This window comes from Sander vitreus, chromosome 18 (genome assembly GCF_031162955.1).
Source record: "Sander vitreus isolate 19-12246 chromosome 18, sanVit1, whole genome shotgun sequence".
Lineage (NCBI taxonomy): Eukaryota > Metazoa > Chordata > Actinopteri > Perciformes > Percidae > Sander > Sander vitreus.
The window spans coordinates 19,971,918-20,116,096 of NC_135872.1; the positions used below are offsets into that span (position 1 = coordinate 19,971,918).

At 41.5% G+C, this 144,179-nt stretch overlaps 6 protein-coding genes across 9 annotated transcripts; 3 read left to right on the top strand and 3 right to left on the bottom strand.

The window, feature by feature from the left end:
- Positions 1 to 3,288: 3,288 nt before the first annotated feature.
- Positions 3,289 to 19,652, bottom strand: clic5b (chloride intracellular channel 5b). The gene is made up of 6 exons (XM_078274589.1): positions 18,846 to 19,652; positions 8,106 to 8,215; positions 7,893 to 8,018; positions 7,177 to 7,283; positions 6,760 to 6,941; positions 3,289 to 4,815 (listed from the first exon to the last, which is right to left on the bottom strand). Exons 1-6 carry the CDS (start codon positions 19,422 to 19,424, stop codon positions 4,651 to 4,653), a joined length of 1,269 nt encoding a protein of 422 aa, XP_078130715.1. The 5' UTR covers positions 19,425 to 19,652; the 3' UTR covers positions 3,289 to 4,650.
- A 1,041-nt stretch (positions 19,653 to 20,693) lies between these two features.
- Positions 20,694 to 28,756, bottom strand: enpp5 (ectonucleotide pyrophosphatase/phosphodiesterase 5). Its single transcript, XM_078275302.1, has 4 exons — positions 28,523 to 28,756; positions 25,621 to 26,523; positions 25,350 to 25,526; positions 20,694 to 23,164 (listed from the first exon to the last, which is right to left on the bottom strand). The coding sequence occupies exons 2-4, from the start codon at positions 26,498 to 26,500 to the stop codon at positions 22,758 to 22,760; spliced, it is 1,464 nt and encodes a 487-aa protein (XP_078131428.1). The 5' UTR covers positions 26,501 to 26,523; positions 28,523 to 28,756; the 3' UTR covers positions 20,694 to 22,757.
- Positions 28,757 to 34,038: 5,282 nt separating this feature from the next.
- hmgn3 (high mobility group nucleosomal binding domain 3) lies at positions 34,039 to 43,285 on the top strand. 2 transcript variants are annotated; one of them, XM_078275304.1, is made up of 6 exons: positions 34,039 to 34,182; positions 36,541 to 36,591; positions 36,885 to 36,914; positions 38,945 to 38,995; positions 39,461 to 39,556; positions 41,889 to 43,285. In XM_078275304.1, exons 1-6 carry the CDS (start codon positions 34,168 to 34,170, stop codon positions 41,928 to 41,930), a joined length of 285 nt encoding a protein of 94 aa, XP_078131430.1. In that variant the 5' UTR covers positions 34,039 to 34,167; the 3' UTR covers positions 41,931 to 43,285. The 2 variants fall into 2 exon arrangements, with proteins under 2 accessions (XP_078131430.1, XP_078131429.1); XM_078275303.1 differs by having other exon boundaries at positions 34,041 to 34,182; positions 39,458 to 39,556.
- A 3,863-nt stretch (positions 43,286 to 47,148) lies between these two features.
- On the top strand, positions 47,149 to 94,344 carry phip (PHIP subunit of CUL4-Ring ligase complex). Of its 3 annotated transcripts, none has more exons than XM_078274553.1 (40): positions 47,149 to 47,609; positions 47,723 to 47,781; positions 47,867 to 47,896; positions 48,047 to 48,106; positions 52,013 to 52,163; positions 52,413 to 52,511; positions 52,817 to 52,977; positions 57,167 to 57,388; positions 58,362 to 58,462; positions 58,936 to 59,006; positions 59,412 to 59,512; positions 60,231 to 60,271; positions 60,857 to 60,955; positions 62,721 to 62,877; positions 64,007 to 64,141; positions 66,917 to 67,045; positions 67,218 to 67,443; positions 68,192 to 68,314; positions 71,863 to 72,046; positions 72,319 to 72,421; positions 72,624 to 72,767; positions 73,846 to 73,943; positions 74,047 to 74,254; positions 74,525 to 74,635; positions 74,890 to 74,997; positions 75,835 to 75,959; positions 77,720 to 77,802; positions 77,916 to 78,027; positions 80,854 to 80,915; positions 81,104 to 81,259; positions 82,492 to 82,612; positions 82,750 to 82,875; positions 83,685 to 83,760; positions 84,218 to 84,277; positions 84,859 to 85,011; positions 85,696 to 85,848; positions 86,542 to 86,750; positions 86,846 to 87,087; positions 88,952 to 89,098; positions 89,651 to 94,344. In XM_078274553.1, exons 1-40 carry the CDS (start codon positions 47,570 to 47,572, stop codon positions 90,391 to 90,393), a joined length of 5,529 nt encoding a protein of 1,842 aa, XP_078130679.1. In that variant the 5' UTR covers positions 47,149 to 47,569; the 3' UTR covers positions 90,394 to 94,344. The 3 variants fall into 3 exon arrangements, with proteins under 3 accessions (XP_078130679.1, XP_078130681.1, XP_078130680.1); XM_078274555.1 differs by having other exon boundaries at positions 81,125 to 81,259; XM_078274554.1 differs by having other exon boundaries at positions 72,624 to 72,758.
- Positions 94,345 to 94,498: 154 nt separating this feature from the next.
- LOC144533289 (uncharacterized) lies at positions 94,499 to 97,523 on the top strand. The gene is made up of 7 exons (XM_078274557.1): positions 94,499 to 94,742; positions 95,074 to 95,215; positions 95,801 to 95,890; positions 96,030 to 96,118; positions 96,342 to 96,502; positions 96,627 to 96,743; positions 96,829 to 97,523. Exons 2-7 carry the CDS (start codon positions 95,091 to 95,093, stop codon positions 96,937 to 96,939), a joined length of 693 nt encoding a protein of 230 aa, XP_078130683.1. The 5' UTR covers positions 94,499 to 94,742; positions 95,074 to 95,090; the 3' UTR covers positions 96,940 to 97,523.
- Positions 97,524 to 97,548: 25 nt separating this feature from the next.
- On the bottom strand, positions 97,549 to 98,907 carry irak1bp1 (interleukin-1 receptor-associated kinase 1 binding protein 1). Its single transcript, XM_078274556.1, has 4 exons — positions 98,603 to 98,907; positions 98,209 to 98,290; positions 97,981 to 98,111; positions 97,549 to 97,858 (listed from the first exon to the last, which is right to left on the bottom strand). The coding sequence occupies exons 1-4, from the start codon at positions 98,881 to 98,883 to the stop codon at positions 97,597 to 97,599; spliced, it is 756 nt and encodes a 251-aa protein (XP_078130682.1). The 5' UTR covers positions 98,884 to 98,907; the 3' UTR covers positions 97,549 to 97,596.
- Between the last annotated feature and the right edge of the window lie 45,272 nt (positions 98,908 to 144,179).

Sequence of the window (144,179 nt, forward strand, 5' to 3'; positions counted from 1 at the left end):
CAGGCATGCAGGACCTCAGCTGTCACCTTCTCAATAGGTTGATGTTGGTGATGTCACATGTCAGTCATTACCCAACACCAGGAATCAGTGATTGGTGTATTCCAGTGGCAAAAGAGAGTTTAATCCCTGCTCAGACTATTTGTGCCATGCATACATTCAGGCAGACGGAAAACTCCTTTCTCGTTGTGTACGACATATTACAAAAAATATAAAAGCATAATTTTTTTATGAAAATAATAGAATATAAACTAACATCAAAAGAGAAAATTATAGCTGATGAAAAGTTACTTTCATTTTAGTTTTTTATCGTACAAATTAGAGTGTCAATACGTCTGGATAAAATATTTTCGGGTTCGGGTTCGGCCTACTTGACATGGTGCTTCAAGTTCTTTTTTGTGAAAATATTGTGTAAAAATAAACAAAAAATGATGGACCTACTGTCATGCGTTGGGCTACTTCTGTTATGATCCTGGGTTTTATTTAGTTTCTGTTGTATTTTGTAGAGTCACTTCCCATGTGTCATGTCTTGTTTGACTTCCTGCCTCGTGTTTTCCCGCCTTTCTGATTGTCTGCCCTGCCCTGCCCTGATGTGTTTCACCTGTTCATCAGCCCTCATGTCACCTGTTTGTCGTTACTACCCTCGTTGCCTTATTTAGTCTGCGTGCTCTCTTGGTCTGGTGTCAGTTCGTCGTCGTACTTTGTGTCAGGAAGTCTTCCTGTGTCTGGTGCTCTGTTTCCTGTTTTGTTGATTACTGCCTGATTACTTGGACGGTAAGTTTATTTTTAATCATGAAATCATTGAAACTCTCCCTGCTACATCCTTGTCTCTTCTACTGCGTTTGGGTCCTCACCTGTTACTCCTGAAAACATGACAACTTCTTGTTCAGTGCTGGGGTTTGTTATTTAGCCTACCAACCCGGTCTCACGCCAGTTCGTGAAATGGTCACGTTATTTAGATTTATTGATTCGTGTACAGGTCACGATTTTCGAACGTGACCATTTCACGAACTGCGATGACACTGGGCTGCCCTGAGGGATGCAACAACGGGGAAATGAAATGCCACAACGGGGAAATGAAATGCCACACGCCGGCGACAACGGGACGGACCGCCACACGATCCGCGGTCTCTGTGGCACGCAACAACGGGGACATGAAACGCCACACGCCGGCCACAACAACGGGACGGTTGTGGTTAGGAAAAGAAGAACGGGGAAAAGTTGTGGTTAGGAAAAGAAGAACGGGGAAAGGAATCGTCACACGCAGGAGACGTCGACAACAACGGGACGGTTGTGGTTAGGAAGAGAATAATGCGGAAAGGAACTGCAACACGCGGGACGCGATTCCCGGTCTCCTGGGGGAAAGTCCTGTGTTGTTTGACCAATCCACCACCCTGCCCAACCTCCCTGTGCAGATTTTGGCCTTATCAATACTACTCGCTACCGTAATCGTTCTGTGATCATGAAATATGCTTCCCATTGAAATACATTACTTTAAAATTCGTGCTCACCACACGAAAATAACGACATCAACGTGTTCAGTACACGAATCAATAGATTCAATAACGTGACCATTTCACGAACTGCCATGAGACTGGGCTGAGCCTACACAACAACGTATGAACGCAACACAGTCTATTTCAAGTGGTAAATATTCATGTAACACGAACTCAATGCTTTGGCTCGAGTCGATTCTTATATAAAAAACAGAATATCTGTCGGGTTCGGGTCAGGCTGGGTTACTCCTGGGGTCGGGTTTGGACAGAAATATGCGGCCTGAGCCACACTCTAGTACAAATTGCAGCCACCATCTTTCTTTGGATTACGAAAAAGGGGCTTAATTTGGTAAACTTAAGTTTTTTTTCGTGCAATACGCAGGACAGTTTTTCATCCAGCTGATTAGAGGAGTCTTTGAGGATTCTGGAAATACCTTCAATACAGCAGTTAAGTGTTAAACAACCTTCAGAATTATTTATTCAGAAAAACAGATTTATTATGATTACATTCCGTCACTGTCAAACCAGGGGTTATGTCTGGTCTATGTGTAATCATACAGAAAAATCTGAAGTGCAGAACCAGATATTGTATGAGATCACACAACAAATGAAGCCCTTTCTGCTGCTCTTGCACTTAAAGGACATGGATCATACAGGGTTTTGACTAAAATAGCGAGACAGTATGAGGTAAACCCAAACTTCAGCTCAGGCTGAAACATATGTGTCTGTCTCCTGGGTACAATATCTATGGAAAGCAGCCGCTAAAGGAGCACTGAGGTCTATGTATGCAGTATTTCTTAAACTATGGGTCTGGCCCTTAATTGGATCACAGGTCTGTTTCTGGTGGGTCCTCGCACGTCAAACGCACCAGTTTGTTTTAATCAGCTCAGGTCTCAAAGCAGGGCTCAATTTAGACAATTTATGCCTGAGCTGAAAAGGTTTACTAAACCTGGCTATAAAAGCGCGCTGTGTGTGAGTCCCTGTCAGCCCATGTGGACTCCCTGTGCTATGATGGCCTAGCCAAGGCCAGCGACTGGTAGATCCACTGGGAGTGTAATAACAGATTAATGTGGCGTGCCAGGCCCCATGACCAGACGTGTTTGACGTTAATGCTCCACTGTATATTATCCAGCTTGCAGAAATGTTGGATGTGAGCGATGGGATCCAAGGACAGGGATGTTTAGGTACTAATTACCAAACAGCAAGGCACAAGTTTCGCTCCATATTTCCTTACTCCTGTGGAAACACTAGGCAGGCTCCATTTATTTTCTTTGACTGTTGTTTCTGGCAAGGCCGCGTCTCAGTAAACACCACTCGCCCACCATTGTAAATCCGACAGGCGCAGATCTTTCAAGTTAGACTCCTTTGAGGAAAAATGGAGACAGATCGGATGGCGGCGCTCGGGTTTTCCGTCTTAATGAGAGAGTGGAGAAGAGGGATGGCGTTTGATCCCTGGCATGGAAGCCTCTATTTAAGCCTGTCAACGGTCATCACTCTCTCTCTCTCTCTCTCTCTCTCTCTCTCTCTCTCTCTCTCTCTCTCTGTGTTATGGATGGAGAAACCTGCACCACTGAATTTGATCAACTCAGTCAGGCACACTTAACCCTTTTCAGGACGGCGATCCAGGCTCCAGCACCTTTTGCTATCATTGAGACAGACCGCTCACCCCTCCCTTCATGACAACCTCCAAAGTATCAGTGTTGATTGATCACCTAGCTGGTAAAGAAAAGAAAAGGCAGAAGCAGATCTGTGAAAATATTATTTTATTTGTGGAGCTTTGCAATGAGCAAGGCTCTCAGTCATCATGCTCCAATTTCATATCACATGTTTGTCCAAACCACACAAGAGCCTTATGGTTCTTCAAGGAAGTCTCGCTATAGTTGCAGCCTGACACCAAGCCAAAGACGATAAGCCCCAAGACAAATTTCCATCCCTCCTCTGCGTGGACAATGAAACTTTTGAACTTGAACTTTAGCCCGTGGATGTTGATAGGCTCCTCAGAGTGGAGGAAATGTCTCTCTGATGAAGGGCTGGAGGGCGGGGCTCCTGACCATCGTGGACCTGGCCTGGAAGACGCTTTTCATCGCAGGCACTAATGGCTCTACCTAATCAGGCCTGATTGGGGCTGCTAAATAAATACTCTCTCCATTCATAATATCATGTGTAACTTAAGACAAAATCAATACCTAGACTGAACACTAATAGCTAGAGGCAGAACAAATGTCTCCGCTCTGGCTGCTTTACATTTTTTTTCAGAATGTGACATTGGCATGGATTTTTCATACTTCCAAAATAAAGGCACATAGTTGAGGATTTTTCATATCTTTAAAAAGAAGCTCTTAAATATTACCATTTCAAACAGATTCATGCATGCAAACAAATCAGAAACGTTGTTCTAAGCTATCAATGCCATCGTCAGCTAAATCTTGTTCTTTACAAACATTATCGAGCTTATAAACTTGTTATTAAAAGCAGTCTTTCTTCAAATCAATCTTTCAGAAGCAGGAGTGAATTTCAAGATGTGTGTAAGCTCAAGGAAACAAAAGGACTACAGCAACAGCGACAGTAATGACAATCAAAATTGGATCGGCAAATCGCAGAACAGTCATATTCAGCAAAACAAATAGCGCCAATTTATCAATCATAAATTAATCAAGGTGTGTCCCCAGGAGCCAAAGCTTGATAATAAACACTGGAGTCAGACTAGACTTCTGTGGGTTTAGGAATAAATAAAGTGAACGACCCTGACATCAGCAGCTAGTAAAATGTTTGGCCATGCGGACCGGTGGAGTATGCATGAAAGAGAGCTTTGTGTTATGAGAAATAAATACAGACGGGACACAATCATGTTTGAGTGTGAGTGTTATGTCAGAAGTTTCACAGCAGCAACATTTGAATGCGGTTTGAAGCCCTGTAAATTAAGTTAAATGTGCTTGATTTATCCTCTGCTCCCCGTTTCTGTAATTGCAAAACCATATAAAGCTGTAAAGCAGTAGCCTATAAGCCACCCTATAACACAGACTTCTGCAACATCTGACCTGTTTACTGTGACAGACAGAAATTATTTCTGGTTCTTGAAAATGTCACTGAAGGCGACTAGAAAAGGACAGTCACATGTATGTTGAAAAGAGATGTGGGTCTGGGGTCGGTTGGCGAGTTACTTGGCCAGTCTCCTCGCCACGTCTTTGTAGGCAGTCTCGATCTCAGAGTCAGCAGCGCAGGTGTTGGTGAATTCATCACGTGTGTAGGCGCTCTTCAGATAGCGCCACACCCCCGACATGTCTGAGGGGATGTCGTAGTTGCGGTACTTCTTAGCAACAACCTGATAGAGAAGGCAAAGATGTAACTTCAATGGGAAATGAAGACAAACTGGGTTTATTTTGTAAGACATTTGAAATCCACCCTTTGGCAGTCTTATAACTGTACCATCAGTTTATGTGCAGTGCATTCCAGAAGGTAATTTTTTAGGTGAGTTGTTGAAACTTGCTATTTTGCACCCTACTTTTACTGTTTTCAGTTAATACATGTGGAGTAAATGACTTTCAATTGGGGCTTTGTTTTGTCATGTAAGTGAGCACTTGCAATTTAGTGGAAAAAAAGAAGGAGGAAAGAGAAAGCTGCTATGCTTTATTCAAATATAAACTTAAAGGGATAGTTCAGATTTTTTGAAGTGGGGTTATAAGGTGCAGTACTTATCTATAGTTAGTGAATTACCTACAGTAGATGGTGGTCAGCACGCTCCCAGTTTGGAGAGGCAGGCAGGAGTACCGACACGGAAGCTAAGCAATGGACTGCTGTAGACGGGACAGCAGCTAAAGGCACTTAGCCACCTAAAAAAAAAAAGGCCCACCTAAAAGAAATCTTACCTTGATTTTGGTGTTTTAAAGGGTTAGTTTGGATTCACCAAAGTAAATCAGGGCCGCGGTATACCAGCATCTCCTGTGTTGTGCAAGGTAAAAGTACTGTTTTTGAAAGTAATTTGGTGGCTTTGAAGAGTGCATAGGTGGATATAACGGCTCCCCTTCCGTCGGAAAGGGCTGTCTGGCAGCAACGTAAATCGGTGAAAATATTCTAAGCATACACTTACCCTGATATTGAATTTTTTCTTCTTTTCTAACAGTGTTAGTTTATATCAACAACATAAGGCCCTGAAAGGTTTGGAGGGATGACCCCCTCCAAACTGGGGGCATCCCAACCACCATCTACTGTAGGTACTACACTGACTATGGATAAGAAGCCTACTTCATTCAACCCCACTTCAAAAAATCTAAACTGGGGCGCTTGGATAGCTCACCTGGTAGAGCGTGCGGCCCATTTACAGAGGCTCAGTCCTCCCTGCAGCGGCTGCAGGAAGAATTCTGACCTGTGGCCCTATGCTGCATGTCATTCACCCTCTCTCCCCCTTCATGTCTAAGCTCTCCTATCAAATAAAGGCCTAAAATGCCACAAAAATAATCTTTAAAAATATATATATCTATATAAAGTATTCCTTTAAATTATCTAAAACAACAACTAAGTCCACTAGCCGCTCAGTGATGTTGCTAATGCTAACATCAGCATGCTAACATGCTCACAGTGACAACGCTAACATGCTGATGTTTAGATGGTATAATGTTTACCATGTTCACCATCTTATTTTAGTGTATTAGCATGGTAAAATATGCTAATTAGCACTGAATACATATCATAGTGGGGGGTCTGGGTGTCCTCCCCCAGGGAAATTTTGAGCGTCAATGACTTCATTTCTTGCATTCGGATACATTTTTATGCACCAATTTACAGTGGAAATATCTTTATTTAGCCTATGCGAATTAGAAAAACACAGATGACAATTCAAAATATATCAAAAATATAATGGAAGGTTTGTTGTTGTTTTTAAGTGGGTATACGGAAATCCTGGAGCTTTCTTAGTGGGTATACTGCGTATGCCTGCATATCAAGTAGACTACACCACTGGGCTGAAAGAAACAATATCTCTAAAAATCCAGAGGGACTGACCCACAGCTTGTTTTTCACTGATTATATTCATACTGGACATATCGTAAAGTGCTACCATGTCATTTTTTTATATTATGTTTTATAGTTTAATGACTATTAGGTGCAGGAATGCCAGTTTTTAAACAATGGGATTTACCTTAAAATAGCCTCAAACATTAGTACTTGACATTCAAGATAATACAAACCAAATACTCTTCTTTGTCTCAGTGATTTTAAATGAACTAATTAACATTAATGAATATTTCCCCCGGGTACACTCCCTCTTTACCTTGACTATGTGCAGTTTGGGCAGCAGGTTGCAGTCTGCAAGAGTAAGCTCGTTTCCATCGAGGAAGCACCGGTTGGAGCCCTTCTCCTCCTCCATGCTGTCTGCATCGATCTCATCTGGCAAGGCGCTGTTCAGGTAGTCATCCAGCTTCTTCAGGGCCTTGGTCAAACTATTCTCTAGAACTGAACACACAGAAACACACAGAAGCGTGGGTACAATACTGTTACAGGGTAAAAGTGTGTGGTGATCACCTCACTAGGTGGCAGCACAGCAAAATATATGAGTCAAAGCAGGCCTAAAATGCTGGACTCTGCTACTACCTAGTGGAGGAATATAAGAATGGCTGTGATATATTGTGTTGTGTGTGTGAGTATGTGTGGGTCTGTGAGTGTAAATGGCATAAAATGAGCAGCCCACCGGCGTTGGCCTCTGGTTTGGTGTTCTTGATGTAGGCTGAGAACTTGGCGAAGATGTCATTTCCAGCTGTATTCGACTCTCTCTGCATGGCGGCCAGTTTGGGATACCTGAGCAGATGGGGGGTGCAGACGCAGGAGACACAGTCAGAGACCCAGGCAGACCAAACCATCTGGATAGCATTAACACCTGGACTGGAGCTCAGCTCAGACTTGAAGCATGTTACACACTCGCACCGAGTTGGCCACATATCCCCTAAGCTCTCTCACACTAAGGTCCATTTATAATGCAAAAAACTTTACAGGCAATAAAAGAGAGATTTAGTTGATCTGACGTTTTTCTCTGCAACTGCTCACACACTGGCTCTGATTTTCTTTTCTTCTTGGTGGGAATGACAATAACAAAAAACAATAAACCTGTCTTATTTTTTCTAAGATTACACCTAATACTGTGGCTCAATATAGCACATATAGTGTTTGTGTGCCTGGGATGCATATATACTCATTCACAAAAGTTTTACAACAGCCATAAACAACAAACCGTTATATCAGTTCACATCAGTCTTCATTAAATGCAGCACATATTCGCTTTTATTGGACTGAAATGTTTCCTGCCCTTTCAACAGTGTCGCTGCAGTGAAATAAATCAAGCCAAAAGCAGCACGAGTGTAGTCAGCGATACTGTAAACTACGTGTTGTTAAACCTTCCAGTTGAATTACTTTGGAGGACAGAGCGTTTCCTCCAGGAACTCCTCGATCTTGTTGATATCGGTCTTGACTTCTCCGTTGAAGGTCAGGAAAGGAGGGTGTGTCCCTGGAGCCAGGTTGTGCAGATCTGCTGGCTTTCTGCACAGGACAAAGAGAAAGCAGTATGTCATAAGGGAGTGCATACGCTTTTGTGAGCTGGAAGCTTGCATTCTATGTATTCCTAACCTTTTGAGGTCGACGGTAGTGACGTTGAACACGACTCCTTTGAGCCAGAGGACCATAAAGAGGCGCTGAGAGAAGGGACAGTTGCCGATGCTTTCTCCATCGTTGCCTGCCTGCACACAAACAACATGACAGAACAACAAGTCAGGGAAATGAAATATGACACAGTGCAAATATAGCCATAGACGTAAAGTTACAATCGCCAAGAGCTCCATTTCATTCTCTTTGGCAGCACCTATGGCAATAAGCGATAGGCAATAGATAGGGACTTTACAAACATTTATTTAAATGAAAATCTTCAAGATTGTTATGTTACGTCATAATCCGATCCTGTTAGCTCATTGGCACAGGGCCCAAAGCGGAAGTGAGATAGTGGGACTGGGGTTCAGTCTGATGACGTGATGGCAGAAACAGGCTGGATAAGAGGATCAGAGTTCATGTTATGTTATGTCCGCGCCTTTAATGTATAACAAATTAACTGCCAAGCAAGTGGCAACGCCAGGGTACGCTGACGAAGGAAGAGGAGCGCGCTGGCCAGCGCCGGAGCTCAGACTGCCGGGCCGAGGACAGGCTGGGCTGGAGGACAGGCTGCTGAGGAAGGAAACGCTGGGCTGGAGGACAGGCTGCCGAGGACAGGCTACTGAGGACAGGCTGGGCTGGAGGACAGGCTGCCGGGGACACGCTGCCGAGGAAGTTCAGGCTGCTGAGGAAGAACAGGCTGGGCTGGAGGACAGGCTGCAGAGGACAGGCTACTTAGGACAGGCTGGGCTCGAGGACAGGCTACTGAGGACAGGCTGGGCTGGAGGACAGGCTGCTGAGGAAGGACAGGCTACTGCCGAGGCCAGGCTGGGCTGGAGGACAGGCCATGGAGCAGCTGAGGACGGGGCCGGATTCAAAACGCAAGGTAGGCCGCAAACCCTTTACCTTTCAGTCTGGGCGGTTTAGCATTAAGCTTCTGTAGTTTTCAAACGTGCGAGCACAATCAAGCTCTGTTGTAAAAACCTAGACAAAATGAGAGTGAGCTTTCCCAGGGTTGGTTATGCCGTGACACTTACTTTAAGTCAACACATGTTTGACATTATGGCTGCAATGATTTGGTGAATAATCGATTAGTCGATCAACAGAAAAATGATTTCAGGCTCTTAAATGTGAGGATTTGCTGCTCTTCTTTGTCCTCTTTCATTCTAGCAAATGCAAAACAAGACATTTGATGACATCAGCCTGGGCTCATGGAAATTGTGATGTATTTTTTGTTTTACTTTTTCTCTGATGGTTTTGACCAAACAATAATATTAGAAAATAATTGTCAAAATAATCAATAATGAAAATAATAATTGTTGCAGCCTAGACATCATAAAAAAAACAACCTGAGGATTAGAAACACACACATGGGGCAAACTCTAGCTCACCCAGTAGAGTGTGCGCCCCATGTAGGCTGAGTCAGCGGCAGCGGCCCGGGTTCGAATCCTACCCGTGGCCCTTTGCTGCATGTTGTCCCTCCTCTCACTCCCCTTTCCTGTCTTCAAGCTGTCTTGTCAATTAAAGGCCAAAAAAAGCCCAAAAATATTATCTTAAAAGAAAGGAACACACATGAATAAGCTGGCTGTCAGATGTGGCTTTTGTTTAACAAGCTATTTCTTTTTGTGTTCTGATCTTTGTCAGACCACAGTTCTGTGCCCCAGATCTGCACCCCAGAAGCTAAAAGGGATAAAATGTCTTGCTCCAGCTCACAAGGAGCTTAAACTCAAACCTTCATGAGGAGGAACATCCCCCTACAAGCTACACCAGCTTTGAGCTGTTGGGGAAAATCTTTAATGGCGAGGTCATCTCTCTGAGAACAGACTTGCTACTAACAATGAAATACATGTTGGATTTAGTTGACTGTTATCTTTGACTTTGATTTGACCTGTAAGGTTGTTCAGAGAAGCGTCATGAGTTGTATAAATGTAAACACTACGCAAACACACATAAATACATCACCCTTAAATCCCTGATTCAAATTTATGATAAGGAGAGAGTCAAACCAAAAGTACACTCTGGACATCAGTATTTATTCTATTTGTACTAAATGGTGTACATTTGGGCATATAACAAAAGCAGTCTACTCTCGTTGTCAGATACCAAAAAGAAAAACAAAATTGTGGCATGACTCCAAATGGTTTTAAAATAAGTTCATCAATGGCTCCAGAGGTTTTATTCCTATAAATAACCACATAGTTTGCAGGTTTTTCTCTCTACAGCAACACTACTGATATAATCACTTTGTGACTTTGCGCGGTGATATCATGTGTCGGCATGTATGGATACACAGAAGAGCATCAGCAGTGACACCTGACCCACTGGCTCGTCTGAATTATACATAGTGATTCCATCAGCTGGTTCACTGGCCGACGGGGCACAGGGTGCAGGGTCAGACCTGCAGGCCTGCAGTCCCAGAGAGGTTCACAACACACGGCATAATAAGTGCAATAACCTCACGGGTCAACAGAGAGCAGCGGAGATAGTTTCCTTTATTTATTATATTAAGGATTTGGAAATTAAACTATTTAAGAAACCAGTAGATGCATTTAATAATGTGCAATTCCGTTATTACTATCCTTGAGATGGCAAATATCACAAATAAATGATTCACTTAGATGCAGTCACTTCACAAATAAAAAGATACTACAGCAAAGTGGAAAATATTTTTGCCATTCAGTTCATGGCCCGACAGTACACCGCTCATAGCAAACGCCAGAAAACAGAGCTGTCGCTCTAAAAGTAGCTGAGCCGACTGTATGTACGCCAGCCATTGATGCTCAGTGCTGTCATGCAGCCTGAGTGCATGTGATGCTTCTGTCCGTGCATTGTTATGGCTAGGCTCAGCGGCACGGCGGTAACACAATACACAACCGCTGATAATAGCCAATCAGGATCTAGAACATGGAGGACAAAAGCTGTCACACACACACACACACAACTGGGCCTGGGCACAAGGAGAGAGATCTGATGATGAGTGGGCTCCACTGGAGGCAATGTGACTTCATATGATCCTGCACATACATATGCATTTATACTTTACTATAACTGGGTTTTGGTGTTCTTGGTTTGTCTTCCACATGTTAAATGAGAATGACTATGACAATGTAGCATTACCAGGGCAGTTAAAACAAAACAATTGCTCATGTTTTTTATGTTTTTAAGTTTGTCAATAATTCATTAACTTTGAACTTTCAAACTTGAATGCACTTTTTTCCCAGTAGAACGATCCGATGCCCAGGCTTATATGTTGCCATTTAATTTCCAGTATGCCGTTTTCTTTTCTAAAGCACTTTATGAAAGCTATTAAAATGCTTTTCTCATTAAATTGAACATAATGGTACAATTTTCCCAATAAGTACCATGCTTTAAAAATATTTAAAGCATGCCACTACAGTAAGAAAAAAAAATATTTTAATCTTATCACAAATAACTGACACAATGAGTGTTTCAGCTATTTTAAAGAATAATGTAGGCAAAATGTGCCAGTGTTTTACATGACAAACTTTGTATAGATAAGCACTGGTAAGTAACAAAGTAATATATATTTCATAAGGTTGGAGGACTTAAAACAGAGAGAGAGAGAGAGAGAGAGAGACACTTTTAACTATCAAGCACCCAAAAATGCTGCATCCCACAATGCAACCAATTACAATGTCTTTCATTGGATAACCACATATATATTGAATAGATGGAACAGTGAAAATCTAAATTGTGTGCAGGGCTGAGGTCATTAAAGGAGGCGCAGCCCTGTAGGATAGCTCTCTGTCCATCTAGGTCATATCTCAGATGGCAGCATGAGGAAAAAACTCATATCTGGGCTGCAGCTGCTATGGAAACCACTCCATATACAAGGTTTGTGCATCAGACTGGCTCTGCACTTACCACACCGCACACAGAGCCAAAGGTGAGTTTGGTTTCATTTGGGAATAACAATCTGCCAGTGATATTGAAAGAGTGACAGCTTAGAACAACGTTTCAAACTCAAGGTCCGCGGGTCGAACCCGGCCCCTCGCAAGTTTTGATTTGGCCCACATATCAATATAAATTAGGTTCACAATAAATTTTGCCGAGCCTAGTTGTTCACCAAACCAAAAAGACAGGAAACTGTTTTTCAAACTGCAATTACACAACACAAAAGCAGAATTTGGCAGATTTGCTGACTTTTAACCTCAGAAATTCCCACAGAACCAAAGAGTTTTCATGTGTGGTAACCTGCTTTTAAAAATGTAATTATTGTTTTGCTTGATGAACTTTTTAGGGCTTTATGTGGACCAAACTGTAAGTAAGAAGGCTATATGAGACATGCAATAATGGTCAAAAACTTTCACTTTTTCGCTTAAATAAAAGCATGTCAAACTATGACTTAGAATCACTAACTAAATGTAAGACAAAACACAAATAATCTAGCTACAGCATTTTGCTTTCTAGAAATAAGAGTTTCATGCACTGGAACAACAGAGGAACATTGTGAATGGCTTAGAAGGGCGATACAAGCCGAGTGTCAATGAACTTTCAGTTACCTAGCTGAGCGGTTTCCTAGGAGGTGGGTTGGCTGAAAGCCACCTCCACACCAGCTAATTGGGTCAGTGCATCCAGGCAGCACATCAGCGATGAGCCTTTCCACCTGCCTTCACCTCACCTGCCTCAGGTATATTCATCTGCCTAACCCTAACCCATTTCCCACAGGGCCTCAAGTGCATCTAACTGTGGAGAACAAAACACCACAGCTGTTTCTACTGATGCTGGCACTTCCAAAATGGCACTTTTGTTCATGTTTGCTCTATTTCAGGTGATAATCTGGAACATATATTGATCAGTGATTACCTACACAAACATATTAACAGGAACACTTGAATATAACAGAGCAGAGTGTCTGAATTGAGTAATATGGAGTAAAGGTACTGTACCACAGCAAGCAGCAACAAGCAGCTTCAGTATCACTGTCATAACAATCCTGGGTCAACATAGAGAACGGTGTGCCAGTGCCACGGTAACTCTACCTCTACTATTGAGTTACACAAGCTTTCCCCAACACATTGGTGCAACACTGAAAATCCTGCTCATATACTCTCTCCATCTTCCATCAAAACATAACTTTAGAATATTCTGTAACCATAGTTCTGTCTCTGCCTTACCTTGACAAAAAGCTCGATATCAGGGTCTCTGTCTTGACTGTTAGTGGACATGATTCCTGGTTCTGGCTGTCACTTTGATTCTTTTCTCTTTTTTAACTGCAGTCCTTATCCTTGGAGGTCTACATCCTCCAGAAAAAGATCCTCTCTCTCGGCTGACAGTGATCACTCACACCTTAAGTTTTTGGTTTTGGTTTCCCTGATTCAAGATCTCCACCACCTTTTTGGTGTCTTCTCCCTTGTTTGTGTCCTGTCCAGGTGGCAGGTAGAGCCTTGCGCTCTGATTTAGACACAGATGGAGAGCAGAGCTAGCTCTCACTGACTGACACAAAGTGGAAAACAGGTGTCAGTCTATAACCAGGGGGGTGGAGTCCCATCCCTCTCTTCCTACCACTGCAACCAAACTCCCTCTCTAACACACACCACTACCATCACCTCCTCTCTTATCTGTCTCGTCTCTCCTAAACTGGTCACCTTACTCTGTTCTTTTTCTCTTGGCTTCTTGGGGTCAGATCAGATTGTCTTTTCCAGGCACTTCACATCAAAAATATAATCGCTCTTGAGTTAACCTAAATGTCAAAATAATATGCTAAAAAAAGGCATAATATTTGTGTCACTTTCTGTCAGTTTTTGAGTAAGCGAGCAGCCGCATTTATTTTTAATGCGTGTTCACATGTCTGACTCTGGCAGAATGAGGCAGGTTATATTTGATCACCAGCAGGGGAGAGGATTCTTCTGTGAATTATTGATGCTTGGCTTTGGTTTTGAGGCAGGAACTGGCGTTCATTTACGGAAAAGGGCCTATGTAGGGGAACAGAAATATAAGCAGGTCTGTCTGACTCCAACAATCTTCATCAGTACACACTGAAGAAATTGAGTGGTGCTCACTATTAGCTTCATTTGCACTGGCACAGAGTTCTGAGAGACCTCTCTCATCTCTCATCATCTGTGATCAGATGAAAGCACTAAAAGGAGAGAAGCTAGAGCTAATTTTTAAAACCGTTTCTATTTATAGGGCAGCCCCCTCTCCTGGCTGACATACCAACATGCAGCTCAAACCAATTACTGGGCCACAGTGTTCATTATCAGTGTTTACGAGGGGAAAATGTACTTTCTAAATGTGTTATTTTAGGTTTCATTTGTATAGGCCTTAATCACAGCACCCACATGAGGAAAACAATTCATGATAATGAGCTGAGCCAAAAGTATTTTCAGATTTAGATCTTATTCAAAACTGCCAGATTTAGCATCAATAAATGGAGAAAAAAAACTCATTCCAAATGGGCGCAACTCCATGTCTTTGCACTATTAATGTTTGCAAATGTATTGAAAAGAAAAAAAACTGAAATATCACATTGACAAAAGTATTCAGACCCAGGTTCAGATAACTTTATTTATACTTGTAGGTAAATGTGTTGCACAGTTAAAAAGTGCAGGGCATCCATGACCCTTCGCTATGACACTTGTAACTCGGCTCTGGTGCCTCGCATTTCTCTTGAGTATCTTTGAGATGTTTCTACACCTTGATTGGAGTCCACCTGTGGTACATGCATTTGATCGGACATGATTTGGAAAGGCAGACACCTGTCCATGTAAGGTCTCAGCTGACAATGCATATCAGAGCAAAAAACCAAGCCATGAGGTCATGGCTTTGACTACAAGGAACTACCTTCAGAGCTCAGAGATAGGATTGTGTCAAGGCACAGATCCAGGAAAGGCTACACAACAGGACCAGGACTCTTCCTACAGCCGGCCACCTGGCCAAACTGAGAGGTGACCAAGAACCTGATGGCCACTCTGGCTGAGCTCCAGAAATCATGTGTGGTGATGGAAGAAAACTTCCAGAAAGACAACCATCACTGCAACACTCCACTTATCTGGGCTGTATGGCAGAGTGGCCAAGACGGAAGCTCCTCCTCTCCTCAGTGAAAGACACATGAAAGCCTGCTTGGAGTTTGCATAAAAGCACCTGAAGGACTCTTAGAATGTGAGAAACAAGATGCTCTGGTCTGATGAAACCAAGATTGAACTGTGTCATGTTTGGAGGAAACCAGGCACTGCTCATCACCTGTGCAAAGCCAACCCAACGGTGAAGCATGGTGGTGGCAGCATCTTGCTGTGGGGGGTGTTTTTCAGCAGCAGGGACTGACTGGTCAGGGTTGAGGGAATGCAAAGTACAAAGTACACAGATATCACTAATGAAAACCTGGTCCAAAGCAATCAGGACCTCAAACTGGACTCAATTGTCCACCTTCCAACAGGATAATGACCCTAAGTGCACAGCCAAGACAATGCAGGAGTGGCTTTCATTGAATGTCCTTGAGTGGCCCAGCCAGAGCCAGGACTTGAACCAAATCAAACATCTCTGGAGAGACCTGAAAATGGAGGTCCACCGACTGTCCCAATCCAACCTTACAGAGCTTGAGAAGATCTACAGAGAAAACTGGCAGAAAATCAACCAATCCAGGTATGCAACTAAAGCTTGTCATACCCAAGAAGTACGGAGTTAAGGGTAATCAGATTGACATTAATACTCATGTCAATCTTAAGTGGTATATCAACTGTTGTTTTTTTTTAATAATTTGCTAAAAATTATAAAATCCTGCTTTGCTTTGTCTTAATGGTGTATTGAGTATAGATTGACGAGAGAAAATAAATAATGTAAATGATTTTAGCATAAGGCTACATGGCCCCAAGCTTGACAATTGAGTTCACAAAGTACTTTGAAAAGAAAGCTGCAGAAGCGGCTAGGGATTAAGCTAAAATTAATTTACAACACAGCTTTTTCTTTTTTTCAATAGTGAGCGAGCGGCTTTGAGCAGGGGAGCAGAGGAAACAAACAGCTCTGTGAGAGAGGAGCGTACATTCTTACAATTCACATGCTGAACGTTGCATATATAAATGGCTGCCGCTCTAACCATCCTGCTATGTTGATTTGAGTGGGAATCTTCGTTCTACTCTCTATTTCTATGGGTTTAACATTGTTGGTTTCACAGGACAGCGGTATCAATCTTCTCATCTAACTCTCTGCAAAACAGCTAATACACACATTCCCCAAAATGTCTAATTATCCCTTTTTCAAGGACGTCTAAATCCTTTAATATCATAAATAGAAGAGTTCAGAAGAAATAGTCTTGTTTGTGTGTGTCCCCCTTGAGACAAAAGGAAGCTCAAATCACTGACTTGTTGGGTTAATAATTCAACCACACATCAAATAGTAACAGACATTTTGTATCTTTCCGGAGCCAAGGTGGAGAGGAGTGTTTGAACTCTCCCCTTGTGTTGACACACTTGCAAAATGTGACAACCCAACATTTCATCTTGTCAATATAAGCATCGTCCTAATGAACCATCAGTGACAACAAACCCTATTAATATGATTTTATATGGCCTGTCAGGCTGTGCCAGTGATCTTGCACAGTTAGTGCATAAACATATCTCATTGTCCACGTTTATAACAGTTGTGTTCTGCCCAATGTTGTTTCTCATCAAGACAATGGGTACAAATCAGCTGCAATGACAGATATAGATGTATAGTAGAATAAGGTTTTTTTATGACTTGATAAAAGACAAATCTTCATTTTTTTATGAGAATGTTCCCTTGGTAAAAGTCAGAACAATGGACATTCAATATGTTGTTCATATTCATAAAATGAAATGTTGGATTTGGCAAAGCTAAAGGTGAATGCTCTTTCTGGAGTTAGCCCCAGTCCCTGTCACAACTACAGGAGGATGTTTGGATCACATCAACAAATCATCATCCAGGTCAGATTGTAGCAATTACTTTGTTTGTTTGCAACTCATCAGTCTTGATTGCACATCCCCATTCTCATGACCATGGCCTCTGCTGATACAATACAAAGACAATTTTAAGATTTAGCACAACCTACTACTGTCGTTCCCTATTACAAGGCCCAGGGTGAGCTCAGACAGAGCTCCTTAAACCCAGCCCACTGACTCTCAATTTCTGTTGCCCAATCAGCAAAGTGACCCCTGCATGTGCTGATAGAGCAGTCTGTGAGGTGTACTATCAGAAAAGCAGCAAAACACACACAGCGGGATTTGCTCAAGCGTGAGTTCATAACCAGTTTCTATGGCCGTACAGTAAACGAGTTAATTATTACATCTGATACAAAGATCACTGCTTCTATGGGATTTCTTATTGAAATCAATACCTTGTCATATATATTTCTGATAATACTATGTTTAGTACATTTGCATTTAATAACTGACTTCAAAAAGTTTAATTTATTGAACTTAAATAACCTCTACAGCAAGTTAGGCTTCAGCAGTAAACGATGATGAAATGTGTATACTCTCTGGCTATAAATAAGTTGATAATATTTCTATTGTTAGTTTTCCACATAGTAGTTAGACACCCTAGTTTATAGTGCTTGAGTATTATCTCTTCTTACAACATCATTATTATAGCTGTTTTTTCTTTACATTTTTATTTTGTATGTTTCTTGCACTTACTACAACCTGCAAATGGAATCCACAAAGTCAAATTTCTTGACAGTGTAAATTTACGTAGCAAATTAAATGTATGATAGTGAAAATGCCTTAACATATTGGTCACCGCTTCAGATCATTTTCTATGATTATTAACATATGACCTCAGAGGCTAACTTACTATGACTAGTCACATTCATGGCTCAGACTCATGCAACAGATGGTTGATGTTCCACTTCTTTGGAATGGCACTGGTCTTTGATATATGGCAGATATTGCAGAACAATAATCAATGTTATGTTCTCTAAATGCAGAGCATGCCAGTTTGTTGATACTTGTATTTAAGGGGAATTAAAGTCCATAACTTAATTGTGTTGGTTTTCCGTTATGAGTAACCAGTGGTGGAAAGTAACAAAGTACATTTACTCAAGTGCTGTACAATTTTGAGATGCCTGTAGGCCTACTTGAGCGTTTCCATTTTCTTCTACTTTATACTTCTACTCAATTCAGTGGAATATATTGTACATTTTACTCCTATATGTATCTGAAAACAATAATGCCAAATGTAATCAACACATAAATCATGATGTATTATTAAAGGTTAAGATAAGAGTTTATTGACCCTCCAGGTGTAAATTCACAAGCTACCCAGCAACATATACAGATATTAAAATGAGACCCAGCTTCACCTTTACTAGCTGCAACATCAAAGTGATGTAGCCTACACATTAATGCATCAATAATTCTATTACAATAATATATATCCTAAAAGGGGTCATTCAGCATATTGATTGACTACTTTTGGTACTTTATAGCCTAGCTATATTGTGATACTAATTTTGAAAAATCTGAACCCTAACACCAAAGAAACAGGAGTTGTGCTAGAGGATCAAAAAAAAAAAAAAGTTCCCAGCACAGGGAGGTTTAGGACAAGATGGCTTCAAGGAGCCTTTTGGCAAATCGGATATTGCTGCTGAGTTAATCACTAATCAAAGTGAAACCCAACTTGAATCCAGCTGCTTTCATAGTGTGATGCCTCATGCTGAACAGTGAGACTGAAGCAAACTGAAGCCTGACCTGGCCAGGTTAAACTCTGCGGAGACTGCTTGGTCCTCTGTAGCCTAAGTGTACTTCTTACCTTGACGAACAGAGAGATGTCAGGCTGGCTGGGGTCAGCGGGCGCTGCGCTGCTCTCATCCACAGTAACATTCTCCAGAGTTTTCAGGCTGTAGTCGACAGACTCCTCCGGCGTGCTGTCATTGTTGGGGTGTATGTACGCCATCAGTATCCCATTCTGCGCGTCCTCCTCTTCCTGGATCCTCGGCTGGATCGGCGGGTCGTCGCACGGGTCTCCGGGGGAAGCGGAGGATGCTGAGGAGGCCGATGAGCGCCTGGATCCTTCGTGCGCCTCGCCGTTCATTTCCTCCACCTGCACCACCGGCTCCACACTCACCTCTGCCACTCCCTCTGCTTTAGCCTCTTCGTCGTCGCTGGATGAAGAGGACGAGCTGCTCTGTTTGTCCCCGTCTCTGATGTCCATGTATACCGGCGAGCTGCGCTCTTCCTCGGCACAGACTTGGACCTGCACTTCGCTGTACAGCTGTTCCTTCGTCCCGCCGGAGTTCTCGTATTTGGGCTCTGGGTCGGGGCTGTCGGCTCCATCACTGCGCTTTTCATGCACACTTCTCTCGTTTATTGTCTCATATATGTTCTCCATGTTTGCTGGGTTGGTTTTGTTTTTAGAGGAGTGCTGAAGTTATCTAAAGTGTTGGCACACAGTCTGCCTGCCTCTGCCTGACTGAGCGCCTGCACGGCAAAGTCCAGCGATAACTCATAGGAGACCTTTGATCCTGCGAGTTAACAAGTGATTTATGCAAAAGCTGAGGCCTGTGCCTTCAAGGACATATTGACAGTGAGAAAACATTACACCTCGTGAGTGCAGGGAGCACTTAGAACTGGAACTTTTTGGCTCGAGTTTATGTTTTCACTCATGTTAACCTACTCCAATTTGGAGTCATTAATAATCCAAATTTTACAAAGTTACAATTTAGAATTTTCAACTCAATTCAACTTCATTTACCAAGCTAACCGAAGTTTCTTACTTTGAACGAAAAATTTCATATTTTTCAGGACTATACTCTCGTTGAAGCAAGACATGAGCTTGGTTCGTTGCTTCAACTTTACTGTTCATGTTAATATTTTAAGGACTGTACACAAATGACTAGGGGGGGGAAGGAGGGGTCAGAATGGGGGGGAAGGTTGCTGAAGGGAGGAGTCTGACATTTATAGGGCATTATTTATATATATATATATATATATATATATATATATATATATATATATATATATATAACATTTATTGTTTACTATGTGCTCCGTTTTTATTAATTCCGTGACAGTAATAACTGTTTAATTGGAAGGTCTTTATTTATTAATCAACTGCCAGTTATGTTCAGCATTATGTTTGTCAAGAATTTGGCAAATGTATAATTCCAGTTCTAATGTGATGTGTGACATTATTCTATTTTCATTTCAAGATTCAAATTAGGTTATGCAATATTTATTTTATAGTGAAATGATTTGCACCAATTCAGTAATATCTTTTCAAGATATTGGTAGTGTATTTTCTTTCTCAATGGGAGAGTCCAAAGAAATGATCTACTGTATAATGTCGAGGGGGGCCTTACTATTTAAAAGCAAAAGGTTTAGCCTCGCTCTCCACCCAAATAATTTTCGTACAGTCCCAAAGTGCTAACAACTTGTAATCATTATGTATGCCAAATAATTAGTTGCTATTTCTACACAGATTTTGTCAGCCTTCAGAATCAGATCTCTTGAACTGTTTGGCCTCTTTTTTGTCGGTATACGCTTGAGTAAAGTGGAGATATAAATGGTCTGGACTAAGAAAGGCCTGGCATCATACACAAACGCTTACACGTACTCACACACATACACACACACAGAAAATAAAATACAAACTGCTCAGTTTCACGTAAGTCCCTTTTTAATTTCAGAAGACTCTTTAATTGCATCAACATGGCAAAGATAGTTAATTAGTAAATCATATTAAATATCCATAGTTCAAATCCAAGTTAATTATCAACAGAAATAAACTTGATAATATTTATTCTTTTCTAACAATTTTGAATGAATTATTTAAACATCCTGGATGTATTTCATTTCTCCGTCAACAAGTTGGGGGGAAAATTATCAGACAACACTTGTCTTTCATAGAACAAGACTATCAGAAAATTAACTATTTCCATACAAATGCTTTCAATTTATGAATTTAAATTTTGTAAAAAGTATATATCACAGTGATGTCTGTCTTTTTTTTTGGGCACACGTAATAGTAAAGCATCTAACAGCATGAGGAGAAAATGTAACCAATTGTTTGTTAAAAGATGCTGAGAAAAATATTATATAATTTATTTGCTGATTTGGATTCTACTTGACTTTCTATGATTATGCCATTTAAAAAGCTTTTTGGCAAGAGGCACCTAACTTTTATATATATATATATATATATATATATATATATATATATATATATATATATATATATATATATATATATATATATATATATAATTTCAAATAGCAACTACGAACAAGAAGTGCAAATTATACATGACCAAAAAAGCATCCAAATACGTTCCGTTTCATTTCTATCCTGTAGTGCAAATCAGGGGAACTGTTCTTGCAAGTCATGCTGAAATAGTCTTCTCAACCAAGCAACAGCCAAACCCTTAAAATCCCTACGACAAAATACTGACCAATAACAATTGCTCTTCACATTTCACCAACAAATGGCCATGGTTATTATGACTTATGAAGGGTAGTACACGGTCATCTATACAAAAAAATGCCCTCCAAACACAAACTCTACAAAAATAAACCTGACACACAAATGATTGCACACCTTAGAGAGATGTTCTCCGTTAAGTTAAAAGGCAAATGGTAACTGCCTACTAAAGAGCAAGGTTGTGATGTGAACGGCTCAGGGGATGACCTACACCTATGAGCAGAAGCCTGGTACAATGAGTGAGTTTTTAGTGGAACATCTGCTTCCAAGTAACATTCAAAAAAAAATAACACTAACTCCAGCCCATCTCCTGAAACTTTCACTTGAACTTGAAAACTTTAGTAATCACAGCTTTTTGTATTTCGAGTAACTTCTAATTCAGTGCTTAGACCACAAGTAGAACAATTGGTGGCAAGAAACCCTGACGTGACCTAGTCTCTTCTTTACCGCATGACATACAAATCTGTATTGCATAGATTTGAAAGTGCAGAACAAACGACATCTACTGCCGTCCATACCACTGTTACTGTCAGGGAGTAAAGGTGTCAGTATGGTTCTTGGTGCTTTTTGGATCGGTGACATCTGAAACCCCTTCCCTCCAAACCTTACTGCCGTTCACACTTCCTTACTTCGGTTTTCTTACGTGCAAATGAGTGCAACACTAAGAATACCATCGAGTAAATATTGTCTGAAGGTGTAGTTATGCTTCTTGCCCCTCACTATGATGGCTTGCTTTTCATCCCACCTTCGACTGTGGCTGTTAAGCTTATAACACTTACTTTCAGAAAAACAAGTTTGTTTCGAGCATACTGACACCTTTATGTTACCCAAGTCAGTTGTTTTGGCCAACAAAAAGTTCATACTTGCTAGAATCACAGGTTATAATTTCACTCTTAGCTTTGACTTTTTACTTATAAGTAACAATGAAAATGACGAGATGATATTAGGTAAAGTTCACAATCAAAGCAAAGCCACTATAAAGCCCATGTAAAGGTTTATTATTTTGATTAAATCTGCGCCAGAAGCAAACCCCAGACATTTCCCTTACACGCAAGCAAGCAAGCGAGATGTACCTCTATACACGATGAGGTTAGATTCCCTTGATCTCCGACTAATAAAAAGAGCAGCACGATGGCATTCAGTCGTACGAGGGAGGCGTTAGGGGATGCTTCTGGACAGAGCGGACTACCTTGGGGAGCAATACCTCCTCTTCTTTTACGTCTGCCATCCCTTCTGTTTCTTCAGTTACAGGTGCAAGTCCTCTTGCAGTAAGGGCTGCGACATCTCCCTGCTTCTGTGTTTTAGTGAGGGCAGCTGTTTGAGCGTCACTTGTCTGATGTAGACCATCAGAAAGCCCAGCACCATCACCACACCGATGAAAGAACCCACGACGGGGGCGTAGGAATACCCGTTGGCCCTGGGAGGGATGCTGGGTGCCGTGGATGGAGTTGGCTCTAGGGACAGCAGGTCCTGAACGTTTGAGAGGGAGCCGTTGTTTGGTAGAGGGGGGATGGCCAGGATGTGGCACATGAGAGGGTAAAGGTCAACGGAGCGCATGGAAGTCTTGACGTAATTCTGCCGAAAGGCCGGCCCACGGGCCACAAACACAGGCTGCATGCTACGCAAGGTGTTGTCATAGCCATGGTTTCCAACTGGAGAGAAAAGACAAGACATATATTTATATTTGCATAAACAGGTACAATGCTTTGATGTTAATTATTCTTCCATTGTTAATCTGTAGATCTTCAATTTCCACATCCCATGAATTACAGGCAGAGAGAGATTTATGGAACCTGCACTGTTGCTCTGTCAGATGATTTACTACCATCACTGCTTACCCCAGCTGACTGGTTACTGCTAAAGCAATCACAGCAAAGCACAAGCAACAGTAACAATTTAATCAAAATACAGAAGCACATAGCCCTTTTGATGAAAGCTTAGAATGGCAAACTACTGCTCCTAAAATACATCAGTGCAATTACATTCCTAAAGAATTGACTGGATTCACTAAGTGCGCTGTGTGTGAAATCAATACAGTTCATCAATGCTGGCTGTGATGGCAGCATCAGTCGGTTCAACTACTATCCAATCAGGTTTCAGTATCTCAGACTTATCAAATTTAAGACTTATTAAAAGGTACCCTGAGAAGTTATTTTTTTTTATTTTTTTTACAAACAGTAACATTATGGAGGAAGTTTTTTTTGCAATTTTCTACCTTAGTTTTAATTATACACATGCATGACTCGGACGCACGTGCAAGTGTGCGGGCGACGCGTTACGCAATCTAACCAAAGGCAGGCAAGAAGAAGACTGCTAGCTAGTAAACAATGCAGGATTCGAAATATTTAAAAAAATAAATTGCTCTTTAAATGTTTCATGATCAAGGAAATGCATTTAACATGTTTGTTAAACCTAAAAGACACACATAACGCAACGCCTAAAGAAGAATATAAATACGGATGTGAGATCGCAACACAAAAAAGAAATGCATGCTTGAATTCATCTGTTAGCCTAGAAATCTAGACGCACCCTAGTATGTAATTTGCAGCCAGGGTCGTCTAGCAACTCTCCGTTGGCTTGCGAGCTGGAAAAACCAAACTCTAGTCAGGCCAATCACATCGTGTATAGAGTCGGTGGGCGGGCTTAACATAATGACGGCAGAGTTGCGACGGTTCCGCGTGAATTCCCTGCTACTTGAAAACAAAGAAGATGGCTGCTGCTGCTGGCGAACAGCGGCCTTTCGAATCGGCTTTGGCCGCGACTCTGGAAGACTTGGAGTTCAGCTTTTCTTTGAGAAAAGAACAAAGAACGGCACTGAAGTCATTCTTAAAAAAGAAAGATGTGTTCGGAGTTTTGCCGACCGGATACGGCAAAAATTGAATCTATCAACTAGCGTTGCTCTGGTTGGTTGTAGCGCTATCCTATTGCGTGCAGAGGTAATTTGAAAGACAACCGTTAATCCCGCCCCTCTGATTGAGCCCTGGCAATGGTGAGTTCCAATGGCTTGTCAGGCTAATCTGTTATTCCATCTTCAATTGAAGTGGACAGGGGAGAAGGTGTATATTCATAAGGCTGAACTGTCATCTGACTGTACCTTTAATCTTCAACCACCAGGAAGTGCAGGTCCAGTCCACATACACCGATCTCATCAAATATGTGAGCATTGCTGCAATTCATTCACACTGAGTCTACACTAATATATCTTAAGTGCCTTCCCTGTAATGCACTGAGAAGCAGAAGTTGCCAATGCTCGACAGTAACAGCTATGGTTTTATCATCCAGGGCCTACTGATCTCTCATAAATCAAACAGCTACACGGTAGAAACAACTTTTGATATCCAGCATAGTAGCATACTACACATATCTAGCTCAGCAGTCTAACACCACATTGTCACTGAGGACAGAGTCAGCAGGTTTTTCTTCCAGCCACACTTGACCAGGCCATTTCACTGATCAACAAGCCTTCAACAGGAGAGGAGAAAAGCTGCGGCTCCAATGGAACAACTCTGCCTGGTACTCCGTTTTGATATCTCTAATCTGAAGAGAGGACATTTGAAAACCAACCTGCTTAATTTAAAATGAAGACTGCGCAGGACAAACTTTCAAACCCACACACTCCTGCTGTTTCTAAGTGAAAATCTGTCTATTTCTGTTAATTACAGCTGGTATAACATGCGCTAGCTTTGGTTCAATGATTTAAAAAAAATCTCCTGTGAAGCTATTATTAAAGCAGACTGATCCTGCCGTTTGAAACAACTGCCAGAACCCTTGTTTAATGTATAGAGCCACAAACCAGAATATAATCCCAACACAGCTTTATGGCGTTTGAATACGTACGCATGAAAGGCGCAGTCCTGTTCTGCACGACGGTCCAGCCCTCCTTGGACTCTATGAGGATGGGCATGATCCTGATGTTGTGTTGATAGTGGAAGTGCTCGGGAATGTCTTCCTTCTTGTACACCATCATGTTCGGGTTTGCATCCGCCAGCTTACTGTACACCTCGTCAAACTTCCCTGCAAGAAAGATGACAATACATGAGAATACATTTCCACCTTTTAATCAAGTTTCTTGACAGCATTGAATGTGACAGATGTTTTAAAGTGATACCTTCTTTGGGCAGTATTCCCACCACTGGACTCTTATCCACCCAGGTGTACAGGTCTCTGCTCACATACTCATCCAGTTCTATGATTTTATCAGGGGAAAGCTGCGCCATCCCGTGGTCACTGGTCACTATCAGGTTCACTTTCTCATACAGCCCCGCCTTCTTCAGCTCGTTCATGAGGAAGCCGAGCTTCTCGTCAATTCCGGTGATGACTACGTCCATGAGGGAATTCTGAGGTCCCAGGTTGTGTCCACTCTCGTCCGGCTCCTCCCAGTACAGAACTCCAAAATCCACCGCTGCATCTTTGGGTGCAGAGAACCACTCAATGATCCGCTTCACTCTGGCTTCAAAGGACACTGAGGCATTGTACGGGAGGTACTTATTGGGGAACATGCCGTGGATTTTCACATCAGACCCTGGCCACATTGCCGCCCCGCTCCGCCCTCCAGCTTTCTGGATGGTTACCCAGAGAGGCACCGCATCCTCCCACCACCGTGACTCATAAATACTGTCCGTCTCCATGGAGAAGGACCGGTTCAGAGCGGGGTCGTACATCTCGTTGGCCACGATGCCATGCGTCTCAGCATACAGCCCCGTCACCAAGCTGTAGTGGTTGGGGAAGGTTTTCGTGATGTAAGCACTCTCCACGCGCTCCACCGTCACGCCCTCATCAATGATGCGGTGGAAGTTAGGCGTCGGGACCCGGTCGATGTAATCCCAGCGGAAGCCGTCGAAGGACACGAGCAGCAGCTTGGGCCGGTCCCTCACACCGTCGCTCCTGGGCCCATGTTGGTTCAAGTGACTGAGGGAGACCAAAGGCAGCAGCAGGGCCAACAGGCAGACCAGAGGACAGCAGCCTCCTCCCAGGAAGCAGCCAAGCATAGTGTGGTGTGTGATGAGAAAACCTACAAACACACACAAAAAAGGAAAACTCAGTGAGGCTGAGCAGTTAACTCCTCCTATCTGGGGGGAAAAAAAAGTATATGCACACACCTGCTCACATACTACTTATTTTTGGGCTGTTTTGGTGGTTTGGCCACACCCCTTAGTTCCAGTTCAGTGAAATCATAAATCATACAGCATACAATGATACTTACCTAAACAATAGGGTGCCTCCAACTAACTTTTTTTCATTATCAATTCATCTACTAAATCTTTTATTGATAAATCTTTTGTCTATCAAATGTGATAGTCTATCAGATGTCTTGTTTAATCTGACCAACAGTCCAAAACCTCAAGATATTGACTATCATGTATGACAAATACATCTTATCATCTTCTTCTTCTGTTGACCGACTATTGATTCATTCACTGTTCACTCAGCCTTCCTTCCAACTTTGTGGTGACAGTTTGGGGAAGCCTCTGTCCTGCGTGCCAGGCCTCCAAACATCAGTGGCCGACCTCACCTCCATAGTAATGCCAATTAGTTTAGAAATTAGATGTTCAACAATCACAAATGGGTGGAACATTAAGAGGGCAACCTGCTGTGTTCAGTTGTCTACATACTTTTGTCAGAAAGTACGTGAACAAATGAAGCAGGTTGACCTCTGAATGTTAGCATACTTGCTTGTCAACAACATACAATAGCTCTAGCAAAACAGAGAGATCTTGGCAATACTGATAAAAAACCAACAATATGACATTTGCAACCAAATGCATCTGAATCGATAATGTGATCATTATTGTTGATTAAGGCTAAGGCAAATAATCAATATAGCTGCACACTAGAAAATTCTTCAACGGCTAATTAATAATCAACTACTCATGTCAGCCATTTATTTATGCAATTTTGCATAAATAAATGGCTGATTTAATTTTTTTAATTTGAAAAAAAGGACAGAACATGGCTGGTTCGAGCTATATTTTTTTATTACATTGTACATTGACTACCTTTTGGGTTTGGACGTCACCTTAGGCACTGGAATCATGTAATGGATGCATTTTATCGGTTAAATTAAACTTAAAAATAGATTAATGAATAACGAAAATAATCAGTTTCAGGCCTAGCGTAAGAAGTTTAAAAAAAAAAGTCAGAGTAATATCAGTGTAATACAGATATAAAGCTCTATCATGATACGGGATAGCCTACCCTTATTCCAAGCAATAACAAGTCGTATCACTATTATGTTGATTAGAGGTGTGAATCTTCACTGATCTCCCAATTCGATTACAATTATCATGTCAGCGATTAGATTTGATATCTCGATGCGTCAAATACATTTTTCTATTAAAGCCATGTAGGATATTTAATTCATTGCTTTTCAAGCTTCAAAAACAAAACATTCTGCAGTGCTCTAATACTAAATAACTTGGATACATAAAACTACAGCAGTGAGCACATGGCACTTCCTGAATGTGCAAAACATAACAGAATATGTAAACAGAAAGGTTGTTAGGCCTACATTAAATTCTAAACAGAAATAATCGATTATGGACCGGCTGATTATCGATGCAGCATCGTCCATGTCCACGATTCGATGCATCGATTATTTGATTAATTTCAACGCCTCTAATGTTGATATGGCTCTATCAAACATGGACATCTGCTAGGCTTCACTAAACATAAAGGCATTGGCCCTGAAGACATTAAAGGTCAGGAGAGCAACGATGTAATTGGCAGACTCAGGATATAAAGACTGCAATGCCTCTATAAGGGCGACTTACATTAACTACAATACATGGCAGTAGCTTTCCTGCTGACAGCCAGCCACATTAAAGAGGAAATCATCAGCCTCCGTATTTTAGCATTGTACTGCAGAGCTAACCGCTACAATACGCAGCTCTGCCTGCAACAATAAGACAGCCACATACAGCGGCAACACTTCACATGAGCGGATAAAGGAAAAGAAATGCACACACCAAAAACGCTAGATATTATTGTGCTGTCAACAAGCTTAACGTTACCTTGTTATCTGATCCTGCACTGGCTCGCCTTGAGCTGCACACACCGAGATAAACAGCCGGAAGGAAGTGCCGCCTACTAACCTGCTGTGTCACTTTTATTGACAGAAATGAAAACAAACCAGAAAAATGAAAGACAAAAGGCTGTCCGGAGTTTGCTTCATGTGCATGCTTCTCTTCACGGAGAGCTGCATCCCCCAAATTCACTGCGAATGCACCGGGTCCCAGTGACGTAATGTAGGAGGAGGTGGGAGGAGGGGTGGGTCCGTTATAGAGCTAGGTGTCAGTCATCTTACAAACATTTTGCTTTAAGATGAAAAATGAAATACATGTTGTTGTCAAATGTGTCAACGTGAATGTCGTTACATTTAAAGATGTGAAGACAAAAGACGTGTGAAATAATGCTCCCTACTACAAAAAATGGTCATCATCAAAGACATTGTAGCTCTAATTCTGTTAGATAATGATAATTTCTAAAAAGTGCAACGCAATAGCCGCCCTGCAAAAATAATGACAAACACTGTCCACAAGGTGTCAGTCAAGTCCTGTCTTACAATAGTCAGGTCTGGCTTTCTTCACAGTCTGTTAAAAGAAAGATGGCATCTCAATCATGACGCTGCGTCGTCACAGTGAGACTATTTCTGACCTACTGAGAGAAAGATCTGAGGCTCGCCACTCTAATGCACCGTTTTAATTCTCTCTTCAATTGCTATGAATGGGATTTAATGCAATGTCCAATTTTTATGAGTGTATGATTATGATGGAAAGCTAATAAATGGACCTTGAGAGTAGATAATTTGAGAGTTTGCCAATTGCTGTTTACAAGATCAAGAATTAGCTTTTAAACTCAAAATATATATAAGTGTGAAATAGACTTAAACAGGAGCAATGGTCTATCATGATAACATTATAGAACATGTATATTATACCGACAGACATGTAAATAAATAAGGAAAACATCTGACTAAATCAGTGAGGAAACATAAATGCAGACGCAAGGGGTCACTAGCTCGATGAGCATCACAATGATGTAAATCATATTCTGTGGGCCTTCCCAGTAAACCACAGCTCAGCCCATATCTGACACTGTAGAGCAAGGCGATGAGCCTTAAACACAATGATGACAATCTTAAAATCCATTCTTCTAACCCTCACATACGGCCTCTGGAGACATTTTCAGACTAGATGATTGGGATCATATTCTCTTGTTTGAGTTACAACACTGCTTTGGCAAAATCTGTAGTAGGCACATTTTAGTCTCTTAGCACATTTCAGTTGGCCGAACAAAAGGACAGTGCAGTAGTTTAATTTACTAGTAATACAGGCATTTAAACAAGTGATTATTTCAAAAGAAACCTGACACCTGACACAGGCCCCAGAGCGAAGTAATGTTCAGCCAACAATTTAATGTTTTTCAGGCAAATTAAAGTGAAATGTGTCATTATATTAACAACTGTATGATAGTAAACATGTTTTTTGCTTATTACCAAGAATCATTTGGGACACTACATAAACTATTATTATTTTGTATCGTTTTTATTTATTTATTTTTATAGAAATGTTTACTGGTCCCCAGTAGATGAATCCTACTGACTTTGGTGATCCCCTGACTTTTCTTCCAGCACTGCCAGCAGGTTAACATTTGTACTTTTATGTGAAACAAGAAAAACGAACACTGAACGGATTGTCTCAAAATGTAGACCATCAGGTTTCGCTCAGTGTGAATTGAAATGACTTTGTTGATCCCTGCTCTTTTCCTCCAGCGCCATCATCAGGTCAACACTTTGAATGTGTCTGCAAAACTAATGGCATTCCCATCAGTCTTAAGCTGCACTTTGGGTTTCGTGCTAATTAGTAAATGTTAGCATGCTATCATGCTAAACTAAGATGGTAAACATTGTAAACATTATACATGCTAAATAGCAGCATGTAGCATTGTCATGTTTCCGTCTCAGCATGCTGATGGTGGCATTGAACTCAAAGCCTTGCGGTGCCTAAGTACAGCCTCACAGAGCTGCTGGCATGGCTGTAGACTCGTTTGAGTACATTCACAGAATGTTCATTTTTATAAGCCTATCAGTGGCTACACATGATTTGGTGCACATGTTTTCAAAAGTGTTTACATTCAATAATTTAATTGTTTTATTTTAAATAGTAAAACGCTTATGTATTGTGTGTAGGCAATCAAACCAGGCATCACAATTTCCAACTTTTGTTGATCCTTTGTGCACGTTTCTGTGTATCTGTTGGGTGTCTACAGATGTCTGAGCACACTCTGTCAAGGCCAGAAATGTCTTGGGTGCACACAGCAGGCTCTAAGACTCTAAATTGAAAAATCTGAATGATGGTAGGCCTACAATACAAAAGGAAAGCATCCAGGGAAAAACGCAACTGATGCCCATAATAAGTCACACAAAAGGGTACAATCAAGAGAAAAGAAAAAAAAAAGTACAAACAGAAAAGTAGTGGTCAGCTGTGCCAAATAAGTTCTCAATGTGAATAAAACATTTCACACATAACATTTTTGGGGATTATTCCTTTCCAGCGTAGATTATTTTTTTGTTTCTTTTATGTATGTATGTGTTGAACATGTTCCTCATTGTGTTTTTTCCCTTGCATTTAGCTGACGGTGTGAATCTATCTGGAAACAGTGGAGCGGCCATCAAGCTACCTGCTCCTGTGTGTTCTGGGTTGACTTCTAACATGAAGGGTTTTGTTTGTTTGGGCAGGAAAGCTCTGTCTATTGTGAGATTTGTAGCTCTCTCTCTCTCTCTGTGTGTGTGTGTGTGTGTGTGTGTGTGTGTGTGTGTGTGTGTGTGTGTGTCTGTCTATTGTGATGCTACACAAGAATGTCGAGGTTGCTTTTGATGACTTCTCTGTAGAATGTTTTTTGGCCTTCCATGTTTAAAATGGTGTGCTTAAGGTTCGCTATGTAGAATATGGCGAAGGGCATTGTTTTATACAATATACTGTTGCAAAGTTGGTAGAATTTCCATACAGAGAATATTATCATAAATTGAGTAAATATCAAAGCACAGATCTCCTCTAGTTATCAACAGAGTTTGAGCATATGTTTACTTTTAAATAAAAATGAATTTGTTGAAGAGTCTAGAAAATGTGATTTTAGTTAACCCCAAAATGCCTTTCACAGATAGAAAACAATGGCCTGTTAGACATTCAAGTAGAGCTGAAACAATAAGTTTATTAATTGATTAGTCAATTGACAGAAAATGAAATCGGCAACTGTTTAGATAATGGTTGAGTAATAATCGTTAAAGCGAGAAATGCTGAACCTTCTCTGGTTTCAGATCTTTCTTTGTTATTTGTGAGAGGAAATTAAATATTGTTGGGTTTTGGACTATTATTTGGACAAGCAATTCAAAGACATCAACTTCATTCTGAGAAATTGTGAATGCTTTATGTACAAATTGGAGCTGTTGCACAAATTGATGCATGAACAATATAAAAAATAACTCTATGGCCTTCATGAGGACCATTCATTCTGATTTTAAACTACAGCAAAAGCGATTCTGAGAATATAATTGCACTCTTCAGTTAAATCTACTTAGTAGCCAGTGGTTCCATTGAGCGATTTAGTATCCTGTGAAAGAAGTTATGTGAGGCAACTGAGGCAATACATCTGAACAGTGATGTGCACAAACTTGATAAGGCACAGGAGCAAGATAGAAAACAAGGTTTTACTTAAAACGCATCGCCCTGGATGGTTGCTATGAGGGGCACAGGCACAAGGGGGACCATAGGTGTTGTAAAACACTTAAAAAACCTGGGTCGGTTATTAGAATTACTTCAGATTATGTTTAGGATTTTGCCCAAGTCCCAACAATGTAACAGTAGTGCTGAAAGAGTCACTTGGGCTGCTCAGAGAGGTAGTCATGGGACTCTGGGGCCAATCTAAACTGACCTTTGGCCAACCAGAGGGTACCAGATCAGAACTTGCTGCCCCTTAGGCTGAGGGGCACTTGGGTTGACTGCATGGGTGCAAGGGTTTGTGAAATTTCATTTCATTATCTGCCCATGTCAATGAGGGTCCATGTGGACTGACTGACTGACTGTACGACTACATAGACTGTACACGCAGACATGCATAGTGTGAACATGTTCGTGTATGCAGACACTTAATGTAGTATAAACAGAACCGCCTGTGCATCCAGGTCTGTTTTGGACTATTATCTGGCCCTTATACGAGCGCTAGGGTCGTAACCTTAAGCTTGGAAGTGTCCTATTAGGACAGAGACACATCCCAATCAACTGGGTTACCTGTTGAACCTTGGCTTTTATATACCGTATCAGGGTTGTCCATTGAGTTTTCACTTTTGCCCAGAAGTGGGTGGTTTAACAGTATTTGCTAGCGTACATGGATCCGATGCACCGGATAAGTATCAGTGCCAATACTGACCTTTTTTGGTGGATGGAGCATCAGCCATGATGGACCGATCCACATTTTTGTCTTTGTCTTTGTCACTCTGTATCAGCAGATGCCCAGAGATGAGGTGTCTGAATAGGTATCAACAGAGAAAACTTTAAATCAGTATCCTAGTGTTAACACATTACAGTTCAGTTTCAAAGACACAACTTATTCCTCTCTTCGTCTTCTTCTTTCTTTTTTTTTTTTTTTTTAAATATACATGTTATAATAAACAATTTCAGAAGTGTTAATTATGTGAGAGACAATTCAAACAAATAATATATAGCCTCCCAAAACACATTACAGGCTACATATTAATACACTATGGCATATATCCTGGTCTAAGGGCTTAGGCTCTTTTATAGTGTTCTTTCTAGTTATTAGGTGAATTTTATTCTGACTTTGCTGGATAATTCTGGTCTTAATAGAGAAAAAACTCAAATGAAGCAGTGCATATTAAATGTACTTGGGCACAATTTAGCCTTCAACCTAGTACATGTACACCTGTCTGATGCTTTACACTCCCATGAAAAAAAGTCTGTATCATGTAATTATTCACTCAGTGGTCTAATTTGTCTGAATTTATAGTGACCTTATTCACTGTATTGTTTGACTAGTATCGTGTTCCTACAGGGTCTGGTGCCTCTGCAGTGATGGGCTATTGGTTGTGCAAAATGTTGTGTGTGATTACTCCAGTTCTTTACAGCAGTGGAAACCCTACAAGACACAATGCTCGCCAGATTTTCTGGAGCTCTTCTATGGCCGACATTGTGCCATTGTGCCCATTTTTCTGGTCCTTTGTGTTTTATTTACAACGTCTCTCTCATCCTACATTTCCCAGATCCACCGAGAGTCGGCCCTGCTTTCATTGGCCTGTCTCCACTTTTCTCTCTCAGCCATCGCCGTCTGGTGGGATCTGCGCACAAAGAGCGCGTAGCCAATCACAGACGCCCTCTGATAAATCTCGGCCAATGTCCGCTGGCCTCTTATTTACATAGTGACGGGACGAGCCAATCAGGAGTCAGCACAGGAGACGATTTGGACTCCTCTAGCCAATGGCTGCGGGAGGTATAGAGTTTTGGGGAGTGCATATAATCAACATATTATCGAAGGTGCTTAGATATTGATCCTGTATTTCGAGGTAGTTCAAATTCGCCTCTACTAGACCTTCGAGTTTGACCTTAATCTTTCCGTGCTTGGTGGAGAATAATTGACGGGTAAAATGCCGAAGAGAAAGGTGAGTGCCGTCTGTGCCATCCAGCTCACTTTACTGTAGTTTTTTTCTGTTCTTGCATTTGAGGAAAATAGCAGTGCGCGATTTCTGTGGCGCCGTCGAGGCAGGTGAGGTGATGCCAAAGTTTCAGGAAGCGTCTTTTCGTCCGCAACCTTTCAGGTGTATTTAACACGTCTTTTGAGTGTATACGTGAGATTTTATTATAATCATTTTTCTCTTTACATTATAAATGTCCCTGTGTTCATTTCAATGGCCGTTCCTGTGGTCGTTTTATTTGCCACTGCTTGTCCACTGTGCGCACTGGTGAATGTCAGACGGACCCACCGGATGGATGGATGCGTAATTCCCGTAGGAGACGTGCGTGATGATAATTCTTCGAGGCGCGTTTCACGCATATATGAGATTTATTGATATTGAATAATGTGTACTCTTAACCGTAAAAAGATGCCCACTTCCCTGTCTCATTTTGGTTCTCCTGTGAGGATGAATGGTAGGCGCCAAGCCGATTGAACAAACCCAAATCCAGACGGAGAGAGAGGAATAAAGAAAGAGGGGATCAGGGACAATTGCCGCTGTGTTAAAAGAGACCGTGGCACTATCTAAAAAGCATTGCACGACGAGCTCCAGTGCATTGTATCAGTGCATACATGGAAATTGGCTTTTCTGCCATCTATAAACTGCCATTGTCTGCGCAGATTCGCCTTTGAGGACAGAGAATGGGGGGCCTCTAGGGGCGGAGGTCGCCCACATGCAAATGATGCGATTGCCAACCTGCAGGCTTAACCAACCTTTTTTTTTTTTCCATGGTGGGGGTGGGCTCTCCTGTACACTGTCCTTACCTGGCTGCAGTCTGAGCAGCAGCCTATATACCATATTGATGATATGATGATCTGAATGGAGGCTGACAGCCCTCACGGTGTGTTGTTTATACTCCATCATTCTTTAGGGAGCTCAGTTCTTGGCATGTAAGCAAGGTGCCTCCATTAAAATGGTAATCGCCACATGTCAACATTAGATAATATGAAATTGCATTTGGTACAAAACGCCTACATCAGTGGTTCTCAAAGTGGGGTCCGGGGACCCCCAGGGGTCCTTGATGGGGTTCTATAGGGGGTCCTCAACAAAAAGGTAGGGGACCCTGGGTCAAAGTCTTATCAGATGGGGGTCCGTGGTGGCGTGTCACTTTAGGGATTCTTTAAGCTTAAAACTAGGGGTTCGTTAAGTGAAACATAGGTTAACAGTTTGTTTCTATTATTTTAAGAAAAATACAAAATCATGAATAAATTCAGAAAATACAAAAGTAATTTTAAATTATAAAAAAAGACATCTCATAACTCTTTTGTTAAAATCCTCAATATATGAATAAAATATTTGAATAGGCTACCTGACCATGTATTAGTAAATCAGTGGGGAAAGAATGTGTTATGTTGTGTGCTCTATTATGCTGTTTTTGTTCATTTGTATGTTTTTATTATATGCACTGGACTTTAAAACTAAGTTTTGTATTATAAGAAAAACTAGTGTTACACACAGGGCTGTAGGGTTATTTTCATTATCAATTCATCTGCTGATTATTTTCTCGATTAATCACTTGGTCCATAAAATATATCTAAAATAGTGAAACATTTCCCAAAACCCCAGCTGATGTCTTCAAATTGCTTTTTTTTGTTTCGACCAGTATAGTCCCAAACCCACATATTCAATTTAATATCATAAAAGACTAATCAGTCTCGCAAATGATAACAAAAGAGAAAGTGGAACTAGTAATTTAGTTTGTGGCATTTTTGCTAATACAATAAAACAAAAACGCTTTATGGATTATCAAAAATAGTAAAATAATAAAAGACAATTAACATTTGATCACAAAACAAAATTGTTGCAGATAATTTTTCTGTTGTTGATTAACAACTAATTGTTTCAGCACACAAGTACACATTTATACACATTTACTATATTATTATTATTATTATTAGTAAGTGTGATATCTGTCCATGAAGTTAGGAGTTTCTCTATAATAAAAAAGGAGCCTCCAGCATTTTTCATGTCAGTTTGTATCCTTCTGACCTTTTCTGAAAGCTGCTTAATGATTAGCATTATTTGTCTTTACAACTCATCCTGGCTACCTTTATTACTGCACAGAGAGCATGAACTATATATACACATCTAAACAGAGAAACCCCCCTTGTGAACCACATCTCATATTTAAGAACTAAAATGTATTGATGATGCTAGATAAAAACAACCAGGAAAAAAAAAAAATTGGAATCACAAAATTGTTAACTGTAGAGGGCTCATACGATGTGTGAGCACACACACTTACCCTGGTAACGGTCTCTCCATTCCTCGTTGCATTTCCTACAGTCTCCAGAGGGACCTGAGGGCAAGGAGGCCTCCAAAGTCACAAAGCAAGAGGTAAGAGGTATTCCGTGTGTGTTTGTGTGCTGTGTGTGGGCGTGCAGGCGTGTGTTTGTGTGCTGTGTTTTTATTGTACTAAGTGATAGAGTGTGTGTGTGTGTGTGTGTGTGTGTGTGTGTGTGTGTGTGTGTGTGAGAGAGAATAGACACATGACAGGTTAATGATTAGGACACTTGTAGCAGTCACCGAGCACTCACGATCAGCCCGCAAAGGTACAACTGATATCTGTCTCTCTCTGTCACTGTCTCTCTCTCTCTCTCTCTCTCATTGATCATCCCTTGCTCCGGTAGCCCCCCAGAAGGTCACAGAGATTGTCAGCGGTAAGTTCCGTTCTCCCCTCCCTGTCTTCACCTCTCTCACTGTCCTCATCCCGCCTCAGTTTTGTGGGTTAGTACAGTAAGTGTCATATTACCAAGGCTCAGAGTAAAGTCCTCTCCCAGTTTATGGATTTGATCATGGCAATTTACAAATTCCATAAACATGTTCCCTGAGGATTTTGTCTGGCTTGGTACATTTGTCTTTTCTCTGTTGTCTTTGTCCATCTCAGTCTGGTCTGTTGCAACACCTTGTTCAAGTGTAGGGCTGCATGATTAAAGGGAAGGCTCAAGCCGATACACGTTGGTGTATTTTTAATGTCTTGCCCTGTTAATTGAAGGCCTTTTATCACTTTTTGTTACCAACCTTTAGCCTGGCCAGTCATAATTATTCCTCCTTTCCGTAGCAGTGATTGAGTTTAGAAAATTATAACAAAAAAGCATTTTCTTCCTAATTAGATCCCTAACTAAAGTTGACTCGACAGTAACCAAAACTATTCATAGAAAATGTTCAATTTGCATTAAAAATGCTCAAATTGTTCCCCCAAATCCTGGTAAAGCTAATGATTATGGTTATTTACAATAATAATATTATCTAGCAAATGAATCATTTGGTTATAATTTTGATGTGATCATGCAGCTCTGCCATACAGGCCATATGTTTTTATCTGTGTTGTACTTTGCATGTTGAACCCATCAGTATTGAGTCTTTGCATGTGTTTGTACATTTGCATGTGCACTTTTAAAGGAAAAGTTTAGAATTTTGGGAAATATGCTTATTATGCAGCTAGCAGCCAATTAGCTTAGCTTAGCTTAGCAAGACTGGAAACAAGAGGGTGACAGCTAGTTTGGCTCCGTCCAAAGGTAAAAACTACCAGCACCTCTAAAGCTCACAAATTAACACAGCAAATCTTGTTTGTTTAATCTGTGAAATAAACAAACTGTAAAAAAGACAAATCGCCATTTTACGGGAGACTATTTCTTGGCCAGGTGACCTGTGGAGACCAGGAAGTCACTGTGCTAGCTGTTTCCAGTTTTAATGCTAACCCTCTCTTGGCTGTAGCTTCATGTTTTAACGGACAGACATGAGAATGGTGAGAAGAAGAAAGAGAATAAGTGTCGGCTATTTCCCAAAATGCCAAACTACTCCTTTAAGCTTTTAATGTGACTGTACTGATGTAAACATGCTAGCTGTAAATGTTGTGCATGTTTCCTGATCTGATCTAATTTCCTGGTTCTTTGAATGCCTTCAGCGGTCATCTTATAAACATGTGACTTTTTTGGCAGCAAATCAGCACTGCTATGTTGGTTATCGGCTACTATTTGGACTACGTGTCAAAAGTATACTCTTCCTTGTGTTTCTAAATTCTAATATGGTCGGCAATTTCCTGCACCTAATTATAAATGTCAAGCCCCCCCATCCCCCAGCGTAAGAAGAATTTATGTCTTTCATTTATCGTCTCATGTGTGTCCGTGAAGAAAAACAGAGATATTTTGAGAAAGAATCACATGATTTAATTTTGTCACAGCAGTGTTACTGTAGCTCGTGGCTTCAGGCTAACAAGGTCCACACTCAGCGGCCTGGAAAAGCTCTGCAGCAAACTTTCTCACACCGAGTGGCCAGAATTTGAACTCCCATCTGATATAGTCATTGTTCAGTGGTCTGAGGTCCGTTCATTTTGAAAAAAGGCAGGTATTTAAAACTACTTTGCACAGGAATATTATCAGATCCCATTGCTTTATAGGAAATATGGTACAAGTACTTGATTATTATTAATATCTACAGTGGGAGCCAGTACAGCCTCCATGTGTTCTGTGTCAGTCCCAATGAATGCTCTAAGCAGCTCTTGTGGCTAAGGTAACAGGACTTTAAACAGTACAGAAATGTCTCTGTAAGTGTAAAACAGTGAAGTGAGAGGAAGGGGAACTAAATACAAATTAAAAATAATAATAATATAGATAACATGGATAATATTTATCCAAAACTGTGCACTGCTCAGTTGGTCAATCCTAAATAACTTCTGCTTAATTTACAGAAACCTGCTCCACCCAAGTCTGAGGCCAAGCCCAAGAAGGCCATCGTCAAGGTAAAGTACACACACACACACACACACACACACACACACCCTACAATGATTTATTTATATCCCCATGAATTTGCAACAGTCCGAGGCACTCGGTTGCCCCTCACTACTCGTTCATGTGCGTGACCAAGGCCGCTGGATGTGGAAAACACAGAAACGCATACAGCTCCTCACATGCAATCAGACTTTGCAGTTACACATACAGTATCCAGGGCTCATTCTTTCACCCTTTTAAAAACAATACAGGAATGTATTAGTATTTACTTTGAGTATTGGTTAAATATTATAATAATTATATATTTATTTTTTTAGTTATTTTTGGTCAAAATGAGCAAAAGACAATGAGCCTCACATGTAGATAGATCACTTTGAGGTTACAGTGGAAATATTTTCCAAGCATGATGATATGTACCATCATGTCATTTTTATGCAGTTTAATGCAGTTTTCTCCTTTCTTGCATGCAGAAGGTGGCAGACGATAAGGGGGCGAAGGCAAAGAAAGGCGGCGCTAAGGGTAAGAAGGATGACGGCCCCGCCCAGAACGGAGAGACCAAGACCAATGAGGTATGAGGAGGGAAAATTAGAAAGAAAAAAAACATGTTGATGAAAGAAGAAAACATTCAGTCAGACAGACAAGAAAATAATGATCTTTATTCCCTTATTTTGTCAATTTGTGTATACCATGAACACACATACACTATATTTCTCCACTGCATTGCCACACTTTTTCTTACCACTACACATCTCTTTCGACTCACACGATGCATGCTGACACACACACACACACACACACACACACACACAGATCTACGTGTCTCGTCCGTCTGTCAGAGTGTCTTCCAACAGAAGCATGGCTCCCTCCCTGATGTCAGTGAGAGGGCAGAGTGAGACAGTCAGAGTTAAGGGTATGGTCGAGTGTTTCTAATCCATCTCGAGTGTGTGTTTGGACACTAACTTATTCAGAAAAATTGTATGTTATTGTGCAAACATTTACCCAGTGTGCTTTGGAGTGCTGTGGCGTGTCCGAGAGAGAGAATGAAGGAGACCGTAGTGAGTGAGAGAGTGAAGAAGAGAAGAAGGGAGGATGTCTGGCATTTTTTTCGCTGTGTGGAGTGAAGTAGGCCAAGGACAACTTTTAACCCATGAGCAGCAAGGTTTTCTGTTCGTCACAGCTGTGAGGTGAAATGTGATTGGCTCACTGTGTTTCCACTGTATGGTACGGCTCTGCTCCACTCGACTCACTTTTCTCTTTTCGTTTTCCACTGCGGATAGTACCTCCTCGGTGTAGGCGGGATTCTCAGCTGAAAGCCATGAAACGGCCATTACATCATCTTCCACCCAAGTCTCTGAATCCTTTCATTGGCCACCAAACAGAGGAACGTCTGCACTTCTCAATTGTACGGCGTAGTTTTGCATGGTGCCTGAGTGAATACAATTTTTTTGGGGACGCGCTATTGACGGTAACTTAACTATTTAAAAATGGCAGGTTTGTGGAGGACGTCCCGTGTTGCGCTAGTAACGATTCTCTCTGACCAATCAATGGTCTGCATTGTTTTAACTCCACCTTCTTAAATTGTCTCAGCTCACTTAGAACCTTGGCTGAATTTATCATTTGTGAAATTGTAAAAAGGTTACACTAATTTGCAAAAAAAGGTTGTGATAAAAACAGTACCAGGTGCTATCCCAAACTTTGCTAATGGAAAACCAAACAACAGTGAATCGAGTAGAGTCAAGTTGTACCATGCTGTGGAAAAGCAGCAATAGACTGCTGGCTTCACCAGTGGTCAGGCAGAGGAAATAAAGAGATGATTTCTGCAGATACTAGAGGAGTTACGGGTTTCAGAGCAATTTAGTGAAAATCTTAGCTATGGAGGTTTAATAATATCACATAAGCCAATCATGTGAACACTACAAGATTTTAAGTAGAGAAACATTCACTGATAATCATTGATAATCATTTGAGCTAGCAGCTTGAAGCCGGACCAATCATCAAATTAGGTGAGTGGTTACATTTTGTACTGTTGATAGTTTTGGTTAATTTGCTGAGGTTTGAAATGTCCATTCCTGAAACCCCAATACAATGGAATTGGAACTACCTTCTAGTCCAGAACTACCTTCTACCAGAGATATTGTCCCAATGATTGTTGACACATTTAATTTCCAGAGTTGGAAATCTTAAAAACTCAGTACATAAAACCGGAACTATCTGTCACAACAATCAGTAAGTGGACTACAGTCCATGCTCCAGATTTGAAGGTGTTAATAAAAAAAGACTCCATAAACCTGCTTCTTGGAACAAGGCCCAGGTTTTCAAAGTAAAAAAAACAACATTGCAGCTGTTCTGTACATATTACATTTTAAAGTAAACTCTTCTCTGAGTAGCTACATTTAAGAAAATAAATAGGCCAATGCAATTCCTGTATCATACGTAAAGGAATAAATCAACATTGAAGAGTAAGATGAGAAGATCGATAACATTCTCCTGGCTGTATGCTACATATGAAGCTAGCGCCAGGAGATGGTTAGCTTAGCAGGGAGACTGGAATCCGGGGAAACAGCTAGCCTCAAACATAGCTCTGTCATCAGTTTTTGTACATATTACACAAACCAGTTATAACTTTTTTATTAATGAGCTTTAGAGGTGCTGGTATGTGTTTGTTTTTTTAACTTTTGAAACAGAGCCAGGCTAGCTGTTTCAACCTGTTACCAATCTTTCCAGTTCCAAGCTATGCTAATCGCCTCCTGGCTCTAGCTTCCCATGTAGCTTACAGACATGAGAGAGGTGTCAAGCCAAGCAAAAGTTGTTGGTTTCCTTTTGAGGCTAGTAAATTCCAATCCGCATTGGAACCTACCTTTGGCATCGTTGTGTAACTCTTTCCCCTCTTCTTCCCTCCAGGTAACTGAAGCAGCGGAGGAGGCGACTGAGGAGAAGGCGTAAAGACACGGGCGCGTCCATGACTCGTCCCCTCTGACTCCATGGCAGCAAAGCATCTTTTTTTACTGACGATTTTTGTACCATGCTGAATTTTTTTTAGACTTGTGATAGTAGAGACGGACAACCAGCAGCCCCTTTTCCATATATTCACACTACTTTTATCTCCCTTACCTACAGTATGTTTTGCCCGGAATTGTCCTTCCTCCTCCATTCTGTATTGCCACATGCCTCTCAGAAACAGAAAGACAGAATGAAGTGTTTGGTTTTGGTCGAATAAGTCTTTTTTGCTTAGGAAGTTTCCTAACTGAGTGAAATGACCCGGAAGTATCTAAGTGGCAGCCACGATAAGAGCTGGTCGAATTCTCTAAATGCTAAGGAAAGTTGCTTCAATGCTTCCTTTCTTATCTCCTTGAGGATAGGGAACACTGGACCATCCTTTACGAAAGGAAAGGAGTTAATGCCGTCCCACAATTCCTTGCGGCAGCAACATTTAAGTGACGCACCATTCAGCCGTTCACGAAAACAAACACACAACATGGCCGACAAGGTACGCAAATTATCATGTAAGTTACTGTATATAGCCTGCTTGAAACAGTAAGAACTCACAGGGCGAAGTATCTAAGATGCACTTTTAATAGTCTATCTTCGGTACCGTTGTAGTTTCACCACGGCAGATCCACGTCAATAACATTCGCCGTTGCACTAATTACGTAGCCTAAGTGCAGTCGGATTCTCTTAGCACCGCGGTTGAGATTTCCCAACGATTCTCCTTCACATCTTTCTTTGACCTCATGACGTTTTCCATCTAGTTTTTGACTATTCGACCGCAGCCTTTTTATCAGGCGGCTGCAGATGTTCTTTTACTTGCCTAAAGGGGGCCGTAAACACGACTGTTATGATCTCTAAACCAGCATAGTCTCTATGAAAGATCATTATTGTATTTGGCACTCTGACTATTTCCCCCCTGATGGTTAAGGTGAGGACTTGTGGATGTATATCAGCAGTTCAGATGCAGAGCTACAAGAAACCAAGTTCATAGTCGCCATGGAGAACATCTGCAGCTTTTTAAAAAGATCTTAGTTTTTTAGAATCACCACCAGTGTTTCACTTAGCTCCTTTTTGTATGTGTGTGCCGGAGTGAATGTGTTTGTGGGTTTGACTTTGTGTTTGACTTTATTTCCCCCTTTATTTTTATTTTTACCCCCCTCCTGAGCGCCTTGTCCTGCAGCAGAGTGACATAGCAATAATGAGTGGTGCTTCTGTTCTAGACGGCTCTATTGGCTTTGGACCCTCTGGGCTTCTCTGAGTTTCATCCTGTTGGGAGAATATTTTGAAATAAAAGGAAAAAGTTGATGTCACGTGGCAGTTTTTGTGTGTCTCTTCTCTTATTGATGTATGAAACTTCTATATATATATATATATATATATATATATATATATATATATATATATATATATATATATATATATAATTATATTTGGACAGCTGTGTCATATGTTGTAATAGTCACTTGTATACTTTAATTGTATGCATTCACCTATGCTGGGTTTTGTAGTTTGGAAAACTCTGAGACAATGTGTATGCATGTAGTATGTGTTCTGCTTGTGTTTGAGAGCTCCTTTTCACTGTTTAGAATTACTTTTTAAACCAACACAAAGCCAGTTGTGTGTGTGTGTGTGTGTGTGTGTGTGTGTGTGTGTGAGGTCGACAGGGGCACGTGGCTGTGTTAAATACAACTGCTGTGTCAGGAAGTGAATGGTCAGCATTTGCCAGAGTGGTGGGACCGACAAAACCATACAGTCTCTTCATTTAGGGACAAACTAAGTCACTCACACTTGTGGACTAATAATGTGGAGCTGTTTCCTTTTTTTATTTCTGTGGAGTTGTTTAGGGGGATGATGTCTGAATACCACCAACACTGGAGAGGACAATTTAAAAATGTATTATCAGGAGCCGAATCCAACAATATGCTGCCTCTTTTAATATAACATACCAGCAGTCGAAATGTGTGCAACAGTGCTGAATACATAAAAAAAAATCCTTCACTGGGATGATCTGGCCTTTGAACCAAAACCACTGAATTCAGGGTGATGCTGCACAGGTATACAGAATTGATTATTGAAATCTTTGGGCAACCATGTAGACCTCAGTAGCTACAAGAACACCGTGACAGTGAAATATGATCAATGTTTACACCACGGAAAGATCCATCAAAGCTCTTGGAAAAGCTACAACGGCAGCAACGACAAGCATGGTTCATAGAAGCTATAACTTACAATGCAAAAGGCACATTAAGACATCAGCTTCCTGGATTAATGTGTGTGTGGCAGTTCTGAGTCATTTACACAGGAAAGGACTGCTCTAATCAAATAAATTGAAGGAGCTGATGGGATAACATTTCAATGGAGTTGTGTATGATTTCATGTGACAAATAAAAATGGATTCATTGATTGATTGATTGACTTATCCAATTCTTGTGTATTACTGTATAGCGAGACATTGCAAAAAACGTTTGATAAAAATTGACAATTTGATAAATATTATTGAAGCTCACATGGTTTCAAAATAATAGAAAATGCAATAGAAGTTGATGTCCAAGGTGGTTATTTGCTCATTTCAGGCAAGCTCATTATTTGCTCATTTCAGGCAAGCTCAACACACTGTTACAGAAAATGAAATGTGTAACTGATCACATTACCTTTTTGTTCGTAACCTTTGACTCCTCTGTGGCCCTGTGCACAAATACGAGCTGCAGAGTGAGGTTGCCTCCTTGTGGCCGTGTCAGCCAGCACAACAACAACAACAACAACACTTAAAGTGGACATATTATGCTTTTCCGTATTTTCTGTCATATATACAATGTTATAATGTTGGATTTTCATGTTAAACGTGGCCAAAACTTCAAATAATGAGGTCAACGTATTTTAGACAAATCTCTGTGAGCTAAAACGCTCAGATTTCCAACTGTTCTGAGCGCTCCAGTTTTCAACAGTTTTTTTCTATTCTCGGCTAAGTGTTAGGATGACAAGGTGATATGGAAGGGACTGACAATGGCCTAAAGATTCAAACCTGGCCTTACTCCTTGCCACAATGTCTTTCCAAGTCCTAAAGCCTGTGAAGTACAGATTTCAGGATGGTCTAGTCTAGTGGTTGAAGAGACCATTCTTAAGACGGTTGACACATCTGAGGTGGCACTAAATCCCTGACGGCTGCAGGGTTGCTGTACAGCAGTTGAACTTTGAACTCTGAATTCCTTGCAGCAATTGAGGCGAGTATAGGCAAAAACAATAGTAATTAATCAAGCATTCCTTTATCAATAGGCCTGCATTTCATTACATTTCTGTAAAAGTGCTTGTCAGTCAACTGTACTTGTGATTACACCCTATCCAAATCCATGGGAGTATTATGTGACAAATTTAGCCTGACGTGACATTAACAAATTTGACACAGCTGACCTAGCTGTATTAGTGGAGGTCAACATACACATGTGGGTGCAGAAAGGGCAGAATAGGTCTACTGCTTCCTCACGGAGTAGAGAATAAGCTTACCTATCTGCCAGAACACTTTTGACACCAAAATAAAAGTAGTTACTGGATGCTCACATTCTCTGTGTAACTCCTGCCTATCTGGTACAGTGTAAGTATTATTTGTGGTTGACACTGCCAAAATGAATCCATCAAGGGCTAAGCAAAGCATACTACAACAAAAATGACGTTCACAGCACGGAACGGGATTTGGGGAAAATGTGTGGACTCCAAACTGTCAACAAACACACTGTTACAAAACAAATACCAGTTCAGACGTGAAATGGCTATGCATATAAGATGTATATGTTGACATATTCATTTGATTATTCACACCTTCGCTATTACAAAGAGACTGAATGAAATGATTCCAATTAAATGGGCAGAACAGTAAGCTTCTGTTAATTGATGTCTTACATGTCTGCGTTTGAAAATTACATAAAAAGAGAACTACGTCACAGCCAACTATTTTTTTTTTTTAATTTTCATCCAAAAAATAAAACACATTTTCAGTAAATAACAGAGGCCAATAATAAGTCAGTCATCTGTTCAAGTTTTTATATCATCAGCTACATCCCAGCCACAAACTCATCTGTTACCTGATGTCTCTGCCAGGGAGTTAAGTGAGACAATTGCTATATAAATAGGAGAATGCTTTTTATACCTGTCAACCCGTAGCCTATATGTCTATATTAAATAATGCTATTGGGTCAAACAATCTACATTAGATATGCTACAATGATAAAGTGCTAGGAATAATCAATTATTAGTATATACACCATATAAGCACCTGCACACAAGCACAGTGTTAATACTGAGGTGAAAAGAAAATAATAGGGTTGAAAATGTGTGAACAAACAATTCAAGGCATACCTTGTCAGTGTTTTCTGCAATTAGGCAACTTATACTTTTATTGATTATCTTTCTTCAAATAAAGGAAAGAGTAAACGGTTTAAAAGGTCTGTATGAGACTGGGAGCTTATGTTTTGTTGGTCACCTCCTGAAAAACACATGTAGGCCTATTTAATAGATAAAAAAAAAAAAGTACATTATTTGTGTACAAATGTACACAAATAATATCACCACATTATTTAAATGTAGTAAATAACACCTTCCTTTTTCACAACTTTTTAGTGAACCGTAGAGGAAGTGTGCTGTGTGATGTTGATATGATGTTATTTCCTTGATAATATTCCTTGATTATCTATCTTGGATAAATGTCTCATTGCCATTAAATTCCTGTAACTCACGAGGTTTCATTCATTTAGCTGCATTCCCCTTCTTCTCCAACCCTTCCCCCATTTTACTGCCTGGCAGTATTTGGAAGAGAAATGGACGACTTCCCCACCAAACGGCTCCCAGAGAGAGTGGGTGTGTTAGCTAGACACCTTGTTACACAATAACGACAGAGTAACAACAAGCGAGGCCAATGAGAATACACAAAATGAACACATCTAGCTGTATTATTTAATCAAACCTAGCTGAATCGGTTAGCTAGTTCGGCTGTAAATCCCCCTCAAACACGGTAGCCATGTTCTACATCCGCAGCTACAAATGAAGAAAAATAGAACAGGAATTGCGTTGTATTAATCCGCAAAAAAAACAACTTTAAACTTTTGATATAAAGGTCTGTTATTATTTAAACGTGATACATGTCATTTAGCTACGAAGCAACAGCCATTCTGCAGCAATGTGTCCTCTCCTACAGCAGGCTGCCATTTCTACCTCCCCCTCTACGGTGAAACAAACACACCACTTGTATTCTTCCGCAGAGGGCTTGCGCTTTTTCTTTTGAGGGACTGGGGGAGGGGGTTTAAAACAAACATTTCTCCACGACTGACCAACCGCCACTAAAATTTACTCCAAACAGATAGTTAGCCCAAGAATAACTTGGCGGTTGTTTATTTGCTCGTGGAGGACGGTGTTTTGCGGGGTAATCCGTACATCGCGCACTAATTGTCGCTTCGCGGAGAAATACTCGACGCAGCCGGGACTTTATGTTAGCGGAGCTGAATGGAGGCAGCCTCTCTTCCTGGTGGATAAACAGTGACAGCTACAGGGCAGCCACCTAGACCCACCACACAGGCTGTGGCGCTGCCCTGGCAAACAACACCAAAATGGCTTCAGACAGTACACACATCGCGCAGTTGACTTCTGGTGAGTAAAGGAGATCGGAAAATATGTCATGGTTGTTTTAATTTCCCCACAATTTCCTCGGTGCCCTCTTCTAACGCAGCTCCCGTCCTCTTCTCCCCCTCCAACCATACCAGAACTGTACTTCCTAATAGCCCGATTTCTAGAAGCTGGACCGTGTCAAAAAGCAGCCGAGGTTGGTGTTTTTGCATTTTAGGACAATTTATAGTATGTCCGGAAATGTCATGGGGTGTAATTTTGTATTTTTATCCGATTTTCAGACCCTGATAAGGGAGGTGGAGGAGAAGGAGGTAAGCAGTCAGCAATACGAGAGATGCTTCTCTCTGCACTGTACTTAGTGATGTTGCCTTTTCTCTGATTTATCATTTTACTGTTTTAAAACATGACTTGATACATTTATAACCTGGGTGATCACAGTCCACACTATTTTTCCATCTCAGCTGCTACCCATAAGGCTGGACTGGACAGGGCAGGAACACCCCGGGACGTACGAAAATTTGGTAAGGGAGCTCTATAACTGAGGAAAAAGTTTTTAGAGAGCAAAATAAAAATTGAATTTCCCGCAATTTTTAAATCAGGTGGTAAAGAAAAAACTGTAAAGGACTTTGCAGGGCGAGCTGGCTGCAAGTTGGGGCCGTTCAGGGGCACCAAAGGGTCGGGTCCCAGCCTCCTGTGCACCGTGGTGTGCGAGTTTGGTGCCATGCATGTCCAAAAGGTTGTGATAGTTGTTGTAAAATGTGTGTGAAATGTTGATACGTCATGAGTGTTGTGGTGTAGGAGCGCCAGGATCCGGAGGAGGGACTCCCTGCGCCACAAGCCAGAGAGAGATGGAGGCGCTCTTGTCCTGCAAGAACCATCATTTGCGTGCATGGGTTGAAAACACACAGGGGGCAAGAGTTAGAAAACAAGAGTTGTTTAAAGAGAATATAAACAGTATATTCAGTAAAGCCGGAGTTCCAGCGCTCGTTTGAGTGGAGGCTGCTGTCCGGTTGTTGTGGAGTCATTTTGGAGAGCAGTTTTTTTTCGGGGACTGTGGTGCAAGCTCGGATGGAAGAGAAAGAGATCAGTTTATGTGAAGATGCGAGGTAACGTTGAGCTGGTATCTTATAATCGCTCTATTAATTGACATGCTAATTGTCATGTAAACAAACAGGGCTCGCCTGAAAGCGCCGTTACGCATGGGGGCGTGGAGAGAATTAATCATCGCTTACACGTTTATTTCTTTGCCAGTCTGCCGAAAGTGTAAGCCCCACTTTTGTTTTTGCTATTTTATTTAATTAAAGTTTTATTTTAACATGAATACAAAAATAATGACCCATGGCCTATTTAATCTGCCAATACCTACATTTTGTAGATTTGTCCTCTCTCTCTCACACACATACACATTCAGACAGATGAGCATCCGAGACGAGATCGCTTGAAGTGTAGATTCACCGGGATGTACATTTATAAGTATAAGAAATTATTGACAGTGTCTTTCCGCCTGCCTGGCTTTTTTTTCTCTCTTCCTGCTTGGCTCGTTCGGCTCTCCGTCCCTCCTCCTCCTCCCATTCCCTGCCGTTCAGCCTGCCTCCTGTCTATTGTGCATAATTTCCTCTATTTCAAAAAAAAAAAAAATAATAATAATACTGCCGACGGTTTTTAATTATTAGACCAAATAGAAAGAAGGATGTGTAGAGGCAGGGGCGCTGGATGACGGTTGGATATGTGTTTGTCGGGCGGTTGTAGGTTGATGTCTGGGCTGGTACAGAAGGGGGTTGGGCAACAATGAGGAATCAACGCTGCCTTCAGTGATATTGTAATCATTAACGGTATTAATTGTGGCTAATTAATTAAGGCGAATTCATTATATGCATCATTATTTAAATATCGCGTATGAAACCGATCAGAAACACAATATACACATATTGGACCCGAATGAAAAGAGCAGCCTGTCAGATTATAACCGTTTTCACAATTCATTCATTTTCATTTTGACCTAATATGATGAGTGGATTTCAACAATGGGTGTGTTTTTCAGTTGCTAGAGCTATAGCCTACGTTAAAGATAATATTGTCTTGAATCAGTGCTATTTATTGATTTTAGAGCAGTGTATTAACATGGGAGGATGTGATGATTGTACAGAAGGTAACTTGCAGTCCTTGTGTACAGGGCCATGTGCTTTCAGGCGGTGCTGTTGTGGCTGGGGAAGTGTTATCCATTACCCTTAAAGAGCAAGTAAAATGGAGCAAATTGTTATTACACATCACTCCGTTGTCTGGTGTGTGTGTGTGTGTGTGTGTGTGTGTGTGTGTGTGTGTGTGTGTTCGTCTTGGCTCTGCGTGTACCTGAGAGGGGCTTGTGCGCTGATATGTGCTTAGAAACACTGATCACGTCTCTGAACTAGCAATGATGTTGAAAGCAATTAGGGGGTCATTAATTGTGTGTGTGTGTGTGTGTGTGTGTGTGTGTCACAGAGAATAAGTGTTACTGTCAGTGCTCAGATAAAGGAATGGACTAAATGTGTGTGTGTGAGTGTAGTCATTTTTTAATTTCAGGCTTATTTGACCTCGTTCTGACATTTTAATGAGATGTGTCTGAAACAAAGCTGATTACAGCATTTGTGATTTAGAATGAATACATTTAAAATAACCCCGCATCCTGAAATAGACACGTTTATCTCGCTCATCCTGCGGTGTATATCGCTGCTATTCCAGTCACCCAGTCACTCAGGCGTGTGTGTGTGTGTGTGTGTGTGTGTGTGTGTGTGTGTGTGTGTTATTTCTTCAGACATAGGGCCATGCCGGCGTGTGTGTCCCCATGTGTCAGTGGAATTAGAGAGATACACTGTGTTTATAATAGTGTGGCTTTCATCCAGCTTCATGCCTGTGTTGCATGCCCCCCCCCCATTCTCTGCTGTTTTACTATACTGGATGTGAACTGTATCCATATCCATTTAAAAGACAAACATTTTAGCTGAATTACAGTAATGTTCATTTTGTTGCAGATGCCATTTTTTATTTAATTTTTTTTATCTTTCTTCATTTTGTGATATAGATATTTCATAATAATCATTTTGTCAGAGTGCTTTTGTCATGTGTTTGAAATTATGATAGTTTCAGAGTTTGGGAGCAAATGTCATTGAATAAATCATTTGATTTATTTTGTCCTTATTAGCCGTACTCGGTTTATTTCCTTGGAAAGCATATTAGTTGGAACCCTCAGAGAATAGTAATTGAATGATTTTCTAAAAGGGCACCTTTACTTCAGACAGTTCAGCAAACCAGCAGGCATTTAGGGCAGTGACCTTGTTTTTCGCTTCTCCTTATTATGCTGAAAATACATTTTTGTGTGTGTGCTTATGAGTTTGTAACTAAATAGACTCAAGCCACAGAACAAACCTTTTTGTCTAGAGGCCACAGTTGCTTGTAAATACTTATTTATTCCCTTTTATATTTTCCAGCCAGTGTTTTTTTTTTATAGGGAAGGCAAGGCAGCTTTATTTGTATAGCGCATTTCAGCAACAGAACAATTAAAAATAATTCCATTTTTTAAAAAGGATAAAAAATGAGAATAAAAGTGAGTATAAGAAATTAAAAAAAATGATTTAAAGAAAGGCAGCATCAAAAAGAAAGGTCTTCAGGCGTGATTTAAAAGAACTGAGAGTTCAGTTGCAGCAGACCTGCAGCTTTCTGGGAGTTTGTTCCAGATATGTGGAGCATAAAAACTGAACGCTGTTTAGTTCTGACTCTGGGGACAGAAAGCAGACCTGTCCCAGACGACCTGAGAGGTCTGGGTGGTTCATAGTGTAGCAGCAGATCAGAAATGTATTTTGGCCCTAAACCGTCAAATAATAAACCAGCAAAAGTATTTTGAAATCAATTCTTTGAGGGACAGGAAGCCAGTGCAAAGGCTTCAGAACTGGAGTGATGTGATGAAGTGATATAATTCATATTGGAGGGAATAATCATTTTTGTATCGTTATTCTTATTTTCATTGAAAAATATGAAAATAATAATAAAAAAAAATTAAAGTGATTTGCCAGGATCTGTACAAAACAAAGATTGATTCTTTAGTCTGTAGGATACGGTTTGAAGGCTGGGACGTCTCTGCAGCACCACAATACTTAGAATACTAGAATTTTAACACATATTTTGCCTGTAACTAATATTGCACCCCTCTTGCGATTTGGATATTTCACCAGTCCATATAGCGATTTCGATAAAATGAAATAGATAAATTGTGCAGCCCTAGTTTGATGTCCTGACACATCAGCATTTGGCAACAAATGAGCACGTGTCTTTCAGTTTCCCTTTTTACTATACCACCCTGCTCCCTTCTGACTGGTGTTTTGTCATTTACCACTCTGAATACAAACTGAGCTTTGTGTGCGTGTGTGTGTGCGTGTGCGTGTGCGTGTGTTCAGGTGAAGCTATACCGGCACATCAGTCCAGACCACCTGCTGCAGGTCTGCTCCAGAGTTTGTCCGCTGCTGGAGAGTGAGCTGCCTGCCAGTGTGCCTGGACTCAGCAGCCTGCTGGGGGCCGGCAGGCAGAATCTTCTCCGCTCCAGCAAGAGTGAGTGGATACATAGTACATGTGCACATGAGCTACTTTAAAGTACACACATGCAAACACACCCACTCAGGCTACTACATTTCTCTGTCCGTGCACAGTGACAGACCTCATGTACGTACATTATTTCTTGTGCTTATGCAAATGTAAGTGCATGCATATACAGAACAAGCTCACATAGACAAGTCATAATACAAACCGTATAATGTAGTGTGTGATTGTGTGTCTTTATGCATCTTTTCTTTTCTCCAGGCTGCAAGAATGTTGTGTGGAAGGGCTCAGCGCTGGCCGCGCTGCACTGTGGACGACCACCGGAGCCGCCTATTATCTATGGGAGCCCGCCTAATATTGGTAAAGAAAACACTTACATTTTTGCAAAACAAAAGATTACATTCAACTATTTTTTACCCTTTGGTGTCTTTGATATTCAGGTTATGAGTATACTGTATCATTGCTTGCCAAGGTGTTTACTGCCTGTAGCATTTGACAGTGATTTTGTTATTGATTTGCTTCGGAATCACAGTTATTCACCGTCGTGCCCATATCTTTGAATTTTTTTATTTTTTATTTTTTATTAAATGAGTGGGTTTTCATAGATTGGATTTCTTTACGTATTACGATGTCTTCACCTGCGTCTATCTTTTCTCGCCATCCAGTCGAGACGAGCTTCGGCCGTCGACTGAACGGCTCCTACCGTCTCCGGCAGCTGCTGCCCACGGCTGTGTACCTGCACATGAAGATGCACAAGAGGATCCTGGGACACCTGTCATCTGTGTACTGCGTCACCTTTGACAGGACGGGACGACGCATCTTCACGGTAACACCACAGTCTTTGCGTGCGTGTGGTGTCATGGTGTGTGTTGTTTTGCAGCTTGCGATGCCTCTTTGTGTGTGTGTGTGTGTGTGTGTGTGTGTGTGTGTGTGTGTGTACTGGTGTCTAAGGAGCCCATTCAGAGTGATTTCAGTCACATTGTTGTGCTCTAGTGTTTGTTTAGAGTCACCACTTGTATGTTGTGTATGTATTTGATTTAGGGCTGTCAAAATAACGCGTTAATTTCGATTAATTAATCTGAGAAAAAATAACGCGTTAAAAAAAATAACGCAGATTAATCCATTCCATATTGGAGTTTGTCCCAGAGCCGTTCTAGCCACCATTCGACTGTAAAATGAAGGAGGGAGACGAGAATGTTCTGCCTGGATTAATTGGAACATTTACTTGTAAAAATCTTCTTCCTGCCAACCCTGGCTACCGAAATCTGGTGCCACTGATATGTCTGCACTTCTCTCTGCTGCTCTGAAACAGACGATACAGGCAACACAAACACCGCTGCACGTGACGCTAGTTAACACTATACTCAACAGCAGCTAACGTTAGCCTACCGTTAGCTAGTAGCTGGATTAAACACGGTTAAAATGCTGACAGCTAACGCTAAACGGTGTAAAGTTTGACTGTGTTTTACTGTAGAGGATTCAACACCGGTATGTAACAATCTGCAGCTGCCGTCGGAGAAACAACACAGACGGTGCGTTCAATGAAACTGGTAAACTACAGCCTCGTGGTGCATTTGAAGTTATTGTAAATGTCCTTTTCCCATCTGATGGTTGTTTTTGTCGTTCAACAGCAATTTACTAGTGAAATAAGTTATTGTTATACATTATTATTAAATCATTTAATTTTGACCATATGGCCTTAGCAATAAACAAGCCGTTCTTTAATGTCACCAACTGTTGTTTAGTACCCTTTTTCTTTTCGTTTCAGGCACCGTTAATTATGTATGCGATTAATTTCGATTAATTAATCACAGAGTATGTAATTAATTAGATTACATTTTTTTATCGATTGACAGCCCTAGTTTGATTCTTACAAGCTGTCTTTTGCTCACAAAGGGTCCGTATTCCCTGTTGTACCAGTTCTGGTAGGAGGTCATTATTGTTAACTTACTGTGGTGGGATGCTTTTACTGAATGACTCACAGCTTTAGACAAATTCAGCCTGCAAGGGAGTTTGTTTTAAAGATGGTGAAACAAGGAATTCCCCTGGCCTCTTTAAAAGGAGGGAGTTGACCTTTGCTCTCTGGATGCCCCTTGCATACCCTTGTATGTGCTGTCTTAGCTTCCTTTTCCATGTGGATGGGTTGGAGATACAGCACGGGTAAATGACATAATGTTGGTTTAATGTTTCCGTCTTTCTGTTTGGATCCTTGAGTCAAACACTGCCTGCTGCTAAACACCATTTTCAGCTTTCACTTAAATCTCTAAAAATGGCTGGCTGCTGAGTGGGAGGGGGGGTGTAGATTGACTCCCTCTGTCTCTCTTTTGCTGTTATCTCTCTTTCTACCGTTTTTGCACTTGCTTGCTGTCTCTCTCTCTCTCTCTCTCTCTCTCTCTCTCTCTCTCTCTCTTTTCTCTCCCCGTCCCTCATTCTGCGCTGCCCCTCCTTTGTTCCTTTCTCTCCCTCCCTCTCTCCTCTCTCCTCCCCCCTCTTCTTGCCATGTCTCATCATAACTGGAGAAAATGTTTCCTCTGAGGCGCTGGCTAAGTGCCAGAATTAAAATTCGTTCTTGGTCTCCCTCACTTTCTCCTTCTCCCTTTTTTCCTCTCCACTCATTTTTCTCTCTCTCTCTCTCTCTCTCTCTCTCTCTTGCTGTGCTTTCATCACAAGATCATTTTTATTTATATATTTTCTTGTTTTTGGATGTCTTCAGTCTTTTTACTCCGACTTTGCTGCAGTGGAAGACAGATTGATTGATTATTTTATTTAGCCTAAACATTCACTGTGATCATTTGTGATCAACGAGCAATTGCATGTAGGTTTAGTTAAACAGACACATTGATTTGTGTAATATATAGCTTTAGAAATGGCTGCAAGCTCATTATCACGGCTGTTGGAAAGGACAAATTAGACTAGCTAGGTTTGCATTGTTTGTCCCTGTGACGATCGCTAACATAAATTACATCTATAGCGACGAGGTAAGTTTGTTAGTCAAGTCTATGGCTTTTTCAAACACTGCACCGTTCAGGCCTGACTGTCATATTGGCAGTTGTTCGCCCATTTTGCCACACCTGTAATTTGTCCTTGAGCTTTTTGTTTTTCGGCATGCTCTGTTACTAACTACATGGAATCACATCAGGCTGTCTGACATGCACACTTGATAATTAGGTTAGGAAAATTGTACGACCACGTTTATTTCTAACGTGACATTTTTTTACCCTCAACCCTCCTCATTAGCTGACGTGGCTCTGTGTATTTCTGTCTTTTTCACAAGTCACATTTCCAGCTTGTACAAATCACACAGACTATTTATTTATATATATATATAGATAGATAGATAGATAGATAGATAGATAGATCACGTCACACTGGGTTTCTACATCTTGACACTGGTTACCTGTTGGTTTTAAACATTACGAAGATCGTAATCAAAGCACAGATGTGCCTGGCACTACGTTGAGTCACAAACTCTTTAACCCCTTACAAGACGGATCACAGCCAGAAATTTCCATGTCTTGATTAAGGGTCTTGATCCAGACTAAAGGAGTGTGAGAAGCTGCCTCTAGGCTACCAAATGTCTTATAGGCTTGGCTTTATGGATGATGGATTATTTATTATTATAGCCTTTTTGAAGCATTGTTGTTCCTTAGCTTGCAATACTTTGACTTAATTTAATAAATATTCTACTCAGAGGGCCTTCTTCTTAGTAGCTTACTCCATCTTCTTTGGTTCCATTCTACTCACCGCTAGTACTCACAGAGCAGCCCCGTCTAGCTCACACATCTCACGGTGCTTGTGTTCAAAGGCACGTCGAATGACATTCAGTACGCTTACCTGCTCACTGTTAACCCATCATTATGAATACCCAGATGCAGGGTAGAGTTTGAGGAACCTGATTTCCTCAATAACCCACATATCAGTCAGGAGAGTCTTCATTTAGAGTGAACAATCGAATGTATTCAAGTGTATGATGAAACGAAATTTTAAAAGAGTCTTTGGCAATTAGACCCCATCATGACGTGGTATATGTGGGGGGGGGGGGGTGGGGGGGGATGCCGGGATTAGTTTGGGATATTTCCCCCCTGGGGTCTATACACTGGTGGTGGTAGTGAAGAGAGTTGCTGAAGACTATGGCTAAGATAAGATAAGATAGACTTTATTAATCTCACACTGGGTGAAATTCCTGTGCTACAGCAGCTCAAAAGAAAACAAAAAAATGACACACATTTCAGAATAACACAAACACACATTAAATAGACGTAGGAGAAAAAAATATACAGAAAATATTATAAGAAATAGAAAAAATAGAATTAGTTATAATAATAATAGCATTTATACAAACATATTTACACTATAAACACCCTTATATAAACAGTATATATACACAGATGTACAGATGAGTAAGGTGCGGATGAATAGAAATGATATATTGCACAGTTTTAGGTGACACAGAGTAATAAATAAATAAATATGCATAGTGCAGAATATTGTCCAGTGATGGCTCATATTGCAGGAACAGCTAGCAGTGCTACATTATAATGTTGCATTAAAGAGTGTGACTGCTGCTGGGTATCACCTGTTGAATTGGCAATGCTTACTCTTACTTACTTACTCTAGATACTTTAAACTTCAGATATCCAGATAGCCAGATATCTTGTAAAGGTGTTGTTAGCTGCAGTGTTTACATAGTGTCCTTGCTGGTAATAAAAATTAGACAGTTTGTGCAGATGACGAACAAGTGCCTTGAAATGTTCGTTGTCACTGCAGACTAATCTATTTTCTGCATCTCAAGAAGCTCATTCCTTCCTCATTTTGTGTTCCAAGTCTGTCAGTGTGCTGAAAGTTGAAGGGCGCAGTGTGCCCAGATATATTTGAAAAGTCTTTTTGAACTTGACATGTTGAATTTGTCTTACTAGAAGTGATGCAGAGGCAGACAGGCCACTTCTCAAACTGTATAAAATACAAGTCTTCACTCACGTCTGATATATATTAGCGGCGTCTTCTTTCTTTTCCAGGGCTCAGACGACTGCCTTGTGAAGATCTGGGGAACAGATGACGGCCGTCTGCTGGCGACGCTGCGCGGCCACGCCGCTGAGATTTCCGACATGGCCGTCAGCTACGAAAACACCATGATCGCTGCTGGGTCCTGTGACAAAACTATCAGGGTGTGGTGCTTACAGACCTGCGCCCCTCTGGCCGTCCTGGAGGGACACGCTGCCTCTATCACCTCACTGCAGGTACCTGGACGCTCAGGCTGCGTGCTTTTGTGTGTATGTTTTTCTGTGTTTGGTTTGCCCAAAAGGAGGATTTGAAAGCCACTAATAATATTTAAAATTCTTGCCACCATGCTGTCTGTCTGTCAGTCTGTAACAGTACATTGTAGAAACTTCCTCCAAACTGGGCAGTTAAAGCAACTCTAAAGTTGCAGCCTAGCTGATGTTTTTATTGGAATTCTGCAATAGGTTTCACATGTTAAGTAGATGAGGTCAAGAAGAAACCTCTATCATATGGGCAAAAGATGGCATGACTGGCTCATATCCAATATGTAATAAAAGCCAGTATTGGAAATTTGCACAATGTTGCCAGTCGTTAAAGGATAGAGCAGACGTTATTCTGTTTTTCTTATTGTGTTGGTTTCCACCCTCTCTACACTTGCTGTGGTATTCAGCTTCAAGCTATTTCCTAAATTTTCAGCTGGGCATTGCAGTTTTTAGCAAACATTACTCAAACAAGAGTAAATAGTGCATTTGTTGGGGCTGATTTCAGCCATAAATTAATACATACTAGTAAATATTTATAGCAGTAGATAGGGGTGAAGTGGGATTTACTCAAAATAAACTAATAAAAAGGAACTTGAGGAATACGCTAAATTAGGTTTTGGCCACACAGGCAATACTTCTTGGTAGGATCAGTTCCTTATGTTTTTGGTCTTTTCATGGGATTTGTCGACAGTAAGAAGAATACAGAACATTGCCGGCATTTTCCTGTAAAGGTTCATGATTTATGTTATCTGTTAAATCTTTGATCCTACACAGTTGGTTTTAGGCTGGTATGCTAATCTCTCACATCTCCCTACACTGTTGCTGGATGCTTTTTTAGCTTATGTGGGTTAATTGTCCTTTCTTTTTTGCTGTAGTGTTAGCAACAGCTTTTGATTGCCCATTATACTCAGCCGTAAGCTCTAATTGTTTTTTTTGTTTTTTTTTGCAGTTTTCTCCTTTCTGTTGCGGCTCAAAGCGCTACCTGTCGTCCACCGGAGCTGATGGCACCATCTGCTTTTGGCAGTGGGATGCACGCACGCTCAAGTTTGGGTGAGAAACACAAACGCAGCACACACAGTACGCACAATCTCATCTGCAAAAGTGCCGTTCACACCTTCTGCCTCCAACATTTTTGAGCATTTTGCTAAAAGGCCATTATTTCTGTCGTATTTGTGTTTGTTTGTCACATTGTGAAAACATATAGTTTACTGTGTTTTTATTGTGCAGTGTGTGTTATCTTGATGTTCTTGAATGGTCTTGCCTTATGCAGAACATTCTTTAAGACTGTATGGATCCAAACTACACAAGGATTTAGGATGATTTGTCACATTTTTATTGTTACTATTTTCTTCAGTGCTTCATCAATTTAATTTAACTGTACTGAATATGCATTTAAAAAATAGTTATGTACAAGTAATACAATGCACAAAGGAAGCCAACATCAAAAAATATACACACAATGTAAATGTAAATAAATGTGTGTGTGTCTGTGTTTGTGTGTGTGTGTGTGTGTGTGTGTCCAGTCAAAGGCCCAGTAAATTCACGGAGCGTTCCAGACCTGGCGTCCAGATGATCTGCTCCTCCTTCAGCGCAGGTGAGCACCGCTTGCTTTTGATTTTCACGCATGCTTCAAGACCACCGGAGGGGAAACGGCAGCAGAGTTTAAAAAAAAAAAAAAAAGGAAAAAAAGTGCATAATTAGCCCAGATGAACTGAAGAGCTAGCACAGCAGACAGCCACCCTTTAAGTGTGCCTGCTGGTATTTACTTAATGTGGGATAAGTGTGCTTCACACTTGTTGAGAGCATGTTTCTGTTTTTAGAATAAATTCACCTTGAATATTTTACAAACGACTTTAAAGTTTCTTTTGCACAAAGTTTGCAGTCACAAATACAAGACACATCTTTTTGTTTTACCACAGGTTGATTCTTGAAGTGTATATTAAGTTGAATTATTTATGTTAATAAAGTATTGGTGTGTGTGTGTGTTTGTGTGTGTCAGGTGGTATGTTCCTGGCCACAGGAAGCACGGATCACATCATCAGGGTGTACTACTTTGGGTCAGGCCAACCTGAGAAGATCTCGGAACTTGAGTCCCATACAGTGAGTCATCAACATAGTCCTTTTTTAAAAAGAACTCACTGTATGTCACAGTAAGATGCTAAACATTGTGTATTGTTTAAGTGGAAACTCAGTTTCAACTCAAGGTCCACTTACTTGATTTCCTCCCCAAAAGCTTTCAACTGTATATCATGGACTTCTTCAGCAGAGTTTGCTCAGTTGTCTTGGAGATTGTTGGTGTTGTCATGAAGAGATTGGTCATTATTCTTCATGACAACTGAGCAAACTCCCATCAACTGAGTTAAGATTTATTTGGTCAAAAACATGATTCATTGGTACTACTAGAGTTGGGTATCGTTTGGGTTTTTTCCAATACCTGTGCGAAAACGATACTTTTAAAGCGGTGCCGGTGCCTAAACGGTGCCTGGACCGATACTTTAAAAAAAAAACAGGGTAATAGGGAATAGGGTATTTTACAATAACTTTGAATGCACCACAAGGCTTACTAGTTTCAAGTGAACGCACCACGTCTGTGTTGTTTTTCTGACAACGGCAGCTGCACACTGCTCAACGTCTCGCTGTTGGAATTCAGTCCGGTAGATACCGGTTGTTTAGGCACCTGTGTCGTATTAGCACCGGGTTTCGGTACCCAACCCTAGGCACTACACAATAAAATTGCCATTATTAGAAAGTCTAGTAGAGGGAATGCTTGTTACACATTGCGTTGTTTTGATTTTACTCCTGTATTTTTCTCACCTAGGACAAAGTCGACAGCATCCAGTTCTCACATTGCAGTGACAGGTAGGTAGGCACAGTTGGTGTGTGTGTGTGTGTGTGTGTGTGTGTGTGTGTGTGTGTGTGTGTGTGTAAGAGTGTATGAGCTACATAATATGTGTAGTTAATATTTGTGTGTGCACTGCTGTTTGTTTGTATGGGACCTCCGGGGGTTGTCTTGTGACTTGATGGTGTCAGCAGAAACACCACCTTTACTTCCTATCTGATATGCTCTAATACATGTACACACACACACACACACACACACACACACAGACACACACGCACATATCATGCACTCTGAGTGTTAAATTGCATGTGTCTATGTGGAGTTAGCAGAAAAACAAGCTCAGCTGTAATTCCCCTGGGTTGCTATAATCTCTGCAGTGAAGGAGGTAGACTGTCTATGCAAAAAAAAAAGAGGGGTGATGGAGATGGAGAAGGAGGGGGGGGGGGGTGTGCATACAATTAGTGTATCCTGATGTGCAAAGATGAAAGTGTTCATTGTATTGCAGAAAGCTGAATTAGAAGCAAGTGTTATGTATATTTAGCTGCTGCATGAATCCATGTTCACAAATCTGTGTGTGTGTGTGTGTGCGTGTGCGTGTGTAGGTTTGTAAGCGGCAGCAGGGATGGTACAGCCCGAATCTGGCAGCTGCAGCCTCAGGGCTGGAGGAGCATTCTGCTGGACATGCAGACCAAATTACCCGGGTATGTGTGTGTATAGCTGTCAAAGTCTGGCTTTTCCACCAGCGCTGCTGTGCTCAGAGCTCAGAGCTGTGAATTGGGATGCTCTTGGGGTTATGATGTCAGTCTAAATTTCACAAAAAAATCAATCAATGTTGTATATTAAAGTCACAGAAGACCTATTGTGAGTGAATAACCCCAGTGGAAGCTTGGCACAGTTTCGAAGTACAAACATTTAATTCAGGAATAGTTAATATGACTCATTGTCCTTTGTACCAGCAGCAAAATACTGCAATCATTTGCATTCATTTCTTTAGAGTCCATAATCTACAGCACAGAAATAATCACGTTAAAGAAATGAAACAACACCTGTGGCATAAAGTGTGACACAGTGATTGATTACCCGACTGCTCCAAGACAGAATATAGATTTACAGCAGGCAACAGTGAATACATAGAGATGACACTGGCTATTTAAGTCGTTATTGCCTGAATGAACACAGCAAAACCGCAATAAGAATAAATACAGATTTTAAGATAACCTGGTTATTTAAATAAATATTTAATTGTTTGTAATAATGGCACTGAGGCTTACCTATTATAATAAAAAGTGATAACACAGAGAAAGAATCCAGGGTTCCCACGGATCCTTAAAAAGTCTTGAATTAGATTATGAGAATTTAAGGTCATAAAATATCTTTAAATCTTACTTTTAATGATGGTTGGTCTGAGAAATAGCTCCCTACAGGATTTACTTATTTTTTTAGTGTATTCAGGGGACAGGCAGCTCGCGGATAGTGAGGAGATGTTTGCCGTATGTGACATAAAATGTTGTAGCCTAAAAAATGCGTGACGCGATCGCTTAGAGCACCTTTAACTATAGCCTATTCTGTGAGTGCGAGAATGACCAGAACAAACTTATTGTTTTACAAAATGTTATAATTAACAATTCCAAGCAAATTGTAGTTAAAATGGTAACTTAAAATGTTTTTCTTTAAAGGTTTATCTTCTGTAAAATGTAACAGTGGGACACAGTTCATTTCATTTGCCATTTATTTGACTATTTGATACACACTAGATTTGACATATGATTGTTATATGGAGATACAAAAAATATCCCTGTGGAATATTGTCAAGTTGATTTCAAACATTTCAAGGCTGAGATTTCAAGCTCCGGGTTATTGTGCATTTTGTTTTTGCTCGATGGTGTTTTAAGCCCCCACCGTCGACTTCAAGGCAGCGCTGCGACCGACGACTTGCCTAACCCTAGTGCCTTCCATGCAGCGCTGCCTGGAAGACGACATTAGGGGCTTAAAACACCAAACACCGACTTTTAAATGTCAAGCATTGAATTTGATTTCAAAATGTGCGCAGCAACCCTGGAATGGACTGTTATCTTTACAGTACAACAAGACTGATCCATATAACTGTCTTTGGTAAGGCCTGTGTTCCTACACTAAATAAATGGACATGAAGTCTGAGCAGGGAATTTCACAAGAAAGTGTTGAAATGTTTTGGATGTTTTTCACAGTTTACATATGTAAACACAGTAACAGCAGATGTGAATAATTCTCTCACACAGTAAAGAGATAAGGTCTAGCTATCAGAGTGGCAAGCTTCTCATTAATGGTGTATGAATAGGATGAATTGTTCACTGTTTTTATGACATTTTAACCATTTTACAATATGTGTTTTATTTGCTCTTTTATGTAGTTTCTGTTTATAACGTAAACCACACTGAACTTTATTGGCCCAAACGTGACATCAGTGTACCAACATCTTCCCTTCAGGAAGTACAACCCTCCTCCGCTGGAAGACAAGGTGACCAAACTGAAGGTTACCATGGTAGCATGGGATCGCCATGACAGCACAGTGATCACAGCAGCCAACAATCTGACGCTGAAGGTGTGGAACTCCACCACCGGCAACCTCGTCCATGTCCTGATGGTATGTAGTGATGAAACACATTCACATGCAAACACAGTGCTCACAAACACAGACGCACACGTACAGTAAACGCTTCACTTTTTCTTACTTTGTGACACATAATCTGATCTCATCCTGGACATTTCACAACTGCATTTTTGAAGCAATATTACCTAATTGTTGCATGGTAATGCTATTGTTATTTGATATTTGCCTTAAAAGCAATGCGTTCAAACTAAGATGAAAAACAAAAAGTAAATGTCAAAAAAGATCGTATGTATTTGATTGTGTCCTGCATGTGAGTTTCTTTTTGGTAGCTGATATACCCTCAAACACACTCACAGAAAGAGTAACGCACACTAAGAAACACAAAAGCCGTGATCTCATATGAACTCTAGACAATGTCAAGCGAATCAGGTGTAGACATTGTCCAAAGTTGCCCTTTCACTAAACAGGAGGTTGCCCGTGTCAAACGCATTCTCATCTTCTGGAAATACTCTTGGTTTAGGCAAGGGGGGGGGGGGTGCCTGGGTAGAGCGTGCAGGAGGCAGGACATGACATGAATTACACTGTGGTCATGTAGTCGGTTCATAATTTGCTTATAAACAGCCGAGTTCCTTGCTATTACTTGAATTTTGTCTGACGATTTTGGCGTCATCTTTTATCGACAGAAGTTCCTGAATCTGGTTGCCTGTCCATTTAGACATTTTTCGTTGCCGTCTTTGTGTTAATGACACTACTTCTTCACCCTCAAGTTTGTTTTCGTCCGGTTTCGCGCGAGCCTGATTGAAACGTCATCAACACGCCCACTCGCTCGCTGTGAATTCTCCAGACAATGACCTGCTCTGTTTACACATGAGCTTAGTCAGAAGTGACACGGTCTTTGTACTGGAGAGCTGGCAAGGTAAAGTCCGTTTCTAAGTCCGGTCCAACTGATTGGGACAATTGAGTTCTCACATACTGCTCTACTACCGGGTAATGTCTAGATATATTCAGGGTTGCAATGCATGTGTGAAAGGGCCTAAAATGTTAAGAGACTAAAACATGCAAAACCACAAGGTTAGACCTTTTGAGAAACAAACACTGGTGGCTTTTTTTTCTTCATTTCTTGGAGTGTCTAATCTAGATGATGATGTTGTTTTAATGACAGGGTCATGAGGATGAGGTGTTTGTCCTGGAGCCACATCCCTTTGATCCGAGAATCCTTTTCTCAGCGGGGCATGATGGGAATTGCATCGTGTGGGACCTGGCCAGAGGAGTCAAGATCCGCTCCTATTTCAACATGGTGAGACTCATCCTGTGCCTCTCTGTCTCTTTGTCTCATTGTCCTCTCACTCGATGTCCTCTCTTTGGCTGTATTCACACCGATGCTGAAAGTCACCAGACCCTTACACGTGGCACAGATGTAATGTGCATTTAACATTTTTTTTCCTTTTTTTTTTCCTTTGCTACTTTCCTACGACACATTCTTTCCCTTTCCTTTCTCAAATGGCGCTTACCATTTAGTAGTACCACTAGTAGCAGCTCGGCTCGGCTCGACTCGGCCGCGGCGCCCCGTCCTCCTTTTTCCATTACAGATTTAGTACCGCCTCATGCGTGAGGCGAGCGTGGCTGGTCGTCATAGCGCCGCCGCAGGAAACTGCCGTGACCTCATGCGACACACACACAGAACGTCGAAGGTGTGTGGCTGTTGCCACGGCCAGAAGCCACATTTTGTTTCAAAAGAAGCTGGAGGCAGCAAAAAAAAACACCGCTGGCTAAACTATTTAAATATGGCGGGTGTGTTCAGGACACCCCCGTCTGTCGCTAGCAATGATGACGCAGTGATTAGTGACGATTCTCTCCGACCAATCAGTAGTCTGCAGGTTGTCACGTTTTCAAAAAAGTACCTGTTGGCAGGTACCAGGGACTTTTTTTCATTATGGAAAACCAAAGAAGCAGGCACCATGTAGTGGAAAAACACCATTTGTCTCACATTCTTTCCCTCTCACCCGCCACTGTTCTCCCCCTCACGTATGGTTTCACTTTCTCTTCTCTTTGCTTCTCTCACCTCCATGCTGGCATTTTCTCTCTCATTTAATGCACGGTGTGTGGCATGAGTCGAGGGTAGAGTAAAATCATGACTCCACACTGATACACATATGCCAGTGTATTATTATTATTATTATTATTATTATTGTGTAAATCATTGTAGCCAACCACTGTTGTGTATTTCCTGGTTGGGTCTCAATGGTTACCCAGGAAAGCATTAATCACAGTCTCAGAACAAGTGAGTCACCCAGTGTGCTGGTCAGTCGGCCAAATCTTGGTGTTGATCAAGGACAGTGAATAGTGTTGTTTGGTGACAAGCGTGTGAAATTTAAAGCGAAACTATGGCACTTTTGCTAAAGAGCGGCCCCTGTTGACACAATGACACAAGGGACTATTACAGGATCATGGTAAATGTCGTGAAAGAAGAAAGGAAGCACAAAGTCAGAGAACTGACTCAGTAATGTCAATTTACACAGCAGTATCGATGTAAAGGTTGCTAATGTTAGTACACCATGCCCTGCAGAGGAATTGAACTCATGGGACATAATCTACTTAGTGCGTCATGTAACCCGCACACCCAGTGCAACACAACAGTCTGTTGAAAGTGATATGCACTGCTTCTAACTTTTCATCCGCTGCAAACACTGTTTGGTCAGTGCTGCTCCTACTGCAGCCCTTCTTTAACTTCACTGCAGGAACTCTTGACCCCACTATTCAACAGCTTCTACAGTTGCCTGTCCTCCAGCTGGCTAAAAGCACATGCACCTTTCCTCAATATACCAAAGTAGAAGATGAAAGTTTAGTGCTTCAGGTTCATCTTTTTTTACTGATATAAGGGGCATGAGGTAAAAAAAAACTCTTAAAAAATGTTTTCATTGTTGGTACATATGTTTTGGACTTGCCCTTAATTTGTATTGGGTGTCTATACTCAAAGCGCTTAATGATATTACAGGACTAACCATCCCCGCAGAACCAAGAGTAATTCTCCTGGGTGACACATCTATGATGACAGTCAATAAAAAGCAACTCAAATGTATTAGGATTGCCCTTATTACAGCCAACAAATGTGTAGCTATGCATTGGAAAGCTGTATCACCACCTACATTTGCTAGATGGACGAATGAACTGGCATCATGCATACCAAGTGAAAAGATTATGTATAATTTGAAGGGTAAACCTGGAGAGTTTCAAAAGATCCGGGGTGGTTTTCTAGCATATGTAGACATGGAGTCCACAATACAGTAATTCTTTTATATTTACACAATGTCAGTTGATGGTTAAACATGCTTATACAACATTTGGTGCGGTTTCTAGCTTTATTTTTTATTTGTTTTACATTTCTTTTCTACCTCTCCCTGCTAGGTACTTCCTCTCTGCAACAGTTTTGTTTTAGGCTAATTTTGTTTTTGCTTGTTTGTTTTATGTTATACTGAAGGCTAGTATTCACTCTTACTTTTTTGACTTGGTACACACTCTGTAGGAATGTACGGTCAGACCTGTAGGGGTGGCGTGAGTGGGAGGGAGGGAGGGTGGGATGGGCTGATCTGGTACCTACTTGATATATTGTTGTACAATATCCCTTCACACAGCTCTAGGGTTGTTATGTAAACAATCCAATAAAGATATTGTTGAAAGAAATGTTTTCATCTTGTGATTGAGTGGAGCGAACTAAAGGCAACAGGTGGCTGACCGTCAGAGCAGTTAGGGGTTTGTCTCTTTGATTTTCTGTTGGGGAGGTTTCTGCAGGTGGTGCTCTGTTTTTGTAATAGTCGACATCACTGCGCTCTTGCTGTCTATCAAACTCTACTTATGTCACTGTTGCTATTTTCATTTATTATTTAGGTAATATCCTGTAGTTTAATACTTGTAAGAACCATACATGTAGCATATGGAATGGTGCATTTGATCTTGTGTACTAGACATTTTGAGTTGACTGTGTCTATGCCAATTGCCTGGTAGTGTAGTACTATGATTTACATTGTGCAACCCCCCCTTCTTGCTCTCTCTCTCTCTCTCTCTCTGTGGCTAGATCGAGGGCCAAGGCCACGGAGCGTTGTTTGACTGCAAATGTAGTCCAGATGGGCAACATTTTGCAGCCACCGACTCCCACGGACACCTGCTCATCTTTGGCTTTGGCTCCAGCAGCAAGTATGACAAGGTAATGCGACAAGCTCACCTTTAATATTTATACACATATCTGAAGCACCTGATATGTAACAACAACTCACTTAATTGATGTTATCGGTAATAAAAATATGTCACTTTTCCCAGAACAGTGGTGGGAAACACAAATCTAAAATCTACCTTGTTACTTTCCTCCTGTGCTTCAGATAGCGGACCAGATGTTCTTCCACACCGACTACCGCCCACTGATCCGAGATGCCAACAACTACGTGCTGGACGAGCAGACGCAGCAGGCGCCACACCTGATGCCCCCTCCCTTCCTGGTTGATGTGGACGGGAACCCCCACCCACCCAGATACCAGCGGCTGGTGCCTGGCAGGGAGGGCTGCAGGGACGAGCAGCTCATCCCGCAGATGGGGGTCACTTCCTCAGGTACAGAGGCTGAAGTCAGACCTCTCGGGAGCATGTCCTCTCTGTGTGGTCTGGGGGCATGAGCTCAGTCGTAGTTCTACTACTCCTCCCTTGTGCGCTTCAGATCAGATCTTAACCTGGAGGTGACGACGTCTTCTTCTGTCTAATCGTAACCCCTTCTGTCAGCTGATCAAAGACACTTTTGTCAAGCTGGTCATGTTGCTGACAAGAATGTCATGTTGAGCTATTCTCAAATGTGTTTAATTAGATGGCTTTTACTGAAACTACACCAGCATTCGCAATTTAAAGCAGAATTAATAAGGCAATTAATAATCTTGGCAGGGATGCAAACAGAAACAGTAGTTTATGAAATGCATTAGTAGTGCACAGTGGAGGCAGGTGAAGGAAGCGGGGGGGGGGAAACAGGAACTTTCTTGTAAGACAATATGACTCGACATGCTCACAGTGTATAGAACAGTGTTAACCTAACATTGCCCTGCTGTCAGCTTTTAAAAAGCATTGTGGGTGTTGAGGTGACTGTAAAGGTTTTGGGGGAAAACCCCATCGCCTTTTTTTTTCTCTTTGAAGTTGATGGTAGACCATTGTGACACGCATACTATTTTTTTAGCTGACCTCCACTAAATAGAGACAGAAATGAATGCAATAAAGCAATGTGTACATCCAGTTGTTATGAGACAGTAGTGGTCTTCTCTGTGTGGTCTTTCACTTTTAAAGTCTCTCTCTCTTACTCCATTGCTGTGTGTGTCAGGCCTGAACCAAGTGGTGAGTGAGCAGGCGGTGGACGGCTCCAGTCCTCTGGATACGATGATTCAGAGGCTGCAGCAGGAACAGGACCAAAGACTGGGAGCCAATGACACCAGGTCCAACAGAGGTAAGGCTGTGCGTCATGACAGGGAGGTGGTATTAATGTAGTGTGGGCTGTAGCTTCTCAGTGGGCTTTTCGTTTTCACCTGCGTGGGAGTAGCAAGGACATTTTTCAGGGCATTTCAAATAGTTAATTCATTAATTAATAAGTCATTTGTATTTATCAAGTCACAGAAATTACTTTCTATCGTTTAGTTTGGAATTAGCATATTTTAAAAGAAAAAAGATCTTCCATGGACATTTCATATGAAATATGCAACATACAAAATTATGAAAAACAAGCATTTTGGAACAGCTCAGTGAGCTTTACACAGAAAAACCAAAAAGTTTAACTAAACACCCCTGTCTCAATGAGTCGGTGAATAGAGAACTGACGTTTACATAATACATCAGTGTGTCCTCAGTGGGAACTTTGCCTTTGAGTGAGGATCTAAATCCTCCATGTGTCTCCAATCCTCCGGCGCTCCATTCTAACACAGCATACGCTATGAGAAGTTATGGCGTGCATGCAACCTGGCTTTATTAAACGGCAGCCTTCTTAGTGACACACTCACGAGAGTCTTTATTGTATGCTTTATAAATTGCATTTGGTTTTTCAAATATAATTTCATAAACTCAGACTCCCTGCTAGTTCAAATCTTCGGTTACACTTTACTTGAAGGTATCTACATAAGAGTGACATAACACTGTCATGAACGTGTCATAAACATTATAAAGAAGTCATAAACGTTTATGACATAACGCTTCATTCGGTTTTTGTCATGACAAGTTAGTGTTATGGTTAGGGTTCATGTGTCATGACAGTGTCATGTCACTCTTATGTAGATACCTTCAAGTAGAGTGTTACCAAATCTTCTCTAGTCTTTCTTATTAACTCTTACTCATTTATATATGGCTCACTTTTAGAGCAGAAACTATGAGTCAATTCATTGATTAGTCCGTCAACACAAAAATAATCAGTAACTTTTTTTGTCAAATGATTAATGGCTTAAGACTTTTTTCAAGCAAAAATACCAAATATTTGCTGGTTCCAGCCTCTCAGATGTGAGGATTTGCTGCTTTTCTTTGGCTTATGTGAAAGTAAACTGAATAAATTTGGGTTTTCAACTGTCAAAATAAGCAATTTCAAGTCGTCACCTTGGGCTCTTGAAAGTTCTAGTGGAAATACTATTATTAAAACCTAGCAGATTCATTGATAATCAATAAGCGTTAGCTGCAGCCTTTTTCACATTTATTTTAGAGCTGCAATTCTAATTTTCTCACTTTTAAAGGTCCTATGACATGCTGCTTTTTGGATGCTTTTATATAGACCTTAGTGGTCCCCTAATACTGTATCTGAAGTCTCTTTTATATAGGCCTTAGTGGTCCCCTAATACTGTATCTGAAGTCTCTTTTATATAGGCCTTAGTGGTCCCCTAATACTGTATCTGAAGTCTCTTTTATATAGGCCTCAGTGGTCCCCTAATACTGTATCTGAAGTCTCTTTTATATAGGCCTTAGTGGTCCCCTAATACTGTATCTGAAGTCTCTTTTATATAGGCCTTAGTGGTCCCCTAATACTGTATCTGAAGTCTCTTTTATATAGGCCTCAGTGGTCCCCTAATACTGTATCTGAAGTCTCTTTTATATAGGCCTCAGTGGTCCCCTAATACTGTATCTGAAGTCTCTTTTATATAGGCCTCAGTGGTCCCCCTAATACTGTATCTGAAGTCTCTTTTATATAGGCCTTAGTGGTCCCCTAATACTGTATCTGAAGTCTCTTTTATATAGGCCTTAGTGGTCCCCTAATACTGTATCTGAAGTCTCTTTTATATAGGCCTCAGTGGTCCCCCTAATACTGTATCTGAAGTCTCTTTTATATAGGCCTTAGTGGTCCCCTAATACTGTATCTGAAGTCTCTTTTATATAGGCCTTAGTGGTCCCCCTAATACTGTATCTGAAGTCTCTTTTATATAGGCCTCAGTGGTCCCCTAATACTGTATCTGAAGTCTCTTTTATATAGGCCTCAGTGGTCCCCTAATACTGTATCTGAAGTCTCTTTTATATAGGCCTTAGTGGTCCCCTGATACTGTATCTGAGTCCTTTTTATAGGCCTTAGTGGTCCCCTGATACTGTATCTGAAGTCTCTTTTATATAGGCCTCAGTGGTCCCCTAATACTGTATCTGAATTCTCTTTTATATAGGCCTCAGTGGTCCCCTAATACTGTATCTGATGTCTCTTTTATATAGGCCTTAGTGGTCCCCTGATACTGTATCTGAAGTCTCTTTTATATAGGCCTTAGTGGTCCCCTGATACTGTATCTGAAGTCTCTTTTATATAGGCCTTAGTGGTCCCCTAATACTGTATCTGAAGTCTCTTTTATATAGGCCTTAGTGGTCCCCTAATACTGTATCTGAAGTCTCTTTCCCAAAATTCAGCCTTAGTGCAGAATTACAGCCACTAGAGCCAGTCCCACAATGAGCTTCACTTAGGATGTGCCATTTCTGTGTCTGTAGCTTTAAATGCTATTGAGGAGGAGAGGGGGGGGGGCGGCAGTGGCGGCAGTTCTTGCCTATTGCTTACATACTTTTTGCAGAATTTGGCTCATTATGTCAAAACTCTACACACAAGCCAATCAGACATAGCACTTGGAGATTAACAACTCACATCTATGACAAAATGAAACACTGCAATCAAAACTTAACACTTCTTTCTAAAAATGAAATTCATGCAACAAAACCATACACACAAGCACCATTTGAATTACTCTTTCATATCACCAGCAACACACTGATGGGCTTTATAGAAAACACTGCAGTCTTTATGTTTCTATTTTTATTGTCATTTTCTATTTCTATTGTCTTCTGTAAAACTCAAAAGTAGAATTTTTGCAGTAATCAAACAAGACTTTTTTTTTTTTTTTTCCTTACAGAAATAAAGAAAAATAGAATCACAAATCATCAAATTTAGCAACAAAACAAAAGTAAAGGGGGGGCTTGTCAACATCACAGGAAATGTCTCTTCCACGTCCGACTCCTCTCTCTCTCTCTCTTTGTCCTTCTCTTACTTTGACTCTCATTGCCTCCATGCTTGCAAAGTTGTCAAAATGGTTTACCTGAGGCCTATTTGTAGTGCTAAGGCTCAGACCGATTGGTGTTCTGTTTTCTGTGCTTTCAGGTCTGTATGTAAGTTCCTACAATTGCCAGATGAGTTTTGCATTTTGAACAGAGTGTTTTCCCAATGACAGCAGGAGATTTTGTTTTTAAACAAAGTGTCTAATGTAAGAAAACGTGTGTAGCGTTTCGCAATAAGTGTGCTAAAGAATTGCAAACAAAGTGCAAAGTTGACAATGTGTTTAAGCTATGGTTACACTGTGTTTAAGGTATGCTACAAGAAGTTTAGGTTTTGAGACTTTGGTCTAAGCATTTGTTTTTAGTGTGTAAGCAATGGGCAAAAACTTCAATCACTAACAGTGGGACAGTTTCCCCCGAAGCAGGTGTATCATTTAAATGCTGCTGACAAATAGAAAGCACCATTTTTTTTAATTTTCTCTCTTTGACATGTTCTTCCCTCAGGATCGGTGGGTTCGCCCACAGAGGTGCACTCCCCGCCCAACGTGGGTCTGCGTCGCAGCGGGCAGATTGAGGGCGTCCGCCAGATGCACAGCAACGCCCCACGCAGCCAGATGGCCACAGAGGGAGACCTGGTGGCCTGGAGCCGCAGGGTGCTGGTCCCAGAGCTGGAAAACGCCTCTGTCAGGTAACACACAAACAGCGATACCACAAAGAGGAACTTGTTTTTGGACGTGATAGAAATAATGCATGTCATGACTCTGTGTGTGTGTGTGTGTGTGTGTGTGTGTGTGTGTGTGTGGGAGAGAGTTTTGGGTGTCATTAACACCTACACATACTAAAATGCCACACTGCACTCTGCCATATATTGCTAAATATATTTCTTGCAGCATTTCCTCCTCTGTAGGCTTTTAATATCCTGCAAACTACTATGTGTGTGTGTGTGTGTTTGTGGTGTAGGAGACAGATAAACTGGCGTGAAGCTAAAGGGGAAGAGGAGGTTAATATTTATCAGTCAGAGAGGAGGCGACGTACCATCCACTCTCTCCCCAAGGAGAGCAGGGTAAGTGCAATAACACTCACGCACACATTATTGTTTTACAGGAATATAATCAATTTTCTCATATGACCTCTTTTATTCATAACTTAACATCTCATAGACACTTTTTAATAAAGATTTCTTGTGTAAGTATAATTCCACTATCAGTACTCATATCGCCCTTTTTCGCCGTCTCCTTCCTGTCCTTCATCCTCTGCTGCCGCAGGTTCACCCGACATCCGAGTCGGTTGACGAGGGGAGGAGGAGCCAGGGTAACCACGGCTACCACACACGTGCAGCTATGGAGGAGACGAGCCGCCAGAGCGCCGAGGCTGCCGATGACGATGAAAGCGCCTCAGAGGTAGACACGGTACGGTCTTATTTTGAATTTAGTTTCATACTTTATGGAGGAGCCAGGTGGTAAAGCCTTCTCTAAAACACAGATGGCTTCTTCATAAAACAGATCTGAATTGTAGTTTTTTAAAGGGGTCGATTGCAATGTTTTTCAGACAGGCAGTAAAATCAGTTTTTCTATTTTCTTCAACTCGAGGCATTTTTCCCATTTTTTTTGTTGGCTCATCTCGTTTGTTATAACTGCTTTTGTACTATTCCAATTTTAGATCAGCAGATTTCACCAAAGACTCTCTATTCAGACTTTGCTAGCTTGTTAACTTGTTCTGCCCGCTGGGACTTCAGCTCTCTGGAGAACAATTATGGACTGCTAGTGCTGTGAAATGTAACATGAATATGAGCATTTAATATATGTATATTGATAGATTAGACTCTTTGTCTTTTTGCTCTTTGTGTTCATGTTCCAAAAAGGACGCCCTGTCATAAAAGCAAACAGTTAAGACCTTAAAGATATGGCATCTCCCCACCTTCAAAGCAGTAAAAACGATTCAGACAATGTCACGATTCGATTCAATATCGATTCTCGATTAAAAAAAAACGATTCACAGTATGTACATGTAGTTACTTTTCCCGTGTATGTATATATATATATACATCCCTTAGTACATTCATGTGGATTTTTATTTAGTTTATTTAGTATCTTTTATTGTCCATATTATTCATGTGGATTTATTTATTTGTTATTTTAACATCCTGTTATGATGTATCTGTATGTTGTGTGTGATGTCTGTAAGCTACTGGGACCTTGAATTTCCCCTTGGAATCAATCTATCTATCTATCTATCTATCTATCATGTAGTAGACATACAATAAAAAAGAAATTCAAATGAAAAAATATGAATGGGGAGTTTGGTACTGAGTGTGTATGGTACTGAGTCAGTACCATTTATCTCTTGTTGAAAACAGCTTAGCTTACAAGTGTGACTATGATAGACAAACACTTGTCTTTATTATACAGTGCCTTCCTTTTCTCGGATTAAATTTGACTTTCTGTTCTTCATTTGAGTGCTCATCATTAAATGATGTGTGTTTGCCAGGGAGAGGTAGAGGTTCGGCAAACCAACGGGCATTCCTCCTCCGAGGAGAAGGAAGAGGAACCAAAGGAGCCCTGGCCGGATGACCACAGTAGTTCAAGGTAAGGTACACACAATATATCTCACACATTTATCAATATCGACTATCTCCTACAGATATCTCCACACATTGTACGCAAACCGAAACATTCCGTGCGTTCGCAGTGACTACTCCAGCGATTACTCCGACTGGACAGCGGACGCGGGGATCAACCTTGAACCGCCCAAGAAGAGCGTGAAAGTGAAAAAGAAAAGCAGCAGCTCAGAGGAAGACGGAGAGAAGAAGAGGGACGGGAAGAAAGAAAGAAAGAAAGATAAAGCAGACAAAGACGGCGCGTTACCAAAGAAGAAGCAGCCAAAGGAGAAGAGGAAGGTTTGTCATTAAAAAACAGCCCTTTGACCAAATAGTGTGTTCTAGCCTTGTGGCTTCAGGCATGCCGTTATCGTTACTGTGATTCACAGTTATTACAGGAATAACTTTTCAGATGAAACGGTATTTAAGACAATTCATTAAAGAAGAACACAAGTACATTGTTTTTCATATACATTTTTGAAGTAAAAAAAGAAATGTAACATACTGCAAAACTTCCAATTTCTGAAAGAAGTGTTACTGAATATATTTGTTCCGTTGTGTGTCATTCAGAGGACCGAGTTTCAGGAGCAAGGGCTAACTCTGGAGGAGTGGCTTCCTTCTGCCTGGATCACAGACACGGTCCCCCGGAGATGTCCCTACATCCCCCAGATGGGAGACGAGGTACACGCCGCCTGTTGTCCTCACCACGTGTCTGCTCATACCACAACACTGGCGCATGTTTTACATAGCAACAAGACTAGTCTGCACCAAAGTTAGCGGCCCCTTGAGGCTGCGATGGCCAGTACACACTGGGAAATAGGTTGCGCACTGGTATTGCAATCCTCCGCAGCTACAGTCACATTCCAGAACAATAGACATAATGTACCAGCAAATAAGTATGTGGTATTCTTGAAATGATGTATGTGTGTGTGCAGGTATACTACTTCAGACAGGGCCATGAAGCCTACGTGGAGATGGCCAAACAAAAAAAGATTTACAGCATCAACGCTAAGAAGCAGCCCTGGCACAAGATGGAGCTACGGGTAAGGAACACTCTGACAAAGATGGATTTAAGACTCTCTGAAGAGAGACAGGGCTCTTTAGATCCCATGTATCGACAGTTTATACGGTCTGTTTATTTGTGTGCAGTGCCACGCGACCACTGAGGTGCTTCACATATGTAGATGAACTGCATTTGTACAGATACATTATTAACAAGTCATTAACATACGAATATTTTCAGTAACATTTCTCGTTTAAGGATGTTTCCAAAGTAATGGCTAGAGTAGTACACACATTCTTCATAGCAGAATGAAGTCTGCTTGCAGACTTGGTTTCACTTTCATGTGGACTTTAATCTCCTCTCTGTCCTAAAAATATACCTCCACTAAAAGACAGCACAGTACAAAGTGTCATCTTTTTTTTTTTTTAAGTAACAGCTTATAGGATTGCATATTTTACTTGGTTTATTTTTCACAACTTTTCCATGTGTGGAGGCAGAAATAGCGATTTCAGGGCAGACGGCAGACCATAATGCATTGCAGGCACACATTGTGTGCATCTTCATGAATGTATTGCCTGTAGTGTGTGAAATGCAGCGTTCTGTTCTATATGTGTTTTTTGTAATTTAAACAAACAGGCATGGTACAACTAAAGCATTACTCTCTCCAGATTCAGTTTTGCTCAGCTGGAACTGTCTGTAGCATTGCTTACACACATTACTTACCTACGTAATGCACCACGTGTGCATTATGTATATACATCGAGTGTATTGGACTATGTTTGAGCTCACAGGGCTCCAAGGTATGCGAATGACTTTTCCTGAGAGGTAATTAGTTGTATCACATTGCATTATTTGTTCTTTAATTTGTGGTGTTCAGGAGCAGGAATTGATGAAGATAGTTGGCATCAAGTATGAGGTTGGCTTGCCCACACTGTGCTGTCTGAAGCTTTCCTTCCTGGACCCTGACACGGGCAAACTGACCGGAGGATCCTTCTCTATGAAGTAAGTGTAACGGGTGGGCGTTAAAGCTGAGGTAGGCACTTTATTTTCGGCGTCGTTGGGCAAACATTCCATAATGATCTTTCAGCATATTGTAGTTTTCAGGCTTTAGAAAATCTAGTCGTGACGAGAGAGAGAGAGAGAGAGAGAGAGAGAGAGATTTCTTATTGGCTGTTCTACCTAACAGTCTCAGTGTTGTGTTCTGATAATGGTGGTGGACTAACACTTTACACACACACACGTGCGCACACGTACACACACACACTAATGTAGATACACAGACAGCTCCGTTGGCGATTCAGTTATGATTTGTTTATTACTTACAAGCACTTCAGGATCTGGGGATTACAAGTCCGGACTGAGTAAAAATTATTCATTGTTAAATACAATCATAATCAAAGGAAAGTTACAATACTAATGAATGATTTCTATAGCTAAATATCCATTAACTGACAAACTATAGGACAAACCTTGAACAGAATCAAAGATTTCTAGCGTTTTTACAAATTACACAAAGATACTACTGATACAGATGGATCCGTACAGATCAGTACACACCGATAATCACTCTGGATTTTAATATAGTTACTGTCTCTCTCAGATAGGCTATACTTTCATGTTTACAGGTTTTATTTAACACTCACACACTCACATGGGGGATACAAACCCGGTCTGACTTGTTCCCCCGGTGATGGCCTTTATAGCTGCATCGTTACCTTGGATACGGTGTAGCCTAGTATTAAACAGGTAATATACAGTAACAGCATAAAGAATTGAAAATAACACAAATATGTACACCTTACAACGATCACATAAAGGTACAATTACTGACACAATAAAATACCATATTACAAGCTTGGCTGTTAGACATAGTAACCATTTAAAGCTCCATTTATGTATTTCATGTAACATGCAAGAGGCATATGTTACATAAGCAAGCCACCCTGTCTCCACCAGAGCTTCAGAGGGTCTGCGGCTTTTTGATAACAAATTGTCAAGCTCAAGTGTTTGATGATTAACTTTTAAGAGTAAGTGTCGATACTTGCATCACAGCACTCTTGCTTATTGTATATGATACATTTGCTACTTCACAATGTGACATATTCACATATTCTATGTGTGACTTAGCGGTGATTTATCACCACTAAGAAGCCTCTTTCTCCTATTGTGGAAGAAGAATGAAGTGTTAAACTCTGGCAAACTGAGTTGGCAGAAAATCTGCATTCTTTTATTGATTCTTAAAGACAAACTCGGGGAATTTGAGAAGATTTTTTTTACCCTTTCATTTTCTCCCCGAAAGGCTCAAATAAATCAAACCCTGTATATAACTTACGCTACATGCAACATTAGGTAATGTACTTGTGATGTGAAAATTGTCCTTTTCTGTTGAAAATGGATATGTTAGTAGTTAAGTTCACGGATATTGTAAGCTGTAATGTTTGTTTGCTTTAAAAAAAAAAAAAAAAACTGACAGGTTTATCTGATGAGGACCCTGCTCTTCACAATAAAAAACAATTTTAAAACATTGAAACAATGTGACATATCCTAATCTTAGTTGAAGCCTGTGACAATTGTTTCAAAACATTTAATTAACTCATCTTGACTGACATCACAAAGTAAAGACTGTTATGGGCATGTTAAACTGCTACTAGAAATGGGATGCGTTTGATTTGTTTTACCCTGTTTAATAAGGCTGCTCCATTCATTCTTTTGTTACTTTGTTGCAATCTTTGACTAAATGTGATGTTTTTGTCTTGTTGCAGATACCACGACATGCCTGATGTAATCGACTTCCTGATACTGCGGCAGCAGTTTGACAACGCCAGAAGGAGGCAGTGGAGTATAGGTCAGTCCAGTTTTCCTTTGCAGTTTCTAGATTAAATTACAAAGTCAACTGATGTTTTCTTGTAAAGACCTAAACTAACTGATGTGTGTGTGTGTGTGTGTGTGTGTGTGTAGGCGACAGGTTTCGGTCAGTGATTGACGATGCCTGGTGGTTTGGGACCATTGAGAGCCAGGAGCCCTACCAGCCTCAGTATTCTGACAGCCTGTTTCAGTGCTACAATGTCTGGTATGATCACAGCTTTTCTTTTTAAGGGCAGTTTCAGTTAAAGCACTGCACACGATCTCATTTTCACGTGATATATCTGTTGGATTTGCATTAGCAAGGAGATCCATTGTATTATAGTTCCTGATTTCTCCATTAGCTGCATCAACAAATGATAAGTCTGTGTAAAGGCACGTTGAGACCAGGAAACTGCAATCCGGCCATTTTCCGCAGGGTGTGCAGAATGGGTGATTGGGAGGTGGGGAATGGCCCGTTTGTGTGACGTTCTTTTGTTATTCAACCCCCCAATGTAGCACAAGTACACTTTATATTTCACAATTACTGTTTTTCATCAGATCGTTAGATAGATCTTGACGTTTCTGACTGCACTTGAAGGCAGCTTCATTTCACGGAGAAAGAGAGAAGAAAAGAGACGAAGCGACTGTGCTTTGTTGTTGTGGCGAACATTCAGCTTTTACACAAACTCCTGGGCTGTTCAGTGCTTGTGTTTCGTTTTTTTTTACCCTCTTAGGCTATGTTCACACTTGGCATCTTTTTTTTAGGCTGCCAGCGTCTGTTTTACATTACAATCCCATGGAGTAAACCGTGTTTTCAAAAAAAAGTCATGAGCGCTTTTTTAAACGCCACTGCCGACTTTCTTTCTGCAGCTCAGCTCTTCTTTTTTGTGGCATTTATTGTAGGCCTTTATTATGACAGGACAGCTTAGACATGAAAGGGGAGAGAGAAGGGAATGACATGCAGCAAAGGGCCGCATGTCGGAGTCAAACCTGCTGCTGCTGCGTCAAGGACTGAGCCTCTGTATATGGGCGTGCGCTGTACCAGGCGAGCCACCCAGGCACCCCAGGGCTTCTTTTTGAAGTTGAAAAAAGTTAAGCTTTTCTGAAAAAAAAAAAAAAAACCCGCCCTACATCAATCGCTTTTTTGACAGGCGACCAATGACAAGCGGAGTAGCCAGACCTGTCGTTTTCATAACAACAAGAAAACATTGTAGTCAGAGCACAGCGAGTTATATGGTGCTCCCTGTACAGGGAACTCACTTTGTTTTATATAACGTTAGTAGCACCGCTCTCTCTCTCTCTCTGTTCTTTCTCTAGCTCGCTCAGCCGCTTTGTTTTATCAAACGTTAGCACCGCTCCACATAGCGCTCTAGGATACTGTAGCAGTAGCTGTTGTTATAGCAAAAAAAAGATGCTCTCGGCTGCTTTTTGGAACCAAAATGCTGCCAACATAGCCTTAGTGTTTTAAAACTTTCTTGTGGCAGCGATAGAGGCAGTGATGTTTCCCGTTTACTGTACAGATCTCTCACACCGCCTCAAAACAGACAAGTTTAATCGCTGGTTACATGATTGGCCGCCGCAGCGTGACGTCTGGTTGCCTTTCTGCAAAAGTCTCCCCCTTTGGCACCCACCGCTGCAGACTAAACGTGCTACCATCATTCAAAATGAATGGGCTGACCTGTGTTATTGCACGCCGTCTGACAGCCGGCGCAGGCAGCGTAAATGCAGGCTAACCCCACTTGACAAACTGTGAACAGTCAGTGGGGGGCAGAAACGAAAACTGATACAACGTGTGGGAAACAGAAAGGAAAAGACAAGCTTCAGAGGAATGATACAAACGAGACCAAAATAAGTCAAACTCAAGGAAACCTCGCGGGTGGTGGTGAGGAAAAAGGAAATAGTGTGCGTGTAGTGTCTGCTGTCATACTCCAAGGTATGAATGAAAATGGCATACCTTGCAAATGATATGTTGCCATAGTTATAGCACTGCAGGGTAAAGCCAGATATGTATTCAACCCCTGAAACAACACAACAAAATGCAACATTACAAAACTATAAATGTCATTATTAACTCCCAGAAGATGTACGTTACCCTCCTGACAATGTGCATAACATGACCCTTATACAGTATGACATTATACTTGGAGTGTATTCAACGCTATATATATATATGGCGCGCACTCGGCAAGCGCTCGTACGTTCATACATACATAGGTACGGGGAGGTTAGAGAAGATGTATGGGTTGAAAATTGTAATCTAGTGAGAAAACCGTGACTGGAGCAGTCATTTTGAGAAATTTAACTTGGAATTTAGAGATTGGCTTTTTGAAAACACTAAAGTTTGCTACTGCAAAAGTGTGAAAACGTTGACTCGGTACTGTACAGTTGGTCTCCTGACATCTGACTGAATCCTGGGGTTGAATGAGTTTTTAGATCTGACTTTCCAGAAATGTGAAACGTAATTGAAATGATTTACGTTGTTTTTTTATTTTATTTGTATTTTTAATTTCCACCTTTAATGGATAGGACAGCTAGACATGAAAGGGGAAGAGAGAGGGGAAAGACGTCACAGTTCACAGTTGGGACTCGAACCCTGTGCCTTCTGCGTCGAGGCATACACCTCTATGTATGTGCGCCTGCTCTACCAACTGAGCTAACCTGGCCAGAAATGATTTACATTATTAAGTGGAATTCGTCTACTTGGACAACACTCACTAACTGCACAAACACCTCAAGGCTTGAATCATTTAGGAAACTTGATGAAAACGATTCTGTTTGGAGTTTGACATTTACAGTGGTGCCAGCTAACTCTGCCCTTTGTTTTCCAATTGGAAACATTAATAAGCATATAGTCTGTTTGAGTTACTTTTTCTTGAGTGCTCACAGTCACACATTATTACAAAAACCTTTTTAGAGAATGATATTCACTTTATTCTGTGGGAGAGGGACGTCAGTGACGGCAGAACGTCACCTGTGCGAAAAAAAAAAAAATGACAAACACAAGACGATGTGATGACGTTGATGATTCATCTCAACACTGTTTCCCATCCAGCTGGGATAACGGAGACACCGAGAAGATGAGTCCCTGGGACATGGAGCCCATACCTGATGACGGTGATTCTCTCTAATACACCCACACTAACACTGCGCGCACACACACACACACACACACACACACACACACACACACACACACACACACACACACACACACATTTGAACAAATTCAAATTGTATTTACACATTTAACATTTTACAATGTTGAGGGAATTTCTCTTTGGTTGCTTTTCTCTCCTGTGCAGCCACGTTCCCTGATGAGTTAGGCACCAGTGTCCCGCTGGTAGAAGAGGAACAGAAGGAGCTGCTGTACGTCCCACTGGACGGGGAATGGGGCTGCCGCACACGCGCAGAGGAGTGCGAACGCATCATCAAAGCCATCGACCAGCTCTGCACACTCGGTATGGCGTCATCAAACCCCCCCCCCCCTTGAAAATAACAGAACCCTTATGTCATGTAAGCAGGGAAGTGACGTTAAGCCACGGGGGCAACATTTCTCGTAAAGCAGCGGCAGCATGACTCAACGCGACACGAGTCAGCACGAGCCTGGCAGGGCCACGGCTCCGATCTTAAAGGACTAAGCTGCTAACACAATGAGCCTCATATTGAGGTGCTTGCTTGGATTCCTTTTAAGTGATGTAATATCATATTAGGAATAGGCTTTGGGGAACTGCAATCGTCCCAGTGGAAGAAAGCTGGTGTCAGGGCTCCCTCTAGTGACAGTTTGGTGATTAAACACACACACACACACACACACACACACACACACACACACACACACACACACACACACACACACACACACACACACACACACACAGGCACCAACAGACAGCACACTTAATCCTTCTAGATCTCTCCTGTTACTCCATGCTGCAGTTGGCTTACAGGCCAGGATTTATATGAACTCTCTTAGGTGCATCTAAATTTAGAGAAGAGTATTCCGAATGAGTAGCAAGGGGATAAAGCTGTGAGGTTAGCATTGCTGTTAGGGGGTGGGAATCCCCCGAGGCCTCACGATACAATATTATTGCGATTTTAAACATATTGCAACATTCTGCGATATATTGGAATTTATTACCTTTTTTCCCCACTTCCAACTTTTCCCAATTACTAATTATGTCCCCAAAAAGTAAACTTTGTCAACATCTGTTTTATGTAAAAAGATACACGTCTCTGTTTGTTCATCTCACTTCAATTGTATTGCTGCAAAATGGGATTGTCCAGCAGAAAAACTGACCAACACATATATAATATAGATCGATACTTGGCGTCTGTGCATTGATACAGTATTGCCACGGAAAATAGTGCTATACTATGCTGTATCGATTCCCCCCGATTTTACCTGGATAGAGCAAACCCCACAGTGAAATCCGACTTGCTTTAATGGAGCGCGGTCAACTCGGGTGTGACGTCACTCATTCCCAGCTCCGGCTTCCGACTTCAGCGGTAAAAGGAGCCCATTACAATACTTGACCTATGCAGGTTATTTTATTTAGAAGGAGTCTATATCTCATAGACAAGATATGTGTGTTACTGAATGTCTGTTACAGCCGATGTGTTCCAGTAAATAATTCTCTCTTTTTGTGTGTTGACATGTCTTTCATCCACCGCCCAAACGTGCCACCCTCAGATGTTGCCGCGCCATTTGCCTTTCCAGTGGACCTGCAAGCTTACCCCACATACTGCACGGTAGTGGCCTACGTCACCGACCTCAGCACCATACGGGAGAGGCTGGTCAACCGCTTCTACAGGTACCGCACATCAGGACGTGTTTGAGTAAAAGAAGACACAGTGTGTGTGTGTGTGTGTGTGTGTGTGTGTGTGTGTGTGTGTGAGAGAGAGAGAGAATAAAATACACACTCAACATATTTTTATCTTTCATTCTCAGGCGACTGTCCTCTCTGATGTGGGAGGTTCGTTACATCGAACATAACGCACAAACATTCAACGAGCCCGGATCATTCATTGTCACTACCGCCAAGTTTGTCTCTGACCTCATGCTGCAATTCATTAAGTGAGTACAGTACGATTCATTCTAAAGCCTGCGTGTAGTTTGAGAGGAAAAATAATGTAGCGTCTATTAACAAAATGTTAATTAAAGTGCCCATATTATGAAAAAATCTCTTTTTCTGGGATTTGGGGTGTTATGTTGGGTCTCTGGTGCTTCCACACGCATACAAACTTTGAACATCCATGCTGTTTTGAGTGAGATACTGGTTTCTGAATGTGTCCTGCCTTCAGTCTCCAGGTGAGCTGCTCAAAAATCTGCACGGCTTTCTACGTATAGAACTACTTACATGTCCCTGTTCTGCAGGTATTCCACACAAAGTTGGAAGTGCGCCCTCGTTTAGAAGAAGTCTCCCGGCTAATCCTGCCTTGTACAGGCCGAAGTTGCAGAAACAGCTAGCTAGCTCATGTGATCCTTACCTAGCTACTGCGCATGTGCGACTGACAACAAAGATGTTACAGAAGTTGAGAGGTCTCACTCTGTAGCTAAAACAGAGACCTGACACAGGGTGTAAAGAGGAGCTGCAGCAATGTGCAGTACAACAAAAATATGGTGTTTTTTTGAAAATTAAGCCACATAAACCTATCCTGGTACAACCTCAAAATACAATTATAAACCTGAAAATGAGCATAATATGAGCACTTTAACCAGTTCAGGTGTTTCTTTTACTTAAAGCACTCAATTTACAAACCCAAATCGGTTATCAAGAACTTCTAGTTAAGAATAAAGATTATTTTCCACGTTTCCACTTTAAACGTCCCACAACATTTGCACACAGATTCATTTCTGATCTCATCTTCTTTTTTAATCTTCAGGGACCAAAATCTGACGGACCTCAAGCCCCTTTACAAAACTATGAAGAAGGCTACCTTCTCTGACTCTGAAGATGAGGTGCGTGTGCATATATTCATGTTTACACTCCAATTTGTCCTGAACATGTTGCTTTTTAGGGTTAGGGTTATGATGATTGATGATTATAATATGGTTTATGTCATTTGTATATGAAAACAAAAAGCTTACTTTCACTATTTCACACATTTTTCTTCCTAATTCCAAAACATGCCGTGAATTGGATATTGCATTGCATAAATCACAGCAACAAAAGTGCTATATAAAGAATTCTGCCGTCACGAACAGTATTTACAATAATCTGATTTGAACTCTCAGTTGATCTTGTTTGGCAGCTCAAAGACTCCATTACACACAAGAGTTAAATAATGTTACACCTGAAAGGCAGTTGGGAGCTGAAATAATGAAATATTCTATGGTGGAGCAGCCTTTAGTACATGAGCTCAGCAGAGCACAATATCCTCACCTTTATTTAACTCCCCTTTTCTTATCTGTTCAGGACGACGAGGAAGAGGATGAGGATACTAATACTCCTGGAACGTCCACACGTAACCATAAGGTAACAATATCTGACAGCAACGCTGTGTAACCTTACATCCTCGACTGCAGTCCACATGAGTTGAAGAAGAAGAAGAGATACTTTATTGATCCCCAGGGGGGGAAATTACATGTTTACACTCTGTTGATATGTTACATATTACCCACAGGCCCAAAATACACACACATGCACAAGCAGGGCCTATACATGCACTAATGGAGAGATGTCAGAGTGAGGGGCACAAGGGCACCTCAGCAGTGCCCAGGAGGTGAACTGTCTCTCTCCAGCTACCAGTCCGTACTTGGTCCGTACGGGGACTTGGACCCTCTGGTTCCCAAGCCAAGTCCCGACGGACTGAGCTACCGCTGCCCCTTTTGCCACATTGACAACAAGGTCTTTGAAGATTTGGTCACATACACAAATCAAAACATTTAAATTAAAATATGTAAATTGTAGGATTTTTTTTTATTTTTTTTAAAACCCTAAACAGGTATGGAATCACAAAAAATATGATTAGGAAAAAACTTTTTTTTTTCTTTTTTTTTTCCTTAGGCTAGTACAGTAACTACAGTTACTTATATTTCCTCATTTTGTTTGTTTAGGGTCGTCGACCCACTCAGCGGCAACTGCGAACCCGACCCCCGTCGTACGACCCTCATGCGTGGCGGGGCCGCTGCAAGGAGCTGCTGGACCTCATCTTTCAGTGTGAAGACTCGGAGCCCTTCAGAGAACCTGTGGACCTGCAGGAATACCCGGTATGTATGCAACAACTCTGTGTTTTCTTACTTGTGTGCGCATGTGAACTCTACCTCAACAAACGTAACCCTGGATGGGATCCGTGTTTAGCTCATTGTGATGTGTTTCCATTAGATTGATTTGCATTTTCAGTTATTTTGTCCTTGCATCTTGCTTTACCGTCAGTCTGGGGCACAAGTGGCTACAGTTCAATGACTCAAGGAGTGGTAGTTTTTTTTAAAAAGTTTTTTTATGGGCATTTCCGCCTTCAATGACAGGACAGCTCAGACATGAAAGGGGAGCGAGAGAGAGGGGTTCCCTGAACCCCGGACCCTCTGCATCGAGGAATAAACCTCTCTATATGTGCGCCTGCTCTACCAACTGAGCTAACCTGGCCACAAGGAGTGGTAGTTTAAACGGATTGTTTGGTCTGAAGAACAGGCCTCTCCATTCAGCATCTGAAATGAAGACCAAATCTACTGGATGTGGTAGCTGTAAAGGAGGAACAGACTCTCGGTTTCAGTGGGCTAGAGTTCTCTTGTTAACAGACGAAAGGGTGGAATTCTTTTGCTTTAGGTTTTTTTTTCAGTCCAAATCCCCCCAAATCTCTTACTCCTTTACCCTCACTTACCCTCTCCTCTCCTCTTTATTCTGTTTTTGAAACCTGTAATTGAAATATCCCAACTTCTCTCTGCTGCTCTCAGGACTACCTGCAAATAGTTGACTCACCAATGGACTTTGGCACCGTTCTCAACACGCTCAAAAATGGAAAGTACCAATCTCCCATTGAGCTCTGCAAAGATGTCCGGCTCATTTTCAGCAATTCCAAAGCTTACACGCCCAGTAAGAAGTCTCGGGTGAGACACACATGCACAAACACAGACTTACACACCCTCTTTGAAACCATGGTGCATTAAGCCTGATATACCTTGTAGTGCTCTTATATCCAATGCTTTGATGAGCAAATGAAAGATAATTCGGAGATCGGTTCAGTCATTTATCCTCTTTTGTCTTGAGCCCGGTTCAGACCAAAGATTCGCGAGAACTACTTTCAATGTGCCGGTCTGCAACGTTCTGAAACCTCCGTTCTAACTTCCAACTTTTCAGGCTTCTATGAAATAAAGTATAAAAAAATATGAATGAGGAGAGTGATAGTGAGATACTTGCTACAGTTGCATTTCTAGTAGCGCTGAAACGGCGAAAACAACATTTTATTTCTCCGATTCCCTGCTGCCTCTCTTCATTTACTCTCTAACTCGCTCAACCGCACTGGCGGGCGCTCTCCTAGCCTCTGCCCAAAACTCTGCCAGTTTGTAACCGACTTGACTAACGCTATGAGTTGATTGGCTGTTGAAACGGGTGACGCCCCTCATGTTCTAAAATCAGCCACTGGCGACACCGGCTGGCTTGAGTCAAGCTGAAACGTGTTAAGACAGCTGCGACTTTTCCCTGCAACGTTCTAAAGCGGTTTTCGTCTCAACGCGAATCTTTGTTCTGAACTGGGCTTTAGTTTGGCGGTTGAATCAGTATATCTTTTATTGTGTCTCCAGATCTACAGTATGAGTCTGAGGCTCTCTGCGCTGTTTGAGGAACACGTCAGCTCCATTCTGGCCGACTACAAAGCCATCCACGGCCTGACCAATAAACTGACCAGACAGGGAACAGACAGACAGACACGACACACTACGGACAGACAGACACGGCACGCCATGAAGAGGAGGAGGAGGAGCGAATCTCCAGCAAGCAGCACCGCGTCCAGGTAGAAGACAGGACATTTTATTTGGGGTTTTGGGGTCTTTTATATGAATTAGGTGTGATCGTTTGATAATCTTTCTTCCCATCCTCTGCATCTAGTCCAGAGAGGAAGAGACGTGTATCATCCAGGGGGACAGGAAAAAAGGAGCCATCACCGCCACCTTCACGAGCCTCCTCTCTGAGGCAGAGCATCCCCGTCAAACAGCCCCCTCAGCTGGTCAACGGGAAGGCCGACACAGCGGCCGCAGGGCGTACGCGAAGTGCGGCGCGCCATTCTACACACTCTCCACCCTCCTCTTCCTCCTCACATAACGCTGGAAGCAGCACACAGAGCACAGCAGGTGAGATTGCTTAAACATGTACGTTACTGCGCCCAGCCCTGAAATGATCCGGAAAGTAAAGCTTGATTTAGAGTTCTGCGTTGAATCCTACGCCGTAGGTACGCATAGATACGGACCCCACGCCGTAGCCTAAGCCTGACGTGCACCTGCTCAGAAATGTGACTTTACGTCGCGGCTAGGCAAGACCTACACCAACTGTGATTGGTCCGCTTGGCCGTGGCTTGGTAAAGTCACATTTCCTTCGACTTCATTACATTTGTAACGTTCAGACAGAGCCAGGCTAGCTGCTTCCCCCTGTTTCAGGTCTTTATGCTAAGCTAACCAGCCGCTGGCTTGGTATTTACCGCGCGGACATGAGAGTGGAATCCATCCATCCATCCATCCATCCATCCATCTTCATCCGCTTATCCGGGGTCGGGTCGCAGGGGTAGCAGCTCCAGCAGGGGACCCCAAACTTCCCTTTCCCGGGCCACATTAACCAGCTCCGACTGGGGGATCCCGAGGTGTTCCCAGGCCAGGTTAGAGATATAATCCCTCCACCTAGTCCTGGGTCTCCCCCGAGGCCTCCTCCCAGCTGGACGTGCCTGGAACACCTCCCTAGGGGGAGGCCCAGGGCATCCTCTACCAGATGCCCGAACCACTCAACTGGCTCCTTTCGACGCAAAGGAGCAGCGGCTCTACTCCGAGCCCTCCACGGATAACTGAGCTTCAATCCCCTATCTCAAGGCTGAGAGGCAGATACCTGTAATGGCACAACCTCGTCCCCCTTTTAAAGGGGAACCACCACGGGTCTGCCACTCCTAGGGCACCGTCCCAGACTTCCACGCAATGTTGAAGAGGCGTGTCAACCAAGACAACCCCTCCACACCCAGAGCTTTAAGCATTTCTGACGGATCTCATCAATTCCTGGGGCTTTGCCACTGTGGAGTTGTTTAACTACCTCAGCAAATCTCCACCAGGGCATTGATGCCAATCCCCCCTCATCCTCCAGCTCTACCTCTACCATAGAGGGCGTATTAGTCGGATTTAGGAGTTCCTCAAAATGCTCCTTCCACCGCCCTATTACCTCCTCAGTTGAGGTCAACAGCGTCCCATCCTTACTGTAAACAGCTTGGATGGTTCCCCGCTTTCCCCCTCCTGAGGTGGCGAACGGTTTTCCAGAAGTACCTTGGTCCCGACCGAAAGTCCTTCTCCATGTCTTCTCCGAACTTCTCCCACACACGCTGCTTTGCCTCTTTCACGGCAGAGGCTGCAGCCCTTCGGGCCCCTTCGGTACCTTGCAACTGCCTCCAGAGTCGTCTGGGATAACATATCCCGGAAAGACTCCTTTTTCAGTCGGACGGCTTCCCTGACCACTGGTGTCCACCACGGTGTTTGTGGGTTACTGCCCCTTGAGGCACCTAAGACCCTAAGACCACAGCTCCTCACCACAGCTTCAGCAATGGAAACTTTGAACATTGTCCACTCGGGTTCAATGCCCCCAGCCTCCACAGGGATGCACGAAAAGCTCCGCCGGAGGTGTGAGTTGAAAGTCTGTCGGACAGGGGCCTCCTCCAGACGTTCCCAATTTACCCGCACTACCCGTTTGGGCTTACCAGGTCTGTCCAGAGTCTTCCCCCACCCCCTGACCCAACTCACCACCAGATGGTGATCGGTTGACAGCTCCGCCCCTCTCTTCACCCGAGTGTCCAAAACATATGGCCTCAGATCAGATGAAACGATTATAAAATCGATCATTGGAGTGGAATCGATTTTCTTATTTTACTCTTGACAAGAAAGCAAAGTTTATCATCAAGAATTGACCACATGTAAGATATTACGCAGTTAACCTCCCTTTTATTGACTGTCTCTTTGCCATCGACAGAGTCCACTCGCTCACTGAGGGCTCATACCTCTGTGTCAGCTTCAACAACCGCAGCGCCTCAAAGGGTGACATCCTCTCCAGCCGCAGACAGTAACAGTGGAGGAAGCACCCGGAGGAAACTCAGGACTCCTGTACGGCTCACACCTGGTAAGAGATAGTGTCACAAAGAACTCACCGTGTAACGCTTAGGCCGGTTGTCAGCTGTGTGGCGTGACCGTTTATATTTCGGCTCCTATGTTAGGTTAGAGATTACACACTGCCTTCGTGACACGCGTTTTCGCGACACGCAAGCGTGTTGGAAGCGTTTCCAGGCAAAATAGAATAGGAAAAGATGTTTATATGTCGTTTAGACACGAATACATATTAGTAAATAACATGTTGATGTTTGAAAGTCTCTAGGTTTTGATATAAATGCAGATATAAATGTAATAAAAAAAAATCTATTTTCTAATATTGCACCTGTCAATACAGAACAAAATATTCTGTAGCCTATTTTGCCGTCAATCCTGCTGACGTTATCTCTGCTGTAATCAGATCAGTATATATTTATTTTTAACATGGTATTTCATTTTATCAATGGGAGACATACATATGTATGTTTTTATGATTAAAGTCATAAAATATCAATTTAATGTCACCTGCCGGCTATTGATGCATATTCTCTTCCCTTTGCCCTGTGAATCAATGCCCCCCCCCCAGGATCTCCCGCCAGCCCTTCATCTCCGAGCACAGTCCACCTGAACGGCCACGGTAGTCATGTGACCCTGGGAGTGGGGAGGAGGGGGCGGAAATCCAAAGTGGAGCCACCGGCGAGTCCTCCAGAAGTCACGGCTCCGGGGAGCCCGTCGAGACCCAGAGGCCGCCCTCCGGGCAAGAAGAGGGGCAGGAAGAGCAAGCAGGAGCTGGAGGAGATGAGACGGAGCGGCAAGCGCAGGAGCTCCACCCCCGACGACGAGCTCGACCAATCGACGGGGGACGAAGGCGGGACGTCTTCTGCTCAGGAAACATCTGTGCTGTCGGACTCTGGCACGCCGTCGACACCGAGGCGGCGCGGCCGGCCCCGAGCAGTAAGGACTGATGAAGCCGCTCCTCCTCCTCCTCCTCCTCCTCCTCCTCCTCCTCCTCCTGCTGAGTCACCGGAGCCATCTCCGCTGAGGAGGAGCAGCAGGAGAGCCAATGAAGAGGTCACGCCTCCTCCCCAGACTGCTCCTCAACGATCCAATCAGAGGGAGTCGCCAAATGAGGAGGAAGGAGACGAGGCGGGAGGGTCGATGCGCACACGTAACCAGGGGCGACGGTCGGCCTGGTACATGGAGGAGGACTCTGAGGAGGAGCAGAGGCAGCTGCTGTTTGAGGACTCGTCAATCACCTTTGGCACCTCCTCAAAGGGGCGTGTTCGCAAGCTGACAGAAAAGGCCAAAGCCAACCTCATAGGCTGGTAACCGGGACAACGGAACAGACACACAGGATGTGAGGAGGAGGCTGACTGCCCTGACAGAGAAGAAATCTGCCTGCGATTTCTTAGCCTACGCGACGGAAGAGTAGTGGGCTGAGTTGAGGAAGTCATGCTTGGGTTGCATCTGTGTGCGCGTTAATGTGCGTGTACCGTCTGGGGAGCTGCTAGTCCAGCTGCTGCTATTCAGAGCTCTGGCGATGGAGAGACACAACAGCGCAGTTATCTGTCCTCTCCTCCCTCCTCTTGGCCCAGAAAGTACATCACTACGCCAACCGTTGGCTTTCTGAATCATTTGTTCCACCTCCTCCTACATTATTGGTCCATGTTGGATCCCACAGGAGCTCAGTGACTCCATTGCTGGTGGTCTCGCGACTCGCTCCTGTCCAGTGAACCACTTCTCCCCTCCGTCTGCCCTGAAAAACACTGTTGGTGTCTAACTGGGCACAACAGTAGTCGAACAGTTTTAGTACTTGAAAAAAATCCCAAGGAGAGCTGGGTGTATCTTATCTCACTCTTTGGACTTTTCGAGTGTCTCTGCTGGGTAGGTCAAAGACGCCCACTGAGCTGAAACTGTTAGGTCTGTGACGGATTACCCCCTCCCTTCTTCTTTGTTCCCACTATTTTTTTATACAACCCCCCCTCTCTGCTTTTTCTAAGATTTGTACGTGATGATCGGCTCTCTGTTTTGGAAGTCTTACACGTCGGCTGACCTGAGTGTGTCTGCGCTAAAATACCAAATGGCGTACCTTTGTTGGTACTGTAGAACTGTAGGTTTTGTTTACTGTGGGTGGGTGTGTTCTTTTTGTTTTTTTGCATGTTAATTAGAAAGAAAAAGCATCTCTTTTTTTCCCCCCCTATAAGCTGTTTTTACTGTGAGGAGAAAAAGGATGCATGGGTGAAAGGCGTCATTTATATGTCTCGATAGATCATGTTTCAAATGAGTCCTCAACATTAGCAATACCTTGTGCCTTTATGTCTTTGGTGTGTGTGTGCGTGGGTGCGTGTGTGGGTGTACGTGGGTGCGTGTGTGTGGGTGTACGTGCGTGCACGCGCGCGTGCTTGGCCTCTGCCCTGCAAAGTACATGTGCCTGTATGTGTATGGATAAGTTGCGACTATGTGAGTTTGCGTAACTGAAGGAGTGTGTGTGTTTTTATAACACAACTGAGTGCGTCATTCACTTTCAGCGTACAAACAGTGGCATACAGTTTGATCGTTGTGAAACCTCTCAAAGAAATGTATTTATAGCAGTTGGAGTAAAAAAAGACTTTACTGTTGTTGTAAAACCATTATTCATGTCAATATATTATCCTATAACCAACCTATCGTCAGTTTATACCTAAGGTACAGCCAGTGGAGCTTTGGGTGACTAGCTTTGAGATGCACTTACCACAGACCGGTTATCAATGCAGTCGTAGGGAGTAACCCTGTGTATTTTAAATATTGTTAACATATAAAAATGAACTTTTTAAATGTTGATATGTTTCTATGGTGACCACACACACACACACACACGCACGCTCACATACATCCACACACAATTCTGTCTCTCATGTTCTAGCACTTTCTCATGCCTGGAGCAAACAGGATCGAGCCAGATCAAACTGGATCGGACTGAATTTGGACGGAAAGCCCGAGAGAGAGAGATAGACAAGTCTTATATTCATCTTTCTGATTGTGTGCCTTCGCTACACTGGCATAGTGAATCCTCGGTTTCTGCTTTTGGGGCCTTTTATTTTTTTTTTTGTGGATTTCCTCGTTCATTGGGTTCAGAGAACTGGACTTCGGGGATTGGACGGGACCTGATTGGCTTGTATAATTAACAATCTGACTGGGGACAAACATAACATACGTCACTCTCTCGCTGTACACACAACCAATGGACTGAGTTAATAAAGACGACGCCCCTCCAGTTTGAGCAGGTATCTGTTTTTACCCCAGCACAGAGCAACTGAATGCCCAAATCAGCCACTCGTGTTGTTGTTGTTGTTGTGGGTCTGACTGGGGAGAACTGGACGGTAGCATCTACATACACCTGGTTTGTTTTCATAGGTCTTTCTTGTCACATATTCATTGAACATATATCTCATCTGTTTATCATTGTTCTTCTTTATATGGATTTGTCAATGCCAAATTCTGTCTTTGGGCACTGAAGTTTTTTAGAACATGGCTTTTGAATGTGTTTATTTTTCTGTCTCCACGGTGAGTGTGTTGAGCTCTTTCACGTATAATGTGTCAACTGTTTTCTGTCTGTGTCCCCGGCCATACAGGACAGTGTTTCAGTGACTGGATCTGTGGAGTTAGAATGGCGTTTTATACTCTCGTCGCACTTATTTGATGATACAATTAACAACTGTTCTTTTTTTTTTCCACTCAGTCTGGCTTATATTTACTTCACAAAGGATTTGTTTATATTGTGTATACAAAGAGTTTTATTCCAGATTGAGACAACCTAAAACACTGACACCTTTCTTCACAAATGACTGTTGGCATGAGAGTAAATGTTATTATTGGGGTTTGCGTTAAAGATAGGAAGCTAATGATCTTTGCCCACAAAACTGATGCATTTTGAGGGCAAATATAAACTCTTCGTAGGCACATAAAGCTTTGGGTTTTTTTTTTTTCTATCTCAATTGCAAATAATCATATTTACATATATGCACAGATGATCATAGGTAGTGTGAAAACAAGATTTTAGACCCAGGCTTCTCAAACCTTAGGTATGAGCTCAAACATAAATGTTTACATGAGCCAACTTAAAAAAAAACAAAAAACACAGTACTTGAGAATCCAAAATGTTTTTAATGGATTGATACATTTTTAATCAGGAACGATTGTTGGCTAACCTTGCCCTAAACAGCAGGCATTGTATACCCAGTAAATAAGGGGATGGGCAGGGATGTGCTTTATTACCCTTCTGATTTTCCTTTGAAATACAGTCAAAGTGGGAATGCAGTCATCACACAAAGTAGACATCAAACTTGTTTATTCTGCTATCGCTCCCTCTTCATCAGGTCACCCACACTACCTGTATTTATCGAATCTGTCAAAGTGAAAGAGCTGATTTAGTATTGCTGGTCCGACCACCCTAACCATGTTCGTAATAATGTACAACCTCTTTTCATATTAAAGGGGCCTTAAAAGCAAGTCAGAATTGGTGTATTCACTCATTCCCACTTGGATTATAACTTAAATTGATCCTTATTGAGACGTTTTGATTCCCTGACTCAGCAGTTCAGATCAGCCCCTCTTACTTTCCTAAACCTGTACTGCATTTTGGAGCTCATGTACACGCACATTTACCACGGGTAATGTGTAGCGGAGTTGTGCTGTCTGTGGCCTCTGATTGGACATTACAGTGTTTGGTCAGAGGTTGAAAGTCTGTGTGTGTGTGTGTGTGTGTGTGTGTGTGTGTGTGTGTGTGTGTGTGTGTGTGTGTGTGTGTGTGTGTGTGTGTGTGTGTGTGTGTGTGTGTGTGTGTGTGTGTGTGTGTAAAGTGTCTGCATGTGAGCCACCAGGAAGCATTTTGGGATGTTTTTAAGTTGTATGAGGACGTGGGACTGAAAAGGACAGAAGGGGGATCGGGGGTCTCTTTCATGTGAATGGATCGAAGAGGATGTCTTTGTTAGTTTGGATACTTTTTTATATATAAAGGAATTAATGCAAAAAAAAAAAAAAAAAAAAAAAAAAAAAAGAAGCATAAAGCTAGAATGTATGTGTAGGGGAGTACTGCTGTCCTGTTAGTTCATACCAATATTTTAAGTAAATAAACAGTTGTGTTTCCAGATCCACTTTTCTTTCCTGCTGTTAATTGGGTCATTTTAAACCCTCAATTTTTTTTATTTTTTTTTTTATATATACTATAAATTCATATTACTATACACATTAAATTGCAGTCTTTGTGGGCTTTTTAAAAAATAAAAGCATATGTGTTTTTTTTTTCTGGCTGATTTGTTTCTTCTCTTTTTTACACTAGGCCAACAACGTACTAAAAATCAGATCAGTGAAATTCGACAGGCTGTTGCCCTTGCGTTACTAAAGCGTAACTGCGGAACAAACCGGTTCCCCGCCCACCCGGAGCAGCTCACGGGTTCGGCTCTCCCTGACGTGGCGAGCCGCTAAAGGTCCGCAGGTTTCTCCGTGGGCTCCGGCGATTGGGCAGACTACCTGCTTGGCACTTTTGACGAAATATTTAAATAAACAGGTGGCAACGGCATGAGCGAGAGTGCGGTTTATGTAAATAAAACAGAAGTGAAAGAGCGTCAATCGGTTTCTGTCTCTCAGACGCAATGTTTGGCAGATAGTTGGAGAGAAAAGGCTTTGGATTTTAATACGAGGTAAGGGCCATACTTACTAATAGTAACGTGCTTGGACAATAACGGGGTTTCACTTGCATTTTATCGACGTTTCTGCACCGCCAAATGTTTATCAAGGTTTTACTTCCATAATTTGATGTTGAACCTATCATTATATGCCTGCCAATTAAACACCTAAAAGAGAAAGTGTCAGTTCACAGTAGAAGGCCGGCTCCGTAACGACTCGTAAAATCTCCTTCAATTGCTGTGACTTCTTTAAAAGACGTGGCTTACACGTCAACTTTGGACTGATTTAGCTTTGGGTCTCACACACCTGCCACATTCACCTGACGTGCAGCGTTTCCGTCTGCAGGTGCCAGCTGCGCGGCCATGCCTCAGCTCACGGTCACGGCGGTGCTGCAGCTCGTGCTGCTGCTCTCCGCTGTGCCCGCGCAGTACTTCATCTCCCGCTGGAGCGGCCCCACGGTGGCGCAGCGCTACCACGCGAGCACACGGTAGGATCCGTGCGCAAAGTACGCGTCAGTGTGGGGTGTATCCACTTTGAATGAATGAGGAAAACATGTTTGAAATTAAATAAATGGCCTTCATTAATATGTAAATGAGTCCCTAGAAATGGAATATAGTGTGTATAAAATATAGTGAAAGTAGTGCATCCCAATAGGAATTATCTAGTGCAAGGGTGGTTGACCAAGGACCCCTTAGCTGAAAGAGAGACTGAGCAGGGACCCCTTGCCACATATATTGTATAAAATTGTAGATGCATATGAAACTGGGCCAGATGGATGGATATTTATATATTATTTCTACATCATATTTTAATGTTCAACATACTGTCTTGTGGAAGGCAGAGTGAAACCTTAAGCTTAACTGTATGTGTGGCTGGCTACCTTAGGTATCATAAATGTTATGTACATTTTTTTTTGGACGAATTTGCCGATTCCTCTTTGCTAATATGCTAGTTCATTCTGATATTTTCAGACATATTTGAACAACTTTCAAATAAATATCAAGCAACAGGTCAACTGTTGAATATCTAGTGTTTTTGTTTATATCATTAATCAATTACTATGGTGTTTTAGGTTGCTTAGAATTTGGAAAGATTGGAGAACATCTCACCTCAACTTCACTGCATGGATGGACTGGGCAGACCAGCAGATGTCCAAAGTCAAGTATGGGATGTTTGCACTTAAAACTTCTTCCAGGACCTTTTTAAAAGTCTTGTATAATGTTACAGTTTTTGTAACAACAGGGAGCACACACAGGCTAGTCACTTGTATGTCCAGACTGACTATTTTTGCTTTCCAAAAGGTCTTTGATTGACTTCGGACAGGACGTGCCACAAGAGTCGCTTGCCATAGATGCCATGATTTTTGACAACGACCAGGAATTCTTTGGAGGTTTGTGTCTGTACACATACTTACGATGTATTTGGAAAGTTTTGGTCAGTGGTTTATATTCAGAAAGAATGTAAGGTGTCTGTTGCAAGCAATTTAGTGTTGTGCTTCCATGTTCAAGTGAAAAAATATAAGCTAAGGTTCAATTTGACTCCAATGAATGTGGCGGAAGTTAAAATAATTGCCTCACAGGATTCTCTTTGTTGTTCTGTGTTGATCCCTGCAGCATCCAAGAAAGTGCGCAGCCCTCGTCCTCCGTACGTGTTTCTGCGGGTTGGAGAGGTGGTGATGGAGAGGAAGGGCCATAAGGTTGGGGTGGTGGTGAGCTGGGACTCTGAGCTGCGAGCCCCTCCACAGTGGGTTGACAGAGTGTATTCCAGCTCTGAGGTTAGCAGCTTTTGAAAATCCATCTAATTGTTTTCCCCCCCATTTACTAACTGTGGGTTTCACAAACTCAGTGTTGGCATTGACATTTCATTGTGTGTGTGTGTGTGTGTGTGTGCGCGCGCAGGGTCCCAAAGCAGAGAAGACTCCTCATTATAAAGTACTGTTCAGCGGGCCTGGACCCTCCTCTGTGTTCGTTGGATACTTGCCTCAGACACAACTGGATCGCATCACTGGGATGAGGGTATGTACTGAACATCACAGCGCATAAACACACACACAATCGCTCGCATTCAATACACCTTGGACTCACTGTTGGATGTTTGTAGCCGGACATTCCCACCTTGGAGAATTACTTCACGCATTTTGATGGGGAGCGGTTCGTCATGCAGCCCTGGCTTAGAGAGCTCTTCCCTGAGGATGGGAATGAGGACGTCTGACTGTTCAGCTGTGTGTGTGTGTGCGATCATACAGGTGACATGAGATAGGCAATGTTAAAAACACCAGAGCAAACGTGGCTATCCCTTCTATGTGTGTTTTCTGACTTTTTAAAAAGGCGTCTAATAAGAGACACTTCTCAAGTGCTTTATTTGTCTAAGAAATCTACTGGAAGCTATCAGTCTTTGTCGAAATGATTGGAAGCCCAAGTTGGAGCAGATTGAGGAGAATTATCAAATCCCTCCTTGCTGGATCTCGATGTGAGGGTGTCTTTTCTGGATTTGGAATAACCCTTGGACTCACTTATGAAATGTTGTTACTGTATGTACCTTTATTACTTTGAAGTGTACAAAATATAAAGTGTTTTAATTTGATGTGCCAAAAAAAGAGCTAAAAACATTTCATTTAATGTTTGCTTGATTTTAAGTTAAATGATAACAGTAAATGCTTGAAATGACAAAATTGCTTTTAAATCCGTCTTTTTTTCTGTTTACAAGACTGTTGGCTGAGGTAGAAAAAAAAAATCTTGAAAAACTGCACTTTTATACAGCCATCACGACTAAGCAATAAAATACGTTAAACTGTGTCAACCCGCTCTTTGGTTTTGTGTGTGTGTGTGTGTGTGTGTGTGTGTGTGTGTGTGAGAGAGAGAGCTGTCTTTAGAGTTTTTTCCTGCTTTTGTCTCTGAGGCTGAAAGAGACGGACACCCGCGAGGAGGCGGTGATTGTGGGTGTACGGGGAAGGTGAGGAAGGGGTGCAGCACCCTGGCATCTGCCTCCATCCTCCTCATCGTCATTCCTCCACTCTTTTGTCTCCTCCTCTCTGACCAGAAGGGGTGAACCCAGAGTTTGCCCCAGGAGCTCGCTGACTTCGCAGGCCTTCTGCTTGGCATTTTCAACTGCTGACACACACGCACGCCGCCTAAGAGCATAGACAAACACACACGAGTTACAATTGCTGCATTAATCAAAATAAGGAGAAGTGTGTCCAGATATTAAAGTGCTGGTGAGTGTGTGTGTGTGTGTGTGTTTTTGTTTAAATACCTCGTTAGACTCAGGCTTTCAGCACTGTGGTAGAACTCTGGTGTTCCCACACAGACACTCTGGTCCAGCTTTTCCAGCAGGACACTACGTACTCGCTCCATCTTATCAAAATCTGAGAACGTGACCACGACCTGCGGTAACATTTTGTTACACTGTCATATACAACTCAACACACACATACTGTATATGCTGTAGGGTCAGTGAAAGGTTAATAACCAAATACTCCACCTCTGCTTCCAAATGATACTGCTCTGCCTCTCGGTGGAGAAACCTTCTCACTGAGGTGTCTTTGTCACTGACACCATGTTGTCTAAGCAGAACAATTGAATGGAAATGGAAAATTGTTACATTCACTGCAATGAAACATATTCCAACACATTTTAGAGGAACATATATACTTCTTTAGTTTTTATCCACCTTTGGCTACTTTTACTAGCTACTGCACTGAGAGCAAAAGCCGATTGTTTAATAGATATATAGAACCTAAACAACTTTTACAGTGGTTATTACAAACGTTACAGCACCGTAGGTAGCTAGCTAGCTTAAAGTTGACTGCTTAACAAGGAAACTACTGGTCTACTTAGTTTTAGTTCTATTATTGAACCTTTGCGTATGTTTTCACCTGACAGCTTGTAAAATGTATTCAATTCGCCGTGAAACGCTGTTGGTCACATCGTTGACGGAGTCTTTGCTGTTGCCCACACTGACCCGCACCGACCCTCGGTCCGCCGGGCAACAAACCTCCGCTGTCCCGGTGACCTGGACCTCCCGTACCCGGTTACTGGGACTTTGACGATGAACTGCTCGCACTTCGAGTCCCTGCTCTCTTTCATTACCGGCGAATTCCCGACCAGCAACCGGTAGTAACGCAGCGAAGACTCGACTCTGTCCATCAAGATTCATGACGGCAGTAGACAACAAACCAACTTCCTGCTGCTATGGTAATAGGCGAAATGCACCTTGGGACTTGTAGGCTGTTTTTTTTTTTTTTTTAACATGGGCCTAACATTTTATTCATTTTAGTTACATCTTGGATTTTTAAATGTATTTTATTTATATATATATATATATATATATATATATATAAAATAAAAAACAAATCTATGAGGTAGCCTACCTTATTTGATTCGATTTTCGATTTGTGGATGATGTGTAGCCTTTATTGTAATTCCTGTACACTAGCCTATTTGGCCTCTAAATAATGTAAAATGTAATTGATCTATATCGAGTTTCTGGATATAACTGCATATGTATTGCAATGTTCTAGAAGTAAGACTGTGTAATGTTATGATAATTTAGTTTCACTACACGATAGGCGCGTGCACGTGATTCGGGTCCCTGCTTATATCGCACCTGTGATTTGTTCCCCTAATTATCTGTCAAGTAAACACGACGCATGCGTGACACACTGCTAACATACTTTCAAAAACAAATCCTAAATAAATAATAAGCTTTAACTACGTCGGCCCAGGGCTGAAATTTATTTTCACATTGTTTGCGTTTAAACCAGCAGCCGAGTTCCTTAGAATGTTTCCAACATTAGGCCTATATCGCAAAGAATATCAAAGTAGCCCAAGTCAGCAATTGCTTTTCTAAATAACATATTCCGCCATTGTTGAAACAAGCTCTCCGACGCTAAACATGACATTTAAGGTAAATTCTGACTTTTAACGAAATTATTTATTGACTTATAGGTTCATTTATACGTTTTGTTTTTAGCCTTCTTTCCTAGCTGCTAGCTAAAAAATAATTGGTCGATGGCTTGGGAGAAAAGACTGACAAGCATGTGTAGCAGGTAGGTAACGTTATTCCTCTAAACACAAACACCAGCAAAAGAAGTGTCTAGACCATTCGTGTCTGTCTGTCTGTCTGTCCGTTCTTGCTGACTAGTCAAAATAAAATAGGTTGTTATGAAAATGGTCTGTACCTGTCCATATGGTTCAAATATACAGTTTTGTGTGTTTATTTTATGCTTCATTTTAAATATTTACTATATCTAAAGGCAGTGTGTGTTTCTTATGGAATTTTGAGTCAACCCGTTTATATGTAGCCATATCGAGCAAGGCTTATGTCAAATTGAAACTAAATGAAAGACATACATTTTACAGTATGTTTGGATATAAACTGAGTGTATCTTTGTGGTGTGGCCGGTCTTCAGCGTGACCAAATTATTATGTTGGATGGAAGCTACAGTGGCACTGCATGTTAGTTCTTTAGATTCTGTTTAAACGACGCAACTCCATGCAACAGTTTGATTTAGAGTATATGACACTAAATGTGCAACTACAAGACCTAAAAGAAGATTTTAGCAACTTTCCATAATAAGAGAAGGATAGCAACTTTCCATAATGCACAGGCTTATTTCTTTTCAAAATGTTTTAATGACTATTTGTGTTTTGGGTCCCTGACACAATCCTGAGTGATATGGAACATTAAAAAATTACTTCCTCAATGAAATAATGAAATGTCAAATAGGTGTGTGTGTGTGTGTGTGTTGCAAATTGTAAAGAGCTATACAAATGCAGCTATTTACAGTTATACATGAAGACTTGGTGTATCATCAGCAAACATACCTTTGTGCCATTTCCACAGATTTGTGTCACTGTTGACAGTTAAAGTGTGGGGAAATGGGTGTACCCAATGTGTATCACTTGGGTTTGTCAGTATCTCTGTTTGGTCAGTAGATGGCAACAAAGTATAACCTAATAGCATAGTAAAAATATGGCAGCACATATGAAGTGATTGGATAAGTACAGACCTTTTACACGTGTACAGTCTTTAGTATGAAAGTGCAGATCCTTTTGAAGAACTTTTTTATTATTATTTAAGTTGTCCGCTTTCTACCATTTTTGAAAAATAATTCTATCAAATATTTAAGGTATTCTGGTAGTCCAAAGAGGAGACTAATAATAATAATAGTTGTATTTGGCTTACAGTATATCATATTGTGATTATCAGTTACTTACAAATACATAAATATGTAGATGTAATATTTGATTAATATAATTTCCTCAGTTTAAATGTTTTAAAGCAGGGTTTAATGATTAGAGACCAAACTTTTAAGGGGTAAGTAATGAGGTAATAGAGATAACAGTAAAAAAAAAAAAAAAATAGTAAAGGAAATGGTAATCATAATACAAAAGGAACTAAATGTGTCAAAATAAACTAAATTAGGATTTTACAGTATTTTTCAGTGTGTTTTAAGTGTTCAGTACTGATGTCCTAAATGAAGAAAATATTACTTTGCTTAGAGAAGGCATTGTGCTTCATGTATCTCATTAATGTCGTTTGGAAGCCATGTAAAGCCGCAGTCTCTCTATGTTCTGTAGGCCTATTATTTGCCCTCTTCTTTCATTTTTCAAAGAGATTTGGGAACAGTAGAGATTTGATCCAATTCTGGACAAAGTTTGTTTGGTTTCCCTGGAGTATTAAAACTGTGAAATGGGCTTTATAATCACAACCTAAAAATACAAGGCCATATTTGTTGTTATTGTCTCCGGTTTCGCCGGTCCCCCGGTATGCTCTGTGAAACTTTAGAGCTGATGCGCAGCTCCAGCCAAGAGGGATGCAGCACCCTACAATAGGCTATTTTCATATGAGAGAGAACGAGGCAGAGAGGAGGCCCTTTACTGGTAAATCTCCATGGAAGTCCAGAGCATTTTCCTTTTGAAGACCGTTTTCACCCATCTCCTAGCTATCTGTTGCTCTAACCACTTCAACAATGCGTGTCCTCTCGCTCTGTTGTCTCTCTTTCTTCCCCTCCTCTGACCAGAAAGATGGCTCTCTCACAATGATTTGAAATGCTTAGAGCAACATACTGTAGTTGGGTGCTGTGATGTTGTGCTAAATGAAAATGGCTGTAAATTATTTGTTCAGTTGGCGATCATCATAAGGTTACCAACCACTTACATACACAAGAATCCATTTTACTCTTAAAAGCATTCATTCTTCTTCTCCTCCAATGTTTATATAAGAACACTGCATTTAATAGAACTGACTGTGCTTGCCATGAAATGATGTTGTAAAGATTTATGTAAACCAGAAAATCGGTTGGTTGCGTAAATAAAAAGCTGGGTAAACTGAATTTAAGAGGTTTTGCTCTCCACTGTCTGTGTCCCTGGTTGTTGGGTGAAAAGGGTCTGGGGGTCCTGAGATGGAGACTGTGGCCACTTAGGGGAAAAGATTTGACTGTAATAGTCTCTGAATCTGTTGATGTCTCTCCCGCTCTCTCTCACTCTCTCAGATGAAGTAATAAAGTTAGCCGTGTTGGAGGCCCTCCATGTCTCTCTCTAGACCACAATCAAGGCCCGTGCAGTTTTATTGCAGTTTTATTTTCATATTGTCCAAGAAATCTCCAGACTCCCTCCTGTGCCCATTGCCATAAATCATATATTTTGACTGTATTTCTTCCACTCTGCCTTTTTTATTTATGGGTGAAGGCGATAAAACATGCAGCGTGCACTCTGTGTGTCCACAGCTGCATCTGTCGAGGACTTTATTGTGAAAGGGGGGGGGGGGGGTAAGTCAAGCTTCATTTTTTATTTCCCTACACAAATCTCTTTCCCTGTTAAAAACAGATGCTGATAGAATGCGAAAACACAATAAATGGAGTTTTTCATTGTTTACGTCTTTAGGCTCTTCCGATAGTTTTATTGGTTATACAACCAACAATGTTCAGCTCTGTTTAACAATAGGTTCAGGTGGTGATCATTGTTTTATCAGCAGGAGGTGCTCTGAACTAATAGTCAGCTGACAACTCGAGCTGCAGATTCATGGTCAATAGTTAGAAGAATGATAAGTCATTTTAGCATGAGCGTAAATGGGCTCATAACATCTCTACATTATTATTGCACAAAAGATGACCTAGCAGTTTTTCTTTGTCCTCATACATGCAGGAGGAGATTTTGAATTGGATAATCTTTCCAGGTGCTGGGGATCATTGCTCTTAACTGCTGTCTATATAGTTTCATAGTTGTAGTCATAGCTGTTGCCAGAATTTTTATAAATTCTTAAGACACTCTCTCAACACACTCAGACAATTATGACCAGAAACTGGGGGGAAAAAGTTCTTACTTGGATTTTTCGCATTTGTTTGTGTTTAGTTAACTGTTAAATGTTGCTTACTCTTTATGAAGGTCTAATGGTGTTCAGTAGGGTTTTATTATTTTGTTGGCCTAAAAGTAGTAAAATGTAATGTTAATTCCAGGACAATATTTGTGGATCCACTCAGTGGTCACTAGTTGAAGACAGCAGTTGCACTGGGCAGTTTCCGTGTGTGTAGCCTATGTTGTGTAGACAGTTCAAGTTGGATTTACTGGAAAAATGGCAGCATGCTTACTGCTTGGTCAACTTTCCTTTGAATTAACAAAAGGTACAGTGTCGATAAGCATTCTCTAAAATTCTTGAACACATATTCTCACTATCCTCCTGTCACACTTAACAAAATGTGTATTTTGTAAAGACATTCACATCATATTACACTGGGCAGGTGTACTTTTAAACAATTAACTAAAAAGGAGTAGTTGATTTGATATACACCTAAATCTAGATAACATTGCATGTATCCCTCAAATCATGACATGGTGACACCCAAGGCCAAAATGAGCAAAATAACTACAAATGAAAGAAAAGATTAGAGATCGTTGTGTATGATATTATAAAATAGTTTATAAGATATTGCAATCAGAGTTAGTGGCATTTCTCATTAGCTATGGAGTGATGCCCATAGGTCCTGGGAGACGAGCAAAGGGAGCCAGTTCACTGCTGAGTTCTCTGCATGTCCGTATATTATCGGAAGTATTTTCTCATGCTGTCGCTCAGCTCCACAGCGTCCATCTCTGTAAACAGCTCGCAGTCAAATAAACAGTCCTGTCCACAGCCCTTCTCCACTCCCATCACTGAATAGACCTTTTGTATTAGCGGATATTTTGACATGTCAGCATACCAGGGAACACACAGGTGTAATTAATTACATTAAAGTGGCTATTTGTAACTTTCAGTTTGTTGATTGTAGCGGCCCATTTGGACAAAAGCGTTAATGTTTTTATCACACCTGCTGTCGTAAAGGTCTTTCATTACCGTGCGGTATTGCCCACTGTATACAGCAGTAAGCGTTACGGGGAGGTCATATAGTTGCGATGAATGTTTTGCTCAGACAGAAAATCATTCATTTAAAATAAGAGAATACGTTACCGATGCATCGTTGCATTTCAAGTGTTGCATACGGTAACTTAGCCTACTTTGGATATCTCGTGAGCTAAACCGGGTAACACTGTCACTGTGTCGCGAGCCAAAGCATTAAGAGATTGTTGTAGCAACCAACGTAGTAATAACTTAGATTAATATAGCGCATTTCATGAATCCCACGGACGCTTTACACAAGTAACGTTACAGGGGGGGACAAGGGAAAAAGAAAATATTAGGCTACTGACTCAATGGTGTTTTTTGCCCCCAACGGCTCCTTCCAGGCAGCGCTGCCTGGAAGGAGCCGTTGTTGGCAAAAAACACTGATAAACTACTGACGTACAACCACATTGCGCAATGTAACGTTATTTTATGAATGAAATAGACATATTAAATACCTGAGGGCCATTTCAGGGTGGGGTTTGAATCATTTATAATCCCGTAATTGTCTCCATCTGTTGATAGCCCGATCAAGTGTGACTCGCGTTATCGCCTTTTGTCTTTCACCTTCCCTTTTAGCTATTAGTTCTTCGTTTAATTTCCTTCTTTTCTGTGATGGTCCTGCATTAGGCCTATATAACGAAATCTCCTGCTTCCTTTTACATGGCTCAAAAGGCTGGATACGCTAACACAGGCTTTCCGGTGTTACAGAGAAATCTGTGACCCATCAGAATGTGTTACTGTAGCGCTGTCTACCTGCCGCAAATGATTCTGTGACTGTGCGGAAAAAAATCCAACCCGGGCAGAGGCTGTACTAAAAACTATATAAAAATGGCGTTGTTTTCAACTGATCATTGTATGAAAAATGACAGAGCTTCAGAAAAGTTCAAAAGTTACATACAGTCACTTTAATAACGATAATGCATCGAGTTTATGGGTGCTAGTTCTATGGTTGTGGTAATGTGCATGCTGGCTCACTGGCATGACTTACCACAACAGTTAAAGGAAACCGAGCCATCGTTAATTTATTAGTGACACCTGTGCTTTTCCTGCTATGACAAGTCAACGTGTTTGGCGTGAAAAAAAGATTTATGGTTGGGCTTTAATGAATGGTAGTGACAATGTAACACTTAACATGGCTGCAAGAGAATTCCCTGTTTGCGAACGTTGTTTCCTTGGTATGTAGATGAGAATAGCTTGTTCGCAAACTGTGGCACAGCACAACATTACGACGGCATTATTGAAATAATAAGAACTCTCAACATGGGAAGAATGCTGCACCTTTCCTGTTCATTTCCATTTGTGGTCTCTTTCATGGTTCACTGATGAGAGGTTTCCATGTTAGGCCTATGTATGCTTAGCCACACACACAGCACACACAGAAACACTCGGGGCACCGCTCAACCTGTTGTAAAGACCTCATAAAGACTCAACATCTGTTTATTGCAATGCATGCCAGAGGATTCAGCAACACAGACACCCACCCAGATAAATACCCACCCACTTAAACACATCCACAGAAAGGTCTGCATGTTTTAATGCACACAGGTGCCTGGGCCAAGCAGTGCTCCCTAATGATGTTTAATGATGTGTGTATTTTGATGAACACTAGTATATGAGTGAGTGAGCGAGAGATCTCTGCCCACTACAATGTGTCTTTCATCCAGGTCAACAGGTGTGTGTTCATATATGTTGTGTTCATTAGTATTAATGGCCAACCCATACATTTTGTGACTGCAGAGTATTACAGTAGCAGTATTATAGCTCATGAATAAATTACCTAAATTAAATGCAGGTCTTCATCTCACCTTTTGCATTATGCATTTACATACGTTCTGTGTGGTTTATTCTTGACCATTTCCACCTCTTTCTCTCCATTTCTTTTCTTTTCCTGCAGATCTGTGTTTTTTAAGGCCTGGTTGGGTTTCAGGGCTCTATTAAAAGTTCAAAGGAAGCGTTTACTACTGTAACTGGAGCTAGTCTGCGCTGAGGCTTTTCACTAATGAGTGCACAGCATACACACACACACACACACACACATTCAAAGAAAAACACACAAATGCACACACCGCGCACAACACGTGTTTCCCTCATGGAGGCTGCAGTGATATTCCCCACAAAGTTCATCGTTACTGCAGGAATGATGTCTTTTTGAGAGCCAAAGATCAATCACAGACTTAACAACTCCTTCAGCACCCTGTCCCTGTTTGTTCCCTCTTTTCTTCTTTCCCACTCTTCTCTTCCAAACAATAGATCAGGCTACTTCAGACAGAGGAACTGGAAAGTAGGATTTTTATAAGATCTCTGTGTTTCAACAGCAAATCTCTATCAAATAGTCAGATTTCTTGAGCTTGTTTTCATAATTTTCTTTTTGTTTGAGGAGATTGAATGTGCTGTGAATACATTAAGAAAATACTCTATTTCCATGTATGCAGTCTTTGACAAATACATTGAAAAGATCAAACCAATAAGCTACGATTCATCTCCATAAAGTCATCCTTAGTTGTTTTAGGGGTTCAAATCCTGTCATTAAATGTGTTTATCAGAAATTATTTTGGGTGCAGTCACATGTCACCCTATCACTGTTTTTTCAAAAACTTTTTATATCATTTTTTTTAAGCCCTCTCTTCCTCAGTTACTTCATAGTTTCATGTTCAGCTTTGTATAGTGCTGTATCACTTCCTGTAATCAAATTACCGTGCGTGCGTGCGTGAGAGACATGCTCCCACAGTGCATACAGACCTTAAAGAGCAAGAAAATAGAGAAATCGTTAATGGCTTCACACACTACTTTCCACAAACCTTTTATAACAAATTAGAATTTAATAATGTTTGTTGAGTCTTTGGAATTGTGCGGTTTTGACCTTCCTCTCCGCTGTGTCCTCGGATGTCTGACATTCCAGAGTAAACACAAAAACAAACAACCCAGACATCGAAGCCTGGGATTAGACGAGGGGTATAGACATATTTCCACTATGCCAACCCGTGAATGTATGTAGGGACATATCTGTGTGTGAGTGTGTATTTTAGGTTTTGTTTTGTTTTTACAATTGTTAAGTTGGGGTTTTTCCTGTAATTAGTTTTCAGTTGGTATGTGTTTTTTTAATTTAATTTCTAGTTGTGGGTATATTATTTTTTTCAAAAGTATGGCATTAAAAATACTTTTTTTCAAGCTGATTTTGGGTGCTGCGCATTGCAAATCAAATTTGTTCTAAAATGTATTGACATCACTTTTGTCTTCAGTATTTACTTAGCTAGTTTAAAGTTGCAGTTAGGACTAGATTCCACGGAATTTAGCCATTTAGTTATGATAAGTGGTTTTGATTTAGTTAAGACATTTAATGATAAGTGGTTTTGATTTAGTTAAGACATTTAATGATAAGTGGTTTTGATTTAGTTAAGACATTTAATGATAAGTGGTTTTGATTTAAGCTTTGCAAACAGCAATGGCAATAGCAATGCTGGCTCTTCCTACGAGAAGACACGTTTAGAACATAGTGGCCCAGTACGTTAACCAAATAAATCTGATAATTATTCATTCTTAGTTTAAACCACACTGCTAAACAGAAACACAGGTAGTACAAAAAGCATTCATTATTGTCTTCATTTTAAATATAGACCGTTTAAGTTAAGTGTTTGACATTTTTTAAGTTGGAATTCCTAGTTTTTGGTACAGCATTTGATGGGCGTAAGTGCGTGTTTGATATAGGAGCTGTAGCTGGTGGACTCAGGACAGAGGGCGGGGTGATGGGGTTCAGAAACTCAAAACGCCAAACGTTTATTATTACCCCGTTTGCAGCGGACTTGCCTTCAGGGGAGAATCTCCAGAAGTAACCCTTGGCCCCACTGCTCAACTCCCTCCACGCTGCACCCCCTCTTTCCTCCTCTCGCCTCACATTTGCGGTCCAAAATGTTGAAAGGAGAATAAAAGAATACAACGGAACAATATCTGAGGTCATCGGAGCCGGGCTGCTGTTCCGGGAACAGCGGAGGTTTCTGAGGCAATATTCTTTTATTCTCTTATTATGGCAGAGAATGAGAGACGAGTGAAAAACTGACTTCACAGCTTTTTTTCATTCAAGAATAGATCCAGGGTGATAAAAGTGGACGCTCATCCAAAGTTTTACAGCTTGCCACTCCCTCTCTCTCTCCTTCCCGTTCTCCATTCACCCTACCTTCCCTCATTCTCCCCCTTGTTTCCTTGTCCTCCATCATTCCTCTTACCTCTTGGGAGCAGCGGTTCTCTGCCGCCCGTTGGCACTGTGGATAATAAACACTCTATGCCTCGTGCACCTTAGGGCAGGAAACCCCACACATACGCACCTGCATGGGCTGCCATGACAACGAGGACCATCTGTCCATCAAACCAGTGTCTGAAAGAACCTGTTCAATGGCATTTGCAAGAGGATAAACACACATACCCACTCACAGCCGCATAGTGGACCTGGGTCAAGGGTTAAAGAACCCCATTTCCTGTCCAGACAGACGAGGGCTACAACAGGAACACCCCTCCTTTCACTTCCACTCAATTTCTTTCTTCCTCGTTTTCCCTTTCTTCCCCTTTCTCTCTTGCTTTCTCTCTCTATCTGAGCTTGATATTCATTGGACTGAACAAAAAAGTAGTGTGTGTGTGTGTGTGTGTGTGTGTCTTGAGTGTGATTGATGCTGTGTTTGTGGTGGCAGTCTCAGCTTAGTTGCCTTAGCTCATCCTTGAGATTATTAACCAAGCAGCCTTTTTCCTCACAGGAGCTCTTAACTGCAGACCAAAGGCTGATTTCATAATAAATGATGGAGTAAGGTAATCTCTGAAAGTTACCATATTTATTTTTTATTTTTTCCCAGACTACTCTCAAGAGCTTCATTAAAAGGGCATGGTCTTGTGTTACAGATTTGAAAGATTCGTCTTAGTCACTATTGAAACCAGTTCCTCAAAAATAATTTTTGGCTCTGTATTAAATCGTTTTTTAGTGCTTTTCAGAGCACATGGCCAAATATATATATATATATATATATATATATATATATATATATATATATATATATATACAGTAGATATATATATATATATATAATATACAGTAGATATGGTTTCATGCATTTGAACTACTTGAGGTAATTTATCCTCCATCGTTTAACCAGCCTCAAAATTGGACACATCCCTCGCAAAATGAGACAAACCGAGTACGTCTCGTGTGTTTATCAAGTATCCAGAATATATTTGACTACTATTTTGCCCATGTCTGCTTCGGAGTGAGCCTCTGTGGTGCAGGGCTGGTCTGGTAATAGCCTGTGTGCTCTGCTGTGCTGAGATTAATGTGAAGACTTATTGATGTAATGATGAAGCCATGAAAGAGCACTCTGGGCCGTGGTTTGGGCCCAACACATGAGCCTAATGGACTATGTGTGTATGTTTGTGTGTGAATGTGGTTTTGGACCGAAACAGATGAAATTAATTGCGAGGTTTTGCGTTCATTAGAAGGGACCTCGAGAACTGAGTCTGTATATTTTAGTCAGATTCCTTTGCTCATAGAAAATCCGTGACTTTAGGTGTGTGTTGATATGTGAGTGCGTCTGTACATGTGTGAATGACCTCAGACTTCCCTTGACTCTCTCCCTCCTGTGTGTCTCTTTGCCATTTCTATACATGTGTGGTATGCATTGTGGTTCTTAGCTGCCCATTGCTTTCCCGGTTAAAGGGCAGAGTGGCTCATACTGACACTGTGGGACAGCATGGTTGGAGGCAACTTGGGAGGAGGCTGAGTAAATACGACCAAAATTAAAGTGGTACCTTTACAACTAGTGCCCTGCGGTGTGTGTGTGTGTGTGTGTGTGTGTGTGTGTGTGTGTATATATGTGTGTGTGTGTATCTGTGTCTCCGCAGATTCTCCGGTGAGGCCCAGCAGGTGCTGACAGGACCCCCTTCATCTCTCCACTCCCCCTGCAAACCCTTTGTGTGTGTGTGTGTGTGTGTGTGTGTGTGTGTGTGTGTGTGTGTGTGTGTGTGTGTGTGTGTGTGTGTGTGTGTGTGTGTGTGTGCGCGTGCGCGAGCAGACTTGATCTGCTCAGTGTGGGTCTGATGTTAAAGTGATTGACAGCCAAGCAGTCACTAGGGCGATTGAGAGCAGTTGTGGGAAGAGAGAGACCTTACAGCCTCACAGCTTTAAGCCCTGAGGGGGGAGAGAGAGAGAGACAAATACAGAGACAGAAGGAAGAGAGAATCTAAACAGATGAATAGAATACACAGAAATGAGGTTTGAATGAATAAATGAGCATAACACAGGTCAATCAATGAATGATGTCTTGCCATTTGGCTCTTGCAGGGACCTGTTGGTTGGTTATGCAAAAATGGAAAGACAAGATAAAATGAACTTACTCTGGATAAAAAGCAAGTCTTGCTTCTTCATAATCACCCTGCCTATTCCCTGATCTCATGAGTTGAAAACCCTGGGGACCGTGGAGGTTTATGGGAAATGGCTCATACTCAGGGAGTGATGTCATACGCAGGAGACAGACCAAGCTCTCCCTGGCTGATATGGCGAAGGGAGGGCAAATACGAGTTACAGGATCTGAAACACCGAAGACTCCTTAATTAAGCAGCGCTGTGACGTCTTTCAGGCCCCGAGTTCTCATCCTTAGTTCATGCTCAAAGAACTCCGAAGGTGCTGCCTTATTTCAAAAACATGTAATAGAAGAATTAAATCATTTGGGATTATTTTCGTCCAGTGAGCTATATTGTATGTCATTAATTTTGTGTTTATGGGCTAAAATTTGGCCCGTGGACTTTATCAACACTCCCTGTCTTCTAGCTACCCTGGACTCTGCAACTTGTCAATCTTTCTTAATATATAGTACCTAATAAAACAGAAAAGCCCCTCAAATAATCATTTAAAAATGGAATCATTTATTTATTTGAATTGGTTCTGTATGACCTCCACACAACCTTTTTGTGTGTTACAGACAGCCAGAGTTGAAGCTCCAAGGAGGCTGAAGTAAACCAGGCATGAACCAGCAGGCTGTTACGCATCACTACAGTCCTTGGAGGAGAGAGGTGTATTCGTGCAGGTAAGTGAATAAAATATCCTTTTCCAAGGCACTTTTGCTCTGTTTATGGGATTGTGTGTGCAGGAGAGACAACTGCAGTGTCTCTGCCAAGGCAGCACAGGAGAGAGCGGGCCAGTGGCCATCTGGGTTTAGAGGTGTCTTTAAATGGCGGAGGTGTAAATCTACCGCCCATGTGCCGGAGGGGACGTCAGTTTCTCTCTGGCCCGCAGACCCACTCGCAGATCAATAAAGTTAACTCAAAACATTCACACTCTGCCATCTGAAATCAACCATTTAATGAGTTGCTGTTCCTGTAAAAATGGAAAAGCCCCCTTCAGATTTATTAGAAGAGAGAGAGAGAGAGAGAGAGAGAGAGAGAGTAGAATTCCAGAGAGGAGGAGGAGGAGGAGGAGGATGAAGAAGAAGGAGGAAAGAAGGCAGAACTATAGATTTTCTGTTTGGATTCATTTCCGGGCAAACAAGAGCCACAATCTGCATCTCTATGGAACACACAAATAAACAATGAAAATAGCTTCTTGATCCACTTTTTATGAGCGAGCATACTTAAATAGAGGTGATTGGATGCTTTTGGTAAACCATGGTAAGCATGGAAAGTCTCCAGACTATAAAAGCAATGTTTAGCAATGTCATTTCACTTAGAATACTGAATGTTATCCAAAAGCGGATCTGCTTTCAGGAACAAATTAGCCTGCAGCAAAACGGCTCTTTAGCAAGCTTCAGCAAACGACCATAAACTTTTTTTACAAACAAGACCAAATGCTGAAAAGAGTAAGGCAGTTGCACGAGTTACCTCTATTTCTACAGACCTTCGAAATAACTCATACTCCTGATGATGTGTGAAAGAAGTTCTGGCAAACTGTTAATACATTTACACAGAGTTTGAGACCCTCGTTGCTTGTATCCGTTTAACAAGGGGAGTGTAGAAAACAGATATTCCTGATGTGCTTTCTGTTGTGTTTGATTGAGTGAACCATTTCATGTCAGTGTAATTGAGCTACGCTATATGGCTGAGAGACGCATGCAGGTTGTGTGAAATGTGCTGAGGGAGCATCAGCCGCATTGTTTAATGATGCAGAGACTGTCTTTACTGGAACCGACGCTGGATTGTTTTTGCCCCTTCCTGTTTTACGTGCGATATGTCCTGTGTTTGGGTCTTGGCTGCCTTTCACCACTTGGACGTCTCTGCTCACTCCTGGGTTTTTCCTAAACTCCTCCTTTATCCGTTCCTAGGACACGGCCCATAAATGCACCTCGCCATGTTCATCCAAACATTGCTGTCTACCTGAAAATCATCTGATGATTGGTTTATGCTGATGGAGTGCATATTAAGTGTTCCGTTTAGTCTCTGCTTCCCCCAATCTCTCACCCTCCACTACCAGCTAGGCGTCCCTTGGGGGCCACACAGGAAGAGGAAGGAAGACCGATGAAATTGTACTTTTTACGGCAATGTCTTACTTTTGGGGTTTACATTACTACATTAAGAGGTAAATCCTTTTAGCAGCTGCCAGACAGAGCGGAGTTTCATGAGATTGTGTTACCTGCACACTCTGCTTTATGGTGGCTGCAAAGAAAATCCTACATGTTAACAAGCGCGCATGGAAAGAATTAGACTGGGTCCCATGCAGGGTTCCGTGTCTCATCAGGTGTGACGTTACAGGGCTAAATCTGCGCATGCTTCCGGACACGCAGTGTGACAGGTGCTGACAGTTGACGGCACAGGTCAGGAGCACCCGCTATATGGGCCAGTTTGTGACATACAGACCACTTTACAGTACCTGAATGTCAAGACATGTCTACTTGGGTGTGCAAGAATATTTGAAGAGCCTGTTGCATACTCTAAACATGTGTGAGACGCTAGCATGTTTATGCTGCTAATGGGGGTTTAATTTGATAAGCAGTTGGCGGATTTGTCAGCGCTCAGCATGGATGGAGGGAATTAGGCTGTGTATATTTTGGGTAAACATAACGGAATTCGCTCCAGGTTTCCTCTCTTTCTCTTACTGCCTGTATGTATATCCTATTAGTTTGACATGATCATGTAAGACAAATATGTTATTGTGCATTTTTGAAAGGCCCTTTTTTATTCAAGAGAAAAGTTCCAATCACTTTCTTTTCTAAGATGTAGATGAGAAGATCAATACCACTTGTTTGTGAAGTACGGAGCTAGAGTTGATTAGCTTAGCTTGGCATAAAGATTGCAAGCAATGGGAAACCGCTTTTTCTGGCTTTGTCCTAAGTTCAGGAATATGCCTATTATTAGATAGCCTACTTATTAACATTATTGTTTTTAATTTTCTACAAACAGTGTACAGTTTTAGGGGAAGGTTCATGCTGTAACTAATTCTAGAGAACAAAAATGTATCCATCCACCCGGTACTTCTGTTCAGAGAGTGTATAGCTATAGCACTGGTTGACACAGCTTCACTGTAATGACAAGACTCAAGAAAGTCATTGTGCCTGGCGTCATTTGCTAACAGCTAGCTATTTACGACCAGGCTATTTTCTGGAACAAAAGCATTCATTCCGAAATTTGCATCGCTGATGCTTTGAAAGTTTGAGTTTGCTACAATGTAACATGTCCGGTCTCTTTCTTTATCTGTTGTTAAATGTACTGTAGCGATGGAGCTGTACCTAGCATGACGTTTGGCAGTGTAACAATTAATAGGGGTTCCCTCTTAATACACTACACACATAACGCACTACTAATATGTCCCATAGATCTAACTTTAGTTAGATTGTCAGTGTAGTGGACTACAGTGGACTTTTTGCATAGTTAGCTGATCCGTCCGATTGATAAAATGAAAGCAAAGCAACACTATATTTGTCATTTGTTTTCCCAAACCTTAATGAGTTTAATTAAACGCTAGAGAGGCATCTGTTGAAAGCCTATGCTTTGAACCCTGTTCATATGGTTGGGCCTGTAGAGAGGGTTTAGTATGGGAGACATATGGAGTTGGGGGTGGTGATGGAGGGGCTGTAATGTAGTCACAACAGAGGGTTCAGAGCCAAAGGAAACAGGGGTCTCTCTCTCCTTTCTAAACAGGATGAGAAGACGAGACCACACGCATGGCACGCTGTATACTGTATATGTATCTACATATATCAAACAGGCTTTTTCAACATATTTGATCCCTCTACCTATTCTATGACTTTTGGTTGATACTGAAGTTCCTTTCTCCTCTCTTTCACGCATGCACGCACGCACGCACGCACGCACGCACACAAACACTGCTCCTCTCTGTACAAAGCACCACATTCCCTAAGGAACATGCTCTATGAATGACTCTACTGTTTTTCTTTTATCTTTTTATTACTCCAGATCCTCTTCCTCCTCCTCCTCCTCTTCCTGACCAGAAAGTGAACAGAGATAGACTGTATTATAGATTGGCGTCATTACAATAAGAGCGCAAACATTTAGATACAGATGTAATTTTTCTACATCTTTTCAGAGTTACTATTCCTACACTACCTACCTTAAACACAAACTTTCTTTTAATTTTTCTCTGTCTTCCGCCTTGTCTCTTGTTTGCTGGTCTGGTTCAAGCCATTTGTTCCACTGTCTTCTCCAGCTCAGTCTTGCCCTCTGAAGCTTTGTTTGCACTATTTGGCAGAGAGCAGTCATGTTTTGGAACAAGTGAAAATAAGGTACAGTAAGTAAATGTACAGTAAGCTCGTAAAAACAATTGAAATAGAATTTGTGTGACAGTCTACAAACCCATAAACACCATTTATTTGGGGATAGCCTGAAGTCATACATATAGACAAAATAGTATAATACACAGTGGAGTGCAGGTATCTTTTTCATTTATTAGCATAATGATACCACAGTCACGTCTAAAACAACAGTTCAGTTGTATGAGTTTTGGTTATCTTGGCCCAGCAGCGGTGCAGTGATTCTGGCCACTGTGTGTGTTTATGTGTTTGTGGTGTTATTCCAGGTGTTATGTAAGGAATGGTGTGTGTACATCAGCTGGAGACCGGAGAGAGGAGAGGTACCATCCTTCATCACCAAGCATGGTGTGTGCACGTGTATGTGTGAAAGAGATAAAGAGAGTATGTTGGCTGAGGAAGTGTGGGTGGATTTTCTGAGATCCATAGACACCCAGAGATGCTTTGATATATTAGATGGAGAAGCAGAGGGGGACAGGAGCCAGCATGCGTGTGTGTGTGTGCGTGTGTGTGTGTGTGTGTGTGTGTGTGTGTGTGGTAGTGCAAGTGTAAACATTGTCCTCTTCCCTGCTGTGCTGTCCAGCTAAAGCTCTGTGCCAGGAGGTACCCTCATGGCCACGACCACACTGAGCAGCAGGAAATCCTCTGGTGTGTGTGTGTGTGTGTGTGTGTGTGTGTGTGTGTGTGTGTGTGTGTGTGTGTGTGTGCATCCCATGTGACCATAGTGTGCCCCACTCCAGCAGTTGGTGGCATCAGTACAAAGATAAAATGTACGATACCTGTTCAAACTCTTATTGACATTTGAAATTACACAAATGACTGTACGGGCACATACATTAACCTTACTCAACAGTGTTTTTAAGCAGTGCAATCCATTTGTCTAGACAGCAGGTATGGTAAATTTAAAGAAATTATTTTTATTTTGTTTTTTAAATAAAGGTTAGTCGAGTGGTGAGCTATGACAATAGACAGGGAGGCCTAAACAGCGTACACAACTAGCGGTACTGCGGCTAGAGGTGATTTCAGGACTTCTCTCAATTGAGCCTGTGTTTTACTACGCAAAAATTAAATCATTTGTAGCATCTCTGTAAGATTAGTTCTGATGCTATTAAAGAAAACTGGCACACTAATATGAATATAGTCACATTTTTAGAATGTATGTATTATTATGAATACAAATTCTCTCGTAGATTGTAGCATCAGCAGCATCATGGTAAGCGAATACTGAAGTACACTGACAGAATGTAAGTGAGGATTTGTTTAATGTGTGACCTTGTCTGTGCCACATCATAAGTGAATAATCTCCAGTAACCAAAAGAAAAAAATGTTGTTAAACTTCGAACAGTCAGGAGATCAGTTGTGTAGCGTGCACCCAGCTTTAGCGGCACACCCATATGTTAAGTGTATATGGTACAGTATGTGGCTATGGGTGTGTCACGGTCCACTGCACACACAAAATCACCATAGTCAGAAAGTCTGCTGGTCACACTTAAGAGACAGAGTGCCTTTAAGGGATAAAAGAAAGCCTTTGGCGATGGAGACAAAGAAAGTGGTGTATCGCAGGCTTTCTTTCTAAATGTTTATTGCTCTAACCAGCCTAAACAGGGAAACATTAAGGTGAATAGAGGAATTTGATTTATAAAAGTAATTGTGTGCACATCCCACCTTCTGGCAAGTGCAGGACAAATGAAAAATACTAAAGTGAAAAAATGTAATGACCGCAACACTGCTTTAAACGCCCATACTGAAGGAAGAATTTGAACCATCGGATGAAGGATGAAGATCTTTGAGGCTTTGAGGAGCTGTTGTGCTAGCTCATCATCTGATTAAATCTCAGAAAACATACCTGAATCAATCAGGTGGGTCTCTGGTAGTTTAAAAGTGAAATAGCAATTAGGGCTGAAACGATTCCTCGAGTAACTCGAATAATTTGTTTACTAAAAATCCTCGATGCAAAATTCTTTGCCTCAAAGTTTCGTTTAATTAATGTAACTAAGGTTGTAAGGCTCCCTGTGTTTCCGCATGGATGATTATTACTAGTGCACAATGGGCTGACGCTGGACATAAGACTGACGGCGCAGATTACAAAATGAAGGAAGATAGTGAAAATAGAGAATAGACAGCCAAGAGAAAACGACAGAAAGTTTGGGATCATTTTAAGCTGCAAAAAAAAACGAAAACTCTGTATAGTGTGTCTATTATAAAATCGAACTAACTTACCACAATAGCAGGGCGTCAATGCTACATCATCTCAGTAGAAAACATCCAGTCTACTCATTCATACCACGGAACAAACGCAACACAAGGTAACTAACGTCTGCTGCTCTCGTCCATCGCACTGTTTTACACAACTACAGCATGCTACTCTGCAAATAGTGATGTTTTACAAACGAGCTTAAGCGAAAACTGTTATTAGTTTCCTTTTAATCTTGAAATTTGGACAAATTCTTGTAAACTTAGCTGCTGCCGGAGACAAACCAGCCTTTCCCTCCTGGAGCGGTTAACCCCATGGCTACTTAATATGCACGTGAATGACGTCATCGGACCATGCCATCACTGGCATGGTCGCTATTAGCCTTCTGAAAATGTGTCCCCCTGAACAGTGTACTTGAATAGCCCTTCTGTAAGCTTTGTATAGTCACATTTACCTGGGCTTAGCGAACAGCTCTTTTGCATATCCAGTGTAAAGAGCCAGAGGCAAGAAGGGGAAGGGGACGAAAAAGATTTACATTTGGGCCACCAAAAATGTACTTTTGCAAACAGAATAAGGGGCTTGGTGGCCCATGCGACCAGTGCTTAAAAATATTAGCATCTATCCCTGTTATTGTATGCAATTTAGGCAAGAACTTTTTTTTTTCTAAAAATGGAAAACTCTCTTTTGTATATTTACTTGTATTACTAGTAAGTATTTCTTATCTCACTACTTGATTAATCAATGAAATAATCGGTAGAATACTCGATTACTAAAATAATCGATAGCTGCAGCCCTAATAGCAATGGCTCATTGTATCTGCTTTTACTTGTACAATTAATCATACGTGTTACATCAGTTTATCAACCTTGTGTAATTATAATCTAAAAGAAAGCATGTTGGTGTCTGATTTAACTTAGCACCTGGACTTCAATTTTTACCTTCGCCAAGGAGGTTACGTTTTCAATTTGGTTTGTCCGTTTGTTGTTTGTCTGTCAGCCGAATTACAGAAAAACTTCTGGCCCGATTTTCATTAAACTTGGTGGAAGGGTGTAGCATGGGCCAAGAAAGAACACATCACACTTTGTAGCTGATTCAAATCACAGGGCGGATAAAGAAATTATTTTTCACTTCTGTTAACATTGCGCGATTGGGCATTCGTGCTGCATTCATAAGTTGTCGTAATAATCAGAAAAATTCACACTGTGTTAACCATGTGAGATAGAGCATGCCTTGGCGGAGGTCTGTGCCCTTCTAGTTTTACTTATCTATTTTACATAAAATATTACATCATGATTAGATCCATACAAACCAATGTTTTACAATCAGTAAATGTTAGTAAGTCATCTCCTTTAAAACCAAAGTAATTGTGAAAAGCAATCCAAAAATGGCGGTGAGAAAAGATAATCAGCACTTTTGTTAAGGAGTGTTAAAAAACAAATTGTGTGACAAATGACCATGGCTTTTATGTACCAGTGCAGTGTGCCATAGGGATGTTGTCTTAGTCCAGTCCAACGGTCCAGTGTGGCTCCCCTTTTAACCTCTAACCTGGTGTAAAGGGAAGTGACACCATTTGCTGCTTGTTCTTTAGCTTCTGGTGACCTTCTAGGACCTCAGCCACCACCACACATGGAGGCTCAACAATGTGATCCTAAAAGGCCTTGAAGTCGTAGGCATGCACTTCAGAGGAACAATATACAGAATAAGTAAAATCTTGATTTATCAGAAATGCACGTAGAGTATAGCAAAGTAAATCTTAAAAACCCCTGCCAGTTCTCCGCCCTCCACCCTTCTGCAGAGCTGCCTTAATAAAGGTGCTATATGCAATAATTCAAACTGTGATGTGTTATACATATAGCCTCAGATCACACTGATAGCTCACCTCAACATTATGCACCCTGAGCCTTTGAACCGTGTGACACACACACACACACACACACACACACACACACACACACACACACACACACGCTGTCAGCGGGCAGCAGTTTTGCAGAGGATATAGAGAGTGCTGAATTTCGCTGTGACTCCAGGAAACCCTGCACTCACTTCCACCTTCAGTAGGATGAAAGGAGTTCAGGGAGCTAAAGTTCCACTCCCTACAGCGTGCGAGTGTGTGTGTTTGAATGAGTGTGTGGGAGTAGAACAGCTTTGGTGCCCCTATCTCCTGTCTTTGCGGTTCCAGCATAAGCACATTACAAATTCACACATGCCCCTACCAACACCCCCATACTCCTAACCTCTATCACTCCACATCTGATACAATCACAACATAGCTACAAAGAGGCTGCCAGGCAGGGGGCGCGCGTGTGTGTGTGTGTGTGTGTGTGTGTGTGTTACTATATTCATGGGGTCCAAAAACCGGGGAATACAGTATACTTGTGGGGTCTGCACAGCCTTGTGGTGCCCAAAATGCTGGACCCCAAAAGGTTAAAGGGCTGTTTGAGGGTTAAGACTTGGTTTTAGGATTAAGGTTAGAATTAGGTTATGGTTAGGGTGAGGGTAAGGGTTAAGGTTAGGCATTTAGCTGTGATGATTAAGGTTAGGGTAAGGGGTTAGGGAATACATTATGTCAATGATGGGTCCCAACAAAGATAGTGTGTGTGTGTGTGTGTGTGTGTGTGTGTGAGAGAATCTCTATTCATGGGGCAGGATGCGGGTTTTGGGATCTTGCAGTAAACTGGTGAGAAATTCCCTCAAACTCAAAGACACATCAGTAACCCCCACACTCCTTCAGGGTTCTATTTTAGGCTATTTTAAACACTAAACCCTCAAACATTGTAAAAGGACATTTAATTGCGTCAATCCTGTCCTCTTTCTCTCTGATTAATCCATATGTACTGTATATGTTTATACATGTGATGTACTGTGCAATTTAAGTTTAGATGAGCATCAAATAACAGATGTTATTAAATAAAAGATGTTATGGATGATTTGATTAGATGCAAATAAAATCAAGACAACAAATCCATGTAGCCGAGGTTGCTATTGCAATACACAAACATGGCACACAGTATGAAAGTAACACAGGAACCTCACATCCTGACTATACCCTAAACCTCATTTATAAAACTGTGGGCCGACTTTGCGTCAGAAGTGGCGTACGGACGAAACGTAGGACGTGCTTACGCACAGAAATATTCTGCACGTCCTACGCCGGTTTCCCTTTATAAATCACAATCGACTCTAAATGTGGCACAGCTTTGGCGGCTTTGTCATGCCCATAAATAGTCATTAAAACGCCAAAGAGGAAAACAAAACAAAGGAATTTCACTCAATGTGAAATTGTAGTTCTAAAGGAAAACGTGTTTGGAGGGCACAGTGTGGGCATTACTGATGCCAAAAAAGCTGCAGAGCAGGCTTGTGCACAATTCAGAACTGAATTGAGAATGACTCCTTAATTGAAATTCTTGAATTTGAATTGATGTCAAAAACAGGATATAGAATTACAGTTTGAATATAAGGAAGCAGAATTGCAATTCAATAAAAATTCAAAGAAATTCATATACATAATTAAAGTGAAGTGTTTAACAATGAAGCTTTACAGTATATGTCAGATATGATTGCATTACATATTCTATAAATGATATTAGTTTGAACTACTTGTACAGATTGCATTAACAGGAAATGTTTTCCCCCAGCAATGAATGTTAAAAGCTCTAGTCACAGAACATAAAATTAAGTTTGATTTATTGTTATTGTAATTTTGTGGAACATGATGGAACATGACTCCGTTTTCCAGAATGCTTATCATTATCTATATTTTGGAACAACATGTATGCAGGGTTGAGGAGTGACTAGTTACATGTAATGAAATGATGTTATTAAATTACAAAATGAATGTAATTGTATTTACTTGTATTACTGAGGTAAAATGTGTAATTCAATTAGTTAACTAATCAAATTAAAAGGAAATTGCTTTGCATTGATAAACTAATCCAAATAAAGTAATCCACACCACATTTATAATGGGTAACTTATAACAGTAAGCAATTACATTACCAAAGTAACCTTCCTAACACTGAATGTATGTGAGATTCTACACATTCTTTCTGTTGTGCGACTGTGTGTAATTTCTTTGAATTGCCATGAATTTAATTCCACTTCCTGTGGGGCGGAGTCCATTCAGTTCAAATTCCAATTCATGAATTGAATGGAGGCTAATTCTGAAATTCTGAATTTTGCACAAGCCTGCTGTGGAGTGACAAGATGTTGCAGATGGAGTTAATGCCACAGCCTCAGAAGTCGGACCATGGCCCAAATTAAAAAATAAATGGTCCGATGATCATGCTGATGCGCTAAATCGAGAAAGTGTTTTTGCCACGGACACCGGAGCTGACCCCACTTGAAGTGGGAAAAGCACGGCGTGGTTCCTCCGAGTGCTCCTCTCTGTGACGCTGGGCTCAAAAGAGCACAGAGATCCAACAGGACAGAAGCCTGTTTCAGAAAGCATGTCTAGTGAAAACTCTGAGTTTGTTAACCCTGAGATGTGGGAAACTCTTGGCTTTTCCGTTTCAGAAAGAGAGGTAACTTGACCTCAGAGTCAGTTACTATAGTAACTGAGTCTGTGACCCTAACCTGGTCGGGAGAGGGTTTTCTTCAATAAACCTCGAGTTTCTCTCAGTCTCCTCCCTCTGACACAGCGCTCTTTCATTTCCTCATTCATTCATTCAGTCAGTCTGTATCAGGCACATTTTAGTGCTTGAATAAAAACACAGGATTGGTTTATACACTCTGTTAGACAGACTATAAAACGTTTTTTTCTCGAACATGGCATGTCCAAGAGTTCAACACACGTCAGGAGATGATATTGAGGCCCCTGCTAGATGTATTTTCATTTCCAGATAACTACCTATTTGAGCGGTATCGTTTTTCTTCACAGTCAATCAGATATGTAGCTTACATAACCTTATCCGTCCTATCACTAACGTCACCCATCGTGGACATGCTCTTATATCCCAGCAGATTATTTGTGTTGCATTATGTTTTTTTGCGAACGGCAGTTTTCTTTACAACATTGGTGATGCATATTAGTAAAGCCACTGTCATTGTCAGAAAAGTGTCCCTCGCTCTGAAACGTTTTTTAAACGTTTGTGGAGGGCACAAACCAGTGAGAGCGATTTAAAAAGAAATGTTTGATTATAAGTTATAATTCTGTTAATGACATGGTGCAACAACCTCAGAATGGGTTAGTAGTAGCTTACTTTTTCAAACAGCAAGGGTTAACATTTCACAAGTGAGAATGTGTTTTATGATATTGAATGTTCTGAAATTATATTTCTGGTTACGAAATTATATTTCATGTTTCAGTCCTTATTATTTCCTGTTGCTGTATTCAATGGTTGAGATGACTGCAGCGACAGATACATTTGCGAGATGGACATTATTTTCAGGAGTTTTTACCCTGTGTTAAAGCGAGCTGTCCCGTCACTGTTCCCGTGGTCAGAGCCAGAACCGGAGATGGTACGGACAACATCTGTGTCCCAACAGGTCAGCGTGGACAGCAGTGTGTCCGAGCTGCTGACAGAGAGAGAGAGAGAGAGAGAGATATTTTGTTTGTTTTTCACCGTGGATCGATTAAACAGGTGTTTATGTAGGCTAGTAATTGTAAGAATGGTTTTGTGAATTCTTCAAATTAGCAATGAGAGGCAATATTTTGATTTATTTTACCCAATGGTCTCAGATTCACACAGTTTCACGTTTCATCCATCTGCCGTCGGTGTTGCCCGTTTCTGTGCGTACGTCTGGGTCAGAGTGTCTGTGGAGGACCACACATTTTCACGTTGTTTGCTTTTTATAAATCCCAATTTATCAATCTTTTGTGCGGACGCCACGTTTATAAATGAGGCCCCTGAACTGAAACTTTTACAAAGTAGTTTTGCTGAGTTCAACCTCGAAAGAAACCAAATGGAAAGTCTGTGTGTGGTTTTATTTTTTTTAAAGATTACTTTCTTGGCATTTCTACCTTCATGTGACCGAAGACAATGTACATATGATGAGGAGAGAGAGTGGGCTATTGCATGCAACAAAGGTCCCAAGACCAGAACCGAATCTGGGATGTGGCGGTTAAATGGCATGCGCTGTAACCACTCGGCTACCTAGGCGCTCCAGTTTGTTTGTGTTAATCTCTGTTCAGTATCATTGGGCTATACCAACAGACTGAGGCCTGGAAAGAAATCCAACTAGAAAGCCACTCAGAGTTCAGAACTCCACCAAGGCCATGCCCTATCTCACAATGTTAACGAAAGAGAAAAGTTATTTGCATATCGGTGGGATACATGAAACAAACGGCTGTCTCCCGTGATGTTTTGTTGATCCATCCATGCACCGACCGACCACCTCCCTGCGTGGACTTTGTTGCTCTAAAACAATGTAACCTGATTTCCTCCTTGGCTCTTGTCATAATTACTACGGCTGCTAGAGGGCTTTGCCACTTGTTTGTTCTTCTTGGGAGGGACAATACAATGTTCAACACTTATTCAGCATTGTCTCCTTTTTAACACTAATTACACCAATGACTGTCAATCACACATCAAAGAAAGATGGCCAGTTTAGAACGTTAATTTAGATAGATGCAAAACACTGCACAACTGTAGAAACCCAGTTTCATACCACAAAATAAAGAACACATGAGAGTAAGTTGTGTGCCTGAAGGTACAGACGTTAGTAACAGTAATTGTCGCGTGTTTAGTTATAAATTGACGATTTTAAGTTTCCTGTATATATATTTTTAGTAAATAAGTAAATAACCTGTAGCTTTGATTGCCAGTCATACTATTGCACATAAAATGCTCACGTGCCCACAAAGGCCCGATTGACACACAGTTCACATATTAACACAGAAACAGACAGGTTTGTTACACACCCGCCCACAGACCCACATGTCCACACACACACACACACACACACACACACACACACACACACACACACACACACACACACACACATCTATATGCATTGTCTGTGATTGTGTGAGATTGACACACAGTTAAGTTTTACAGGTGCGCTGAAGCGGATAATTAGCCTGTTAGCTGTGACTAATGAAATCTCCACTGCTGTGCCCTCAACTGCTGCCAGGGCAGAGGCCACTTTCCTGTTTGGATAGGCAACGCTTTAAAGCAAAGCGGAGGGGAGCCGCCTATGTGGCCCTGTTCTGTGTGTGTGTGTGTGTGTGTGTGTGTGTGTGTGTGTGTGTGTGAGAGAGAGAGAGACTGTGAATGTGTTTGTATTCAGTCAAATACAGGATGAAAGGAGAAAAAGTGAGTAAAAGTCAGTTGAATAATTGAGAAGAGTGGGGGGAAAAAAGCACAGGTAGGAATTTCACTCCACAGCTTCAATATGGAAATACTGTTTTTACTGAAAGCACACTGACACACACTCAAAGTTAAATTGTGTTGTCTTCCCGTCAACCTTGACGTTTTTGACGCCTTTTTTTCAGTTTGTTTTTGCTTTTTCCAACGTTTTAAATTGTAACATTTTTCTTCTACACATTTTCAGCGCTTATTTCTACGTCCCATATTTTCTGATATAAAACAAAAATTGAAAACGGGTCAATGTGACCCGGCTGTAAGCGATATCAGCATTTTTGCTTACTTTTTCCCCCTCCGTCAACACAGCAGCTTGCCGCATTAGGCACAGCAGCAATGGAGAGCGGTGGGTCATCTGCCTCTAACCAGTAATTACAATAAAACCAAACATTGGCAATAAATGTAGCTTGCTAGCCATCTACTTAAGTCATGGACTAACAATACATCACACCCATATGAACGTATTATGAATATGGTGTTTGAAAATATTAGCTACTGGCTAGCTCGATAGCTAACGTAAATTATCGCCCGGGGTCTGGAAGATGAAGCAGGAACTCGGTGTTGCTGTTGCAGGGATTGTACTTTTAAAACATAACAGACAGTCATTTAAATGTATCACAAGTCAGGATACTTTTTTTCATCACTAACATTAGGGACAGTTTTGTGCTATTAAAAATAGCTTCCCCCAGGTAGTAGGCCTGCATTTTACCAGATCACATTAATGAGCACATTTTAGGTAATGGCCACAATGTACTGCTCATGGCATAAATAAAATGTAAACGCAGGTTTCGCATTCTTGTCTTTTTCTGACAGCTTTGTTTTGTCTTTTCTTCAGCAGTCTTCATTCGCTTTGCATTTTTAGTGATATAAACCATTGCCGGGAGCGCTGGAATAGGCGATGTTAGCTTGGCCTGTTCCGCCATAATTAGTCACATTGTAGCTCTGCTGCCGAGAGGACGTCCTCTTTATAGCACTCTCTCTCCTGATTGGATACGAGAAAATTTATTTTCGAGGCCAATGTTAATGATCACACACTCTTTTAGGGATGGCTGTTGGAATGTAAAGCTATTTAAAAAAAAATAATGTAGCAAAAAGTTTTAGAAAATGTATTTCATTTATTTCCATGATTTCTCCAAAGTATTTGAAATTCCTTTTAGTGTTGCTCTGTCCCCAGATTTTGCAATTGATGAAGTTTGGTGAATAAAGTGTTAGTGAAATCCAAATCTAGTAAAACTAGTAAAATCCATTGCAAAAAATAGAAAATAAGAATAATTGTATTTTCATTAAAAATGTCTTAAACAACATTGTACATTGAACCAAGGAACTTCAGGGAGTTGGTTAGTGCAGAGGAGACGGAGACCATCACTACATCTGAGAGTAAAACACACTGCTGACTGCTGTCCAACAGCGATCTGACAAACTACAGGGGATGAGCTCTCGTTTCTGTATGTTGCTCTGTGGATTGTTACCATCCCTCTGTCCTCGCAGTCACTCGTGTCACTTAAATAGAGTAAGTGGTCAACGTGTGTGTGTGTGTGTGTGTGTGTGTGTGTGTGTGTGTGTGCGTGTCCGTGAGACCAGCTCCCCAGGAGAGCTGATGAAGGGGCTGCATACAGCTAACCTCTGACCCTCATGCCGCTTCAGAACTTGAAATGCGCACACACACACACACACGCGCGCACACGCACAACACTCACTCACTCTCATTCACACTCAGTGCTCCCTTTTCCTTGGACCAACTGCTGACAGAGCTGATGGCTGCAGTTCCGCAGCCTGACGATGGAAGCTGATTGATGATTGGCTGAACGAGCGGTCAGTAGCATGTCAGTGAGCCCTGACCCCGTGACCTTTGACCTTTGACTTAGGATAGTGGTATGTTATAGGGATAACCATTTTGTACACATGACCTTCAGATGCAGATAGTTTGATCTTATTTTAGTTGGAGGAGGCAATAAACAGCCTGAGTTGCAAAAGGAACACAGCTCTTAACAGCTCAACCTGTTGAGCATGTCCACACTGTCCAAACTATATTTAGAAAACCTCCATGACCATGAAACAAATTAGAAACATTATGAATTCTTTAAACGGGTGATTTCAGCAGACTTGATTCCAAAATATTTAAATCTAAACCATGTAAAATGTTGTGGACATGCACATAAAGTGCATCATGAGTTTCATTTTTTGGCGTATAATGTGCTTCTAGCCACACGTCTGAAAGAACACAGAGCTACAATGAGCTTGTGTTTTTTCTCATGTCACCGTTTTCTGTTTGTTGGATTTGGAGACCTACAAGAGGCTCTTTTCTGTGAGATGACGTAGCAGTGTGGGAGGGCTGTGCTGCTCTCTAGGTGGTACTGTGTGTTAAAGGCCACCATCCAAGTGAATGTAATGAGCTGGCAAGATGTTGCCTCCGAGGTGGCTTATTTCATGCGTGTGTGTGTGTCCTTGTGTCACCAACTGATGTAACTTCTGCTTTAGTCATCTCTTCGGTCACCTCTGTGACACTCCGTTGCACCCCGAACAACCATGTGCAAAACTTCTAGTGAGGCTCTGACACTCTAAAAAGTGTATTTTTCCATAACATAAACTCACACACGTATACTGTTGCAGAGATTATAGTATAGTGTATATAGTATATTTAAGGAGCTTTGTGTGTTGAAGATTAAAACTTTTACCATCTTTGTTCTTGGATGGAGCCCGGAGGGGACACACTTCAAACAGCTGAGGCCTGCTGACACACACACACACACACACACACACACACACACACACACACACACACACACACACACACACACACACACACACACACTTGGGGGGAATTGGTTCAACAATCTTAGTCTTAAAAAATAAAAGTAAACACTTCTATTCTGTTTTATAAATATTGTAAGTGAATAGTGTGTGACCTATGGATGAAAGAATGGAGAGCAAGACGGAAGAACAAAGGAGAAAACCAAAGAGAGGCAGCGGTGATGATGATGATGGGGCTTTACGATGTAAAGTTCTGATGGGAATTTCAGCTGCTGGCCTAAAGGAACAAAGCAGATGTATGTGTGTGTGTGCATGTCTGTGTGTATGGGAGAGAGCGCTTTCAGTTCTCTTTCTGCTGTTCTCCCTCTGAGGGACAGTAATTGTGATCCATGCTCTGTTAAAATCCAAATCCCACTGGGACCAGCATGAAGACATCACACGCACACAACTCCTTTTGCCTTTGCTGCAGTAGACCAATGAAGACATCACACGCATGTACAAGTGCTGTCACTTTACCTGCCCTTGCACTTACAACCCTTCCTTTCTTAGGCACCTAACTCTTCCACATCTGGACCACTCCTTCCTTTCTTTCCTTCTCATAGCAGAGTTTTCCTCTAGGGGACCAGCTGTGTAGTACTGAGACTGGCCTCAGGGGGGGGTCTCTTTCTCATGTTGAGAAGAGGGGAGATGAATCAGCTGCTCAAGCTGTTGTATATAATTTGGTCTATAATAACAGGACAAAATATAATTATGGCTAGATATATAAATGCAAAGAGCCTCTTTTATATGAATGGCATCCCTGTCTAGTGAAAACCATCTATTTTCAAATTTGGTGCTTTTGAATTTTTGAAATAGGACTCAGTCTGCCTTTATTTGTTGTGAAAATGATCGTACTTCTAAAACTAAATAAACCCTCAAGAAAACCTTTGGATTATGTAAAAAAACGATTGTCACATAGCTGAAAATTGGGCTTTTTTTTCCAGCTCATAAAAATTTATGTTTTGGAGATGCAAAGTTTTTATAGGACAGCGATGACATTGCTGACCATGTAATTGCAACGTTGAGTCCGGTCGGAGGCCTTTAGAGCATAAATGCCCAAAAATACTTTAGAAGGTTACATTTGAGTAATGGTATGTGTAATTGTTTAATTTCCATAGTTATCATTGTAATGTAAGTTGTTAAAAACTACAGGCAGCATCTAGGGTGTGAATGCCTGCAGTCAAGTCAAGCTTGTCCCAGAAATGTCCCGCTATGTTTATAAAGATTTCTCCCATTTTAGCCTAATTTTGTACTTAAATAAACCGGGGTGGTGATTCGTAGACTTGATGACTGCTAAATGTGGTTTATGTTTTAGTTCTGCAAAGCACAGTAAAACGCCATGCTATTTAGGGCAATCTCAATTCTGTCTGTTAATTAAATTCAACAGAGAGTCAACTTCCTTTGAAGAAAGGCCGTTAAAATGTTTGGGATATTTCCTCCGCATTTGCTTTCAAAAATAACCAAACCCAAAGACCACAGTCGACATAAAGTTTCACCCTCGAAAAACATGAAAACTTTTTGAAGAGACGTGGAAGGAAACAATCAAGATGAATCTGAAACCCAACAGCCTATACACACACACACACACAAACGCACACAAACGCACACAAACGCACACAGAGGCTGTCATTGCTTGGCAGGGTACTAGTGGCTAGTGCCATGAGTTGCATTTCGTGTTTTATGTTCATGTATACAGGGTAACCATGAGGAGAGAAAATAAACCAAATGCTATTTTGATTGTCAGCACATTTCAGCATGTTCCTACCCAGTGAGGAAACGATTAACAGACTCAACATATTACGGATTTTAAGAGGGCAGAAGAATGACTTAATAGTCATTGTTACATGTGGTTCAGTCAATGTGATGATTTCCACTTTGTAGTTGTGTCGACTTCAAATCTGTTTATTTTGTGGACTTTGTTTCCCAAGATTTAAACAAAATCTCTGTGTGCATTCCTCTGCATGCATCACCAACTTAAACTCAGACGGGCATATTAATGCTGTCACTCACTGAAGTTAAAGGAATAGAGTAACGGAGATACAAAGATGAAAAGATTGATAACAACCAACCAGCACTCCTATACTGCAATGCTACCTGGACACCAGCCCTATTTGTGGCCCCTGGGGGCCCTTAGACTTTTTGCTTTGCCCTGTTGGTAATCCAATTTTAATTAGTTGGCGTAACAGGGCTGAAACTATTTCTTGACAAACAATAGTTATCCATCCGCCTCAGCACTTCTGCGCAGAATCTCCAGCCAGAGTGGCGATGAAAGATGAACATAGTATTTGCACTCACCAGTTTTGTCAAGAAAAAGTTAGCTTTTTTCACATTTCTGGACCATTTACTATTTCTAAAATCCAGTTAAAAATCTTTTCAGAAATGCATCAAAGAGAAAGTGATAAAAGCTAGGAGAATGCCGCTGGGAGGCAAAGGTTGCAGGACGGCATGTTAGTGGTTGTTATAATGATTGATATGACTGCAATGATGTAGGTTTAAAGGAACACGCCGACTTCTTGGGCCTTGAGCTTATTCACCGTAACCCCCAGAGTTAGACAAGTCGATACATACCCTTCTCATCTCCGTGTGTGCTGTAACGCTGCCTGACACCCCTAGCATTAGCTTAGCCTAGCACAGATCATGCAGGTAACTGGTTCCAACTAGCCGACTGCTCTGAATAAGTGACAAAATAACGCAAACATGTTCCTATTTACATGTTGTGATTTGTATAGTCACAGGGTGTACAAATAATAAGGTCACATGAGACACAGCCATCTTCTAACCGTACAGTTACTGCCGTCAACAAAACCAATGTGAATAGCTAGTTAGTAGCGAACGTGACTGGTGATCATGGCATTATTTGTACACCCTGTGACTTTACAAATCACAACATGTAAAAAGGAACATGTTTGCGTTATTTTGTCACTTATTCGGAGCAGTCGGCTAGTTGGAACCAGTTACCTGCATGATCTGTGCTAGGCTAAGCTAATGCTGGGGGCGTCAAACAGCGTTACAGCACGCACGGAGATGAAAAGGGTATGTATCGACTTGTCTAACTCTGGGGGTTACGGTGAGTAAGCTAAAGTCCCAATAAGTTGGTGTGTTCCTTTTAAAGAAAAATGCTTTTGGTCAGCCGTAAGCATTTTTGGGCCTTAGCTGACCGATGTGTCTGTTTCTCCCTCTGCCCATCCTGTGGGCCTCTGTGTGTTTTAATGCTTAAAGACAGGCACTTATAGGTCTGTGAGGGCCTGTGGTTTTTGTGTGTGTATTAGAGGGAACAAGAGAGAGGTTGTGTCATATTTGCGTGTCCACTTCTGATCACCTTCATAATGGAAAAACCAGGACAAACTCAGGAGATCGGAAAAAACGAATATTCACCTTCAGTTTAATGTGCATCCAATGTGCCATGATTCTGGTCAAAGAACTAATAGGATACCTGTGTGCTTCACTTAGACACATGCATAGTGACACACACTCACACACTTGGCAGATGTACTTGTTACCATTTAATAGCCATGCACGAGCACTTAACCCTTACAGAGTTTAAGGGTTCATGACATACCTTAACAGTCTCTAATGGAAAGAATGTAAAAGAGTTTTCCATATATTATTACATACTGATACATCTCAACAGGTATAACTGTGAACAGTATGTCTGAAGATTCCTGTTTTTCATTCCTTCCTTTCTTCCATAATTCTGAAATTGTATGCTGTACCGAGCATTTATATTTAGTTATGGATGTTTGGCATAATTTGTCAAATTACAATTTAAGCATTTAGAACACGATTTGATCAACTGACATACAGGGAGTGAGCAGGTGTGTATGTGTATGGTCTTGGTTGAGGATGCAGTATGTCTGGTATGGTGGTCAGTGCTACTTATTGGTCTGATAGGACTAGTCTATATCGACGACGGTCAACTTCCGGGATTGTTCAGGTGCAGCCGGAACCTCCTTTTAGGCCGGATGTCCATCACCTTCTGCTTTCTTTGTGTTGGCATTTTAAACTCCGGTGGATTTCTGAGGACTATGGTTAACTGCTCCTCAGATCTCTGCAGGGTAAATCCAGACAGCTAGCTAATCCATCTGTCCAATCTGAGTTTTCTGTTGCACAACTTTAGAACGCACACATGTTCCACCTAAATAAGTTCCTTCCCGAGGCTATTTTGCAGAGGCACTGTCATTGTATCCGGGGCTTAGCGCCGCCCAAGACGATTGTGATTGGTTTAAAGAAATGCCAATAAACCAGAGCACGTTTTTCTCCCATCCCGTGAATGCTGTGTGGACTAGCCAGTCCCTCCTCCGCAGCGCTGTGGTCTGGCAATGCGAGACTAGATCTGACAGGCTCAGGACCAGTTGTACACTACCCAAGTCGTGATGTAGCTTTTGAAGGTATTTAATGATGATGCTCAGTTATCTAGCTGCTAAACTGCCCTACCTCTTAAAATATCCCTCTGTTGTGTTTCCACTGACTGATTGCCATCCTGACCTCTGCAACACTGGGGTTTAAAAACACGTGTACTCTCATAGGTGTACTTGAGCATATTTTAGCACCAGAGGCTGCTTAGCTTTTTCATGTCTGCACTAGGATTCCTTTGCAATTCATCCTTGTAACCTCAAACTTGGTTTCAGCAAATCTGCAGTACCTCAGTGAATGTGGGGACCAAGAGGATACCGGTAGCATGAAATTAAGATCATTAAGATGATGATGGTGATGGCTAGTGGTGAGCTGTGATTGGTCAGATGGAGATTGGTTGGTTAGGCTATGACATCATCACATTAAGAGGTGTAAGAAATGTGATGATAAAACCAGGGTCTTGGCCTTTTTGAGCTAATCTGATTGGTTCTCGAGAAAAGAAGCAAAAATTACTGAATATCTTGTATTTATAATACTACCTGTACATTTTGAGATGAGAACAGTTGCGGTTGCAATTTGCATCTTCATACTGTACAAGTACATAATGCCAAAAAAAGTCCCATTGGTGACGTGTTTGTCTGCTTTGGAACTGAAATGACGTATTAGGTAGAAGATAGACGAAGATTAGTAGTCTATATAAAAGTATAGAACAGTTTATAATGATAACGCCCATCCATTTTCGCTTTCTTGGTACAGCCAGTTTTTACTGAAACAGTAACAGAACCCTTTGGATTTATAATTTATGTCAACAGAAGTAGAATATTAAAGAGTTTGACCCTCTTCATCAAAAGTTCTGCACTCTAAAAACGTTGGATGCAACTTCAACCTATGACTATTTTCCTGGCCGTAACTCCACAATCTGTTTGCAATGGGGCAGTGAAAATTGAGCCACTAAAACAGTTGGAATAGACCTATTGAATGCTGTCAATGACAGTGGTTACTTAAGCTATGGCTCAGCACCCAAAATAGATCACGGGCCCTTTTTCTGCTGGTTGGTCTCCACGCAACAATCGCAGCCAAGGACTCATTTGGGTCCTGAGCAGAGAGAAACCTTGAAATGGAGTCTTTTATATCATCTGAATGTCATTAAATACAGTCAGTAAGTTCTGCAAATGTGTGAGTGGTAGGATATTTAAGCAGAAGTGATAGGAATGTCACATCATAAGTGTCATTGAAGCCAGATGAACACCGTGCTTTCACTGTTGGTAACAGTATCAGCCAGCAGTGACACACCACAGGTCCTCTCTGTGCTTGTGTGTTTGAGTTAGCCAGAATTTTCATTTTCCTTTTAGCTGCGATGGTAAGAAGATTGATATATACACAGTATTATCTAGGCTATTATTTGCTCTTTTTATCATTCTGATCATTATAACCCTGGACATTTTAAGGAATAAAGGCCAAGCTCAAGTCGGTCTTTAATGACGCAGCTTAGTAACAGCTTCTTATAGTACAAACATATACGATACATTATTTGGATATGAACAGAATAGATTTTTGTCATTAGCTTTCTAATTTGTTGTCATAGACACTACAAAGTAATGGTACAGTATTTTCATCTTGATTGCCTGCACAACTTCAATCCAAAAACAATCCAATGGGCTATTATGGCACATTTCTTTGTCAATAGCTTTCTCATTTTTAATCACACACACTTCAGGTCTACTCAACCTCCAGTTTTTGAAAAAAAAAAAAAATCATGCAATATGGTGCAATGAGCATTTCAGTATTTTCCCACTGTTACAACCTCCCGTTTCTATTTCCACTATTTATTTCCACTCGGGCTATTAACATTTACACAGCTTTTAATTAGACTCATTTTTTGAATCCCAGTGTGGGATTAATAAAGTCTATCTTATCTTATCTTTTAATTACTTATTTTTTTCGTGGGTGGGTTTAAATAAAAATATGCTTCATTATTTCATTAATATATAGGTTTGTGGTTAGAATATTATGTTGAGTATAAATGGCAGTAGAAGTGCTGTAGAAAACTATTTTACACAATGAAGTGATGAACTCCTGTGGTATAAATCTGAATACAGATATTTTTGTGAAATAAACAGATACGAATATCATCTTAGCGTTACACCTTAAGTATACAGAGTACTCATTAGTTGCTTTATCATTAGAGTTAAATGTCTTACTACTGAGGGAAATAGAAAGTACAGTAAATAAAATCTATAGGTGAAAGCCAAAAACCAAGTCATACTGTGCAACACATTAGTGAACACTTCTCATATTCCACAAATATAAATGCCCATCCTCAAACATACATGGCCATCAGGACAAATACACAACTTCATTAAATATGGATAATCTACTCAGAATCAATATTTTCCTGTAAGTCGTTCTTCATAAACAGTTACAGTGGTCTCTGCCCAGGCGCACAGGAGGTTAACCAGATTTGGGCCCCAATACAAAAAGAATATGAACTCGAGAGGTTTTTTCTCTAAATTATGCCATACAGAGGAAATTTGAAGGCATCAAGTATATTGTATTTGATGATACCATAAATCATGTGGTTCTTTTATTCCAAAACCCCTTCTGGTGGGTTTAAACCAAGAAAGTGTTAGTCCAAGTGTTAGTTCACCACATAATACTGTACCAGTACTAGAGCTTAGATCTGGCCCAAAAAAATCAAGCCCGACCCAACCCAAGCCCGTGCACGTTGTGTCCGAGACCGGCCCGGCCCGACGCATTAACTGGAATTATGAGCCCAAGCCCGATTTCAACCCGACACTTTTTTAATACGTGGGCCGTTATAACTGACGTTCTTAACTACAATTCAGAGTTGTTTGAACTCAACGCATTTCTCTGTGAGGGCTTGCTTCGCCCTCATGCTTGGAGAAGTAACAAAAGAGGACGTTGAAGGCTGACTATCATCTTTTCTGCCACGGCGAGCCTGCTTCATGTGTCTGTTCATCATCCAAGTCCCCGTTTTATTTGCTGTCATAGGCGAGCAGCGTGCCGCACTTAGCCTAATGCACTCGACAAAGCCGACACATATGTTGTCACTGCCCACGACTTGTTTAAAATGGTTCCATACCTCCGACTTTCCTCCAAACTTGCTCAAAGGTAATTCTTTTTCTTTTTTTTTTTTTTACATCCTCAAGCTCCATGTTGCACTTATGCTACACCATACAGCCCAGCAGCCCCGGTGTGATGCTACACCATACAGCCCAGCAGCCCCGGTGTGATGCTACACCATACAGCCCAGCAGCCCCGGTGTGATGCTACACCATACAGCCCAGCAGCCCCGGTGTGATGCTACACCATACTGCCCAGCAGCCCCGGTGTGATGTGTGCGAGAGGAGGAGACTCCGCGCATGACACGTGTTGCATTTTGTAACTGTAGTCCAACTTGTGTAACTTTTTGGACACATTTGTTACTTTGGCCTAAATATAGCCTATATAGATAATATTTCTGATTATGGCATAGCTTTCTCCCCACCCAATTAGGCTAATAAAGTAATGATTAAAAAAAAACACAAATGCTTGATCAAGGGCTCGGCCCGGCCCGGCCCGAGGATGGTGGAAAATAATGGCCTGGCTCGGGTCGGGCTCGGACAGAGAATCTAAACTCTAACCAGTACACAGTAAGGAGCTGTACAGTCCTTTCAAAGCAGAAGTAAAGACTGCAGACATGCAAGATTAACCACATTAGACAAACCTACAGTGCATGACAACAATCATAAGTTTGTGTTATGGCTGTATGTATGAGAAGGAGACTTTATTTGAGTGTGAGTCTGCCCACGTCCGACTCGTTGCGGCAGCACCTAAGTGTAGTTGATCAAGCACTCAGGGTCAAACTTCTCTTGCTCGATCTTTCTTTCATCCAGGTTTCCAGTCAGAGTAGTAATGTTAATGTGTCATAACCTTCTGTATCTTTTCCCTGTGGATGTAATCAACACACACACTCTCACAGGGCCACGCCATGTAAAAGGCATGTCTCCTCCCAGCGTTGCTGAGAATAACCAGATTATTTTATCTGCAGATACCAGCTCCTTTAGACATGGTGGCGATGGAGTGTGCTCCCCACTTCTCTGTCTCCATCTGTCTGTCTCACTTTGACTCTATCTCACTCTCTCTGTCTACCCCTCTCTCACTTCGGTAAAAAATGATTAAGAGACATCTTAAAGTTAGTAAAAACCTGTGCGCACATGTTGCATGTAGTTACACAGGAGTGTATCTTTGTGTCTATTAATGGTCAAAGGTAAGAAAATGTGATCTTATTGTATTATCATCTGAGTGCTCACATGCTGCCTGTCAAAGGTTTTATGGGCAACATTTTGCATGACGTGGATAATGGGTGGTGGAGGTAATGAATGGTTTTGGGTGTGACAGACAGTATTAGTACTATTTGTACGTTGGCCCTGACAGCTCAACGCAAGCAAATTTAAGAAAACCTCTTTACCAATTTGACAACATATAGCTGCAAATAGAGAAAACACAACTGAATACAGAAACGTGCTGCAAGTAGCACAGACAACAGAAACTGTTTCCAGGGGACACTAAAAATGATGCACACAGCATTGTTTTGGTTTTCAATTAGTCTTAGACTTGAAAATGTTGCGGTTTTTTTTTATTTTTTTTATTACATTTTACATAAATCATTTAAATGTAACCATATGGCCTTAGCAATAAACAAGCCATTCTTTAATTTTTTGTTGTTTAGGAAAAAATACTATTTCAGTTGCACTTTTGATAAGAGGACACTGCTGATCATCATCTGCTGTTTTGCACAGTTTATATAAATAAAAGAATCTTTTTCAGTCACTCCATTCTTTTAAATAAAATCATTAGAAAATCGTATCGTGAATTGAATCTTGAGTTGAGTGTATCGTTACATCCCTAGCTTTGATGTCACGAGATAATATTAACATTACAACAGCTTTAAAATTCAATTCAATAAAGTACTATACACATAATGATGTCTGTCTACAGCCTCTAGATACAGCTTCTGTGCACTGAATCTTTCTTTGCTAACCAAAGAAATATATGTAGTTTGTGTTAAAGTGCCCATATTATGAAAAAAAATCTCTTTTTCTGGGATTTGGGGTGTTATTTTGTGTCTCTGGTGCTTCTACACGCATACAAACTTGGAAAAAAACTGTTTTGAGTGAGATACAGGTTTCTGAATGTGTCCTGCCTTCAGTCTCCGGGTGAGCTGTTCAAAATCTGCAGGGTTTTCTACGTCACTAGCCGAAACGAGGTGGCTAACCGTCGTAGCATGCTAGCTCGTTCTGAATGGCAAAACACTGCTACGACACACACTAGTTCACCATAATCTACAAAAGAACTACTTACATGTCCCTGTTCTGCAGGTATTCCACGCAAAGTTGGAAGTGCACCCTCGTTTAGAAGAAGTCTCCTGGCTAATCCTGCCTTGTACTAACTGAAATTGTAGAAACAAACAGCTATCTGATGTGTTCCTTACCTAGCTACTGCGCATGTGCGCCTCCCAACAAAGATGGTACAGAAGTGAGATGTCTCACTCTGTAGCTAAAACAGAGACCTGAACACACAGGGTGAAAAGAGGATCTGCAGCAATGTGCAATACAACAAAAATATGGTGTTTTTTGAAAATTAAACCACATAAACCTATTCTGGTACAACCTCAAAATACAATGATGAACCTGAAATGAGCATAATATGAGCACTTTAAAGATTTCAAGAGCTAGGTTAAACCACTATTGTGTCATAACTGGTGGAACAGAGAACTACAGAGAAATACAAATATGGACTATCGGCTCTGTTCTGTTTGGCACTTGTTAAAGAAGAGTCAACATCTGGAAGTCCCGCCCAGTGCTTCTTATAATTCACTCTTTTTTTTTTTGACGCCTTTTTTTAACAGTTTGTTTTTGCTTTTTCCAACGTTTTAAATTGTTAAACTTTTCTTCTACACATTTTCAGCGCTTATTTCTACGTCCCATATTTTCTGATATAAAACAAAAATTGAAAACGGGTCAATGTGACCTGAAGTCAACACAAGGGTTAAGCATTTCCCTGATACTCTCGTCTTATTTCTAATGTGGATACTTCCCTTTCTTACTCCAGCTATCATATACTTGTGTTTTGATCATTTGTCTTCTGCTCCTTTTTCCCCTTCTAACTTTCTGTGTATGTAATCTTTTCCCTTTCTGAGGAGACTTGCCCTTTTTGTCTCTGTAGGAGATAAGAGTGAGGACAGGGAAAAACACACGCACACATGCACAGGGACATGGGAGGAGTTAGTATCACATTAATGAAGAGACTTATTATCAAATTTACGAGGGTTGGAGCCTCCAGACCCCATCATTCTGCTGCTACGAGACAAGTAGTGAAAGAAAGCCGGGCAGGAGAGATTGAGAGAGGCAGAAAAAAGATGAAGGGAGGATGAGAAGGAGATGAAGGCAGAGAGGGACCTCTGTGATAAAGATGTTATTAATGGTTTCATCTCTTTCTCTTGCTCTGCTTTTCTCCCTCTCACACCAGAGAGAGACACACACACACACATGCACGCGCGCGCACACACACACACACACACACACACACACACACACACACAGTCAACTTTCCTCAGTGTGTTTTCTTAAGACACTGATACTCCCCACTTCAAAGAGCAGAAACAAACTTTTCCCATGTAAATACGGCCGCTTGTATTCACACTCGCACAGGCACACACACTCACTCTTCCTCTGTGGTTTTCTCTCTGTAGTCTTTCATCCTGCCTCTCTGTGTCTTTCACAGCCTCTGAGGAGCAGAGGAACTGATTCTAAAATAACCATCCTGATAGTTATCATATTCTCTCTCACACACACACACACACACACACACATATATATATATATATGCAAATACAAAGACACATGAGCACCCACTGACTCACGTAGAAATACTTGTATTGTACTCGTAGCAGAGGCCAAAAAAACAACTTCAGAAATCACTCCACTCTCTTTGGCTTCTGAGGAAGGGCGTTTTGTCGCCAGGAGCGTCCAGCCCACAACCGCCACTGCCTGGGAGGAAGGAAGAAGCTTCTGCATATGGATGATAGCGAAAGTACTCCACAAGAGCTGTTTAGTGGGCTCATACATATAACATCACAGCTAAAGGCTTGAATGAATGTCAAAACTTGAGGTCCTGCAAGGGCTTTGTGCCTGGTCGCTCCGTCGGTCTGATGCCAGTGAAACCTCAACGGCTGCTGGAGAGTTTTTCAGAATTTCGTTGCCAAAGAGATTGCAAGACTTTGGATAACATTAAAAGGCAATCAAAATCAAAAACAACAAAAAGTATCTGTGCTCACATAAGTAAAACTATGCAGTTAAATGATTTACACAAGTAAGATCTTTGGAGGTTTTGGGGCTACTGTAATGTTGGAGGAAATGGCAGTGGCTGTGATATATTGTGTGTGTGGTTAAACTGTAAACACCAGCTCGTTAATGTGTGACTAGTATCTGTAGTATCTGTGTGTCAAACAACACTTGCGCATGCAGTAGACGACAAATGAAGCTGTTGGCTGCTATCGGAGCAGATCCTGAACGCCAAGGCTGTGACAGAGACATATGGCAGAGACCCTGTCCATCTTTTCTCACCCTCTCCAGCACTTAGGGCCCCGATAAGGGCATGCAGGCCTACCGCTTAGCGACATGAGATATGACAAGTGCACATTTAACTTTTACACTCACACTGTGTAAGGTTGGTTAGAGGGGCTTCATCAGGTGTGACAGTGGCAAACGTTGCTAATGCCAGCACATTAGCATGGGACTGTAAAGGCTATTTGTGTGTCTGGAGGTGAGGTTAGATGCACTGTGAGAAACAGGTGAGAAGTGACCAAAGTAAGAATAAAACAGGGAAACCTTTCAGCAGGCAATGTTGTGTGTATGCCTTGCCCTAACCCTCACTCCGCTGTTCTTTAATACAAGAATTTAAAAATAAGGTAGCTCATTTGTTACAAAACTGCTCACCCAGGGTATATGCCAAACATATTTGTTCTGCTTCTTGCATAAGTGCTGATGCCAATATGTATCTTTCTCTGGCTGAGCTTGGACAAATGCCTGCACATGTGAATGACACAAAAAAATATGTTAATATGATTCTTGGTAATTATTTTATGAAGTTTGACATTTTGAAAACAAATTGAATGTGTGTAATGCTCAGGAAATTTTCATCTTATCAGTTACAAAAGAAACTAGCTGTGCATGGCAAAAAGTCCAGTCATGTAACCTGCAGTTCCACACAGCCCAGCACAGCCTAGCGCTGTAACTGTGGGCTGGGTATAGAATGATGGACACTGCTGAGTCACTAATGCACAGGCTTCCAACCACTAGTTGTGTTTGATGCTGATAGCACTAATGCCATTGCAACATGATGGCAGACAGAGCTCTATTGTGGAAGGCACAATCCACGAGTGCATCAATCAGTATTCCACCTTCTACAGTCTTAATTTTAAAGAGGAAGCAATCGAAAATTATAACACTACAGCTAATGTTAAAAGTTGGCTAGTATCTTCACACGCTGACTCAGGAAATGTGATCTGTTGTAGAGCTGTAATCGGGCCTTAAAAGTTAGGCCCGACAAGGCCCGAGCCCAACAAGTACATTTTGATTGACAGCTTTTTAAAAGCCCATTTACAGCCCAACATTATTCAAATGTGCGCACGCACACAGCTCTTTTGCCTTTTGTCAAGAATGAGTCGTTTATACATTTTTTAATATCATTTATTCATGACTAACTTAGGCTATAGGTCACTCGGAAGTGGGAACAAAGAAATAAAATAAGTCCTCCAGAGGCCAGCCTCCGTTTCACCTCCTCAGCATCCATTTTCGTGCTAATCAAAACGCAACACCTGACTCAACACCTGACGCTCATTTACTGCACAACCCGGAGCGCAAGCCCAACCACAACCAGAGCCCGTGTAAAATGATAGAAATTAAGACCAGGCAAAGATCGTCAGCTCTAATCTGTTTGTTTTTAAGTCAGGGTTTTTACCTGATAAACACCATTCATAACCATTAAGTCTCTCTAACTACCAACTGCATAATCAAGCTGAAAGGCAATAATAATAAAACATTTTCCAATGCAATATTATACAATAATACAATAAACAATTTGCTTTTCCTCACATACAATTGAATTGTTATTTGAGTGTTATGGGAGGAAAAGGCCAAAATATCTAAGTCTCAACAGCTAACCCCTACAGACAGTGTAAGGTCACTCCGGTCCAGGTTTTAAACCCAATGGGAAATTGGCATGTTTCCGTTCTACGTGCGTGTGTGTGGGTGGGGGTATGTGTGGGGGTGTGGTTGGGTGGGTGGGTGGAGTTCTCATGCATGGACTATGTACTGGTCCAGTCATGTGGGTGTTATCTGATGCACAGCTGATGGTGCTTATAGGAGAGTTTCCCCCTTAAGAGCCTTTCCTGCACACTGTAAATCTCACTAATAAGGCCTGGGCGCCTGGCAAACCCCCTCCATTTACCGCCGGGTGATAAATAACCGCGGCCTCGCCAACCGGACAGCGACCGGACAGCGACCGGACAAAACCCACTGACTACAAAGAGAAAGAGAAATCACAGAAGTTAGGCGTAATAACTGTGGATAGCAAGGACTCAGGATACACGGTGTGATATCAGACAGAGGAGAGCCATGAAGAAGATAAATGTGTGTATTTGTCTCTGTAATTGTGTGTAATTAAAAGGTCAATGATAGGATAAATGTTGGAATAAGGAGGGCTCGTCTGCCTTTCTTCCAAGTTGTTTCCAAGTGTTTTTTTTAATGAAAATCTGGTTCTTTTCTGTGTGTTACTACGGTAACGACTGATTGTGCATGGAGACAGCCGTCTGACGGAATGTCCTCACCCCCGCATAGTCATTAATTACACACAAAAACACACACACACACACACACACACACACACAAGTGAACACTTATTGCTTATCTTTAAGAAAGTTGAAATGATACACACAAGTCTTGTAGGATGGGGAGGTGGAGGGGATAGATAGAGAGAGAGGGAGGAAGGAAGGGAAGGGAGGGGGGTCTGGGGGAGATAGAGTGAGGGAGCTGTTGAGTATCTGTTATGAATGACTTTCGGGGTGAAAGGAAGTGGCAGGAGGTTAATATCATAACCTATGATCCCAACATGCAGAATCTACGGACATTCATCAGCATGATGATTAATGAAAATGATCAACCCAGTTAGTTACCGGTCCAGCAAATCTTTACCAGAACAAACTTTCCTTCCTTTCCTTTCCAAACTTTTTTGCATCACTGCACACAACACAGAAATGTGTGTGTGTGTGTGTGTGTGTGTGTGTGTGTGTGTGTGTGTGTGTGTGTAGGCTGGCAAAGCTATTTTATTCACTTTAAACATTGGATGAAGTGACTCTCTTCTGTGATACAGATGACGCTGAACTGAAAACTGCTTCCATGCAAGAAAGCAAACTAACTAACTAGCCAGCCGGCCTCTAAATTAGTAAAGTTCAACAACTTAATGTTTCATTCACACACTCTTGTCACAGCGTAGAAAAGCACACCTCGCCTCAGCTCGCCTATAGACCCATACTGACTCAAGTGAATCAAGTGACTCGCACAACCCGGATCAGTTTAGTGAGTGACCCTATATTTTTAGGGGGTGCATCCCTCAGATTGCGTAGGTCTTGACCCCCTCCCCCCCCTGCGATTTGCGCCTATGGAAGGTCGACCCGTAGAGGAAGTTTTTGGGCTGCAGGCCCACGGTCCATCTCCAGTTTCCTGTTGTGGTCAGTAACCATGCAGAGTCGCTGTGCCCCATAAAGTATGCATCAGCCCTACTCATGTGCCCCCACATGCCATGAAGGAAAGGTTTTATTCAATTATGTATGATTCCTGTGTTTTTGTTATCATGCATCATAAAGTTGACTGTTAATGGTGAAACATCATGTGGAATGTTATGCATGTTCGAGATGGATGATCTGAAGGAAACAAAGCAATGCATGCAGTTGAACCTTGTATGGTTAACTAAAACAGAACTACGAAGAGAATACCTTTTTCTTAAGGGTAAAAAAACACCTAGTGCTCAACACCCATCCATCATGCGATATTTATTATTATTAACCTTTACAGAAGCTCAACAGCAGATAGCAGGAGTGTGTTCAACTGATAAATCTGCTTGCAAGGGCTCATGAGTGTTACACCATCTTAATGTCCAAAAGTAATTCATGATTATAGCTTATGCAAGTATTCCGTGTTGTCCCATCATTTTTCACACTGAACTACAGTTGGTGTACCCAAAAACAATGTGCTGGAAAATGGCAGGGAAGAAGACTGCTAGTATTGGTTAGATTTCTGTTGTGTTGCATGAAAAGAAAAATTCTTTTATTAAAACAATGGCCCATATTTTACCCAACCTGCCTTACATACATCCACACTTCTTCCTCTGTCCGTCTCATAATCTGCCTCTAAAGCAGCCACAAGCCTATGCACGTGTGTACACACACACACACACACACACACAATGATGTATGTGTGAATAATAAGGTGTTAATTTTAGAGGTGTTGCCAACATGCTGTCACCCTTCCAACACACTCACAGACCGACATACAGCTCTTGTTAGACCCTTCCACTCATTTCCTCTTTTTTTTTTTTTCTTCTTTCCCTTGCTGTCTTTAAAATATGTAAGTGATTTGGCCTTTCCTGCTACAACCTTTGATGGCTTTACACAAGACAGTTGTAGCCTGGTCTGACTCACGCACGCACACACGCACGTACGCGCACTCTCACACACACACACACACACACACACACACACACACACACACACACACACACACACACACACACACACACACACACTTCAGGGCTGATTTCAGGGCTGTGTGCTCATGTGTTTAGATCAGTTATTCAGATTGTACAGCGTCACCTCTGCGCCTCACTGACTGTTGCTGCAACACACACATCGCATCTGCCTCAACATGTCTACCTGTAGAGTGTTTTTGAGCCCTAATATGCTTTTTGATGGCGCTCTGGTTAAGGGGTGTTAGTTTTCACTTGTGTCAATGTACGTTTCCTGCTCTTTCAGATACAGATGTCTAGGATTTGAGGCTTTCTCCTTTCAACACCTGATGACCACAGATAACGCCTCCCTCCGTCTCATTCTGTGTTTTTCCTCTTTCATCCTCCTCCAACCTCACCCTCAGTCTTTGCGATAACGCTATGTGGATGTTTACCTCAAGATGACTTTATTTTGACTGCCTTTGTGCCCCTGTGCCAGTGGGTGTGTGTGTGTGTGTGTGTGTGTGTGTGTGTGTGTGTGTGTGTGTGTGTGTGTGTGTGTGTGTATATAGGGGAGGCTGCTGACAGACATAGACAACAAGGCAACAAGAGCACAAAGAGGGCTGACCTGGGAGTAAGGGGACGTGTGTGTGTGTGTGTGTGTGTGTGTGTGTGTGTGTGGTTTATGGCGGTAATGGGCTGCTCGGACTAGACCTCTTTTGATCCCTCCACGCCACCTCAGTTAGCACCTCTATGCTAGGAAGTGTTGTGTACAAAAACATCTGCTCTCTGAACTTGATAATGAGACACCTTAGACCTTTGGTCCAACACAAATAGAAATGTCCACATTTTCCACACGTTTGCATTTCAGGCACATTGTTTGTGTTTATGATGTTAATCTTTTTAGAACTTTCTTTT

Coding starts and splice junctions, on each gene's coding strand:
- LOC144533289 (XM_078274557.1), top strand. CDS start 95,091: ATGCCTCAGCTCACGGTCACGGCGGTGCTGCAGCTCGTGCTGCTGCTC. Junction 95,216..95,800: donor CGCTACCACGCGAGCACACG/GTAGGATCCGTG, acceptor ATGGTGTTTTAG/GTTGCTTAGAATTTGGAAAG. Junction 96,503..96,626: donor GAGTGTATTCCAGCTCTGAG/GTTAGCAGCTTT, acceptor GTGCGCGCGCAG/GGTCCCAAAGCAGAGAAGAC.
- clic5b (XM_078274589.1), bottom strand. CDS start 19,424: ATGGAGAACATATATGAGACAATAAACGAGAGAAGTGTGCATGAAAAG. Junction 8,216..18,845: donor ACATCTCTCTGTTCGTCAAG/GTAAGAAGTACA, acceptor GTTTGTGTGCAG/GCAGGCAACGATGGAGAAAG. Junction 4,816..6,759: donor CCAAACTGCACATAGTCAAG/GTAAAGAGGGAG, acceptor CTTCTCTATCAG/GTTGTTGCTAAGAAGTACCG.
- enpp5 (XM_078275302.1), bottom strand. CDS start 26,500: ATGCTTGGCTGCTTCCTGGGAGGAGGCTGCTGTCCTCTGGTCTGCCTG. Junction 25,527..25,620: donor GGGAATACTGCCCAAAGAAG/GTATCACTTTAA, acceptor TCTTTCTTGCAG/GGAAGTTTGACGAGGTGTAC. Junction 23,165..25,349: donor CAGGACTGCGCCTTTCATGC/GTACGTATTCAA, acceptor TTTTCTCTCCAG/TTGGAAACCATGGCTATGAC.
- hmgn3 (XM_078275303.1), top strand. Junction 36,592..36,884: donor CCAAAGTCACAAAGCAAGAG/GTAAGAGGTATT, acceptor TTGCTCCGGTAG/CCCCCCAGAAGGTCACAGAG. Junction 36,915..38,944: donor GGTCACAGAGATTGTCAGCG/GTAAGTTCCGTT, acceptor CTTAATTTACAG/AAACCTGCTCCACCCAAGTC.
- irak1bp1 (XM_078274556.1), bottom strand. CDS start 98,883: ATGAATCTTGATGGACAGAGTCGAGTCTTCGCTGCGTTACTACCGGTT. Junction 98,291..98,602: donor TACATTTTACAAGCTGTCAG/GTGAAAACATAC, acceptor TGTTCTGCTTAG/ACAACATGGTGTCAGTGACA. Junction 97,859..97,980: donor GAAAGCCTGAGTCTAACGAG/GTATTTAAACAA, acceptor CTATGCTCTTAG/GCGGCGTGCGTGTGTGTCAG.
- phip (XM_078274553.1), top strand. CDS start 47,570: ATGGCTTCAGACAGTACACACATCGCGCAGTTGACTTCTG. Junction 67,046..67,217: donor CCAGCAGCAAGTATGACAAG/GTAATGCGACAA, acceptor CCTGTGCTTCAG/ATAGCGGACCAGATGTTCTT. Junction 74,636..74,889: donor TCCCCCAGATGGGAGACGAG/GTACACGCCGCC, acceptor GTGTGTGTGCAG/GTATACTACTTCAGACAGGG.